The sequence below is a fragment of the Synchiropus splendidus genome, chromosome 13 (genome assembly GCF_027744825.2).
Source record: "Synchiropus splendidus isolate RoL2022-P1 chromosome 13, RoL_Sspl_1.0, whole genome shotgun sequence".
In the NCBI taxonomy this organism is placed as follows: Eukaryota; Metazoa; Chordata; class Actinopteri; order Syngnathiformes; family Callionymidae; genus Synchiropus; species Synchiropus splendidus.
In genome coordinates, this window is record NC_071346.1 from 16,606,207 (window position 1) to 16,750,385 (window position 144,179).

The 144,179-nt window shown below is 40.6% G+C and overlaps 1 protein-coding gene across 2 annotated transcripts; it reads right to left on the minus strand.

Moving 5' to 3' along the window:
- Positions 1–12,866: 12,866 nt before the first annotated feature.
- Positions 12,867–67,638, minus strand: cdh6 (cadherin 6). Of its 2 annotated transcripts, XM_053882848.1 has the most exons (12): positions 67,539–67,638; positions 46,287–46,623; positions 37,637–37,931; positions 37,447–37,566; positions 36,764–36,937; positions 31,807–31,994; positions 30,320–30,570; positions 28,268–28,404; positions 25,214–25,335; positions 17,391–17,508; positions 16,745–16,996; positions 12,867–14,482 (listed from the first exon to the last, which is right to left on the minus strand). In XM_053882848.1, the coding sequence occupies exons 2-12, from the start codon at positions 46,500–46,502 to the stop codon at positions 13,938–13,940; spliced, it is 2,418 nt and encodes an 805-aa protein (XP_053738823.1). In that variant the 5' UTR covers positions 46,503–46,623; positions 67,539–67,638; the 3' UTR covers positions 12,867–13,937. The 2 variants fall into 2 exon arrangements, with proteins under 2 accessions (XP_053738823.1, XP_053738824.1); XM_053882849.1 differs by lacking the exons at positions 30,320–30,570; positions 31,807–31,994; positions 36,764–36,937; ... (2 more) ...; positions 46,287–46,623; positions 67,539–67,638 and adding an exon at positions 28,605–28,754.
- Positions 67,639–144,179: the final 76,541 nt, after the last annotated feature.

The following is a 144,179-nucleotide window of genomic DNA, read 5'->3' on the forward strand; positions in this document are numbered from 1 at the left end:
AAACCAAACATTCAGACTAATGGGAATTCCTCACTGAGCCCACTGCCTAGCTTTTGGTCAAAGGTACCCCAAAACACCCACGCTTGGTTTTCCAGTGGGACCCAAAGAATGAATGCTCCACCAGCATGCAGGGTCTAATCTTATTTAATCTGCTTTTTGTCAGCTGCGATGTTCACATGTGGCACGACGACAACACATGTTAATCCAATTTAGCAGCTGTGTGACACACTGAGTGGTGCTAAATAAAGTATCATATGTTTTCATCTGCTCTCGGGCATAAATAAATCATCTAATCTCCTCCAAACCTTAGATCCAGTTTCAACTGCGTCACAATCAGATTGTGGGTCGATATGCAGCCAACAGCCTCCCTTCTCCAGCAGGTTACGTTGGCTTTGCAGCAGAGTGCCAGTAAAGAGGCAGACAACAGCCCTACTCCATTCCACACTGAATATATTCATGTAGCAAGCGAGAAAAAGGCACATTTCAATCAAAAGAGTCCATTGATCAGCCTCCATTTCCGGGCTCCTTTTAGCCAGGGCAACACTCTGGCTCTTCTTTTAACAGTCACTTATATTCATGGAGCACAAAGCGGTGGTGTGTTTTAATTGTGAGGGTGTGACGAGTGGAGCCATAATAAGACTTAATTACGGTCTTCAGTCTAAATAAATGCAGACTGCTTTTCAGCTCAGCCATCACAGCTAACACATGAATCATTGTTAATTACACTGCTGGACGATTCACTCAGGATGTTCGACAAAAAAGGTCATTAGATTTCATACTGCGTCTGAAAAAATGGGATTCGGAAATGTTAATGTTTGTGTGTGTGTGTGTGTTGTCGACTGTTACCTGCTTGTTGTTCGAAAGAATAAACACAACCACAGCAAACAAAAAAAGACAAGCACTTGTACATTCTCTCCTGAAAGAAAAACATCCAAAGGAATATACCCAACTAACCCACACAAACAGACCAAGCATTTATGGTGTAGAAGAAAATCTGATAGTTATTAATAGACGTGTTTGTGTTTTGTTTGTTGACAAAAGCGTAGAGCATTGTGATCTACATCTATGTGTGACGCCTGCTCCAAGAATAAAGCTGTCAGTTAATCCATATCTCTTTAGGCTTTCAATCAAACATCACAGTCTCTGAGCTGCTGCAAATGTGCTCCTCACAGCCACAGCAGAGCTCAATCACCAGTCAAAGGTTCCGTCGATATTTCATAAATTTGTCTTCGTCATTATGTGCTCGTCCTCATCCAGATTAATGAAATCGATTCATTTGACTGGAGCGGCGCTGGTAGCTGCAGCTCACTTGTTGCTCTGAAAACTGTGAAGTCAAGAGGAACGAGAGGCCAACAGTGTTCAGTGTTGTGATCTTCATGCTTAGCATATCTGAACCATAACACTCAGAGCAAAACTCTGGTTGGACTGGAGTGAAAATCTTGTTCATACTGATGCCTTGGACTTTCTCTTCATTTAACCACACTGTTTCTTTGATAATGACTAGTAAGTATGCAACATTTGTCTATAAATAAGAGGAGGGAAAATGGCAGTTGCATGGTGAAAAAGGAAAGCTGTTTGATGAGCAGCCATAACTTGGTTGTTAATGGAGAAAAAAGTACACAGTTGGACAAAGAACATTTCAAATGGAACCATGGTCCAAACCCAGGTAAAAGGAGATGCATTGAATGGCATAAAGGTCGAGGTGGAGGAAGATGACCTGCTTTGGAAAGCCCTGATGGGAAATGCCAAATGAAGTTTTGTTGATTAAAAAAAAAAAAAAAAAAAAAAAATATATATATATATATATATATATATATATATATATATAGACATTATATTACCAAAATTATTTGCTCACCCATCCAAATGATCAGAATCAGGTGTCCAGAGAACGGAATGGAACAATTCCATGCTCCCAACCTTGTAGGAACAGTTTGGAGTGGATCCCTTCGTCTTCCAACATGGTGAAGCTGTAATAGTTGCTAAAGGTGGACTGACTATATTCCTGACGGCACTTAGGCTGTGTCCCATTTCTCACCCTAAGACTCGTTTTTGACCCGAACACTCGGTTTTGTGCATTCACGTGTAAGTGTAGTGTGTCCTAATACTCCTAAGACCACTTGAAATGATCCCTTCAAACCAAGGGGGCTCTGGAGCTGACTTGAACCGAAGTGGGAATATGAAGTGTGGATAGACGTCAAGGATACCACACTACTTATTTTTACAACTTATATTTAAAACAATGTTGGATAGGACAACAGGGACATTTTAGTAATGAGGACTTTGTTTACTTTCTCTCGTATCACACGTTAAGGACCCAAATGGTCTACTGTGTCTGATAACATGGACAGTACAACATGTATCTACAACAGTATGTTTTTATTTCTTCATAACAAACTACAGTCGGTAAGCATCCAGGCTAACATTGACATCATCATACCTCAAACAGATCTATCACCGCAACATAGTGGCGAAGCCGGCTTCAACTCCCATTTCTTCTCCGTTGGTTCACCAACACAAGTGAGATTATCAGCACTGATGGAAGAGGTGCCAAAAACGTTGGAGCTGGCATTCCCAAAACGTCTCCAACACTCAGTATGCAGGAAACGAAACACAGCATGGCCACCAATGACATGTTGTCTTTACGCGTGACATCATGAACTGTTGTCCCAATTCGTCAATCACTTCACTTCGTCGTCGGAGGGCACTTCGTAGTTGAGGGCACTCAAAACCAAGTGCTCGTGTTAGGGTGAGAAATGGGACACAGCCTTAAGTTCGTACGAGAGTCAAGGCAGGTGAGCAAATACTAATATAGTGTGTATAAGTATCATAATGAAGTTCATGTGTATGTCTAACTCATTCACGGTCATTTATACCTGTCATTCACAGTCAATAGACATCGTGTGTGCCTCGCCAAAATGATAACTGAGCGAGTCTCCAAAGAAGAAAATGAGGTGATCAAAGGGAGGCAATCCAGAGTCCAAAGGAAACACACACAGTTGGCCACAAACATACAGAAATACCCAGCACAAGGGAAAAAAACATGAAAGAGATTCTAATCTGGTGCTCCATCAACCCTTCTGCTACTCTTTTAGAAGGTGGAAGTCCGATCAGATGAACCAGGTGAAGCCAGTGTTGTCAAGTCTTCAGTGAGGAAAGTTGTCGCTTGAAGTTGCTAAATGATCTCAGCGTCTAATTTGCATATCTGAACCATCTACTGCCTGGAGGTGTGACTGGGTGTGTTCTGGAAGACACAGGCGTGTGCAGCACGAGAGCCAGGTGACCACTGTGCAGGGGAGGTGCCAAGATGATGACAAGGTCGGCCAACCCATCCATACGCCCATGGTGAAATATATTGATGGTAGGAAAGGCAGCCCTCCATGTTGCATCTCGATGCACAGCCATTTTAATGGAGTAAATTGGATTACAATGGATGCCAGTTGCTATATATAACCCTCAGGAAGTCAATGTTACTGAAACACATGGCCCTTTGGAGAGGGTTTAAATAGCAATTGACACATTAGAATGAAAGGTGAAACATAGAATGAAAGGAGCACGTTCCCCTGCCTTGCTTAACTCCAACCTCATCTTTCTTTTCGCTTGACATGAGATATGCCATGGAAGGCAGTACACATGCTTCGCTTCATATCTCAGTGGGTCTTAGTGGGCTGAAGGCAGCTGACGTTGAGTCCATATATATTCCAACATGTGAGTGAGGATGTGGTGGGTAGGCTACGTTGGGCAGACACAGTGGAAGATCTTGTGTGTTGCAGCTCAGGCAAGTGTTAAGTTTATAAATGAGTGTCACAAAAAATGACTCATACTGGGTCTTGTGAAAACATGCATCAACTGTGTCTGAACAAGGTTCATGTAGCGGAGAACAAGGTTCATGTAGCAGAGACATGATAATAATTTTTCTGTTATAAATCAAACTCCTTCAACTCCAACTGACAAACATGTTTACAAGGAGCAAGGAGAAGCTAGACAGAGCTGAGAAGAGAAGTCCGTTGAGCACAGTGGCTCAGCAGCAACTGCAGGCACCTGGCTCCCCCCACTTAGCTCTTGGGGCTTTCTTGATGTTTGGATGCAGCTTAGGTTATGATACCCGACCTACCGCAATACGTGATCGGTGCAGATCGGCTCACAGTAGGAGCCACCGTCTGCTGAAGACATTGCAATATTTACCTTTTTTTATGGAAACTGGGACCCAGAAACATCCGAGAATAGAATTGTCAATAGTTGCTTTTCAAAAGTCTCACTGTCAAGTGGACAAAACAAAACACAGGAGCAGGAAGTGTCTGAACAAAGTAAAAGCTTGTTGCACCAATGACAGACCAATTAAGGGATATACATTTTTATGGACAATCTTCTCAATGTAGCATCACAATAATTGAACCTCCTCCCATCTGTTTTATTTATTTATTTTGCTTCAGTGGGTTTCCTCCAGCTAGTGATGGGCTGATGAGGCTTCATGAAACATCATTTTCAGTGCTTAGTAGGTTGGGATTTTGGTTTAAAAACAATTTGAGGGTTCATTGAAGAGCTTCTTAAAATACAAAGCTTATAAGCAGAGAATGCCATCCAGCAAGCTCTAAAAATGATGACACTGCTTCACACAGCCTCATGAGCCCATCACTACTTCTAGGGACTCTAGTTTCCTCCCACATCTTACATACATACTGTAGGTTAGTTGCTTAAGAGTGTATGTCTCTACGTGCAGCAGGGACCTCAACACAGGTTAGGCCAGAAAGACTCCTGTATAATCAAAAAACAAGGTAACTATTTGGGTTATATCTTCAAACATCACTTATAAACCAAAATATACTAAAAGGAATAAGTATATTTTTTTGCACTGGACATTTCTTTGATCAATAGCTTGCTGATTCGGACAAATTTAATCTCACCCTGGAATTTGGGGGTCTGTCTGAGGACATTTCGGTGCTGCTTTGTGTTGCGGGGAAAAGAAGATAAGAGAGCAGTGTCAAAAAGGGAAAAGAGATCATTTTTGCCCTGTCGACATTTCACAAGAAGGACTGAGAGGGCTGTGAACAGAAGGACGAGACATGTGATCTTCTGGAGTTGAAAAAGACCAAGCTGGCTTCTGGTTAAGACGCCAGACTTGAGGGGACACATGGTCGACAGAGTTTATTTTGGTGGAGCGCAGTTCGAACACCATGGCATCTGTCGCTGATAGAAGCCTCCAAACTCTGGATTTTTACCAAAGGGCCTTCCAGGTGCCCGAATGTATAAATCTCAAGACGAAAGCAAAAGTGACAGGCACACAAATGTTCCTTTTAACGCCTGTAAAACCATGTTTATCTTCTTCAATCTGAGAATGTGCGATGTGAGACGATGTGCTTCCATGCCACACGTGTTTGTTTAATTGGCATGATAAAGTCTGAGTTCACAGTTGGCAGCAAAGCAAGCTAATCCGCCACTCGTCCCCGCGGCGTGCAGATAAAAGCTGTGATTCAAGTGTTTACTTCTTGTTGGATGCTGTTTTTAAGGTGTGACTATTATTGGAAGTTATTCATAACAGTGAGAGAGCTGGGGGAGAGGAGCTGTCATGACATGGTCAGAGGAAGCAAACGCTATGGATTATTTATAATAACGCAGTTCCTGAGACAGCTGAATAACTTTGTGGATGAAGACATGTGGGTCAGTGAGAAGGCACAGAGATGCAGAGATTATCAAATATCCAGTGACAAGTTGAAGCAGCCAGTCTAGAGGAGAATAAAGATAAGGCCAAATTTGACTCTGGCCATGCTGACGGTTTTATTTATGAGCAAATAAGAAAGGGCATCACTACATTTGATAACGGGAAGCTTTATTCTTCCATATCTCTCAGTCTTTATCAGAGCTGATCCTGACATTCTCCTCTTCAATGTTCTTTTTTTCAAACCCTAGTTATTCACTCTGTCAGCAGACTCTAAGAAATGTTTATCACTGGAATGTTTTTCCACATACTGAAACCATTTTATTCTCTAGTATGCATTCCTCCATTTTCAGGTCTGCAGGTTTCAGAACACATTTTTTCAACTTCATCTCTAAGCACACAAAAATGCGTTCAAGTATTTTGGCATCCAAGCCAGCATTTCTTCCCTGTTATTAGACCCAAAGATTGTGACATTCCTCCTCATGACTGGTCAACTTGCTGCGCACAGTTTCACATGAAGGCAAATATTATCAAGTAGTGATGGGTAGATGAGGTTTCATAAAACAGTGTCCTGATTTTCAGAGCCACCAGGTGGCACTGTCTGCTGTAAGATTCTTTTTGACACTTTCTTATCTTCTTTTTCCCCCACACAAAGCAGCACCGAAATGTCCTGAGAGAGACCCCCAAACTCCACAGTGAGATTCATTGTCCAGATCAGCAAGCAATTGAGCAAAGTAATGTCCAGTGCAATGAAAGATGCGTATTTCTTTTAGTATATTTTGGCTCACAAGTAATGTTTGAACCCAAATACTTACTTAGCTTTTGATTATACAGGAGTCTCTTGAGCTTAACATGTGTTGACGTCCTGCTACATGGACTAACCTACACTATGTATGTAAGATGTGGGAGGAAACTAGAGTCCCTGGAAGTAGTGACATGCTCATGAGGCTTCGTGATGGTGCGTCGTCATTTTTAGAGCTTGCTGGCTCGCATTCTCTGCTTAAAAGTTTTGTATTTTAACAAGCTCTTCAATGAACCCACAAATTGTTTTAAGCCGAAAGCTCAATCTACTGAGCGCTGGAAATGAGGACACTGTTTCATGAAGCCACATCAGTCCATCACTAGCCGGAGAAATGCACTGAAGCAATATAAACAAATAAAACAGATAGGAGGAGGTGCAAGAGTTGCACGGAGCTCTATATTAATGCTCCTTGCACATAAGGAGAGACAGACTGTGGGGGAAACAGGATTAGAGAATGCAGACCATGCACCTCAGTTGTCATCTTACGTTGTTCCCCTTAGTAACTTGTTCCCCTTCAGACTCAAATTTAAAATGTCTTCCTACCATTCATCCAATCTTATTCTCATCCTCCACACAAGAAGACATTTGGATCCTAAGGAAATGAAGTTCATGACCACTTGTTCTCGCTGAGTGTCATAGGGGACTATGAGTACCCTTGAGCCAGAGCATGTACAGTTTCCCGGGTCAACCATCCGACGAATCCACGACCTGCTGATATTAAAGGTTAAAGTCTCGTTTTTCTCCTCTGAGTCTTTCTGACATTTGCACAGTCAAAGATTCTTCGCACATGCCACAGTACGCTTCTTCTCAGCTCTCCTGGAGCTTCTGCCCCACATGACACCACCACTCAGTATTCATGACCTCCAATGCATTTCCAATGCAAGTCCAATCTGTGAACTAAAACGTAAAAGGTATATACATTTTTTAATTTGTATTGTGTTTTTTTTATGTGTGTATTCCTGCAGAGTTTTGTGTCAATAACAGACGTGCAGGTCTTTCAAACTCGGATCATCACAACTCAGAGTTTTCGGTTTCTGATCGGGTTTAATGCTTAGTTTTATCAACCTGGAGTCAGAGCTCAACAGCATGTGTTGAAACTATATTTCCTGGAAGTTACAGTTACACTTTACATCCAGGTTCTCGCCAGGGAAAGTTATAACATCCAATTGTCTGATGATCAGACAGGGATTTCTATGTTGTAGATGCGTGTCAACCAGGGTAAAGTGTTTTGCTCTGGCAAACTTGCTCGCGAGGTTTGGTTCATGTCGTTGTGGTAACTGTTTTCTGCTCTCTTATGGGAAAATCAACTCAAGTTTTTCTCTTAACCACCTTTCTGGTGAAGGCTTGCTGTTTTGTGAGTTTGGGGAAAGCATTACGGCAGTGAGAAAGACCACAATGTCCCCACAAAGACAGCAATACAAACATGTGTGTGTCTGTGTGTCTGTGTATGAGTATGTGTCAGCCAAGATCTTGTCGCACAGCACTCCATCAATGATTAACAGTTAAATTCGAGGCTCTAAAGGCGGCAGGTGGCAGTGGAGCTGCAGCTGTCATTAATACTTCTTATGGATGACCACACACCATCACTCACACACACACTGGCGGTGCCTTGCACACAAGCACAGGAAAACAGATGGGACAAAACAAGAAAAAGAAGGGTTAATAGCTCCATTAACATTTTAAAAAGTGCTAAAAAGTTCCCATCAACAGCTGAAAACATGTTTTTACTCTCTGATGACTTCAATATTTAGTAAAAAGAAGTGAATCTTTCATAGAATTCTGTTTTATCAAGAGATGTAGGTTATTTATTCAGCTTGTGGTTTCATTTACTCACAGAAACGTGGCCATGTGTGCTCAAATATTCATGTCCATTCAGCTCCGGCCCAATTCTGGAGAATCCCAATGAAGAATATGGGGCTTCGTGTCTCAAATTGGTTCCAGTCCCAGACATTTACTGGATAAAAAGTGTGTCATGGTGATGGTGAAGTCTGAGAAGTTTATTGAATGCTGCACTTGTGATCCAGTTTATTCTGGAAGGAACACAGGGGGGAAGTTTGACCCACGACCTTCTGTCTCGATCTGAGCATGCTGCTTCTTCCACCATCCTCAGACTTCACCAGCAGCTCCAGCAGACTGCGGCCACCTGCTCGCTGAATCCTCTGACTAACAGGAAAGATGCCAGTGCACCTGGACAGAGTGGGTTTTTCCTTAGCTTTCTAGTTTACCTCCGGTCTGTTTGCTTGCAGGTTTGCTCTGTTAAAGTACAGTAACAGTAAACATCAATCACTCCTGAAGTGTGCAGAAATACAAGACACCTGACCGAGACTTGAAGATGGTCCAGTCCATGGAACTGCGTGCAGAACCAATCATGTGTTGCTCACATTGTTGACGGGCCTTCATAGTCTACTCTGAACACCACACTGCAGAAGAAAATTAAAGGGGAAATAAAATAGATTTTTTGTCTCGCTGAACTCGCTTGTTTTCTCTGTCAAGATTTATAGAGAAGGATAACGTAAAAAAGAGGCGAGAGAACTATTTGCATCACTGAGCAACAATGACTAACAATCTCATAATAATACATAATAATTTGATCTAAATGGAGTCCTGTTCACCCAGACTATGTAATGGTCAGTCGAAGATCACTCTAAACAACTCCATAACTGCTGATTATTAACAGTTAATAAGCTGGTATTTAACTTACTAATAGTTAATATGTGTGCCTGCTCAACCTATCCTCATGCCCAAGGTGTGATGTATCGGCATTGGGAAAGTGGACTATTGCGTCCTATGCTGACGCCAAAGGCAGCCTTCAGCGTAGCATGTTGAAACATTAGGCTTTCAGTTGAGGCACATGTTCCACCCTCTGCGGCGTATCCTGACGCGGTGGGCAGCGCGAAAAAGATGGAACTTGGGGATAGGTAAGCCATAGGATGGGGGTCTTGTCAATTGCTATTTAAAGCCCCACGTTGACTTTCTGTCACTAAGTTGGAGATAGCAGCAGACATCCAATTTGATTCAGTGAAGAGGAACCGTTTTTACTCCCTGCCCAAAAAAATGCCTCAGTGTCATCTGACAACCCTGAAGGATGCCTTTGTTGTCAGAATGGGAGGCAAAAGTCCACTTTCTCGGCGTCAACATATCACGGCATGGCAGTGAGGCTGGGTTGGCCTGCTCTGCGAGGCAGCAAGGCTGGTATGACATGCATAGAACCCTTGGCAAAAATGATGGAATCACCAATCCTGGAGGATGTTGATGTCATGGTCATGTCAGGGAGTCTGACCCAAGTGCAGGATCGTTGCCAGTGAACGGAAAACTCGAACGACGAGCGTAAGAGTTGACAATGAATTTAATACAATAAACACAAACTACACACAAACAAGAATGAATAACTGAGGACATCGACACCAGAAGTGGAGCGAGGAGGACAAACACGTAGGGAAGGGGTGAAAACCTGAAAGTCAGTTGAGTAGAGAAAAGCACATCACACACATGTCAAAATGGCAGCTCCCTTGATTTAAGAAATTAATTAAAAAAAAACTTTTTGTCTGGCCTTTATGACGGCTTGCAGACTCACAGGCCTGGAAAGCTCCAACTTCCTCTGTTTGCTGCTGTCAGATCAGCTTTGCAGAGTGGGGGCCTTGTCATGGAGCACTTTCTTCAACTTCCACCACAAACTTGGATTGAGATCTGGACTATTTGCAGGCCGAGACATTGACCTTATACGTCTGTCTTCAAGAAATGTTCAAGAGTCATGATCTTCTTGAAAAATGACTTCCTCAACGCTAAAAATCTTTTCAGTTGATGGGATAAGGAAAAGGTTCAACATTTTTATGTGAACTGATCACTTTATATACCTCATTGGAACAGCACCAGACAAAAGTAAGAGTAGTTCTGTACAGTTAGATGTGGACTGCCATTCGTTCCTCGTAGCTTTTTCTATCAGTAAGTGTGAGTGAAACAACCCTCATGTTGTCCAGATGAAAAAAAAAAACACAACTGACTGTAAACAACCTTTTGCAACACAGAGTGATGAATTACTCTCTTGAAGAAAACTGATAATCCTCTCCTTTCTTTCAACATCTTACATGTTGGAGCCATGATTCATGCCAGTCCACCTGGTGCAACGGCTCTCCAAGGTGTGAAAGACTCCTTTATAGCTGCAGACTGATCGAATCGGGTGGTGATTCCATATTTTTGGAGGGTGATTAAAATAACTGGTGCTGGGCCTCGAACAGTCTTCATCACCTAATTATCCATGTATGTGTTCGAAAGTTGTTTTTCTGAGCTTGAACCACACATTAATCGTATTTTACAGAAACACACAATGACAGATTGCAACGTGCCGACTGGAAACTGTGACAGAATCTCTCACTGACTTTATCTCAAAATCATCTCAATTTGTCTGAATAGCGTTTTGTCCTTGGGCCTTATAGTGGATGATGTCTGACTTGAAAAAGAACTAAAACTCTTCCCGAGCAGTTTTTATTTTCCAAATACAGCTTTTTAGCTGCAGTCAAAAGAGCCCTTTGTAATGAATTTGTGGTTTTATTAGGGGTTGTGTCAAATCATTATGTTTTTAACATGAATTTAACATAACTTTTGCAAATGTTTGTCTGATCCTCTCATATTCCTCATGGCTCAAGCAATGAAGATGATGATGATGATGATGGCTCATTATTCCAAAACACTTACACAATACAGAACAGGTCCAAGCTAAAGTACTTGGCATTATTAAAGCCCTCTTTGTTGTTGTTGTTGCAGTGCTCTGCCACCACTTAAGCACAAAGGGTTGCAAGTGTCTCATCCTGCTTTTTACGCATTTTAGTGACGAAACACATCACCCTATTTTTAATTTGACACCGAAGGGCTAGAACATATATGTCTAGTAGTGTTCAACTAATGCCTGTAATGTTTAAGTGATAAATGGAGTGTATTTAATGTAGAACGTCCAAGATTGTTGCAGGTTCAAATCCATCTTGAGACAAGTGAGGTTTGGCGAAAACTATGATCCTGTCTGTGTTGTGCGTCTGTGTTCTCCTGGCATGGCTTTCTTGGGTGTTTTCCCCTAACCACAGTCTTGCGACATACACAGTGTCTGTGTGTGTGTGTGTGTGTGTGTGTGTGTCAGTGGTTTCTGTCGATAAGTGCTGTGTGACTGACTGGCCACCTGCAGACGGTTAAGCCTCTTGACCTTGCAGATTTTATTATAGCAGACACACAAAGAAAAATATGATATTAATATGCATATTCATTATTTTATTAATTCTTTTGTTTCTAAATTTGAAACCAAAACATGGGCTGCTTGGGAAATTTTGTCAACAACTGGTTTCTAAAAAGGTATCTATGTTGAGTCGTAATTACTTTGCTTTTTAAATTACTATTTATTTGACATTGTAATACAAAGGATATAACTGACATTTTGCCATGTCTTGTCATGTCCCCTACATGCGGCCGGCGTGCTTGCAAACTCAAGGTTAGAAGGGGAAAGCTACTGCCTTACTTGCTTTTGATTGGCTACAACGTCTTTCGTGCCCTAAACTTAACCAATGTCAAATTGAATTATTTTGCTGAGGATATGACTTAAAACATTCGCCTCTGCTCAGCTACTTATCTCAGTTGTTCAACTCCAGGTGAGATGATGGCTCAGCTATTCACCTCAGATGTTTAGCCTGCTCTCAACGTGAGATGACGTTTTTGTGGCCAAGTAAAATGGCCATTCAGAATAGAGCTATTCCAGCCAATTAGAGGGCAAACAACGGCCTACTTTCCCATACGATCCGGGATTTCGCAAATGTGCATGCAATCACGGTGAGGAGAGATAAGGGTGAATCTAGCTGAAACTATAGTCTGCTACAGATGACAGTATTAACCCCACAGTGTCCACAGATGTCCACCAATTGAAGCAGGAAGAAATGGTACTGAATGCTTTTCTGCGTTCTCTCCACTGGAGCAATGTGAAGCTAGTGCAACTTACTTAAATGCAGCTAAATGCAATATTTCCTGCATTTCTATATATAAATCACTTTGTAATACAATGTAATCGTGTCAATGTTTCTGGTAAGAATATTTAGATCCGTAAGTCAAAGCAAAAATACTATCTCTACATACACAAACACCACATAAAAAACAAAATCTCAAAATTGATACTTCATTCAGGTCGGTACTGTCGGCCGCTACTAAATAAAACTTGCAAAGTAACTTGTAATTTAACTTTGAAATTAAAGTAATCAGTAATGTATTATTTATTTAAGCAAAAAAACAATGGAAAAAAGGCAAAACATGTCCTCATCACACACTTTGTCTATTTTTGATGTTGCGAGAAAGAAAAAAAGAAAAAAAAATACAATCTTCTGACTGCAAAACTTTATTTTGACAAAATTAGACAACTCAATAATACATCATCATGTACAGATGTTCAGCTTCACTCCTTCAAAAATGACATTAGGAACAAAGTGAAGCAGCAAAATATTGTCATCACATTATCTTTGAATATTTGGTACAAAGAATCACAGAATCAAATAAAACTGATGGTTCATTACGGAGCCTTTAGAGATCCACAGCCACCAAACAACAAGTCACTGCAGCAGCGGCGAACACAAATTCCACACGTCCGAGCGACGAACCAGGAGCAAGAGTTGGTGGAGTTCAAGTTCTTAACCTGGATATTCATGTTGGTGGTTTAGGGCACTGAGGTGGACTGTTGTGATTGGCTGCAGAACAGTAAACACACTGACATCCAGTTTGTGTTTATTCAAATATGTCGCACACTGAATAAACGTAAGAAATTAGAACACTTGTACAAATATAGCATGGAGGCAACATTCAGGGCAGACTGTCACTATAGCGTAAAGCAAAAATGGAGACGGAGCCAAATATGATCGTGGCGATATTGGTGCGGCAATTTTCAGCAATAATTTAAACACATTTTCTGACACTGAAATGGTGGTCATGAAAGTAATAGCGAACCCTTCGCATATATGACACTGACGCAATGGAAACAGGAGTAAACTTGATGATCAGTGCATGTGACTTGTGCTCTTTTCTCTCTTTATCCAGAAGGTGATGAAGTCAAGTGGTGGTTCCTCAGTTCGGACCCTCTGGAATGGTCACTTTGTACAAGACAGCAAATAAGAATAATAAAAAAAAATTATAAACACACTGTCCCCTCAAATCTCTTGTGTCCACAGTCCAGCTTGAAGGGCAGCTCAAGGGCACTTGGTCAGACAGAGTCGAAGCCCCCGCAGCACTGCAGCAGTGAAATGCTCAATCAAGCAGTGATTCAAGTCTCAGACTGTCTGAGGAGGTTCTGCCAGAGGAACCGCCAAAACTCGTGAACCCACGACAACGAAATTCAAGTTCAAGACTGAAATGCTGGGCTCCTTAAAGAAAAGTTTGGAGTGTCCCCTGCCACGTGTCTTTGTCCATGTGTTCCGTGCTTCGTCAAAGACACGAGGCTGTGTAAAACACAAGCCTGTGTTGTTAGCAGAAGTCACTGTCTTCTGCGCCGTATAGATCCGCCAGTTTCCTGAAGCGAGGTCCCCAGTCGCTCAGGTAGTGGTAGTCCTGCTCTGCCTCCGATGACACAGAACCCAGTGAACTCAGAGACTCTGCCACAGATCCAGAGCCTTCATAGGCATAGGTGGCTAGTGAGTCATAAGGTGGCGCTGTAGGGTTACAGTCATTATCCAAAACCCTCTGGTTGATAAACTCTCGGACGTCTTGGTTGTCCCTGGATGAAACACTGACCGGTGTCATGATGAGGCTGGCGGCGGTCGGGGCCCGGCAGTGAGCAGGGTACAGCAGTGTGTCAGTGGGAATGATGTCACGCCGCTGGTTGGACACCTCCTCCAGGGCAGCAGCAGCGTCCGGGTGACGCAGCGCTCCGATGTCGAAGGCCTGCGTGTCCTCCTCTCCACCACCTTCGTCGTTGTAACTGACGACGTTGTCCCGCACATCCTCCTTGGAGATGATCAGCGGCTCCTGCTTTCTTTGACGCTTCAGCGCAGTGAATAGAACCACGATCACTGTGGGAGACACAACCACATGCCTTAGTAAGAATAACCTTGTTCCAGAAAATCCTTTTCGTCCTTCAATTCTCAGCAAATCTTTAGACCTTCCTCAAACACAAATATCTTAAGATGCATTTCAAGTCTTCTATCCTTTGTCGTTGCATTCTACCAGTAATTTTACAGCAGAAAATTGCACATTTAGGTGCATGAAATGATCCACTTAGGTTCAGCTCTGTCATGGAAAATGTGAGAGAGACATCAACTAAAAAGGTCAGCCAGGACATATTTTCCACACTGAATCTGAAGTGTCATTTTATGATCGTAACATAATAAATAAAACAAAATAAATTAACAATCCCCAGACAAAACCGCTTGGTGTATCATGAAAAGAAAGTGGCAGCCATGCTGTCGTTGTCAAGCTACATGCAATTTAATTGTGCATGTGCTTTAACACTTGAGAGTGAGATAGTAAACACCTTGGCTTATTGTAAAAAGTAAATAGATAAGTAAATAAATCAAAAAAATAAAAACTAGTGGATGATTCTGACCTGCAAAGCACAAAGGTCATCCCTACTTCTTTGCTCTTTAGACCGTAGACCAATGTGGTGCATTAATTTCCAAACCATCAAAACTACCTGGCAGTAGTGATGAAAGTGACTGTGACACACTTTGGTCCATAAATGTGCGCTGTTGAAGACACGGCATGTCATGACTTTTGTCACTTCCTTGTCAGGATCACTCATTGATGTTCCCTTATTTATTCTTCAATTGAGTTCTATTGTTTTTCACGCTGGTTTCTTTGGACTTATTGATCTCCAAACTCAAAGCACTGACCAACTTGTGCTATGGAGTCCAGATTATATGTCTGTGTGCAATAAATATGGTTTTAAAACGTGTATTTGCAATACTGTTTTGTTTCAAAGAAAGCTTTGAGGGTGAACCGCTAACTGTGCAGGAGTGTGAGTAAAGTCACAAAGCAGGACGCCGACTTCCACGATACTTGTATTTCAGAGATGAGGGTTTCTTTGAACGTTATGCTTGATGGCTGCTTGTGTCTCCCCGCACTACATTACTGCACTTCAGTGTGAGCCACGGCACAAGTCTGCTGTTAAACGTGTGTGAGCTTGTGCGTGTGTTCGAAGCATAAATATGTATTCATTTTCCCAGAAGCCCACTGGACTATAACCACTGCATGAATAAGAGGATAAGTGGGGATTGTGGCTGCAGAAGAGATGCATTCATTTCCATATGAGGCTTGATTGGGAAAGAGCAGCAGCAGTCTGCACTTTCTCCACAACATTGTTCTCCATTAATGATGTTGAGGAACCGTGATGGACGCTCTGGCTTTACGACGGCGCGTGTGTTAAAGTGCAGCTGTGACTCCGCTTGCTGGATGTTTTCACGCTCTTGAGGTTTAATGAACAATCTAAATGTAGATCAAAGTGGATGTGTCTCCATCGTTCAATACAAGCTAATGTTTTCAGGTTAGTTAAAGACTAAATAGATGGACTGAAAGAACGTGGCCGTCTGTCTATATTCATTAAGTCCTGGCCAGAGAGGAGCATTTTCCCAATGCCAATCTCTATCAAATCCCACAAATCAAATCCCAGGTGTTCACTCATCCTCAACATACTGAGGATGTGTAAAAATCGGTGGCAGTATGGTCGGCTTTATTCAGTAAATATCCTCCTCCGGTATATGTTTAGGAGGGGCCGTCATTCATCAACAGTAGGTCGACAAAATCTGATCGTAGAGGCAAAACCTTTTCATATGCTTGCACCACATTTTCATGAAAGATGTTTTCACACACAGCAAGTTTTCTTTTTCAATAAGTGAAAATACGTTTTCTCCCCAGACAACAAATGTAAAAGACACACAATAGTGGGTCAAAAGGCTTCCGTTTTTTTGTTTCTGACGTCGGAATACTGTATTATGCTCGTAACACTGCCTGTCTAAAAGCAGTTTTAAGCCATTTCTTATTTACTTCTCATGCATATATTCAGTTAAACAAGACACAGGAAAGCTTGTCCCTAAATAACTAAAGTGAATCAATATCACAAATTTACAACACTTACGACCAGTCAGATGCTGCTCTACCGTTTCTGTTTCAGTCGTGCCTGTCTATTTATTCATGGGAAATTCCTTGATTCAAAATGTTCAGTTGCGTGGGATGGAACATAGTCATGTTGAAATCATATATTTTCCTTGTCATCTCAAGGGACAGTTGAAACGGTAATAACAGTGCTTGGCTCTGCAGGTGAAAGGCTCAGGACTTACTGAGAAGGATGATGGCACACAGCAAGATCGCGATGAGAGCTCCGGTGCTGAGTCCTGGGGAACTGCTGAGTGCTTCTGCACTGCACAGCTCCATGTTGCCCTCACGGTCGCAGGTGCAAACCCGCACAGTCAGAGTCCCGGTGCTGCTCTGCATGGGGTATTCACCATCAGTGATCACGACAGGAACCAGATAGACGCTTTGGTGGAGACGGCTGTAGCTGGCTCGTCGGGTCAGGATCCCAGCCGTGTTATCTGGGAATGAAAAAAGAACAGTTAGAAGAATCCGGAGAGTCTTGTCAGGCTCAGATCTTAAGTGAAAATGTACCAATGTCCTCACCTAAATGTCCCGCTTCATAAGACAAGAATCAATCGAGGCATTAGTTTATTAAAGTACTGCTATTGTAGCGACTATTTAACACCATTTGCCCCCAGGGCCTGTGTTTTAATAGAAGACTGAGGTCCGTAATTAATTTGGAAATGAATAATTCATTTATATTGATTTTCTTTAGCAACTCAGCCCATTTGTATCCTGAACATTGATTTGCATTTGAGAATAAATAATGTGTAAACACTAGTGGGGGGGGAGTTATTGGCCTGAATCACAACAGGGCTGAGGACAGGCTACAGTGAACTGTTTTTTTCCTACCTCCATTGTCGCGCACCGTGAAGTTGCTCTTGTATGTTCCCTCGGGAGCCAGGCTGAAGAAAAACTTGTGTCCCATTGATGGCTCATCTGCATCGACAGCACTCACCGTCTGGATTATCTGTGAAAGTCCAAAGAAATAAATATCACTTCCAATGAATGTAAAGTGAATCAAGAGCAGTCAATACATGGATAAAGGCCGGCGGCCTGCTTCTAGTGCCATTCGGTCGCTGTGGATTATAAACAGCAGATGTGATCTGTTCATCAAAGTGTTCTTTATGAAGCAGCAAAACCACTTGTTTTATATTCACCTCTGTCTACGTGGTGCCCATTAACCAACCGCTCAAGAAGCCCGACACATTTATAGGTCTGGAATCTCTTCATCTGGTCCTCAGTCTGAACTAGACCTACTTCATCAGCTTTGTGGTCGATGACGCCGATGACAAGAAAAGAGGACCTTAAGGGAAGAAGGTCCTGGCCACACATGCCGATATTTTGCTATAGTGATGGGCTGATGAGACTCCATGAAACCATGTCCTCATTTTCAGTGCTCAGTAGATGGCGCTGTTGGTTTTAAATGATGCTGGGTTTCAATGACATGGTTGATAAAATCCCAAACTTTTCAAGCAGTGTGTCATCAAGTGGGCTTTGAAAATGAAGCCTCATAAGCCCATCACTGATATTTATGAAGCCCTTTTAAGTGGAAAATATAGAACTGGTCATCTGACAGACAACTAACTCGGGCTCTTTTGCCAATGCTTTTCAGATTTGATTTGGCATTTTAAAACCATTTATTACTGTTGCAATTCATAATTTAACATGAGTGTAATATGGACTTTACTGGACTTCAGGACACTCACTCCAGTGGTGCTCACTTATAGTTCACATTCATGGCTGCATTCCACTGCTGCTTGTGAAAAGGATTTTTTTGGCTTTTTTTTCTGTGCTTGTGCTCCCTTTCTTCTGCATCCTGGGTCTCACAGCATCATACCGTCACTTTCACTTTATTTCCTGACACGTTTGGTGTCTGCACTTCTCTCTTGGAGCCGTTAACTGAAATGTTAAATTAAATTACGTCTTCAGTCATGTGTTTTTCAACGTCTGAAATATTTTGAATGTTTCCTGTCCCACATAATAAATGAAAACAATTGAATGTTTTTGCTTTGTTTTGTTGTGTCAGTCTTTCCGTTTCTTCAGAGTCACAAAACCAAACATGGTCAGGTTGTGATGTGTCTCTGTGTCTGACAAAATGAAGTTGAGTGAAGAATTCACAAGCATTCTTTGACACAACTGTTCTTAAAATCCTGTTGATGAAACCCGTAAACAGGTTGTAACATTCACAAAGAAACGAAAGCTCAATATCAATCCAGTCCTGCCAAATCACACATCTTTGGCCCTCACCAACTCAACAAAGCGAATGCAGCTGGCTGATAATCTCTGCACCTGAGTAAAAATATTAATTTCAATCCTTTGACATTTTTTCCCCAGCCACAGACTTCAACGCTTATAAATCACACTTTTAAAGGTCCTTCAAGAAACATCTGCAGAGTATCAAACCATCCTAGGCTTTACCGAAAATCTTCACACAGTCAATATTAGGCCCACAAACTGTTAAGGTGTCAAAACAGTGACTGGAATCTTGACAAAAATCTTTTTAACAGTTGATGGAAACAGCTACATTGTAAAGCTACACATACTTCAAAGTAAAACGATCGTCTTCATCCTTTAAATTCACTTCATGAATCAAACAATAAGTGGTAAAGCGGATAATAGCAGCGACTCCAAAAGTTTCAATTTTTGTGGGTTTTTTTTTTTTCCTCACGTGAAATCAATCACCATCTAAGGTGGCAGACAGACTTCCAGCAGAGCACAGCTGCACCTTGCCACACACACACCTAAATTTTAGCGGAATTCAAAGTTTTATTTTCAGCACCACAGGAGGTGGAACATTGGATTTATTGGAGAGGAAAGCATTCGCTACAACAAATCAGATTGTAACCGCACCTAAGGCCAGGGACAGTTTGTGCATTTAATAGCTACAATGGTATTTCATGCTTGATTCAGACCTAAATGTCAGGTAAGATACTAAAGTCTATGGGTATACATTTTTATCGCCTTGTACCTTGACATAAAAGGTATCTCAACCTTTTTGTTCATACCAAATTACACAACAATTCAACTTATAATTCAATCCTGTTCTTGAAAAATAGGGAGACAAAAGTAGTTCGCCTCATTTTTTAGCATCTGACTGGTTTGCTGCTTTGGCGATCTTTGGCATTCTGACTTACACGTCTTTAAGTTTGTTGAGTTCATTTACTGTTAGAAAGTACAGTTTTGGTGCCCTCTTTATTACTGAGCGATACAGTCGGGGCTCGTCCTCTTATTGGACTAATGTTGTAGTCGCGTTGTCAACCATTTACTGCTGCATTTTTTTTGTGCTTCTCTTCTTTGGTTCAATGTTGTTCCACATTCATGGTAAATCAGCATTCAAGAAAGCCTTTTGTCTCTTTAAGGGTTTTGAAACCATGGCACAGCTGGTCACGGCTAAGTTGGACTTCAACAGTGTAACAACAAGCTGATTCATCTGTGATGATAAGTAGCACGTAGAAATTCTCCTCAGGTGCTTCACCATTCACCATTTCATCGTGGTGCGCACACCTGCCGCATATGAAGCACGTGAATGAACCTCCATGAAATCCTCTTCACTGCAATGAGAATGCTCTTTCATTCAATGTGGAAGAGACAGGTGTGATAATATCGATCAATCCTGCCGCACACGGGAGTGAACTTTAAACCAAGCCCCATATGGCGCCACCTGGAGTCCTCTCGCACGTCTGTAATCGCAAAATGTCTCCATGTCTTTTGAACCCATTTGCTAGATGTGATTGAATGAGAGACACTTGCAAAAAGATTAAAGGCTTTTACATGGTCCGCGCCGACAGCGCACGTGCGTCTACACACCAAGAGCCCAACAAATCCTCAGCCTGCGTTGCAGGATATCCAGCGAGCAAATAATGATGATTAACAGTGATGGACAGATGAAAGGGCAGAGGAATTACAGGATGAATAGACGGCAAGACGACGGGGATGTGAACGACCATTGGCATCATGCTTTGCATTGAAGAACGCGGGGATGATGCCTGGTGTGTCAGTGTGCTGCCTCTATTGTGGCGTTATATTTATCCCCGCAAAAAGCAAGCGTGTTGACACACATCACATTATCCCATTAATTGCTGTGCAATTCCGGATGCCTCATGACTGTGTGAGTGTGTTGGAGTGTTAAGCCACATTGGCTGGTGAGAAGCTCCTGCTAGCATCCATGACAGATTAACTGGTTAGCCAGCACAATCGCAGAGAGTCAGCTCACAGCCAATCAGCGGCACAGCAGGAAGAGTGTCTGCATCCACACTGTGTGGTTGCAAGCGAGATCACATTAGAGTTCCATGACTTACATGGTAGAATGGATCAGTACATGTATGTTGTATACAGTACACGCTGAGTGGGAACATTCTCAGATGAGCCCGACCATGATGTATGACAATCATTGACACGTAGGGCTGTCGAAATTGACAGGTTGATGTGTCATCCATCGGCATTCCAGTTAAAGATGTTCACAGCATCAGGACGTTTCACGCAGTCAAGGTTCAACGCTTCTAAAACCCACGCACGACGGCTATTTAATAACCTGCCATCTCCATGCTGCTCACTTGCAGTCCTCCGAACACCCTCACTGGTGCGTTCAGGTTGTTTGGAATTGTTTGTTTGTTTCTTATGAAATTGAGTTTCAAAATTAACATTTGAAAAAGTCTCTTATCAAGTACAGTTTCAAGGTCTCACTGTATTATTAATCGGAATCATATCACGGGTAATATAGAGCAAAAAAAAACAAAAAAAAAACGTGTTTTAGAAGCCTCTTGGTGCACCATTCCAACTGGGCTTGGGATGCTTTGAGTTCTACTGTCTAATTTATTGTGATAATACGACAATAATAATAATAATGATAATAAGCTAAAAACAATCATTCAATCCTACGCAACATCTGTGTTATACAATTAAAAAATAATAATAAATAAATAAAAAAGATAATGCTTATCAGTGTGTTCAGCAGAAAATTGGTTAGTCAAGGTGGTAAAAGGCGGGGTTATTCATGTATTTATGTAAGGAGTGTCATTTACTCTTCATGCACAAAAACAAGGTGCAAATACATCTGTCAGTAAAAAATTGAGCCTCAATGTTTCAATAGTTGAGACTATGTGTCATGTAGTGACATCGACTAAGACGCAACAGAGGAAAACTGAGCTGCATCTGGATTAAAGTAACCAACATCCAACTGATTCCACAGCAATTCAACACCCCAGCACGAGCCTTACCACACGTTCCAGACTCTACAACCTCAAAGGAGCGATACGAGTAACGGTTAGCAGATTGCTATTAGAGCGTTGCCACAAGACACGTGAATTCAGCAAAGAGTCCTCAATTGTTTTTTTATTCTGGTGGGGAAACAATTGTCTGCCTCTGTTTTGGAAGTTTTTGGCTGCTCTATAGTACATGTTTCTAAACATATGATACCTTCATGAGGTGGACTTGGACTCGGCAGGTCACGGTGTCTCCATGCACCATCTACTTAGGATGGTAAAAAGATGCGCTAATGATGATGTTTTATTAATATTTAATTATGATAAATAAAAATTAATTCACCAAAAGTGTTTGACATGATTAAACATGCATTTTGACAGCAGAGTTAAAAATGCCAGAAAGTAGAGGAAGCGAACCAGCTGGGTGAGGAATGCTCTGAGTGGAAATACCTGGCAAAAGTAGAGGTTGACAACCCATGAGGCGTATGGATGGGATATGGCTCAATAGAGGTGAAGGAAGAAGAGGAGGATTGTCTCCCCACTTTATATAAGATATTTCTTGGAAATAGATTTTCTTTTCCTTTTGTGGTTACATCCATACCAACATCTCTTTTCTGCTACAAGCTAATTTTTTTATGCGAAACAAACATTACCATGGTACACTGACATAATTCCTGCTGCTATGAATAAATCACCGCGGAGCTGGACGAGGGAACTAAAGTGTGAACAGCTATTGCTATTAAGTATTATCGCAGCTGGAGACCACACTTGAGCTTCTTTCTAATCTGCAGTGGGTGCCTGCTTTGAAGGGAACATACTTTAATAATGAATGCACTAAATAAATATTGTATGCTAGAAAATGTTAATATTTTAGCTCGTGTGGAAAAAAAGAGTAACATTTGGAGATAATTACGTATCATTTAGAAAGAAGTGCAGTGGCACGACTGTGAATCCTGCTATAAATCCCAACCCCAAATCTCAATTGCAGCTGCTTGCAAATTATAATTAACCCGCTTTTATGTTCAACTGAACCAAAGTCAATGATTTGGGACGGAATAAATGAGTGGGTTTTGTGGAGTGCAGCAGCGGTTGCAGTAAAGTTGCTGACACGCTGGAAGCTGCTGAACTGAAAAAGTGCTTTCTTTTTTAAAGCAAAATGTTTCCTCAAATCTCTCCTCATTCCGCCCTCACATTGACACCTTGTTTCAAACGTGTAAAGGGTTGTCAATCTTTTCTTTTTTTTTTTTTTTTTTTTTGGGCTTTGATTACCAAGTTGCCGGTGCAGAGCAGGAAGTACTTTGTGTTTAGCCGAGTGGGAACAAGATGGTGAAGCTCTGTTTGTTTGACACAACTGCTTCTGCTTCAAACCCCAGAGAGCCTTTCAGAGCTGCGAATATCACACAATCAAAACCGCTGACTGCTCCACTGTTATACATGCAGTCACTTTTCTTTACATCTGAAGAATGGATTTTTGAAGTGTTTTTTTTTTTAGATAAGATGATGGCCAAGATTACTTAAGAACCCATGAGCAAACTGACCAATTGTCAACAATCGTGAAAATGATACCAACTAACTATGATCACATTTCATTGTTTTACTTCCAGGAATCAACTGGATCAGGAATCTGTCAAACAAATGACCCACAGTCCACTTCTCGAGCACAATCAGCTACTTAACCTTTTTGCTACTACAATTATATCCAGGTACTGTTAGCATAAGTGAGTGCTTTTTCCAAGGCATATTCTGAACATGTTTTACTCAACAGGAAATAGAACGAAAAAGGGAATGAAAAATGGCAATGGGAATTTGCCATTTAATGGGCAGACACAGTAGCAACTGCCTCTGCTTTACATTGCAGAAGGGAAGATTTGATATCATGTTTGTGATGTTAATACCGTGAATGTTTCTAATTTTTCATCTTGCAATATAGATATGAAAACAATGTAGACTTAAGCCCTTTAGAAATTTTTACTTTGGGAGGGGTGGATGGCTGTCAGAGCGTGTTATACATCTTTTTCCATGGTCCTCCTTAAATGGCAGATTCCTGCTTGGCAGATGGTTAGAGAGTGTTTCTAAGTTTAACACCCTCCAACTTGCGCTCCTGCGCCTCTCTCCTTATCGGCCTCGCTCCGTATACAGCATCAATGGAAACCCCTTATTGTCTTCTTTCAGAAACCATCAGTTTATTTTTATATGTTTATCAGAACAAAGGTGCAGAAGTTATTGTCCAGAGAAGGCGACGTAACGCTCTTCGCACTTGCACGCTGAATCCACTGCCACTGCATGAGTGCTGGGGGCTATGGTAATGGCACTTATATGAGTCTCTGCTTTCAGATGGAGTTTGAATTTACTCGACAGGGTAAGCCTTTGAGGTGCGACGGTAATTTGAAATGTCAATTCCTGAAATCGTCAATAAAGGGTTGCGCTTGTAGCTGTCGAGTGGAAGTAAATTTTGGCTCTTAGTGCCGCTCCGCTAAAATCAGATGCAGGTATTTTTTCCACAGCAGATGTGTCACCCTGATGAAGGACAAGTCAAGTGTATAATGTAAAGAACACGAAGTGGATTCAACATCTGATAAATTTCAGAAGATTTTCCTGCAAAAAGGGCGGTGATGAACACAGCTATCAACTGAGCATTAAGACTTGTGAAACCTATAGATGAAAAAAAACAAAAAAAAATAAACGATCTAGATTCTTAAAAGCTGCAGCATTACCTCAAGCAGACGCACAAACCCAGACCCTCGATCTGTTTGCAAGAATTTTCACTGGCAAGCATCAATTTAAGATCCAACACTTAAGAGGTTCAACATGTTGATTTATAGTTCAGTTTTTCCTGTAATTCTCCAGAGAACTAATTAGCAGAGGAGTCAACATTAACACTTTGTTGTTACACTCTGGCAACAAACACACTAACACTTTTCTCACTGTCAGCGTGACAGAATTATTTTCTCGAGTCTCGAGGAAAAGCCTTAATATGCGTCTGTCCTTTGCCACAATGTCTAAATGCTCATTTACTCCCAGTCTAGACGCTATCCTCTGTTTGTTCCCTTGTTCACAGGCATCATTTGACATGGGCTGATATTATAAAGGAGAGAGGCGACAGTAAAATAATGAGATTTTGATTGTGTCATTTTCAATGGAAATAATATGTATGAAAACTGGCAAGTCATTTGAGCACAATGGGAAATGTCAGCGCCAAGGTGCAGCGAAGAGAAATGTACATTAATGTGTTGCTGCCTTGTTGGCACACAGGCTACAAGACAACCTGGTAAGAGCACAGAAGTCTAGCATTAAAACTAGGGTTTATCCAGGAGAATTGTTATTGCGTTGTTTAGAATGTTTATCAAACATAACAGGCCTTTTGTCTCACTCCATCCCCCTCCCCTTTTTGACCTGGCTGCTATTGAATCGGAGGATTACATAGACTTCACTGGGTGATGGAGTGAGCGGACATTAGCGCTGAACACGTACCTGGCCAGTCTTGGTTCTCTCGCAGACAAACGTTTCATATGTTGTTGCAAAGGTGGGCGCGTTGTCGTTAATATCCAGCACTCGGATGTGGACCGGAACATGGCTGCTCTGACGTGGGTTATCTACAGGGAGAAAACAGAGACAGCTTGAGATCAATCATCATTACTCCCTCCACAAATACTCTCTTACTCACACTAGCCAGGTTAATGGCAGGTGACTTCACGACCCACTCATTCAGGTCCTAGTTTTTGAAACCAAAACACCCCTTGCTCAATAAAGTGAGACTATGTTCACCACAGACGTTCGAAAAAGGTCGAGACAGATGAGGAAACATGTAGGAGTAATTGCACTAGAGGTTACTGAAGTTTATATTTCAATCGACTCCTGTAAATACTCTCAATTGACTTACACATGAGTAAGAGCAGTTTAGGTGAAACCAAGATTTGTCAGGGTGGTGGCAGAGAGATCATTATAATTTCATTTTCAACTCCTACACGTTTTATGAAATGAAAATGAAAATGGTGTGAAATGGCTGTAGCCTTAGAATAACCTGCCAACTCCCCAGTGAAATTCTTCCCGTACATTTTAATGGGGTTGCATCAGAGCTCGTGGATGAAACAAGCAGCGACCGTTTCTACTCAACGTCAGTGTTTGAGTTCATGAGTGAGCCATTTTAAAACATCCTTCAAACGTAATTAATCCTCACTATTTATATTTCAATCCGGGCTGGAGCGGAGCACCTATGCTTAAATGAATCAAATACACAGACCACTCGGTTCAGTGCAGTCACCCTTTAAAGCTTTACTCCACTGTAAAATCACACCCAAACATTTTGTCCAAAGCCTCAAAGGAAGATGGGTCTCCTACTCCTCTCTGCACCGCAGCCTCGAAACGCTGTCCGAAAATGAACAAAATTACATCACTCTTGCAGCGGATGTCCCGTTCTTCTGCATACACACCCGCAATGTGGATTTATCTGCTGATGAAATTCAGTTCTAGTACAATATCCTACTGTTTAAGACAGATTTGCTAAAATTAAACGGCAGAAAATTATAACTTTGGACTCCTCTGTGTCTACTAATGCCAGCCTCGTGAATATTCATGTGTCCTGGATAAAAAATAAATTAATTAAAAAGACGTCTCAAAATAACTGTTGGAATGCTCAATAACATGATCGAATAATAAACCCACTGTGGCTAAACATAAGGACCAGCTTTTTAAAACACATACAATCGAAGCACTGGAATGAATCAGTGTACAGGTCAAAATGCATTCTCTATTCAACTCTTTTAACTCTCTTGAAGACATAATTGACGGCAGAGTGTAGTGGGCTTCAGCAAAGAAGAAAAAAAGAGCTGGTGCTTGAGCATCATAAGAGGGTCTATCTGTGCACATGCCGGGTGTGGACAATACGGTGAGTGAGGGAATAAACTGTCTTCTTTTTCAGACTCGAATGACCTCAATGAATGAGCCACAATGAGCAGCAGCATTGATCCAGATCATCAATAGGTGTTAGCAGATACATCTGTGTGGGCGTACAGACAACTACATGCAATTTAACAGAAACTTTTATCCACAGCAAGATGCACAAAAGCGTATCGAACCATGACAAAGGTTCAAGTCTAAAATCAAAGTTCTTCATCTCGCGTAAGCCGAACAACAGCGCTTAATGAATACACCCTTCCTTTCAAACTTCACATTTTCAGGAGTGAAGTCTGCTGTCCTTTTTGTGCACTCAACTGATCACTATCTTAAAGGGTGTGAATTGTACCCTATGGTTTAAGTGTTCTCGACAGCGTTAGCGAGATAAAACTTCACCTTAACCAATGGTGTATAGAGATATACCTATACAAAACGTTGATGGAAGGAATCATGGGATTGATGGAGAGCAGCTCGCTGTACAGACAAACAGAACTATTTACAGACTTCTTGGAGGAGATTTTTAACCGCTGCAAAATATTGTCTTGAAAGGTGAAGCAGTTTTATTTGCATGAAGGAGGAACGTGTATTTGCCGTTGCTAAACGCTGCGGCTCTCTGGGTGATGAAGTCGGCGTGACGGCTGAATTTAGCCTTTTGCAGGAAACACACTCACAGAGGAGCGTTTGACAGCCATGCGCAGCTGCATTTACAGGTGACATCGCAAACCGCTCACGCACAACCAAGGAGTGTTTCCAAAGACCCTAGATCTGAACGTTGATGTCAGAAGCTCAGGATCTCAACTGGGAATGCCGTTGCCAGGTACTAAAACACCAATAAACTCAGCTTGGATGAATAAAACGGAATGCTTTGGTGCGACTAGAATGTATATAGTATGAAATGAGTGAGAGAGTGCGACTCCACTTATAAACAGGTGCATGTGTGAAATTACTAACATTTAACTTTTGATTTTCATGCAAAGCTACTTGGTTAGATTGTGAGATTTGATTACTAAAAAGAAAAAAAAAACACCTGAGATCTTGTCTACATCACTCGCTGCAGAAATCTCTGTCTCCTTAACCCATCACACGTTTACAAATGTATTTTTGGGCAACAGCCGCCATATATCTGTGACATTTTAACTGTAAATCTGAATCAGTTAGCAGTACCATTTAGAAAAGCACTCATGGTTGCACTCATGATCCTCAGGGTTCGGACGCAACACTGAAGAAGGGGATATTAGATTCACTTGAACTTAAAAAATATCAGAGCTGATATCCCAGAGGCAAAACTGTTAAAAAAACCCCACATAGATTGTTACGTATTTGAGTGTGTTATGTGGATCATTGGAGTTCCGCAACAGATGCGTTTGCAGTACTGTAGAAAATGATGAGCTGAATTGTGACAGGTCCTGTCTGATGCACTAGTTCCACAGTATTGGTGGTGCAGCTCTGGCAAAGTCCAGTTTGCATGGAAATAAGGTTGAGCAGTATCAATGTCCTTTAGTGGTTAAGTAATAACTGTCAGCTGTTGAAATTGCTGGGCAGGAAAGCTAATACAATCGGAGGAATCCGTCTGGTTTCAACATTTCATATCATATGTGATATCTGAGAGACCAAAGAGCATGCACAACTCACTGAACTCGGTGGCAATGATTGAAATGTTATGCCAGGCTGTGTCTTCTCTGTCCAGGCTTCTGAGTAGGAAGACGGATCCATTGCCCGGGTGGACATTGAACAGGCGGTCCATGTCAGTGCGCCGATCGATCGAGTATCTGCCACAAAACAGACAGAAGAATTAGATAGCTTCATGTGCGTATATGGCGGCACAGAGGACATGAGTGCACAGAACACGTGCTTGACATTTGTTTAATGAAGGGAAATGTCACAAACGAAAATGAAACATGTTGCTGCAAATGGAATTAGGAAATCGTTTGACCTAACACTACCGCTTCTTCGCTCCATCCCCGCTCACCTTCTATTCTTTATTTCGCTCTTGTTAAATGCCGCTATCGAGGCTTCAAGACAGAGTAAATAATAGAACCGTGCAGAATCTTTTTTTCTTGCTTCCTTTTAGTAGAAAATAAACTGCTTTCGGTTGCAAACTCTGAGCTGAGACTACAAGCCCAACTTCCTCCTGTCAACTGTCACTTTCGCGTCAAACCGAAGAGTACAAACAAAGAAATACATAAATATACTTTATTCCATTAAGCCTTTGTTATGACTAGAAAGCGTGCAGCAGTAAAATTATACTTTGGTGACACGTTGTGAATGGCTCATACAGAACAACAAAGAAATGATTTCAATTGTCTCTGAGAGTGTGTGGGTGTGTCTGTGTTTGTGCATACAAGCTAGAGAGCGAGAACTCCCTCGTGACATGACAGTTTAAAAGCCCTCCAATACGCGCTCAAATTGGAGTGGACTAGAGCGTTTCTGTTTGAATAAGAGGGGGCAGTGTGCAAACACAGTAAAACTAATTCTTAAATTCATAAAAAAAGATCATCTAATTCACTGGATGATGAATAGAATGGGTTCCCATCACAGGTTTTATGCTTACGTTTTATGCTTTATTTTCAGAAACCCAGTGACAATTATTTTAGGAGAGAAAATCTGACCTCTAACAGTGTAATTTGATTGAAATCTATAGTTTTTTGAGATGGAGCCTGCTGAATAAAACCACTCAAATGGGATTGAAACAACAGTGTATGACACCAAGACCCATAGAATGGTTGGCAAAATGATATAAACGTTGTGAAAAAAAGAAATCAGGGCTATCTAAAAAGGTGATTTAGGAAATAAATAAACCTGTGGTGTAGAGCTGGGCGATTTACCGATAATACACGGAGACATTTACAGCTTTAAACTGCCGTAAAACTGCCATGTCGGGTATGTCATTTTCCCCTTTCTTGTAAGTCTGTCTCTACCAGGGCTTCCAGCAGCCAATATTTGAACGTTTATTTTTAAAACCCGAATCAAGGTCTTGTTACTGGATGCACCTAGCTGATGCTAGTTTCAGTGAGACGGTTTTTGCTAAATAAAATGGAGCATCTCAGAGCCAGTCCTCTGAGGTTGCAGTCACATGATTAACACCATCAGTGTGATCGAGGGTCCTGGGGTGTAGAACTGCGGTGATATTAGTTGGATGTTGGTTGTTTAATCCAGCTGCAGCACCGTTGCTGCATTAGGGTTGTTGAATTACAATGGCAGACCTTGTTATTTCACATTAACAGCCTTCTGGATTTATAAAGAGTAAAAGAAAAACACTTTAACACTACAAATATTAATGATATGATAATGATACATTAACCAAAATAATTTTTTAGTCAATTGATTTCTATTTTTGCCATAATCACTCAGTCCTGCTGCGGTGGATGACAAGAGAAAAAAAAGATTTCAGGGTGGTGATTCATCTTTATAAAGCATCATTTTTAGACTGAGATCAGCACTCACTAACCCCATCATTTGCACGTACACGTCAGTGGTGGTTGGAATTTAAATGTCAAGTACAGTCCTAAAACCTAGAGGCAAAAGCGACATTTAGCCTTCTAACTAAAGTGAACTAAAATGAATATTAGATGGGATATGTTGATTGAAAAGTCAGCAGTCTCTTTGGTAATCTACTGATGTTGGCAACACAATTATTTTATTCCTCCTGTTTCTCGACATTTGTGATAGTATTTCCATTCTTACTTCACTGGGCTCCGCGCTCTATCGGGGTCGATGGCGCTGACAGATCCCAAGGCCACGCCCACTGCAGCATCTTCTTTCACCTCCATCACGTAATGTCCCTTGTTAAAAAGCGGGGGCTCGTCCACATCCTCCACGCTGATTCGAACTGTGGCCATGTCTTTAGAACCCAACGGCATAAACCGAGGGTCTAACTGCGTGTTCTGGACCTGGATCTCCAACGTGTACGACTGCTTCCTCTCATAATCCAAGGGCTGCAGAGACAACAGGAAATGGGATGTGACACTAATAAAATCTCAGTAGATGAAGCTATAGCATAAATATGCACTTATTTGGCAGCATTGCAAGTACGTATAATGTCATTACAATTGTACAGACATTTAAGAGGATGAGCTGTGACACACTCACTCCACTGGATAGTCCCTTTTAAACAACCTTGATGGTCTAAAGAAAACACTGCTTTATTTTTGCAGTTAAAGCGGTTAAGTGGACGAAATAAAAGCTTGTGGTTAAGACCCTTAAATTCCCTCCACCAATAAGTGGATAGACGTGAGGTGAGGCAGACCAAAGCCACTGCTCCCCCAGTGAACTCACAATCACATAGTTAAGTTCCTTCAAAAATAAAAGAAACCTTCGATAGTTGCACTTTTTCATTTGTTATTTATTTGACTTCATTTCCTATACTGAGCCAAAGATGCTGACTTTCAAAGGAAGAAATAAAACCTGGTGACAGGTTAGTAACACGTTCACTGAATGTGAGATGAAATAAAATCACTTGAAAATGATAAAAGCTTCTCCAGGTTGTTTAAAAACTGATGATCATATCTCATTCTTGACATCGGCGGTGGAGCTGTTGTTACGTTTGCAACAAAGAACAAAGTCTTAGATGTATCTGAGGGCCTTTTTTTTCATGAGCTCCTTGAAGTTCCTTTAAGGAATTGTGGATATTGTCCTCATCTAGTTTCCTGCTGACACCATAATCATTTCATTCTTTGTGTCTTAGATAATGTCAGCAAGAGGAACAAAAGAACATGTGGAATTTGATTGTCTTCCAGTATAGACACTGTAACGCAGCGAATCATTTCTTTACACCCCACGGCATGAAAGGCTTGGTTCCTGTGTATTTGCTGCTGCAGGAGCTTGGACGGGGGGTTGTGAAGGTGAAGATGAATACGTTTAATTTGGCTTCTTTCATCTGTCAAGCGTGCCGTGGCTTTGCATATTTCAAACTATGTTGGAAAAGGACTTACGTGGGCAGTATCCTTATGAGTAGATAGAGGTGGATCTGCTGATTCATTGTGACAGAGATGGTTTAGGAGACAAATATTATGAAAGGCTATCACTGAATTACGGCTGAGGAATAGAAAAATAACATGATATGTGCTACTTTCCACTCAATCGTCGGTCTATTTGTAGGGCAAGCAGCTTCCTGACCGGATGATTGAAAGCAGCCTCTGAGCCACGCTTCCATCTCTCCTGTGTCTTCTCACCTTGCTGACAACAATGACTCCCTCCTGTGTGTCTTTGTCCGCAGAGATGTTGAACATGTCCATGCCGTCTCCACCGATGATAGAGTAATGCATTTCTGCATTCTTCCCGATGTCTCGGTCAGTGGCTTTAACTCTGCCGACAGGGGTCCCAGGCTTATATGATTCCGGGGCACTGAACGGGTAAATACCTGAAACAAACAAAGTGACAATTGTTTCAGACATTTTTTTTTATTTCCAAGTAGAAGCACCACAAAATTACAGTAAAAAAAACCCCATAGAATTCCTGTCTTCCTGTTACTGTAAGATGTGTGGATTAATGATGTGTAAATGAGGTTTCATGAAACAGCATAGATGGGTTGATGAGGTTTCATGAAACAGTGTCCTGTTTTTCTGAGAAAATGTTTGGACTTGAACAACAAATTCAACGAAACCCATGGGTGCGTGTATGTTGCTCTGCCTCCCATCCACTGGTTCCTGAATGAACAAAATCAGCAGCCTGTTTAGGGCCATGAACACATTATTTTATAACATAATTTAAGACACTCAAGTCTCGTCCCACTCATTCTGCAACGCTGCCAATTCTACTTTCACTTTAGTACAGTGGTTTTATACAGTGGGGTAAAAAGAAAGGCAACAATTTAATAATCTTGAAAATATTATCCATTTCACAGTGAAAAGACATTTGCAACCTAATATTTGAAATACCAGTATTTGAAAAAGGTTGTGTGCAATACTGACAAAGACACTGTTCCGATTTTACTGAAAAAAATAGCTCGGTCAGTTTTAGACATCACTAAATCTAAATCTGAGCCATGAAAGCCAGTTCCCAAAATATCACTCACATTGCCCAGTGATGAAGAATAGTTAGAATAGAAACTCCAGCTTCGGAAGCCTGTTGTTACAACACTTGAGGGTTAACTCCAATCTCCATGCAACGGCCGTTACCAAGGTGATATCCTCCTTGATGCAACATAACCAATAACAACTTGTTTTCTGCTGATAGGAGTCACACAAACGTGTCTACATTAATGCAAATGAGACGTCACTCTGCAACGTACCCCATGGGTACTTTCACATCAGAATACCTGCATTAGTATGTGTGTGAGCATCGCACAGGGGACCACATGTAGTGTCTAAACCACTTGAGTGAGTAATTATATGCTGCTGGGACACAGCAGGCATCAGCCGTTCTGGCAGCTCGACAGCCCTCAACCTGCTTCTGTTTTGGTGTCTTCATGTCAGTTGTTTATGCGTGTTAACACGGGATGTCTTCCTGTGTATTCAGTCCACTTGTTAATGAATAATTTCCCATGCTCAAGATAGACAGGCTTGGTGTGTGTTTAAACTCCAGTGAAAACAGCTTTGTTCAGCCTGTAGTTTCTGTTCAAAAGAAGGGTCTGCACTTCTAGGGGTGTTTCACCAATATATGCTTGGTATCTTCTCAATTCACATGAAGCCACAACCCTCATCTCAGAGGGTCTTATAACCATTGTTTCCATCGAGGGAGGGACAAACCCACGTGGTTTGATCCCACAAGTGTTCCGTCTTCTTTCACTCACTGCAAGCCAGTGAACGATACTTATCAAGGGACGGTCCATATTTTTCAGAAGCCGTCTGATTGCAACACTGTCAAAAGGATTATTATTCAGATGCAAGACTTTTCTTTTTCTGCCTTTGCAAGGAAACATCCTCCACCTTAGTCTATCTTGCACACCCTCCCAAGTGACATGATAGCTATCTTCTTCATGTCTTTCTCCTCTCTGAACATCCCTGAACTCCCTGTCCAGACCATCTGGCCTCCCTAACTTATCTCCAAACATTTCTACAGGATCTGTCTCTCTGATACCCTGGTTTGTAATCTCCTTCCCAATGAAAGCCAGAGCATCCTGCATTCTGACACGTCTGACACTGCTTACTGTCTTTATGTCAGAGCTACTGTCTCGGAACCAGGCTTCATAGCGGGCCTCAAAATTGTACGATAACGCTCCTCTTACACTCAGGCTGCCACTTTTCTGTCACAAATGTCAGTTGTCTCTGCTGGTTCCAACCTGTCTGCACTCTCCTCTTCACGTCCCTTGAACTCTTCCCTATGTCTATTACTCTGCACGACTGATTCCAAATACATGGAACTGTTTTCGCTACTTCACTCTTAATCCTGCCTGCATTCTGTTTGGCTTCCACTTGATTCCCCGTCTCACCAGATCACACATTCATCTCTCCAGTTTCTTCTCCAACTCTTCTTCACTCCAAATCACCATATCAGAAACATCAGAAACCACAGTTTCTAAATATCCCCCACTGTTCATGGCTGCAGTGGGGGTTTAAATCAAACACAGAAAACTGTGCTTGCAAACACGACAAATCAAAAGTTAAAATATTCACACAAACATAGTCACTCAGTGGAGACCACTGTTAGCCAGACATTTGACTAGGGCAGGCGCTGTGGCAAATCATAACTGTAACAATTCTGCTTCACAGAGATCGCTCTGTAGCTTTGGCGTGTTTCAAGCAAGACTCAAGCTTTTCCAAGAGCAATTCCAGGAGAGTAAAAAGTAAAAACTCACTTTAATGAGGAGGTTAGTGGTGTCCTTTGTTATCTGGAAAATTTTCACAATAACAGTTTTGTATTATGTGTTTTGTCGATAGAATCCTCCAGGGGATGATAAACTATATATTGTGGTCTTGCTCTAAATATGATCATACGTGGAAACCCATTCCTCATATACAACATTGCCCTGGCTTATGATTCGCAATAAAGTTAAGAGAGAAAATAAGAGAAATAGCCATGTTATCTGGTGCATAACAAACTCAAGCTCCATTCTGATTCAATTTGATATATGAACTTGTGTGTATAGAGCATACAATTATTTCACCTGAAGCAACAGAACACCAGTCAGCACTTCAACAACAGACGAAGGCGGTTCTGTGCCCACATCTAGGAAATCATGACTGCAATATTGCCAAAACTGCAGACACACTGATAAAAAAAAAACCTGTAACAACAAATTTCCCTGATGTTATATGCTGCTTCGCGGGTCAACTAGTTCACCCTCACCACTATTTCAGGCTTCGTTTGATGCATTCCGCGGTCTGTTTGGTCCCCTTCTCCGAGCCAGGCACTTAAACAAACAAGTGGGAGTCTGGTGCAGCCCAGAGGAGGACAGAGGTGACACAGATTTCATCTCTACTTCTTTCTGGCTGGATAGAGATTGTGTTGCCTTCTGGCACTGACAACGACAGCACTGATTGGAGTCCTGGAGTGAAGTGAAAATGAATTGACACACTGGACCAAGGTGCGCAGGGTGTTTGTTCTGCTGGGATTCTGAGGCGCTTATACCAAGAGCCACGGAAGCACTCCCAAGAGTACGTTGAAAATCTGATGTCGGAGGCAAAATGAGGAGATGAGGACAACCACCATAAAACATCATGTTATCAGTCAGTCTTCAGTACAGAAGACCAACTAAAGCCCTTTGGTGTTAACTACATGCGATTGAAAGACTGAAATAATCTTCTCTCTTTAAGCATTTTACGGAAATTAAAAAGCAACAACAACACTGCCAATACATCACAAGCAGCTTATCCATTCAATGATGTCAGTTAGCGTTGTCATGGAATTGCTATGACCAACCTCAATTTGGACACTGCTCCTTTACATAAATAGAATTATTTGTTCATTGTAGTTGACCCTTGCTGTAAGAACGACTTTTTACTGCCTTACTGTTAAGGAGGCCTTTGAGCGTCGTCTCTCAAGCAGCCTTTGAAACCCAAACAAACTAAAATTAACAGTGAAATAAAATTCTGAATTTGAACAGCACAGTAATGTTGTCGATCAATTCTTGTTTGAAGGGTAGAGACAGTGCTCCATTTCAAGGACTGCTGCTAAAGCTTTCCACTTGATCCACAAACATCAATAGTGAGCTGGGAGTCTTCACTAATAGTGGTGGCCATTACCGATTTAGTCAATACCATCGGCTGCATCTATTCAGCCTTTAATTCACGATTAATCTCCATTCATCCTTCTGTGCATTACGGGCTCGCAATCGCTCTTCAGTGACTTGCTTTGTCCGGACCACACCCACACACCAACCAACACGGAGGGAGCTGATCTAGAGGGACAAACAGTCTAACAAAGTTTAATATGACTTAAGTGGCTCTGGAGACAAATTGAGTTCTGGTATTAATCCGGACCCGTTAAGCCTGATCTGTTCTTTACCCTACATTGTTGCAAAACTCAGTTAACATGGAGACAAATTGTCAAAACATGTTGAGACTCCATGTGCGAACAGTCATGTCACGCCCCACCATTTGAGGGTAGAACGTGCCACATAAAGCATTAGCCGCCCACTGCTTTCCTCTGAACGTCAGAGAAAAACACAGCGCTAATCTCTAACTATAAATATATGGAGCAGCAAAATTGATAATTCATTGATAACTCTTTCATGTAATATCTTTATTCATGGATTAACACAGTGGCATCATTCCTTTCTCAGAGATTAGCGGGCCCATGTGAGCCCACATGTTTACAGTGTATGTGCTTGTATTATGAGGCTTTAATTAATTGTGCAGGATTTTGGGGTGATTAAACACAACTTAGCCTAATTCCAGTTGCATACGCAGCTGCTGTATACTGCTTTTTTATCGTGTTTTTTTATGGTGCCTCAGCAGCAAGGGCTTCACGGGCAATGGAAAGTGATGTACAGGTCGCCTTAAACAGCCAACACAGCTGTTTATTGACCTCACGAAAAATACTTTAGACTGAAGGCCTTGTTAAGGCTGACACTCATTCTTTCCCGTTACCATGGAAACATTAAATGTACCTGCCGTCAAAGTGACTTTCAAGACAATTAGTGAGAAAGTCAGCTGAACTGTGAAGACAATGTGTGACTGGTTTAATTTGAAATGTACCAGCAGCTTTTGTCTGCATATTAAGGTCGCAGGAGAGGGATTTCAGTCTTACTGTGAGTGAAGCGGGGCGGGTTGTCGTTGACATCAGTGAGGCTAATGTTAACCATGGTGGTCCCGGTGAGTCCTCCTCTCTGGCCAGCCATGTCTTTAGCCTCGATCACAACCAGGTAGTGTTCCCTCTGCTCTCGATCCATATCACCGGGACCCAGGGCCGTCCGGATTACACCTGGATAAACATAAAAAACTTGCTTTGAAGTGATGGAGAGGATTTCTCATAGAGATGTAAAAAAAGGCTACACATTTGAAAGAATGCTCACTTCTCAGTGTGAGTCTTTGATAAAAGAGATTGGTTTATCTCTGAACATTGTTTAATAAAAAAGATCGTTGGTTGTACTGCACTCTCTACGCCAGTGGGCACTTGAGGTTTCATGATACAGTGTCCTGATTTTCAGAGGCCACTAGATGGCACTGTGTGCTGTAAAATGTTTGGACTTGAACAACTAATTCAATGAAACCTCACATCATGTCCAAACCACGAGCGCCATCTATTGGCCTTGGAAAATTAAGACACTATTTTGTCAACACTGTTTTGCAATACTGTTTCATGATACCTCATCTTCTCATGACTACTCTTTGCTATCATTTGTCTTGAATGATATTAATGTTCAAAGTGACTACTCTCAGGTGAAAAGAGGCAGCTCTAGCTGGTGATCGCTGTATCCAAAATAAGCGTACCGGTATTTGGGTCCACGGAGAAGTATGGATGTCCTTGGCTGATGCTGTAGACCAGTTTAGCACTGCTGCCATACATGCTGTCATCAGCGTCTGTTGCTGTCACCTGGATGACTGAAGTGCCTGCAGACACATGAAGATTCAGTGAACATCAAAGAACGAACGTTTCTGACGGAAGAGGAACACTCCTTACCAATGTCGGACCTCTCTGGCACACTGCCGATGTAAACCTCCTTGCTGAACGTTGGCTCGTTGTCGTTGATGTCATGCAATTTCACAGTGAACTCAGTTTCGGGCTCCAGTTTTTGGCCAGTCCGTTTATTGACGACTGTGGCTTTCAGGATGTAAAACGCCTTCTCCTCTCGGTCCAGTCGCCGAGTAGCATGCAGGTCCCCATTGTTCTCATCGATGACGAAGATCGTGCCAGCCCCTTCGCCAGAGAGAACATACTTCACCACGCCGTTCCCGTGGTCCTGGTCTGACTGGAGCTGCAGAGAGACAGACACATATTACTCTCCCAAGACACTGCTGACAGTGCTTTTCATTCCTCTACCTCCTCTGGCACTGTTTCTCAACCACCAAATGTATGTATTTTATATTTTATTCAGTATGATATTAAACATTTGTTTTTGTTCACTTAGTGTTTTCACTGACTGCCACCTCGACAGGGCACAAGAACCACACAGTCAGCTGCTATTTTAGTTCCACCAGGCTTTAGATCACCCCAGTGGCACAGCCAACACAGCCAGTATTCGCAATTAGTAATTCAGTCCATATCCTGTGATTTTATGATGAAACACTTTGGTTTGGGATTTGATTTTACATGAAAATGCAGGATACAGCAAGCTATCATGTAATAAAATGAGTTGTAATGTTCCAAAATTGATCCTGAAGGATGACAATGGAGGACACTTCCTGAGCAGCCAATCCTTTTTGATAACTTATTTTGTGAATTATTATTATTTGTTACTCATATTGTACAACATTTTATTGATTCAATGAATGTTGTTTTTCCACAAGATCACTCCTCAAACATGTTTTCACAGAGTAGATCAGGTGTTTGATCATCATTGCTTTACATCCTGTTCCACCTCTGATCAGCCTCATCTGTCGCTGTGTGGATATTTGATTTCCTTTCTGTTGCGTATAGATAGAATGCCTTCATGTTACACAGCTTAAGATGTGGACGGATCTGCAAGAGGAAAGTGCGGACTGCTTTATATAGAACCAGAGTGAGGAAGACCAAAGAGACAATAAAAGTGTAGTCAGATAAAAAACAGTCTTCTGAAGCCATGAAAGTGAAGCTGAACATGAAGAAAGTACAGCAGAAAGCCTGAGTTGGTGTTGGTGCCCGGAGGAGTAAACATCTATCGGATGTGCTGAGATACCTGCAGCTCTAACCTGCCTGGTTCCCTCTCGCCCTGTCTTTGTCTGTACTTTCTGACCTGAAGGTTCCAACTGTTCACCTTTCATCCCTTCATACCAGCTTCACTCCTTCAGGCCAGGTGATAAGGTGAATGCTTTGATTATTTCAGTGTGCGTGTGAGATTGTGAAAGACAGATGGAAACATAACTTGTCTTTTTCTCTGACACCTGTATCTGTCAGAAATATTAAATCAATTTCTAGAAAAAGTCTTTAATTCATATAATTCAAAGGTGCATTAATGTTTCGGAACAGTCCCCATCTTGTCAATCACTTGTCAAATATTAGCAGTTCTCAATTTTAACGCAAATGTAGCCGGTGCTCTCTGGGAGCCAATCAAAGATAAATAAATAAATGAATAAAAATGTTGAATAGAAAACAAAACAGAAAAATGTTATTACAGTATAAATATAAGCAGTCGTCCCATCCACTACACAAACGCCAACATTTGAGACACTGTCCAAGCTGTCACACCTTTAACAAGTAAATACAAGTGGAAATAAACGTCACTTGGGGTCCAAAGTGAAAATAAAGCATCCCTTGGTTATCATTTTTAAATGATCATTTTCATTATCATTTTAATACAGTGCATGTGAAGTGCAGGCAAACAGTTGAGGTGGAAATTAATGACACTGGGTTACATGTAAATGATGGCAGCGCACCACCACGGCGTAAATACAAACTATCAGGCCATCAGAAAAACCATCTCTTTTTAAAGATGAAATCTCACGCAATGTAACATATTAAAACAAAGTGGAAACACAAAACCAATGGATAACCATCTTGCAGGTGGACATGATCATGGTTTTTTTTGTGTGTTTTTCACAGAAGAATCCCAAAAGAAATATCACAATGACAAGTGCTCTGCTCGCAGAACTCAAGTCGTGCATTCCAACCGAACACACAAAAAGACGAATCACGTGAGGATGGCTGCAGAAAAGAGAGAGATTTACTTCTCAAGATTCACAGTGTCATTATTGCCACCAATTCAATAAAAATAGTGAATAACTGAATACATGGACATGAGTAGTTATTCATAATAAAGGAATAATGAATATGATGACACATAATCATATATCAACTAATAAGTCAAAAATAATCTGTTAACTTTTTTTGTAAATAAACGCAGCTTTAAAATATAATAAAAAAATAAAATATAAAGACCGCAGCACCATGCAGTTCTGAAAATCTCATTGCAGCACTGTGAGCTGGTGTGTGGCCTCTTAAACCAGTCTGCAGACTGGCCAGTGCAAGGCTTTCGCTTTCAACAAAATGGCTTTGTACCTACTGAGTTTTCTGCCTCTGTAAAGTCAAAGGAGCGAAGCAAATCTCTGTCAGGTTTGGGTGATACTGCACCAAAGAACATGTAATGTAATTAACCCAGGAAGATATTCTTGTAACACTTATGTTCTTAACTGATAATGTGACGCAGGGACGGCTGACATTTTCAAAATTTATTACAAGACAAGGGACTCCGATGAGCCCAACCGTCCAGTTACTATTTGCAGAAAATAAAGGATTTATCTTGTATTTTCACACAAATTCAATATCATTTTGGGAAAAAAAATGGTTATTAACTGTTTTCCATTGAATCTTACTGCAGTAGGGCTCAAATTAAATTGCATACAGACCGGCACCTTATTATCAGAATCTTGATGAAAAATAAAAATGCAAGTACGCTCTTTGCCTTCTGCACATTTCATGCATCTTGAGTAGAATTTTAAGGTGCCCATAATGTTAGTGACAACAAGAACAGGCAGTGGAGGCCAGTTCTGTCAAATAAATTCACGATTCATGAGACATTCTTAATCTCATCATCATCAGGAAGGAGCAGCAGAGAATGTTCTTCTTGAGGCAGCTACGGAAACTAGGACTGCTGACGAAGTTGCTGGTGGAGTTCTACACAGACATCATCCAGTCCATCCTCACCTCCTCTATCACCGTCTGATACAACAGCGCCACCTCCAGGGACAAGAGCAGAGTGCAGCGCATCGTATGTTCTGCTGAGAAGGTGATCGGTTGCAGCCTGCCACCTCTTCATGACCTGTATGTCACCAGGACCCAGAGACGTGCAGGTCAGCTCAGAGCTGACCCTTCTCATCCTGGACATGGACTGTTTGTTGCTCTTCCCTCTGGCAGGAGGCTACAGTCGATCCAGACCAGAACCTCGCATCACAGGAACAGCTTCTTTCCCTCGGCCGTCAGACTGTTGAATTTGTGATCAGCCTTTGTTGTTTATTTTATTTTATTTTATTTTATTTTATTTTATCTGTCAGCACTTTATTCCAAAGCAATAAATAAAATTCTGATTCTGAAAAACAGGACATTGCATTGCGGGTCGCGCAACAGCGCAACGGGTCGCTTGCACAGCAATTACCTTCAAAAACAGCTAATTGAGAAAACAGTTCTACAGAGCAATTGCTTTTTTGGAATGAAAATTGATCCAGAAGCATGAATTGGCGTATTCATGGGAAGTTTTGAAATTCCTCAAGTGGCAAAGACATGGAGACAACCACGTGAAGACAACTTAAAGAAAGAGACTCCAGCTAGATGAATCCAATTAGAGAGTGGAATTATCAGTGAATTTTGGAAACAAACATTGATCCTCTGGAATGCACTGATTCCCCAGCTGTAAATAGGGACTTTACTAAAAAATCTCTAATGATAGTCAATTCTTGGAGACCTCCCTAAACAAAAACGTACTCATCTCTGATGAGTCTTGGGGGTAATTAGACTCAGCCACAATTTTCAAAGACTGAAGAAAATGCTTTTTCCTTCCCTTCCCTCGGGCTTTTTCTGGCACACTGCTGATAACCCACCCTGCACACACACCAGGCGCCTCTGCAGAGCAGCCGTGTGTGCAGGGATGCTGGGTCACACCTCATCAGCCTGCTGGTGGTATAAGACTAGAATATGAACTGGATGCAAAGCCGACACCAGCACAAGCTATATCTCTTGAGATTAAGGTTCTTTTTTTTTCCTCTTCTTTTTTTTTTAACTCCACACGGATCGGGAATTCAGTTTTGTTGGGAGGACGCAAGTTTTGTCTTTAAATTCCCCATTTTAATTACTCCATGGTAACTGTAGCTTCTCAACCGTGTTTTCCTCATGTTATTCTTGAATATTAAAAAAATACATGCAAAAAAAGAGAAAAAAGGTTTAGCTAACCAGGCAGGCTTTGGCAACTGTTCATTCGTAGTAACTGAACTGTCAGGTTCTGTTGAGTTCTACCTGATGTAGAGGTCCTCTCCTATTAAGTTGAATTTCCATTCTATTGAGATGGCTCTAGAGAAGAGGACATTTCTACAGGCGGGCTCTACACTGGAGATGGGGAACAGGTGTCTGGTGAAGACAAGAAATTGGGACATTTTCAGAAGCAAAAATGTCCTCCACGTATAGAATTAACCATCAAAACAAGTCTCCCAGCAGAGAACATTTTGTAGTCACCAAAGTGCAAAGGAAAGTACACCTTAATGGATCAGATCAGAAGTGAAAACACTGTTGTGTTGGAATTCAGGAGGCACCTGTCTACATTTGTTTGACCAGATCTGATGAGATCGCAATACCTATATTTGGTTTGTTTCATTACTGTCATCATTTTTGCTGATTTTGCCCCACAAAAGGGTAGCAAAAATAGCAAAAGAAAAAGATGAAATCTAGTCGCTGGGTGGCTTTCTGATCTGTCAGAAACATTGGTATCAGAACCTGATATTGATACTAGATAAGATCGACCCCAAGATGAAAATATTATGAATCACTGTTTTGATGGTGTTGAGAGCGATAGAGCTCAGTGAAGTTCTGAGCCATCAAACTAGAGTGGGTAGGTTTGGGATAATAGCCTTGTGTGAAATATAGAACATTTGCTTTCTTCTGTACATCACTTTATCAAACAAAGCTTCCAACAGTGGTCACCTGTGGTCAAATATCAACGTGAAAGCCAAGTTCCATTCATCATACATAGCATGTTAAGTATTACCATCTCAGCACATCTGGTCAAGGATTTCAGAGTTGTTCACTGACATATATGTTCTGATGAATTGAGGTAGAAACTTCTTAGTTTATTAGCCACTTGTGCTGATGATAACTTGTTCGGTATTCAAGCCACAGAACCTGCCTGATAACAAAAGCTTTTCAGTTCGGCATTACCATTACTGATATTAGTACGATCTTTAAAAACTAACAGCAAGCAAGGATTTAGTGAACTATAATAATGTGCGTGTGTGGTGTACGTTCACCAGATTACTCTCTCTCTCTTTGCAATGTTTTTTTCTCATTCAAAGTTCATAATGCGTTTGTTCGAAGGTCTGCTAATCTAATTCTTCTCTACACCTTCACTCTTTTGTATCTTGTCTTTCATCCTTGTTCGACATAGTCCTCATCCCATCCTCACCCACCCTCTCCATCGCCTCAATTTCTCTTACATTCTCTCCTTTTGATCCGTCCTACCTTCTCTCTCCTGTGGTGTTCAGTCTGATTTGATCTGTCAGTCTTGTGAGGCAGCAACACCCCTGTTCTTTCACCTAACACGAGTTGAAGAAGCCTGCAGACATTTCACCACAGCACATTTCCAGAGCAGAGTGCTGTTTCTGGAATCATTATATGTCCCGGATCTCTGTCTCCACAAAGCCCCCGGCAGTTAAACTATCACTTCATGCTGACAATGATTTTCTATGACTTTCACCAGAGCGATACGGAAGCTTGTGATGAGCCCAATAACAAATCTACTATCAACTTAAATTCATTACTTTTTAAAAACCAATCTGACACGGTCACTGCTTGTAACATTTACCAAAACATTGTTTTATTCGTATTGATATGCGTGGCAAGTGATACAATGTGCCAGCTTGTAAGCTTAAAGGGGCTTATATCAGATTACACAGCAGCAGAGAAAGAGAACTGCCTGAGTCAATCCTGCTGCTGGCTACTGCATCCTCTTCATCATTTGAAAATTAAAACACTTTTGAGCCTCTCATCAGGCCCTCGAGGAGAAAGGGAAATTGTTTTGTTGTGAGCAAACAAGACCACAATTTTCAAAGCACATATCCTATCAATTAAACAATCAGAAAGAAGGGACGCGTTGGCGAATTATGTTTATCTTTTATGGGTTTTAGATGCAGAGTGTCAAGGCGCGTGTATTCAATAGGCTGTCTTGCATTCTATCTTGCACTTGCTCTTGTCATGTTTTGCATTAGGCCTGACAATGCCACTTAAAGGCAGTGCTCACAGCTTGCACAGAATTATTATGACTATTTTTTTTTTCAAGGTCCTGTTGGGGGAGCTCACACTTTTGTTAATAATGAAATGGGTGCGGATTAAAAAGTAATGACTGAACGCCACTTTTCGGGGCCCTCTTAGTAATGACCCACAGAGAGGAGGTGGGACATTTTTATCAATTCACTTGTTAGTAGATAGTTAATGCTTCTGAGGCACAAGAATAAAACAGTTGTCACAACTGTTTGCAGCACTATATGAGATTAAAACAAAGAGTCTTCATATTATTGAAAACTGAATTATTTTAATGTAACAGCTCAATTTTCTGTTCAACAGTAGCTGTCTATTGGATTCATGCATCACACAAAGTCATATCAATGACTCCAATAAGTCAAATGCAACTGCTTTTGAAGCTAAATCATTGCTGACAGCGAGGCCTTGACTTGTTGTAAGGGCGTGCAATGCAAGTCTTTTCTACTTCTTACAGCTCGTTCTTCACCTAGACAGACACAACTGTTCATTAAAAAAACATTTCTTAAAAAAAAACAAAACGCCCCCAACTGGTTTCGGAAGTTCATTTCCCTCCCTTTTAATTGTGCAAAACCATTTTAAAAACATATTACAACGTGGCATTGCATCGACCAGAAAGGGCAGAGAAAGTCTGCTGACACCGTCTTTCTTCTACGTTTCCCTCAATCACAGCAAACTTGTTTGTTTCAAAGCCGACTTTGTTGTTCTGCCGTCAGACGGCAAGCCTCATACAGAGCAGCACAATACCTCCCGGCATCTGGCTGCTGATCAAACAAGCACAGCTACAGCTATCAACATTCTGCACTATGTGCTAACTTCGCTAATTGCCTGAATGTGACGATCCACTAAACACAGAGGATGCAGAAATACATTTTTCGTTGCCTTTATTATTATTTTTATTATTATTATTCCCTTTATTGCTTTAAAAATGTATCAGTTTGGGATGCCAATGAAGAGCAGTGCAATGTTCTGTCTATCTATCTATCTAACTGTCTATCTCAGAAGGTGGCCTACTGTAAAATAGAAAAATCTTCAGTGTGACCCAAAGGTTGGGACGGTGCATTTCCTAATTTTAGCAGATAACATTGAGCTCAGACAGAGTCGTGGATTGGAAATCTTCACTGGTTGGATTTCTGATCCATCAGAAACGTTGGCATCCGAGCCTGACACTGGATTGGATTGATCCCAAGATAAAAATAACTCGGCCATGTACGAAGCACCAGTACATGGACTCGGCTCCTGCGAAGGGTCACGCTCTTTTTCTCTCTACGATCAGAGTGAATATTCCTCTTCACGCTCTGTGTCAGTCAAATTCGCTCACCAGGTGTCTGTTTTGTTCCTACTGTGAAACTACAAACTCCTCGACCGTGGTTGTTTTTAATCTCCATTTCCTGTAAAACCGTAAAATGTAGCTCAGACTGACGTTCCAGGCATAAAGTAGGAACTACATCAGGTGTAAATTTGCCTAGAGGGTCAATAGAATATAACTTAAACCAGCCATCGACATCATAAGCAATGCACCACGCAACAAACTGTCTTCTCAGTGAATTCCTGACAATAATAGAAGCGCCATCGCTTGACCAACCCAAAATCTACTGATACTTAGCATAGAATATCGCAGAGCTAATGTGACTGTTTTTGTGTGTTTAGTAACAGAAGCTCTTGGCATCTTAACTAACTTGGTTGTTGTTAATGTTCTATATGATACAGTATTGAGGAAAATATCTGTTGTTTATATTCTCGAATCAATAAATTATATTCAATAAGATTAAACTTTAGTAGTTCATAAGTGCTAAAAGTTATGAAAAGAGAATCCCTTCTAATCAAAATGGAAAACAACTGAATTCCAAATATAAAATGTAAAAAAAAAATTGGGAAAAATAATAAAGCAGATTTCATAACGCACTATAATAGGAACATGCTGCAAAAGTATGAGACCTGGAAAATCAGCAGGAAAGCACACATCTCTGCCAAGCAGCTCAGACTTTGTATAAAAATCCAAAATGCAAAATAAGAATGCTAATTCGCCAAATATTAACAAGAATTTCAATTCTGCAGTTAGCATATTTTATTCAACACTATCCCTTTGCTCTCAACCAAGATGTAGTGATCAGCAACTTGACTCATTCGAGGAGTCTCATGCGACAGAATTTTGGCAACAGCAAGGAACAGAGCTTACCTTGCCAATGTACTGGTAGTCACTCCCGGTGTATTCCTCTTGCAGGAAAAACTGATTCCACATCCAACCCCGCCTCACTCTCTTGAGCCGTGGTCCCCTGTTCTCTGCAGCAGTTCCTTTTGCACTTCTGGGTTCTGCTTGTTGACCGATCAAAGCTAAAGCATCCAGGTAAAGAGCCAGGCATAGCACGAGAACCCCCAGAAAAATAGTCCTCATGTTTGTGAAGATGTGACTGTGCTGAGGTTTCTGTTCTTCTATCTTGCCCCCAGGGTTCCAGTGAATTCTGAGCTGGGTATATCAGTCATAGTCCTTCCAGTTGAGATGCTCGGAGCAGATGCTGTGAAAGAAAAACAAGAGGAGAGGTCAGGAAGTGTACAATGAATTAAAAAGTTCTGCTTATTAATTATGCGTTATTATTTTTTTATATATTTCACTTAGTGTCCCTTTACTCCAGAGGCACCAAAGATTCCGAGAGTAAAGCTTTTTATCAAGACAGCTCACAATGGTATGCTTCTTTCCACGGAGTATGTTAGTTCTTGTGCTCCAATGAAGGCAGTTTGTTTACACTCAAAAGCATGGCAGTGCAGAACAGTCCGTCTCTGCTTCGCCTTATCTCCCCATGCATGTGTCAGTGCTTACGATTGTGCTCAAGTGGCAAATGTCAAAGTGAGGATGGGTAATTGGCTGACGTCCAGAGTGAGGCAAAACACTGAAGTAAAATCACACCAGGGAGCTTGGTGCTTCCTGCTAGTGTAACGTCACAATGGGTCTTAATAGAGAACAACACTTGGATGCAGAAAAAATAGTTACCTGAATGTATCAGTACTATGAACATGTGCCAAGTCCTGTTAACAGGCTTCACTTTGGAGAGGGAACACTGAGTGAAAGCCCACATTCACTGCCATAAAGGCATCAGTATAATAGGTATAATAACAATGCAACTGGCATCATAGTTTATTTCCTGTGTTTTGGTTTTCTGCCTTTATTTTCTTTTTTTCAGTCCTACTTTAAAGTCTATCATTTCCATGACTAAATCGCCGTTAAATAACAATTTCAGCGAAGACCTTGCTCCAATGTTGAGGCATATGGTTGCTCCAACTTGCCCAGCTGCAAACCAGGAAACACGGCAACATATATTTAAACTGGTGTGTCAGCACTATTTTAAAATGTAACATATTTTAGCAAATCCCATGCAATGTGCTGTTCCACCAGCCACACATATTGTATGTGCTATTTTAGTACACACAAACAGTAATCTCAGTTGTTGCCATCATTGCTTGACAACATCTTAACTGAGTTATTTCCATTTTCTTTTCAATTATTTTAAATATATGCAAACAATATTTTAAGAGAAAAAAACATATTTGCTGCTGTAAGTTGGCTATATTCATTTCCCCAAAACAATGGTACAGTAATTTTGTCATTGTAGCACTCTATATTAAAATTGAATTTGGGTCCACACAGTTATGTAGATTATCCAGAGTATATTATAAAACTTCTATATATATGGACCAAGGAGCAGAAGCAGCTTTTTTCTCTGTTAAAGGGAGGTGGATCAATAAATCCATTTATGTTGAAAGATCAGGAAGGACGGCTTACACAGCAATTAGGACCCTGAAAGGAAGTGCGCTTTTATCTTCCCACACAGAGCTTGACGTGTCTGGCTGCAACCTGAAAAAATAATGTGCTTTTTTAGCTACTTTCCATTCAAATAGAAGCCATTTGATTCTCTACAATGGCAACACACTGTTCAGGCTGGATCAATGTCAGGTGTTGTTTTTCAGGATTTAGTGGGAGCTGTATGGGATTTGGGGGGGCTTAGGGACAATGGAGTTCCGAAATAACGGCATCATATCAGAATTTCGCTCATCCTCCCAGAACAATCGTAAGTAATCACATCATGATCGTGATCTGAAAATGTCAAAATCCACATCTCATGAAACATTTAAAGGGAAACAGCCATTCTGCTGCACAAGGCTTTTTAACTTCGACATTCATCGCTGTATTCACTTGTGAATTCTGTGGTCCTTGAATGCATGGAGAAGCTTCAGTCACTTCAACTCACTTGTATTCTACATTCTATGATCTGATACTTTTCACTTCCTCCATATACCCACTTTTACAGCAGAAACATAATGTTGTTGTGCAGTGCTACTCAGCAGGAAACCCAATTTCCAGTGAACAATGAGCTTGTACTGAACTACCCGGCGCTTCAAAATGTGATTTAAGAATCCACTGCATCCTAAATAAATGTATTTTTTAAAAGGTTTCTACATTTTTGGCTTAGACTCAACAGCATGAAGTCTTCACAGACACTTGTTCTTTTAGGAACAGCAAAGCATCACATGAAAATAAGAGCACAACAGTTATATAACAGGGATCTGCCACAACCAAATGATGATTAAATGACAAAAAAAGCTAAGCGAAACCCAACACTAGTGTATGCATTGCTCATGGGCAGTCACCTCTGCCAATTTAGATGAGCCTCACAACAATTTAAAGAGGCTATACTTTGAAATGTGGTCATTTGATTTGAACTGTTAAGACGAGGAGTTAAGGTTGAGGAAGGACCGCTGCAGAGAAGTTTCCAAAAACAGCAGAAAGGTCTCCATCGTGTGCGCTCATGTAGAAGTACGATTTGTGAATGGGGATGTCAGTGGGCTGTTGTGCCCTGTGAAAACAATACTTCCTGACTTAACATTTGAAGCATTTTCAAATGATTTTCAGGAGATTATCATCACGAGAATAAGTCATTTCAGGATATTGTATCCACTTCCTTCCTGAGCTGCATGGTCTCTGCAGTGTTGAACACCAAGAAATCCTATGGTGCTTGTTTTATACACCATAAGAGCTTTAACTGTTGTCATACACATCTAACAAGCAAATATCACACTATGACTTCTGACCCAGAACACTGCATGAAGATCTGCTCGTATGAACTTGCATCGAGGGAATCAATTCCCAAATAATAAAACATAACATTTGTTTGGTGGGTTTATTTTAAATCCTCTTAATGTGGCGCTCTTTAAGCACAAGCATTTTGAAAACAATCATCAAAATTAAAAATGAGGGTTTCCGCCAGGATTTTTTCAAACAGTGGCGGAATGTGATACAAGGAGTATTAACGTTCATTGAATTGGTGAAAACAATAATGCTACTTTTTAATCATGAGAAGTGAATCTCAATCCATTTCATAGCCGTCTTCATCTCTTCATATGTCCAGCCAGAGCTCTGGGATCCTCGGACACGTTCCTGCCAGCTGCTTTTTCTATTAAAAACCGCTATGGTCATGTCCACTTCAATGATGTGTTATATGTTTTCCACGTTTCCACTTTGATTCAAGGCGTTTGATCACCAGATATTGAATATTGGCACAGCGTCACTTGTTCAAGCCGTGGCAGCTTACCACGAACCCTGAATCGAGATTGAACAATACAATATTGTGTTAGCATCACCCAGTCCTGCATCACAGCATAGTTTTGTGTATGATAGTGTCGGACTAGTGTAACTTTTCTCACCTCAACGCCGGCCTTCTTTAAGTAGAGCACAGCATCTAATTATATCCCATATCCTCCAACACCACACACTGCAGGCTATTTGTCATCCATATCTCCGTGACCATCAGAACAGAACCTTTCTCAAATCCTCTACACAGAGGAGCTTGACAACACTATTAAAGATTGTTGTTGGTTTAATGAGCGAGGAGCTCTTAATAGTAGCTCAAACTAATCAGTGGTAGACGCTAAGCGCCATCTGTTTATACCAGGCTTAACCTTCTATTGCAGTAATTGAATGTAAACAGCGCAGAGTGACAGTGGAGTGATCAGTAACTGGAAGATCACTTGTATAAAAGGCTGGGAAGATGTGAGACAGCCACCCTTCACTCGTGTGCTGACAGTAGAAATCGCGGAAATGAATATGAAGCCAAATATATTCCATGATAATCGCAGAATGTTACGGCTTAATAACATCTTTATATTAAAGTACTCTCCTTTCAATTACGCTCATGAGAAAGTCACCACCAAGACAGTCAAATATAAACCAAATAGTGTTGTGTTTAAAAAATAGATTTTCTGATTCTGAATCGATTCGTACATTAATTCCATAAAATCGATTCTTAGGTCCAAAGATCGGATTAATTTACGTTTTAACACATATTCTCCGGGTGAAGTCCAACCCCTTTGACGCAGGTGGGCAGACATGACACCAAAGTCAAAACAACATGCCTCCTCACAGTGGCAACACTAAAAACGTGCCGAGTTTGAAAACAGCTGAAACGCTCAACGCAACGGTCTGGCACCATTTTAGGTTCGGACGCGACCAAACCAAAAATACGACAAAAGCAAAGCAATTAGCATGTTATGCCAAATGGAGGTACTGGAAGTGTTGCAGTATTGCGGAAATACAAACTACCTCACGAACCACATGACGCGACATCACCCAGAGCTCCTGTCCAAACGTCTGTTATCCCAAACATGCACCAGTCAGTAAAAGAAAACGTGAAAAGTAAGCTTCAGTCAGCAGTCAGGGTGGGCATTACAAGTGATACGTGGACATCTCTGGCTTCGCAATCTTACGCGAGTCTGACAACTCACTATATTGATGAGGAGTGGAACCTCATCTCGTACGTACGACAGACCACAGAGGTTGAAACTGTTTACATAGTGCACAATGACCGTCAGGTTGCTGTGAAGCCAGTAACCAGCACTCTGTTTACATTTTCAGTGGCTGAGAATATCTTTCTTTCAGTTTGTTAATAAAATAAAAATGCATTAGTATTAAACAGCAGCATCTTTTGGGTGAATTTTTAATGTCATATTTCGAATAATGCACCAGTCCCATGAGCAGTCACATCTGGCGTTCTGTGTCTGGATCTTTATTATCATTTACTATCAATCTTTCATTAATTTCCTGTTCAATGTCAATATGATACTAGTATTAATATGTTGCGTAACTTGTCATGTGATTATGGCAACAGCTCAGAAAGTGGTTTAAATACTAACCTGAATCGAGATTGGATGAGATCGAATTGAATTGAATTGTGATAATCAATTCTAAGTCATGAGAATCGGAATGGAATCGATTCTTGAAATTAGAATCGATACCCAGACCTAAAACCAAATGTATCAAGAGCAGTCAAACCAAATCTGAAGCAGCATTTCAGACAACGACACTCCCCCTCCATGCTTTCACCTTTATCTTCCCAAACACTGATAAATGTGTGTGACCTTCAGGTGACGATCACGACACCTCCTGAACACCGGTCCCCCGTTCTACCGTCTCACCTGCTTGTGTTGTTACCCGTGTGTGTGAGTTGCCACCGTGCAGGCAACACTGAGAGCTTTGACAACTCCCCAAGGACCAATTAGAGGTGAAAAAAGTAGAATGTCAGCCACGGAGAAGGAGCGTGCGTGCAGTTGTGCACGTGTATGCTCATGTCTGCTTATGAGTCTGCATCTGAAGAGGGTATGTCCGGTCTTCACCCTCAGACACGAGCACACCTGAACCACTGGACAGTCCAGTGACATGTGAATAAATGAGGCAATTGGAAAAAAATAAAAACTAAAATAAAAATAAAACTTTTAGGTGGTGACATTGCCTTGGGTTGTTCAGAGCTCAAGCAACGTCAGCAGGACCTTCAGCTATAGGGAAAAAATAAGCAACCTGTAGCTGGTGGTTGAAAAACACTGCATATTGCAGTGTATGGTTTTAAAACCATAGACTGTTAAAACCAACCATGTTAGCCAAGAGGCGTCACAGCAAAGAAGTGCTCCGAGAAGAAAGGACTCAGAGCAGGTCAGTGGTCTCGTTTGCTTGGAACAGCAAAGTCAACCGGTGACATTTATCCTTGCTTGTGAACATATGACCTCTAATATGGATGCCAAAGGGCACAAAACATCACATTAACGTCCCATCAAATAAACCTAAATGCTAAAGCAAAAAGGAGACGCCAAAAGCTGTTTAGATGCATTCCATCCAAAGGTCAGGATTTCTAAGGATAATATGACAGATACTAAAGTGATGTGGGTGAGCTCATTTCTCATTCTCTTTCATTTCATTTGTATTGTTCTTCTTTTGCACAAAGGAGGTGTATTGCTGGGCTAGTGGCACCAGGAGCAATTAGCGCGGCTCAAGAATTGTGTCCCCATCATGTGACTTTCTTATGTGGCTGGATTTGCTTTCTGACCACTTCAAAAGTGCTTTTGTTGCCTGACGCTCAGAAAAAGCTGAACTTTTTGATTTGTTCCAACAACAATAACCTCGACCGCGGTTGTGAGCTTGCAGTACTTTGTACTACAAAGGGAAACAACTGTCATGTAGACATTCTGTTTGCTCTTGACACTAGTGAAAACACAGTTTGATCTCATGATGAAAACAACTTTGAAGGAAAAAAATACTCTGGCGGACTTTTTTTATATTGTGTGACAGTGGAAGATATTTCTTTTTATAGTCACTTTTCCACGAGACTAGTATAAAGCCTTGATGTAATTACGATTATGCTAGTGCAATACATATTACACTTGTCATCGGAAGTCCATATTGAGGCCGACTGCAGCCATATAGGCACCACGGCAGCATTGATCTCTTACCTTGCATCACTTTCAATGCATATGTTATTTCCATGCTATAGCTCCAATCTGATGATGCCATGAGCTTCAGAATGACTTCACTCCAGCAGCTTTGCTCTAAGAGACACTTTCTTTAGTCATAGATATTTTGCTGATTCCCTTCCTCCCAGTTCCGGAGCAACATGTAAACAGCCTCCAAAAGACCGCTTAAAAATCCATTCATTTATTAACTGTGCCCCTATGTTAGCTTGGCTGATACCAAGGATTACGGCCATCCTCGCCTGAAGAGGAGTTCAGAGCGCGAAGAGAATAGTTATCTTCCAATATACCCTAATGAGAGAAATCCACCTAATCTTGCACAAAGGGGGTTAATCCTTTGTTGTGTGATCCCCCAGGTTTTGCCCATCCTGGTTGCACTGACTCAAGCAGCAGACGGATGAACTTACCATACTGCAATGATTTAGGTTTCAAGCAACCAGGCCACTGAAATAGCATCATGATCAGACCTACACTTCAATTTTAAATCATATTAAACTACTTAATAAAGCTGAATATTCAATTCCAATATTCAGTGGGAGATGAATTACAAAACCCCCAGGTAAAAAAAATAAAAGTTTACGTAAGTAACATAAATTGTGGACTATAGAACACGTGGGAATATTACCTGCAACCACTAAACTTCTAAAAGAAAATAGATCTTGTTCATACATAAGCCGCACCACTCTATATGCCACGGCTGCAGTGGTGCTCTCTGCGCCATAGAAAGGTCAGTCGTGCATCCTGCTCAAAAATGCATGAGGATCACTTCTAAACTAGTTTTGAAGACTGCATCCTGACTCATGAAACAAACTGACTGACCAGAGTGACTCATGAAACAAATTTGCAATGTTCTGAACATGAATCATCAACACTTGACATCTTTTATTTATATTATTAGTCCTCAAAATGCGCTGTTTTCGCCCGCATGTCCAAAGTTCAGAGACCACAGCCGGTCTCAGCTGCTGCTTCCCGTTTATGGTCATATTGAGCACTTTAAGATAAATAAAACGCCTGTGATTTCATCAGTCTGATGTGATGAAGCTCAATATCTTGGCAGCAGGAAGCTCTTTAGCCTGTAAAAATCTATATATTACTGACGTTGCTGTATAAGCCTGATTTCAAATTACAAAATAACAACAATGCATAATTTTATTCAATTCTTTGCTTCCCATTGGTTCCGGTGTTGATGAAGAAAACAGAATTTAGCTTTAACCTGGGACTGAAATAGAGGAAAATAACTCATAATAACTGGTGTTGTATGGATTGGTGAGTCAATTCGTAGTTGCTTCAAAATGTGATGTTCGCCTACACAACTCACTGATCTACATGCCAATATATACATGGTCAAACAATCCGAGGCAATAACAGGCAATCTCAGTATGGCGCGTAGTGTGGCCAGCATGAGTTCTGCGAGTGGAGTTCATCCCAACATCCCTGCCGTGATCAAGGGCCTTATCATCCTCACTCAGCTCCATGATGCATCGAGCCACAGCAACAAACACCAGGCACACAAAGCTCCTCTATCACATTTAGAAGAAATGATGCAGAGTGGATCTGTCCTCTCGATTCTCTAATGTTTTCGGCGCCAACAAGTCCAAGTGCAGTGTTAGATGGAAATCTATTTACCAGTTGCTGTTTACAACAAGTATAAAATATGATGAAGAAAATGAAATGAGTGCTTACAAAATGACGGTGTTGGAACATTGAGGTATACTGCGTGGGACACCGTGTGAAGTTCTGCACCTCGCAAATATCTCGCCTTTCACTTATGGCCGGGTGATCAATTGCTTACAATATATTGAGAAAAAATACTGCTTGATTCATTCATTGGTGTTTTCACTGACCATGGGAGCAGACTGCATGTTGTTTATGTCCCAATATGGATGTAATGTGAGTAAATGGCACATCCACTGGTGCATTTCTGAGCTCTATGACAGTAAGTTGAGTTGTCACTTGAAGACATTGACAGGCTGTGAGACTGAGAAATGTCATGTGACCCCGCCTCCTTGTGATGAAGAGCATACAAACATGTCAAGAAACTGCCATTCAAAAGCTGTGTCAATGAGCCTTGATCATGGCTGCTGTGATGGCCAGTAAATTTGCAAGCATACATGTGGCAAATAACATGCACCACCAGTAGTACAGGTGGGTCCAGTCACTTCATTAGGCATGATTTATATTTATTTTCTCCCAATAACCAACACTCATTCAGTACGTTTACAGCCTCAATTCCTCATCTTGACCGGGTGGTGTCACAGTTCAAGGACTGACTTGTCTTCAGGACCACATTGCAGGCATCACTGTTTCAATATGAATTCTGCAAACTGTTTGGGCGAATTAAGTCTATAGAAGTCACCATTAACCCCATCTCAGATGTCTACGGAGGACATATTATTTTATCATATATGTACTTAACATCCTATCTATCATCCTGTCCTACAGCACGTGCTCATGCTCATGTGAAACAAACAAAGCAAAACTAAAACATGTCCAAGCCTCCATGACTTTGAAGACCGGCAGAGGAAAAGGAGGAGATTTTCTTGTGCAAAGCAAGCAAATGGAAGATAAAGAAAAACTTCCTCTAATCTCCTGATATATTCTAATCTCACTAAAGAGTAAAAAGGAAAGTTTAAGATGGCACAATTGGTTTTCACATCATATCCACATTGACTCAAGTTGCACAGTAACTCCGCCATCTTCTTGCTCCTCTTGTGTCTCCTCAGTCATTCTGCCTTAGGTCAGGCTCATTCCTGTGTGATGTTATTTGTGTCTCCCAGAAAATAAAGTGCAAGCAATTCCGCCACATGCATGGCCAACATCTACTTCATGTTTTTGAATAGAATACATATTTGACAAATTCATTAAAGTGAAGGAAAGTCTAACCTTATTGCCATAAAAGTAATATGCATGCACAATCATCCGGTGTGTGCCCATGCGGTGCTATTGTTTTAACAAAAACAAGTAAATTTATAGTACATTTATTATTATATATATTATATAGTATTTAAAGCACCAGTTGTTCAGTGTTTGCAGTTAAGTGACAATACTGTCCTTTGGATTGATATGTGATTGTTGAGGGGGGAGGGTTACATATGCAAATGCTTTTAACTGACCACACATTGACCTAAATTCATTGTATAAAGTCAAGTTGTAATCACTATCAGAGCAAATGCATATTATCTTTAGTGCCTGTAAACAGCATATCCTCGTGCTAAGTTGTATGGCACAGAGACATAGGAGCTAAAGCTCTCTGTATTATACCGAGATCATTTACAAGCAGGCTTTTAGTGGTGTTTCCAGTCACACAAAGCACACAACAAGACATGTACATGGTGGGCTGTGTAATCCCTGCCCCCTCGGATTGACCCCAACACACCCATCCACGCACCATGCCACCAAGCGACCCATTCCCAACAATTAACAAAGTCCCCAGCCAGTAATCCTGCTGCAAACCTGAGCTGCTTTAATCTTAACAAAAGGAAGATCATATTGGTTCCAATGTGTGCGTGTGTGAATGTGTGTTTTTGCCAGTTCTACTCAGTTAGACTGCTTGGGTTGGAGACTCACACCAAATTTTCTTCAGGTGAGCATGTAGTGGACCTCGAGTCGGAGCTTTGTTACATGCATTGAGAACAATTAGTGATGGGTCGTGCTGCCGGGAGCAGATGGCACGTCAGGATTTAGAATGTTATGTAACTTGGGGGAGGTTTCCCCGGAGGTGGAGGCAAAAAGTGGAAGAAAGGGGGGAAAAACGTCTTCCAATGAAGTGGTTAGACAGGATTCAAGACTTAGGAATACTTTTGATGATTGCACATTTGCCAAAATACGATAAACATTTTAATGGTGCTCAGAAGAATGCTCAATTGGCAGGAAAAAATATAGGGCTTTCTCAGTCAATCGGCAAATAGCAACATGAAAAAAAATAATAATCAAAAAATGCTCAGAATATTAAAAGAGGGAGTCCTAGCTTAAGAACCAGAAAGACATTAGGGAATTATTAAGTTATTAATATATCTCCGAGAAAACATGCACTAAGATTTGGGTGGAATGGAGGATTGTTAGTATTGTCATGTAGAATTCTCTGTAATTTATATAGTTGCAAAGGTTGACATCTCAAACTCCCTAACTCCTTGACAGTTTATTATATTAAGATAATTCAAACACCGCTTGAAAACAGAGAACCAGGGATTCACGCTCGTGAAACAACAACTATGGTATTCAGCTCAAACAGTTTCTGAGAGCACAAAATGATCTTGTGTTGCAAGCCCATGTATGTTGATGGCAAAATTGTCGGCATGCACACTGCTATAGCAATGTGTTGACTGAGTGGTACTTATGCACTACGCATTCTGTCTCAGGATAAGGTCCATAGGCCGAAAAAAGATGTGAAGATGAGAATGCCAATGAATTGGACTTGGACCCAGCAGGGGGTGTTGTTTCACTTTCTAAACATGAGTCACAAGATTGAGATGGCGGTCTCATCTGGTTCAGTCCTCCATCACACCAAAAATGTGTTGCAGTCATTTCCAGAAGCTCACATAGTCAAAAGTGGTCACGGCTTGCAGCACCACGCGGTGCCACACCACAAGCCGTGACTCACACTAGAAGGGGTTTGCACAAGTCAGAACACTAGATTTGCAATGCAGCGATATTGATGAGGCATTTAAAGAGAACAAAACAAGCAATACAGAGAATATAGAGTGCTTTTGTGCTAATACTTGTTAAATAAAAGCAAAGACCAGGCTAAGTCAGTGGATTCATGACTACGATCATTCGTTCTGATTTACCACAGACACACAATATATTTATTTTGAATCCAGTCATCGACAGTGGACTTGCTAATATCTGACAGAGTGTCTGCAGCAGTCTGTGACTAGAGGGTCTCATGTTGACTCTATGCTCCACTGAATTAAACAGCCTTCACAGGGATCAACGATGAATGCTACAGGAAATAGTGGGTTTCAAAAATTCCTGGCGGAATCCCTGTACACAGGTTTAGTTTGGGTCATGACAATGTGAAACACAAAACTAACTTTAGATAGTATGGGTGATGGTGATCGAGGTCTGTGAGGATGGCGACTCTGATCAACATTGAATTTATTCAACACCACTCTTTGCAGGGCGATTCAAAGTTTTCGAACAGTGCTTTATATTGAAATTTCGCCAGAGGTGCATTTCCTTTTTTGACTGGTTTCCTGCATGAATGATCATCTGAACTTTGACTTGGCCATAACCTCAGCAGTGCACCTTGATAAATAGTGCTCAAACACTGCCACCAAAAGCCACAGCTCAAAACATTTTTGCTGTAAGTCTGCTGTTAATATCAGTGCATTGTATGGCAAAACCATTCAGAGAAACCAGTCTAAAACTTTCCTTTTTTTTAAGGTTTTTTTTTTTAATTGTGTGCTAATAAAATTCTAAATGGATAAAGAATCTCCAATCTGTTGCTAGTCCATACATCAACTTCACTTTCATTAGCGTTGCATCATTTAAATCAAGACTGAAGGGTTTAAATCCACTCCCATTGATTCATGTGTGTCACAAAGTCTAAGTTGCCTAAATGACTGAAGCGGTGGCAACAAAACATTCACGTCTATCCTCCCCTCAAAGCCAGTCACACCTCAAGACTCGCTGTTTATATGCAGTGGAATAAGACAGAGCTTTAAAATGAACCACTTAACATGTTGGTTGAGCATGCCACAGGTGTAACACCACAGTCATACAACAGCAGCATCTGTGCCCTTGGTTTGACTTCAAAAATCAATTAATGAAATGACTGTGAGTCCCTTGCACAAACATTAAATGGTGCCTCTTCGACTCTATGCTGTAGAAGAATGGATTTGATAACTACAATAAGGGAAACCGTTGGACTCTATTCTCACAGTCTCAACTTTCAATAAAGGCTGTTTTTCTAAGATGTTCAAGCGAGAGAAAACATGAACTAGTTAAACCAAGTGAGCGCTGTAAAAACAGTCCCAGTGTGAAGCTTACCATAGAGAGCTGTGTGTTCTTTCTTGTGTGGGACTGTGTTTACGAGACTCTCCACTGATCCTCTGTTTGCACTTCTTTCATTCACGAGGACATTTTATCATGAGAGCTCCTGCTTTATGGCTGACAGAGAACCCACAAACAGCAGGGGCACAAACACAAACAGACACAGTCCTTTTGTCACTTGTCTCTAGAATTTAGCGTGCCATTACAATGCAAATGAGCTAACATCTCTCCTTGTAAACAACTGGTGTTGGAAATGGGGGTAGAGAGGGGTGACATATGGGTGTATATTTGAGGCAGCCCATGCTCAAATTAAGTTTCATTTGTCACTTGTTGTTATGTTAGTAGGACATGGAGATCTATTTCACACTTAAGGACTGGTTCTTATTTTTGTTGACTGGAGATGGCGCCAAGTGAGAACTACTTCCAGAAAGCATCAATTTTTAATACCAGGCAGCTCCATCTTACATACCCTGTCTATATTTGTCACTCTAGCACTGGCAAGCCACCTTTACCAGCCCCACGCTCGACGACTGACACAAATATTAACAACACAATCTTAGGAGTCAAAACAAAACAAAACAAAACAAAACATGAATTCAGATTTTAGAAAAGCTTTGTCTTCGGCTCCATCCACATGGGAGCAAACATTCTCTATCTGATCATTTACTATGCTTTTGAATTTGTAGGAATATAGACACACATGAGTATGTAAAGAACATATCAGACTACAGTCAAATCAAATTAATTCAAGGGTAAAATACAGCAGAAATGAAGACTTTATTAGACATCCAAGTTTCACCTCAGAAAACCAATTAATGCAGGCGGAGAGAAACAATCCACAAAAGAAGTAACGGCACATTTCCAGCTAGAAAGATGCCAATAATTCAAGCTAGGCATATTGAAGCGCGGCGTGATATATTTTCCATGTTTCACACTCTACAATTTACAGAGTTCACAAAAAGCAATTACACTCTATCCAACCCACAACCCCACCAATGTCAGAATATGACGGTTTGATCTGTTTGATCCACTGAGAAGTGTGTTGCGCTCACTAAACTTGTTGGATATCCACGCATCTTTATGTATATCAATACTGATATCAGAGCAAATTCAATGATCAGCGAGAGTTTTGCTTTTTCAGTGGGAATCATGAAATGAAAAAAACACATTTCCTGCTCCCCTTAACTTGGAGCTCATATGCAATAGCGATAGAGAATGGTTGAAGAGAGTGAGTAGTTCGCTGCCCTCAAAGTAGGTGGTGGATAAAAAGAGTACAGTCAGAGAGCGAGATACTCTGCACAGGTGGAAAGCTACTCATGTGCTCAAGCGGTCGCTGGTGTGGTATGTCGATATCGTAACATGGAACAACAATCGTTACATAACTTTGTGTTTGAAATAGAACAGCCAAGTGTTTTTTTGCACTCAAACTTTGTGAATCACTCAATTAAAAAACTGTAATTACATTGTAGGTAAACAATGGGATGCTTTTTTTGCTCCCATCTAATGACTTCCCTGAGAAAAAAACAAGTAAATAGAGCATTATATTCACATATCGAGGCGCTTAATTATGAGAGACTTGTCCATACAGAAACATGGTGTGTCTGAATAGACAATGTTCTGGGAGGACAGAATGCAAATCAGCTCATTTACCTTGCTCAACTTTACTCACCAAACCAAGTCCAAGGCTGCGCATTCGGTTTAGTGCACGCAAGCGGGGACCTTGGTCTCTGGCTGTGTATAAGTAGAACAGCAGGTTCTCAACCACTTTTTAAGCAAACGCATGACAAATCCAAAACCTCTTGGTTGAAAAAAAAGACACCACCTATACTTACTGAACCCATACTGAAAAGTAAATAACTATGTTTTCACTATCTATAATCTTTAAACTCCCTATTTTGAGAGCATCTTAAGAGTAGATTAGATTAGACTATTCTGCTATTGGGAGACTCAGATTTCCTTCAAGAAAATGATAAATTTCAATGTTCATTTTGTCTGTGTGAAGTGGTTTATGAAATAATATCTAAAATACAGTATTGGTTTTATTTTGCTTTAAGTTGTATGTGTAGTTTCAACAATATTGGACAAAGTTTTGATGATTGATTTCCCCAGACATGATTCAGTTTTATTCTTTAGGACATTGAATGCAAAATTGTACGACAAAAGTCATATGAAATAAAAGCTCATTCATGTCTGTATTTTTTTTTTTTTAAATCTGGTCCACACCAATTAGATTTGAGAAATATGACAGAGCAATTGAACATGGAACAAGAAAGAACCATTCTGTCTCCTTGTGCTTTTATGTCAAAGTTTCGAGGAAATGCTATTATCAGCAGCAGCTGAGGGACTGTATGAACAATTCTGCATTAATCTACTTTCCCCTAACATAATATACTCTGACTCGCTCGCCTCTCTTCTACTTTCACCTCTAATTAAAGCAGACAAAGCTCAAGATGAGGACCACTTCACACTCAGCAACATCTCTTTGTGACTGTTTGCCTTGTGCTTTTTACTGCCAGCCAAACACGCTGGGAGAAAAATAAGAAGGTCAATTCTTGTTCGTTTTCTCATCAAGACTTTTCTCAAATTTGGCGGATGTGAAGCTTTGAATAAACCTCAAAACTGTTCACTGATCAAACATGTGATCTCAGCATAACACACGCTTCTCTGCCAACTACCCACTAAATTACAAGAACAAAGTCATATTGACAAGAACAAAGGAGAAATTTGTTCATTTTTAAAAAATCTTATCCCTCGCCTTTCACCCTAACTAGCCAGGTCAGGTTACAGGCAAGCTGCTCTCCATCAATCACTCCAGCAGGTGACACACTGGAAAGCGAATACTCACTTAAGAAGGGCTTAAGGCAGTCCTGGAAAGATACTGACTCTCTTACATGACTAGTCTCATGTAAGTTTCATGCTGCTGCCGCATGTTTTTTATTCTCTCTGACCTGACTTTGATGAACAGCATCCTACTGTATTAGCAAGGAGTGTGCAGCAGACCTACATGGCTGTAATTGGAGGAGCTGTCAGGCCACGAAGATAGGGAGGCTGAACGTTGTCTTCAAACAACGATTTGCCGGCACTCTTCCAGACAGATGCGGCTGAACACCTGTCAGAGGGAAAGTGTGAAGCAATGTCAGCACAAGCGGCTGCTGTTCACATGCATGCCAATTTGGTGTCTGCTGTTGCTTGGACTCGTGGATGCAGGGAGGGCTGCATCCACATTACCCCATTAACAACTGGATTGAGTCGAAAAATGATAGCTCAGAGACTGATTTCTGACAAAGGGAGCACCATGTGAAAAATAAAGTGACAGTCAACAGTTGGCCAGTTACCTCTTTAGATTTAATCCTGTGAACTGGATTGACTTAAAAGCATCAGTCTCCTCAAAATGACATCAAAAATAGCATGAAATACAGCTCAGCTCATTTGGTTTTACAGCCTCAATTGGAAGTTCAATTTCATAATGATGAAGGAAAGAAAATCTGATGTGCTCTGGTCTGACTGGGCTGCACTCCTGCCCTCCGTATCTCCAGTTCTCTGCCGATGAACATGACAGCATCAATGAACCATGACCTACAGCAAAGTTTGGGCTTGTCATTTTCAGCTTGTGCAGGTTAGCACCAAAGAACTATCTGCATTTGCTGACACCCCTCCACACTGTGATGGACACGTGGTCCTCATCTATGTGGTGGGAAAGTAATGGTTTCTCTGCATGTTCAAAAGTATTAGCATGGTGAAAGACTGCAGAGGAGCTGTCCAACAAGAGTTTGGGGCTGTGTATTGTGTGACTTAACTGTCAAGTTTATATTTTTGTTGTACTGCAAGCATCCTAACACTATAAACATCAAGAACAAAGTGCTTTTAATTCACAACACAAAAATTAGTCGGTTGCATTTCACTTCCAACTCAGCCAAACTATGAATTTTCATTTTAAAACAGGAAGAAAAAAATATATAACACAATGGAAATATTGTCGTATTTCACACCTCTATAAAATACACATTTTATTTTTAGGCCAAGTCGCCTATCCCTCCTATATTCTCTTCCGTGTCTTGTCATGCTGGGACGTGCACCTGTGTAAGTCTGCGTTCTGATAAAATTGACAAGGCAATTGATAATATAATATATGTAATGTAATTTTCGCTGATAAAATAATGTGAAAATGTTTGACTAGTTACCTGACTCATGTTTCAGCTCTTTCTGATTCATACATCATGAGTGTTCGGACGTGTTGTTCATTTATTCTAAAGTTTTATTTCAACAGAATTTCCAATACTCTGTAATGGCAGCACATTAGATTTCTTAACTGAGTGGCATCTATTTGGATCTGAGAACAAAGAAAATGGTTCCAAAATGGCTGTCACTACTTACTTTGTCCTCTATTTCAAAAAGCCTACATCATTTTTGGATGCATTACAATGAGTGAAGTCATTTCCAAAAAATGTAAACTTGTGGCTTGAGACAAGAGATGTGTCTTATGCTGTGTTCTGCAAGATTCCAAATAAGCCACACATGTGATCCATGTATCCATCATTTTTATCAATCCACATCTCTTCACTTAAATGCATTCTCTTGCTCCTAATAACATCTCAAATGTGTTGTTTATTCCATGTCGGAAATAAAGGTGTTTTTGTTTTGTGTATTGGCAGTTGAACCTGCAGGAAACGTATCCCCCAATGGACATTGAGGATCAAAAGCATTCGATCACACTTCTACTTTTCAGCTCTAATCTGCCTAAAGTACCTGACGCTGCACCTGGATACACACACAAACACACACAGGGAAGCCATTGTCGGGGCAGTTATCACATGTCAAGCAGCATTAGCACACAGAGAGGGTTTCAGGGCTTCATTAGCATTCAAAGCTCTGACAGTGAACCCAGACATTAGATCACATCATCTACTGTGTGTCTTAGAGAATTGAAATCTGATTACAGCATTCACTCCACCAGAGTTCCATCTCCAAAAGACCTCTGCTAAGCTACCACCTTCAGGGTTGAAAATGAGACACAGTTCTGAAGTGTGTCTTCAATTTTATGGCGATAGTAACTGCTTGCCACATTCAACTTTCATTTCTCCAAGTCATTTTGTTCTCCCGTTGTCCTTCTGATAATGATGGCTGTTTCCAATTGATACTTCCACTTCTTCTCATCAACATTATTTGTCGTGGCCCACTGTTAGAATCGATACATATACCTTCCTTTAATTACAAAACAACAATGCTGTTGTGAAATACAGTGCAGTGCTGCGAAAAGCAACTATATTCAACACTTTTCCCATTTGAGATTCACTTTTTCTTTCTTTTTCCCTTCCAAGATCTCATTTCTTTTCGAATCTCTGCTTCCATTTTGCTCGTGTGGAATTCTCTGCTCTCTGCAGATGATGAAGGCACTGTTACCCTCCATTGTGCCTGGACCTCCAACCGTCTCAGGAATGGTTTCCGGCTGAGTTAGAAGGAGCTAGGATGAGAATCAGTTCACATTAGACAGGGACTATTGAGCCCAGTCTGCAAAGGGTGGGATCTCCTGTCTAGGTTGAAAATGAGAATGCTCCCTAAGGTGGAGGAGTTTGAATATGTCAGGGTCTCATTCGCACATGGCGTAATGGTGGAACAGGAGATCAACACAGAGATCAGAGTGGTTTTAACATGAAGGAGGACAACCCATTGGCCTGGCTGGAGGAACACTCACAAGTCAATCTGTGGCCCTCTTTACTCAGTAAAGCTATGTATCTTTTTTCTTGAAACATACATTTATATGTCTAAATATCAAAAGGGTCTAGAATGGGAACTGTTGGTACCCGCACCAGAACCCTAGTAAATCTTCATCTTCCCATTACAGGAAGATTGTGTTTTGTTTTGTTTATCAAATCATTGTGAAAGGATTTCGTCAGGACAACTACAGTCCAATGAAATTCGAACTCTCTTTATTTCACCTACAGGAAGCCTGGGGCGATTGGCAGCTGTCAGAATCAACTGCAACAGATGGATGTTTAACATTTTATTTTCATTAAAGGAGTTTCGGTCAAAGGTCACATGAAGCTGCAATCCAGCCGCAGAGAAAACGAAAGGATCCATGAGGGTTGATTATATTCACAAACAACGTAGTCTGGTACTCACAGGCACTGTTCTGAATAATTCCCCTTCGCTGCCAGGGTCAGAGTTCAGGAAAACTGTTCGGACGTGAATCAATATTTCCTAATCATATTTCTGCCTTTTTTTGTTGCTTGGTTTCAGTTCTTCTGGAGCAGATACAATTTAGAACGTCCTTCTTTCTTGTGCCAGCTAATAGCAGAGGTTCAACGTAAATAAAATCTTTATTAGCAGCAAACCATCTTCTCAATAAGGAATGCTGCTCTTCAAAAAGTCAGACAGGCATTGGGATATATCAAAGTGTGACGCTGAAGTCAATAACAAAGCCTCGTATTTGCTACTAGTTTCTGGGGCAAATTAATAATAATAATTATTCTAAATTTTGGCATGAACTCCTGCAACTCCTCCTCATCCACATTGAACAATCTGGATCATCCTCCACACTCACACCTGTCCTCCACATGTTCTTATTAAGAATGGAGCTCACTGGCTGTTTACTTCTCCTCCAACATTCTTGGTCCAACATATTCCCTGTCTCTTCTCTCCACATGACCATGCCACCTGAGTCTGGCTTCCATAACTTTGTCTCTAAACCCGTCTACATGAGCGGTCCCTCTCCTATCCAATCTGGCCCTTCCTGGTCACTCCCAAAGCAGCATTTTCATCTTCTAACTTGGCTTCTTGTCCTTGTGTAACTGCTATTGTCTCAAAAACAAAATGTCTGATAAAACTTCCAGGGCACCCTTGACAGTCTTCGCCCGTTCCAGTCTGCCTGCACCCTTCCTCTTCACCGCCCTTGATCTCTGTCCGTCACATTTAATGTAATATGTTGTATTTGAAAAATACCACAGCAGCTTGTTTTTTTTTTAATTAAATTAAAAAATAAATAAACAAATAAATCAAACAAACATATTGTGAGAAAATGTGTGTCTCTGTTTTCTTGCACTGATTGCATTACCTGCCAATTGTTCTCACTAGTTAGTTGGTTAGCTAAATAGCCAAGAGCAACACTATCATTAATCACTCACCTCTCACAAGGTCTACAAAATTTGAATAATCCACTTAAGCAGTCAAATGGCACAGATGCATCTGATTGTCCTTTGGTCTGTTAGATGACACAGCGCTTCCTACTAAACTCAGTCAATGTTTGTAGAAATCAAAGATGATGAGTGCAACACCAATAAACAAATACTGTTGGGTCAACAAGTAACACAACATTGTTTTCAAAACTATGTGACCACTGATATTTTTCACCTGATAAGTTGGCGGAATGTAATTGTGTAATTGCTCAGTAGGGCAGGGAAAGAGAGACTGCATACTCTTACTCAATAAGTGTACAGGTGACGTCACACCTGAAGATTTTATCAGACATATTGAATCCCAAATGAGCAAAAACAATTGAAAGTAGAAAGTAATAGAGAACCTGCACAGTAAACGCTTCAGCAGCTTTTAAAAACATGGGATAATGGCCTTCTTTAAAGTGATAAGTTCAGCAGAATAAAACCATTTATTTGTTTTGAAATACTGACAAAGGATTATAGGTGTGGCAAAAAAATAGAACTAGTGACCAGCTATTGAAAACTAGTTAAAACTCAATAAAATTTGCAGGTGGTTTGTGTCATCAAACACAAACTAGCTTCAGTTTGCATGAAATACATTCATTGGCGTGTGGCGAATGAAGCACACAAAGCCAGTACATTAGCAAAATGCGCCTGATTTTTTTTATTTTTTTTATCCAGAGATTAAAACATTTAAATAAACACTGCAGCTTACAGATTTGGCAACTCCCTTTCCAAACCCAACATTAAACATTGACTGCCATCAAGCTGTCCAGACAGATTACAGAGAGAAATTTTAAATCCCCACAATCTGACGGTGGCTGGAGTGCTCCTTTTTTAGATCCCCCAAAACAGCAGACGAGGATGAATCATAGAGAAAACAGGGAAGGGCTGATGGCACATGATGGCAAGCGCACGGGCAAAGAGGGGAACTATAATTTAACGAGTATGTCGGAATTAAAATTTTGGATTTTAAATATCTATATCTGTATAGACCAAATATTTCAAGAAAAGGAAACATGGAAACTTCATAGTGTGAAACGTCTAATTATAAATCTACAATTGAATATATATGAATCTATAATATTCACAAGAGTCCCCGACGACGAAGTACAACAACACAGATTGGAAAATTAAAAGAAAAAAACATTCAATTAAAAGTTGGATCCGAGACGACAAGGTGCTGCAACTCCGCATCAGTAGCGGCAGACGCTTCATACAACTCGAATAATCTTCAGTTTTACAATGATCGCACTGTTTCCGGAGAGAACAACAACGAACTACACCAGTCGTTTTTCAAATCTCCTGTCTTTTAAACGATGACTTATTTAGTTTGTCTTCAATAAACCACTTTTATGCTCAAGTTCCAGGTGGCGCGCAAACCACACCAGCCAAATGTAACTTAAAAGTGACCAAATATACGAGGTGAAAACGGCGAACTCCAAATTCATGAAACAGCCAAGCAGTTCAGGAAAAAAGAAGCTGCGGGGAAGACTCACCGCTGAGCGCCGAGGATGGAGCTTGAACCGGAGCGACCGCGCCACTGAATCCGACGGAGACGGAGTGAAGAGTGCAGAGTCCGCCGCTCCTTCTCTCTCTCCCCCCCGCCTCGCTCTCTCTCTCTCTGCCTCCCTCTCTCGCACCCCTCCACACCCCGCCCCTCCCTGAAATACGTTTCTCATTAATCATTCCTTGTCCGCTCACGCCTCGCTAAAATATGGTCGCCATCCGATGACAACAACTTTGAATGTCGATTGGTTTTTAAATGCATTTTATTCTCCTCAACCTCTGCCTTCCTTTCACACCAGCTGAACACCGCTCTCCCAACTGCTTCACTAGAGGGCATGTGATAAAATACACCACTTCATTGAAACTCTGAATCTTCTGATCTGAATTGGCACAATTAATAGAGTGTTAAAAGACACCTGAACAAACATGAGCTTCAAATAGGTGGATTACTGGCAACAGAAGACTGGACGCCTCATGCCAGAGCAACGTCATCGCCTCAGAGATGCAGTCCACACTCTTCTTTAGGAAGTGGAGGTCAGCAGATGTTCAGTCATTCTTCAGTCGCCAGCACACTCCTTGTCAGAGAGGCTTGCAGAGGGCGCGGTGATGGAGAGGAGGACCAGGGGCAACACTGAGAGCACATTGTCTAACTCCTCACCCTCTAGAGGGAGAGCACCTTCAATCATCACCCGAGGACCACCACTTCTAAAGCCGCTTTTTGACTCTATTTAGTGTGTAACCTTGAGCGTTTACGGTTGCAACACACCATTTCTGTCATGAACAGTCTTGTTGCAGACATCTAAACCTAGGAAAACATGCAGTAGTGCTCTGCTTATTTTTATGTTGGCCCCTGGTGTCAAGGTGAAACTCGAGAACCTCTCATGAAAAAGTAATTTTGACACCTTCAAGTTCAAATAGTTAGATGTTATACCTCCATAAGGAACTATCCAGCCATTTTTTTCAGTCATCCAAGAGTCATATCGACGGCAAAATGTGTGGCTTTGTCAGGAATTGACTCCTCACTCATAATTTCCAAGATATTGTAGTTGTCCCAAAAATATCCCACACAAAATGTTTTTAAAAAAACATGAGAGGTTAACCAGTATTTCAGTAGCTTATAGCGCCTCCATATTTTAGCTACAGAGTAGTAACACACACAGATACACACATAGCATTCACACCTGCGATTTCTTCAGAAATTGCTTTCCCTGGCTATTTTTATTATTAGGATTTAACTTCAAAATTTCTTTGCAATGCAACTTCATTTTTAATCGAGAACTCCTCTTTTCTTTCTCTTTCTTGAACATTTTGTGCATATTGTGCCATTGCACATGGCTTTCAGCATTTCTGTTTGACATTCACAAAAAATGTGTATTGTGTATTTAAAATAAATTGGGGAAAATAAACAATAAACAACTGTCAACTTCGTTTATTTTCAGCATGGTTTCAATGTAATTCTATAAAAGGATGCAAATAGAATACAAAAATACAATACAAAAATTATGCAAAATAATTCTGAAAATGTTTTCTATCAATTCATTACATTGCACTGACTTTTCTCAACCGCTCTTGTAGAGGTCCTCTATCAAAAACACTCTCCTCTGCCACTGCCACAATGTAGTATTGTATTTAAAAACAACAGAAACAAGAGCCTCTTTTCACGTTTTGCCCAGAACATTAATTATATAAAGTAAATCTGACACAAAGTCCTGCTCCATCTGCTCACTCTGGGGCATCAACAACAGCTCCTTTTGTTACAAACCATGTCAGGATTACCTGCCGTTGTTGATCCGCTCCATTCAAAAACAAAGTCACAAACAGTGACTTTGTTTTCCCAACGAAAGCAAGTCATAACCACTGGAGAATATTGTAATGCTACGGGAAGCATACGGGAAACATCAGCTTTAATATGAATATCCTTTCTGGTGTGAAAAGACACCCACTGACTTCTGTTATCAATCGGGGCTTTATTAGAGCGACTGACTTGGCATTTAAACAGCTTGTTTGTCTCAAACTTGCACACAACTTTCCTCCCCCGTTTTCTTTGCATCCATCTTTTGTAGGCGGTCTAATCCCTGTACATCCGATGTTGGGTTAGTGTTTGGAATCTTGGTAGTGAATTGGACTTGCTCACTCTGTTTACTCGCTGTCTAGATGTTATTTATTATCATTATTATTTAATTTGTTTGTTTGTTTGTTTTGTTCCCTCTTTTTTTCTTCCACGCAGGAAGCAACATTAATTCTTTGAGGTTGGGGTCACCACAAATCATTTATTCAGAGCAAGACTCGAGACACATGTCACTTGTGTTTCCACAAGTCTGCGTCTGAAAGAGCAATCAGTCAGCAGCTTGAATGTCTTTTTCGTTTGGAAAACACTCACAAGGAAAATAGGATTTGAACCCTGACATGCCTGGGGTTGTCTGAGGAGTTTGTACTTGACATCCATTCAGCCATCATCTACTTCACATCCCGTCTAGCAAGGGCAGAGGATGCTGCTCTGACATGTCAGAGTCGGTTATCAGTCCACAGCAGCAAACACACAGACAAACAATCAATCACATTCACACCTCCAGAGAATCTTGAGTCAAAATATGTGTACTGTGGGAGTACAGCAATAAGCCTGGAGGAAACACAAGCAAACTCTTGACAGCAATGACTTTGTGTAGCCAGCAGATAATTTCCTGTTATATGGACTTAGCTGACCTCAGAGGAACCAGGTTAATAAATTTGAGTCTAAAGAAAAGTCAGGTTTCTTTTATGCTTTATAGAAATTCATATTTTGGCTGTAGAAGTTTTTCAAAACAAAACTAAACCTTTCAGCAGTGTGGTGATTTTTTTCCCCACTGACCCTTAAAATTTGCCAGTATTTAATGAAATATATCATGAAAATTGTGGAAAAATATTTTGATTTTTTGTGTTTCATAGAAGCATCATAAGACACAGATGAATACTAGTTTTTTTGTTTATTTGTTATTCACAAGAAAAAAAAAGTGTTTTAATGTTTAGTCTGAATTTAGTCTTAGTCTTATGCCAAAGTTGATTCTTAGTCCCATTCACATATCATTTTATAAGTCATGATTTAGTCGACTAAAAGTCACAACAATGAAGTCAAGTTTTAGTCAAAACATTTTCAGACTCAGAATCAACTTTATTGCCATGGTCAGTGGGGATCCGACCCACTAGAAAAGTGCTTCGGAATAAATTGCTGTAAATAAAATAAAATAAAATAACCCACAATTCACAAAAAAGGTCATTCTATTCCAAAAATACTTGCCTTTTCTCGTTGACGTATTGTTCCACAGCTAAAATATTGACTGAAAATCTGGAATAATAAGCATCTTGAATAAACGGAATGAATGAACCCTCAATGCAACTTTACTGTTAGTGTTTCGATTGTTGACTCAATATGCATTTACAAATGATACACTTCATACACCCTTCATATAAATGGTGATAAATTATATAAACTTTGCAGCGATAACATCAACAGGTTAAAAGAAAAAAAAAACTTAAAATGCAGGTTTCCACAAGGATTTTTTGAACCGCCCCCAAATAAATCATTAAAACTGAAGTGGAAAGCAGCAAAGTTTTGACAATTTAGATTTTAATTAATGAGAAATCTGCAGCTGTCCTCACCAGATGCATTAAGCGTTTTTCGCTTGTTTCGATGTTTCCACTTTGTTTTAATATGTTTCCTCACAAGAGAGTTCATCTTTAATAAAGGGATCATTATTTTGAAGGCATGGTGGCTCTCATTTAAACCATGGCATGGCATTGTTTCCATGTCGCGGAAACCCTAACATAGCAGATCTGCTGCAGCCCTAAATGCTCCAGCATTCGCGGGAATCCTCCTGCATGCAGTTCCATTCGAAGTAACAGGGGTGCAGCAAGAGGATACCTGGTGGATACTTCTGCTGGCATGAACGTGTTGTTTTGTTCTTGTTTTTATTCATCGACTATTCGTCGTCACTCAGTTTTAGTCAGTGTTATTATAGCATTGGTGTCATCTTGTCATCGTCTTTGTCATGGGAAAACGGGGCATTGACAAACATATTTTGTTTTGTTTCGTCAAATGAAATAAACGGTATTACGTGGTAGAATCCATGGGGTGTCCAAAAACTTTTCCCTCACTGTGCAGTTGTTCTAAATATACATGTCATTTGAAAAGTGGCATATTTCTTTGGGAATGTGAGGAAATGGGTTTGCCATCAGAAGACACTGCACATAGTAAATTCACTTTACCGCACGTGCCTTCGCCTTAAATCAAACCCTTTGGCACTATGAGCATTTGCTCTTATCTTCAAACCTCACAATCAAAAATACATGCTCTGAATTTCACTTTCTGAGGTCTAACAAGATGAAGCGAATAAATCTTTATTTTAATACAGTCAATGAACAAATGTAGAATTTCAGTGTTATCGGCACTGCAGCTTCACCCTAAGTGTGTTATCTTCAAGCTCCATTCAGCCTGTTTAGATTGTAGCACCTCATTTTGGTTCGGTCAAACGGCTGAGTTTGTTTATTTGGATTTTATTGATTATTTTTTTTAACATCGCTTTCACTCTTTCATCCCCTTCACAGCTGAAAGTTTCTCACACTGGTAACAAATGATATTTTGAGGTCATTTACCTGCATCATAAAGCAGATTGTTGTTTCGAAAAAGGAATTAAATCCCCTGATAAATTAAAAGGTGAATGAAAATCAGTTCATTTCACGAAAGCAAACTCATACTATCACCGCACATAAAGGGAGAATAAGAGTGTCATTGTTTTTTATTCCTCAAAGTCACCGCGGAATAGAGCTTTTGACAGCCTCTCAAGTCTGACATAAAACGCTAATGGTGTCTTCAGGCTTATCTCAGCTTTGCCATCCTGACGTTTTCTTGTTTCAAGGCGTGGAAATGTTCAAAACAGGGCCCGAGTGTTTTTCGTGAAAAGCCATTAAGTTGTATTAGAGGCAGTGTGGTATCCGTGGAGGTTGACCTACATATTGTTTGCTTAACACTGGCTAATGGCTGTGATTATATCTGAATCCCTGATCATTATGAATTTGACCCACTCAGACGTTATGGAGTGATTGAATCAGCCCTTGGTTTGTCAGTGTCAGCGTGTTTGATTGATGGAGGTATAACTGCATTTCCTCCCTATGTCTCTTTTTAATTTTGTGCAAACTGTTCCCTTGAAGTTACAAACACTGGGACAACTAATCCTTGCTACATGATTCGGCTGGCGGGGGACAAGCCAGGGTTGTCTCGATTATTTGGAGAACATCCATGTTCACTGGAATCTGCTATGAACCAGGCCAGTTTCAGTAGTGGAAATGGAAACATAAGCCCTCTTCACCCTTCCTTTGTCTTGGTGCGAATTAGACAACTAGAGACCACCAGTCAGAGTGTCTGGAACATGGTGTTAAGTAAAATAGACCAGAGGGAGGTTTCACACTATAGACTCTGCCCAGAGTCAAAATCCGTTTTGCACAAAAATCTGAAATGGGAACGCAAGCAAACCAGGCTTTGCCCCCAGACACGGGTCCATCTTGTGTCTTCTCCCTTAGGCACTCAGTGGGTGGTGTGAAATGTGCCCAAGGCAGCTCAGATCAAGACGCAGGAAATGACGTGGCCGCGGGAAACAATCTGCGGCAAGTGATTGAGCATCATTCAGCATTACACATTTTCCTGTCCTACAATTTTCCTGCCTGGTTGCAAGGAAAAAATATTATTAGCGCCATTGTATTTATGACTGCGTTCTTAACTTGCAAAAAACATAAAGTAGTTGTCACACTTCAAATAATAAATCAATTACAAAATTATGAATGACACTTCAACAGTGTGCATGATAAAATTGAATGTAATTCAAAACAGAATATCAAACTTAACTCACTCGTGAATGACGTCCAGGCTTCTGACTGGCCAGTGACCGTGCTCCTCCCTCTCATGGCATCACACGCGGCATCAATGTGCACAGCTCTAGTTCTACATCTAAATATGATCTTTAAAACTAAGATCAAGTACAGTCGTGATGCAGAGGTTATGAGTCGATCTCAGTGAAACAAGTGTTGACAGACTCTGTGAGAGTGTACTTGTCACTGTGGTCTAATTAAAAACCTCTGTTGTGGCGTGACTGACGTAGGGAGCTTGTATCACCACTCTATCTGGCCAAAGCCTGCCTTGTCAGCATGTAGTAAGTGCAACATAGAGAAACGCTTTGCAGATGCACTTGTAAATTCAGCGTCTTACATGCTTATATCCATCTGTATTTCTCAGAGATGCCTCCATGCCAGAGACCTGTTGGTCATATCCAGGAGACCGTGCACTGGTCATGGTTTTGCTAGCACCAGAGACTACTGGCTAGTTTGATTGTGGTTTCAGTGTTGGCTTGAAATACTGCACTTGTGTTTTCGACTGGTTTCTCTGTAGACAAAATGGTGTCACAGTAATGTCTGCCACGCACATGTGTTCACAACAATCTTCTGCTGCTCATTTTAGAAACAGTAGCAGGAGATTTTGTATTAGTGTTAACAATAGGCTGATTTAACTTGTCGATTTAAAACTACTCTGTTTTCACATTTACTTTGTAACTGAAATCTCTGGATCTGTTTGGAAGAAAGGCTGATCCAAAACAGAACTTGAACAGAACTGTGGATATGACTGACTTACTGTGTGGACCTGGTCCCAGTCAGCTCCGCAACTGGGAAAAAAAGGGCACTAAATCCCTGTCAAATGCACTATAGCAATAATCTATAGCACAATATTTGTGGTACCTGCCTTCATGAAAGGAATCCGGTGTCATTTCTGCAATGTCAGTGCATGTAGATGAGCAGTAAATGGATTTTCATTGCACATACAATATGTCGTAATAACTTTTGTGGTTGATAAATAAAGGTCTTGACATGTATTTGAAACATGTGTTCCCTCTAAACCGAAAGAAATAAGGTTTCCTCCCTGTTCCTCCCTCATATTTTGCTGCACCTATTGTACCACTTGGCAATGTCCGTTTGGCAGCGGTACCAGGAGGTAGCAAGGCGTGCACATGAAGCTGCATCATACACGCATGTTTGTAGGACAAGAGTGAGTAGTTTGACCCCTCCACTTGGTATCTGGTGTATTCAGTACCGTTGCCATTGTAACAGAATACTACTCCTTGTCCCAAGATAAAATTTGGAACCGTCTTCAAAGACAATCAGCTCAGTTTCATGATGGCTGGATTTTTGCCCTAGTGCCTTTTGCCTAAGATCAGACTTCTAAAAAGCATATGAGAGAGAAATTCACATTTCTGTGGTGGCTGTGCAAGCTAGTGTTGCACTACATCAGTAAACATTGAAATGTCTTTTTCTCAGGGGAAAGCAAAACAGCCTAATAACGGTGGGGCTCACACGCAGACTGATCTACGGCCGGACTCTAGAAATGTGGAGTTTGGTTCAAATTCAAATTTGATCAGAACCCTTGTTTGACAGTTTCGGTCGCTCTGAGCGTCAAGCATTGTTCAAGCTGACGTCGACCACTTCAGCTCATTATCTCCGTGGTGTGATAACTACATTAACATACATTTGGTCACTCTTGCAAAACAAAGACAAGAGCTCCTCCTCCCCGTGACGATGACGGCTCCAGGGTGGTGCTCTCACTGTGGACCTCTGTAGTCAAACTAGTTCATCATCCAGTCAGATTGCTGTGTATGCAGTCCAACTTAATGGTCTGAAAACAAGTCTTGCTGCAACTTGCTGGTGTAAGTATATTATTTCCTCACAAGACGATGCACCTGGGCATTTCCTCCGTCCACCGATGACGTGTGACACATTTATTTTTTTCATTACTGTCAAAAAATGGCAGAACCCGTTTGTTGCAGCTCAACTTTGATGTCTGGAGTATAGTACATACCCAAAAAATCTCAAAGAAAAAGAAATGTGCTCACGGCATGTTGCTGGTCTAGTGACATCACAATACAGAGGCGAAGTCATTTTATTATTTACGACAAGATTAATATTGAACACTGCAAACGAACATCAAAGCTTGTTCACAGTAAAGTGCATGTGAACATGCTTTTATTATTAGAGCATGTGAAGCACTGAAATGTGTTGAAAATGTTTAACTTAGAGGAAAAATAGTGGTAGCGTAGCATAAGAACAATACAGGGTGTACAACATTCAAGCATATAATATATAGTAGTAACATCCGACTTACGACCTGCTCGACTTACGTCCACCCGCACATACGACCACGGCCAGCAGATTCTTATTTTTATTTATTTATTTTTATTCACTGTCTGGAAGCGCGGCACGTAGCAGCCAGGCAACACTTAGAACAATTATGGCAGCCAGCCGGCGTCGCATACGACAGTTATGGCTGTAAACAGCTTGTTATATAATAGTATTCAAAAGAAAAAGTTGCTTAAAAACGCAACACATTGACATTGTGTATCCTATACAGTAGTACCTGTAATCCTTGCGTCGGGCATTTTAAACATGGCATTCGACTTATGACCGGTTGGTCGGAACCGATCCCCGTCGTAAGTGGGATCACAAACAACATTAACTGTATTTTATAGTGAGTTACTTCATCTCTCAATAGCGACGTCATGTTTTATTCATTTTTTTTCTGTGTAGATATTACATCCCAAATACTAACAATAAGTGGGCAACAGCATTGAATTGCAACAGGTGGGTTCTGCCATTTTTTTGACAGTAAATGGAAGAAATAAACGCATCAGCACTGGTCTGACATTGAGAAAATTTTGCTGAGAAAATAATAATAATCAATCAATTCAGGCTCCATTTTCTTGCGTTATTGACAAGCGCTCACAGTGCCACCCGTTGTCATGGAGGTTCTTTCTCTGCTGTTTGTAAACTGGGACAACCCACTGCAATTGGACCTGGAAGCTTCATGAAGCTATTGCCTACTTTATGCATGTAACTGTGATCAATGTCCAAAAAGGATGTTGCACTTTGTATATGTGCAGGTTAATATATGAAATAAGTGAAGCTGCTCCATATAGATGCTTCAGTCGGGGGTACATCCTTCAACAATTATATATTTGGCCATCTGTTGTTTAGGAGAAGAGGGGTATCTAACTTGGGAGTTCATATTTCTGTTCTTCTTGATAAATGACTGATACACACTTGTCCTCCTCCTTAGTCGGCTACAACCGCCTCTTCAATGGCTGTGTTTTGCTGTGCCGGAAACAACTTGGCTGCCCATCAAGTTTGATGGAAGGAAGGTTGGGATGAGGAAGATTTGGAATCGACTAGGGATTTGAATCTTGTACAACAACATCCATGACATCTGCAGACATGAATGAGGGGAAGTTCACCTCGTGACATTCAGATTTATTAATTTCGTCAATTATTTTCCTCTTTCTGTGAACTGAAGATGGGCAATTAGAAATGTAGCAAGAATATTTAATCTGTTGCAAACATGGTGGTTTTAAAACACTATGGTTTATTTAATATGCAACCATGTAAACTGTGGTTGTTAAAGCCATGCATTATCGAACCAAATATTGAAGTAGAAGCATATATATATATATATATATATATATATATATATATATATATATATATATATATATATATATATATATATATATATATATATATATATATATATATAAAACAGACTTCTTGTTCATTTCCTGGGAAATAACACTTCATATTATATTAGAGTTTATGATAAAAACAACTCTACAGATTGGAAACATCATCCATCAGGTGCAAATTCCCGATGACATGTGAGCTATCCACATCGCTGGAATGTGGCGTCCTTATATTTCTGACAAATATAATCTTTTTGCCATGATTTTTTTGTTTGTTTGTGTTGTCTGGTGGTTTGTTCAGCTCCCATGCAATTCTCTCTTCTTCTCATCGACTGACACAAAGACATGTTTGCTTTTTATATAAAGAAGTGCAGATAATGAATCAGAACATCCACATGTTAAATAATGAAGGAAGCATTTGCCTGGGGCTCCTACAACTAAGCTTAATACACGGAGATGACAGGTGATAATTGGACATTTCGTTGCTCCTAGGAAATCAGAATTTCAAGTGGTTTTACCTCTGATATGAATAGTAAGTGTTTTTGCTGCTATGTGCAGTTGAACATAAAGTTAAAATTGTCATTGCCGTTTGGTTGAATTCTTCTTCTTCTTCTTCTTCTTCTTCTTCTTCTTCTTCTTATTGTTATTACTATTATTATTATTAATAATAATAATAATAATGATAATAATAATAATAATAATGCAAAACATGCTTAGATCATATGAGGACTGATAATTATATTGGATTCTGGCTGATCTATTAAACACACGTGAAAAGAACTGACCTGAACTAATCACAAAGATTCTCTTCTTATTTCAAAAGAGGTATATCCGGCTTCACTAAAATAATTGGAGTAATTTGTGCCTTGTCTAGAGTCAGAGGCAGGTTGTGCGACTCACAGCTGAGAGCTGCTTCAGCCTGCACAGGTAAAAAGGACAATCTCTTCTGTTAGGGATCCACTCTTCACCTTCATTGCAATTCCCAGACGACAAACCTCAAAAAGAAGATCTCCTGTTGTCTTGAACCTTTTTTCAGGACACATGCCACATTGATATATTTATTTTTAGTTTAGTAAGTATTGTGACACAAGAAAAAAACAAGGAGGCTGAGCTTGCTGATGGTGAACTCTTAACACTTGGTGGAGTCTGTGTAAGGTGGCGTAATGTTTTATGCAAACAAGAGATGATAATTTCAATCGAAATTATGGTTAATCGCCTTTATAAACATGAAAAAAAAAATGGTGTTAAAACAGCAATGCATAGTTTGGTTTGTTTGGTGGCATCACTGGGATACAGTGTTATTGCAAACTGTCATAAAGATGGTTCTTAGGCCCCCCAAGTTTGTTTGTTGATGTGGAAGGAAAGTGAAACAGCAAAAAATGTAAGCAATATACAAAACACAGTGAAGCATATACTTCAAAACGGAACGGTATCATTCAACATCAGGATTTGAATTTTTGTCATCCAGGCAGAGAGGAGAGACAGGATCAAGCGGGAGGCGAAAGCAGCTGCAAGACTGACTGACCCAGATAATGAAACCTGATTCCTGCTGCACTTTTCCGAATTCTGTTAAGAAATTGCTTCGTTGACAAAAGAAAGTGAACGTAGAATAATAATAATAAAGACGAAGGTGCACTTTTTTTCCTGTCTAACTGTAGTGCATCATTGCCAGGGATGTTGGAATGGTGACGCTGGTTGCCTTTCTCAGCACTCAGCTCTATGGAGGTCTATAGGACACAGTCAGTGGCAGCTGCAGGGACACAGTTGTGATAGAACGTGTTTCACTTGTTCTTAGCACACAGTCCATCAACACAGATAATGACACTGAATCGGTGAAACTCTCTGTTCTGTCTGACAAATGCTAGCGGATGTTATCCATTGGCTTCTAATGTCGGAGCTAGCCTGTTTGGTTGGCTCTATCTACTCTATATTTGAACCAACTAATAAACAACAGCAAATAACAAATACAATGATGAGTGGACACTGACACGTGTTGGTGTCCGCTGGTCATTTTAATCGTTTTAGACCGTCTGTAAACATAAAGAATGACTTCCTGAGCCCATCTACTCAGTAATCCTCCATTCTTGCCAGAGTGTGAATGTAACTCATATGACTCATAGGACTGTTGGTTTGTCAGGTTCCTGCTTTCTCTGCCTCGACACTCCAATGAATGCCACTGAGTTCGCTTTGCTGCCATAAACTAGTCTGGTGGTCACATGGGTCACGCCCATTGTCACATCGCCCAGAGAAAGTTTTGTTGTCTGGGGTTTTATTCTACTGATCGCAATAGAACCAGACTGTGATTTATGACTGTTCATTATGAACCATAACAGAGATTATGAAAATATTTATGTCAAAACCTTTACTTATTTCTGCTTTAAAATCTACATATCCATTTAAATGTACTTGATATGGTTTGTTTTCCTAAATGCAGTGCACTATTGTCCTTCTTAGCCTACTTGAAAGTTCAGCCAGTGATCATATCTGACAACACAAAACACAAATACCGCAGTTTCTAGACAGCATAATTAAAATCTTCCAAACCGCAGAGGTGAAAATACAGCTATTAACACAAACTTGGAACATAATATCAATCGCACTGACCATCTCAGCCACTAATCTTCGTGAGCACTACAACACTGAGATTTAAAAATGTTTTCAGTCTGATTGTTTTCAGTTTCTCTTTGACTTAAACGTGCATATGGTATGAGTAATTTCAATTGAAAGTTGGGTCAACGCACAAGATAAGATGAAATGAACTAAAATAAAAGACAGCATTATAATAAAACCGGAATGTAAGCCATTCTGTGGCTCAGAAGTTGGAAACACCTGGTACAGAACAGCAGACCTTGAGCTTCAGGTGACAAAAAAAAAGAATAATTCATGGTCACGGTTTCAGAAATCTGTGCGCGTGTGAATCTGATCAAATGTTTGCTTTGCGAATCAGATATTTCTGTGTCCTTCTGTTGCAGCGTCCACAGCGCTTTCAGCAAATCCTCTCAGCTGTCACCAAGGTTTAATAGAGGAATCATCAAAATACCCATTTTCATGGTGGGTAAGCATGAACCATGAAACACCACATTATAGATAAAGTGTGTATTCTGCCACAGCTAGCAGCCCTAAAACCACAGACTTAATGGAAAGACGAAGACAATGCATCCTCTAAACGCACCTACATTTGAGCAAGCTTTTCTTTTTGTTGCAGAATGCTGACGGTAACCAGTGTTACTGGGGGAAAAGAAATGCAATTGTTCAACAGACAAATTTAGGCGGATATAACAAATAAAAAAAGATAATCTCCTCAAGTTACCAGTTTCAAACACAACACAAACCTGAGAGATAACAGCACACCGAAAAGACAAACTATGATGGTTCATTTCCTGTATATGCCATTGCTCTTCAAGCCATGTTTTATCAATATATATATGTCTGACAATCTATTACACACATTTAACAGTTTTTATCAAGTTATAAGCACATTACAACACCCAGCTGAGAATATAGCCTTGATAAGTATCTATTTCTTGAAGTGGATTTCCCCATGGAGCTGCTGCATAACTCCATCTGTGTTGCGATCTGCATTGACAATGTGAGTGTTTTTTGGTTAGACAGAGGATATCTTCTCTTTTGATTTAAAAATTACACGATGAAAATCAATTACACTAAATTGAAGTAAGCCTCCCTGCTTACAAACACTAAAATGTGCACTGTATATATGTTATGAAGGAGACGCCTACCAGTCTACTTCCATCATCATGAGCTTCAACTTTAACGGATCAATTTCATTTTTACCGGTTTCTAAGCGTGTTTTGTTACCATGTTATTACACTTACCTGTATATAGTCGGGGTATGCTTTTTTTAGGGCCGATTCCAATGTCGATATTGGGTGGTTTAAGAAAGGCGATTACCGATATTAGGCCGAGATCCTGGGCCGATATTTATTCGGATTTGGCTTTTGTATTGAGTTTTTTTGTTTGCAAACTTAAGTTAGGCAGTATACATTCTCATACAGAATGTTTTTTTTGCTTAAGGTGAACTGAAAAATGTTGACTAACTTGCAAGAACTTCACGAACAAAACACATTGGGATTAAATGTAACGAACTTGTACAGTGGTGCATTCATCACAAACAACAAGTCCCTTAGCAGTGCATTATGTTGAAGTCCTCATGTCAATAAAGTTGTGTGAATGTATATGGTTTTTCAAAAGTTTTTATGAAATCATAACATACTGCAAGCAAATCAACAGGGGATGAGTGTTATGTCTCATGCTGATGTTTTTCACTGAGATGTTTGCTAGGATGTCAAGCCAGCCTGCACCCCAAATTTTAGCCCTCATAGACGAAACCCAGTGAGTTGTGATACTCCTTTGTCAAGGTACCACTGCACATATCCTCACCTTGGATTTGGTCTCCACGGCTGCTGTCTTCTGTGAAGGACATGCAGCGCAGTTATCGAGTGGCTCTCAACTTAAACACGTCACATGTTCGTTTAACTTAAATCCCGCAATCTGAAATGGCTGAACGTATCACAGGACACAACGTTTTACATAAGACGCATAGAAAATGGCTTTTGTTTCTTTCACTAATTCTGTCCGTCTGCGAATATTTGAGAGGATTCTCTCAGGCTTAGCACAGGAATCTCTAATCCGCCTTAAATCAGTTACACCATATTGGCTGGGTGGCTCTGGCACTGCTGTTGACTGCGACTTGCCAAGACTGAGTGAAAAACTGGATCTCTGCGGCTCAATAAGAATCCTCGGATTGAAGCAGGAAATTTCGCTTTCATTTGGTTGCTTTATCTAGACGTGTAAACGTGGGGGCGGGTATTACCGTGACATGTCGCTTCAAATTCCGCTGCCGTTCTTTACAAAACTAAGTTGTGAATTGACAGTGTTATTAAGCATCTGCATCCAGACGTTCTTTTCTTTGCTTTTTAATCTGGATCAGACTTAAACGCTTGTCATGGAGCAACAACAACAAGCAAATGTGGGCAAATACAGTCACATATTTTAACTGGGTTGGACGATCCTGAGACCAAAGCTAGCAACTGAAATACACTTAAATACAATTTTTAAGCCCACATGTGCAGAGTCTCCTTGCTTACAAAGTTATGTATCATCTACTGCTGGTCAGTTTTTATTAGAATGATATGATTCATTGGTTGAATCTATTCTACCGGTACAATTATGATGAATATTTATTATTATTAATATTTTAAAAAATATATTGCTTTCCAATCTTCTATTCAAAGTCAGAAGTGCATTAACAAGTTGCTTCTTGAAAATATCTGAGCTGCAAAAGTATGTATATAAAGTTTATTAAAAATGCAACAACCTAACGGACTAACACAAAGAACATATTCACGTGTGTTTCATGTAATGTTTAATTTCCAGATACATCAATATATATATATATATATATATATATATATATATATATATATATATATTTTTTTTTTTTTTTTTTGAATAAAGTACAGTGACAGAACATTTAATAATTCGTTTTAAAAAATACACAAGGAGAGTGACAAATACAAATCAGAAAAACGCTGGGAATGTGAACTTTTGTGTACTGTACGATGAAGGCGAATAAGGCGGCCTTCAGCGTAGAAGGTTACACATGTGGTGCGTCAATGGTCTGAAATAACGCTTTCCTTCCGTGGCGTTCCAGGCGTGGCGGCATTGCGCAGGACCACATGGAGAATCGTAAGCGGGCGAATCATGCGAAGCGGAGCGCCACACAGGTCTGTGGGAATGCGCGAGACAAGCAGAACACACAGATATGTCGGAATGCGTAAGGATCATTGTGGGAAGACGCGCTGAAGTGCTCTTCACTGCATTACAACAGCACTGGGGCAAACCTGCAGCCAAGACGATCAGTCGTTGATGTGTGTGCTGATACCAAATAAGTGCCAAATAGTTTTCTGACAATATGACTTTCAGATTTATCTGTCATTCCGCAGGTGAAACCAAGAAGAGGTTTTCACATACTTCAAATCAATTGACCTCATGCAATCTTTCAGAGGGGTAAATAGTGTGAAGATCTAAATTCCTAAATTTACCACATGCTCTTACAGTCATTTAGCATTTCACAAAATGGCTCTTATATTTATCATAGCATTTTTAAGTCTTATATGATAGTAAAAAAATGCTTTTGTACGTGCATCATACTCACTTTTTCTTCCATCTAAAACTGATTCAGTACTACTTTCAGTTTCAAGGTCTCTGTTTTGATTTTCAGTTTATAATGGACTCCTTTATAATGGAGTCCAAGATTGTCGCCTTCAATCTGCTCCTGATGTGTCAGTTTGTAAGTTATACTCACACAATGATGAATATTGTAACAATATTATCACGTATTTGTATTATGATGTCTGTGTAATTAACTATGAATACCACAGATGCCATCATTATGGGTCACTGTAAATTGTTTTCTTGAAGTAGGCTGACAAAAATATAAAAAAACCCTTTTGTTGTTAACAACTCACTGGCTCTTTCAGGCATGTGACAGACATCAGGTCCACACAGTCTGGGTCAACCCAGCAAGGATGCAAAGATCCAAGTAAACAAACAGGTACTGTGAACACAGGATACTTGTCAGAAGTATTTCCAACTGCAGTCATTTGCTGAAAGGAATTAGATTTGTAAACAAAATGTACAATGGAGTTAATGATGTCTGATACTCTCAACTGTCTTTAGTTTCATCATTCAAGAAAAAAAAAGTGATCTGGCTCAGACAGTGTTTTTCCCAAACAAACCTTTCAATCCCTGGTATGTAGGAGGTTTGTGGAAATAAACAGCAGTGGAGATTGTTATTTTGATATCTCACTGCTTTTTGTTTTAAATTTGTACTCAGGCAAGTTTATGTTCTTCATCGGTTCAGTCTGTAAAGCACTTGGTGAAGTTTGTGAACAGTGTTCTGAACAGTGCTATATTTCCTCCACAGGAGATATTGTTCCTGTGTGTCAGTGATTTCTGAGTTTGATGTAAGACAATTGGCAACCACATTATCCTCCGTGCCATTCTGCTGTCGCTAGCCAATCACTGAGTCCCTGAAAAGCAATGAGAACTGTTATTTCCATGTGTGTGTTGTCAGGTAATGAAAACACTTCCTTTGCTCAAGTCTTAATAAAGGAATAAGCCATGGCGACCATGTCTCCTTACCACATGGAAACAATAGAAATCATGTACTTATAAATAGATTTGGCGCATGATCAGAAATGTCATCACAAGATAAAATGAATAAACACAATAGAAAGAGTATTTGGAAAATGAAAATGTTCTAAAGGCCTTGCACAGTAGACAAACATCCATCCAGGTTCACGATAAATTTGAATATTAATGTGTGAGCTGCCACACGCTAAACCAGTCATCTGCCCATTATCAGCGAGAATTGACAGGAGTGCAGGAAGGTCCTGTCCTGGTCAGGAAGAAGTCCACCAAAAAGTGCAGTCCGCTCTCTTACAAGAAAATCTCTTATACAAAAAAAACCCCCCTCAGTCTTTTTAAAAATGAAATTTGACACAGATGTGTTTCATAGTTGCCTAACCACAGATGACCTCACGGGTCCAGCTGACCGCTGTGCCAAGAGAAGAGATTAGAGAAGAGCAGATGCAATAATCTTTGAGGTAGTGTGTTACTCTCAGGACTTAACAGCTAAATGAACGCTTATGTGTCTTTTTTTTTTTTTTTATGAAATTACTTTAAAGGGAGAGCATTTTCAATCCGACAATTGGACAAAATAGTTTTTGTAGATTTGTCCAAATTGCGTAATGACTTTCCCCCAGTGGGCTGGACCTATCGCTGGAAATGTTTTTTGACCTGAAAACATAACCCTCATCCCGCAGCCACCAGACCAGGACCACCTGCGGACCTCAATTTATCAGGGAATAAAAACCGACTTTCACTGTGGACTGAGTGAAAGTCCTACTGTCTATGCAACTACGCAACACCGGTAAAAAAAAAAAAAAAAAGATCCTTTAAATCGTGTGTGAGGGGTCGATGTATTTTATAGCACCAGTGGAAGTTAGGTGCGAAACACGAAAGGGTGGAGGATTATTGAGTCCTATTATCCATCCACTCCTCGGATTCATTTTGGCATTTTGACTTGATCTAATGTGGTTTACGCTACACTAGATTAACCAACTGTCAATTAACACTGTTGCAGCCGAGTCCAGATTGCTGGTCAATTGGAACCAATACTTGCTGAAATGAATCAACCCAGATCCCCACAGCAGTGGAAAATAGTTTGAGCAAATAGCAGTGTTTGGAGCAGATACAGCTTAGTAACATCAAGTGGTTCGAAGAACTATTGTGAATGACACAGCTTTAAATTGTCTGAATTATTGCTGGCTAACATCTGTTTTTTTTCAGTTTGCTGCCAGCTGTAATGTGGTTGGTCACCGAATCTGTGCTTGACATTCATGGGGTGTGATCACTGCAAAAACCGAGTCGCTTTTTGTGTAGGATTGCAATGATCTGCGAGGATTCAATATGAAAAAAATAAAAATACTACGACATATCACTCCTACCAAGCTACACATGCAGAAAAAAACCCTTAATACAGTAATCATGCCAAAACTATTTTTATGATTCAATGCAGTTCCTGGGCAGAACATTTTTTCTGTTGCTTTTATATTTATATAGCCGATTTTCTTTGACAATTTATATACTGTATCTATCTTCAGCACTTAAGTTATGACACTCACGATCGCAGGAGACCTGAGCCAATCTCAGCTGCCTGAGGTGAGAGCAGTGACCAGTTAATCTCAGGCCACACACACTTTCACAAGGCTTTTTATTTTATTTTGTCTTGCTGTGACAACATTCTCCCTCCTGCAAATACAGAGTATAAGATAGAGTATAAGATAGAGTAGAAATATATAGAGTAGAATTGCAATCATAATGCATGCAGGTACAAGGACGTGACTATTATGAGAATCAAATGCTAGTTATGCTTTCATAGGCATCCTGCGACACCCGTACAGCTTATTTTCATATTTCTCTGTGCAATGTTGTGCATGCATGCAGCTCTAGAAGACATATTTACGAAATCTAAATGTTGAGACCCTTCTTTAATTTGAATGAATCACATTCATTTGTCGATTTATATCCATTCATTTCATCCTGCAAAATTATTTCTTTTATCCAGGGACCGATTAAAACCTATCTGAGTGACTCAAACTGAACCGGTTAAAAACCCTGGGTGTGAAGGTATATTTGAAATTATATATTTCAGCCTGCAGATTCGCCAGTGTCTGTCAGAAAGGTGAGCACTGCCGGTGAAATACTGTGAAAATGAGTTTTATATCTAAGCAAGAGACTTCTGATACCTTTTTCAGTGTTGACAACACAAAAAAGAGATTTTTCCTTTTAAAGACTGGCAGTTAGGATTTCTTTGATGTAACCCGTCTTTTTAAATAGAGCAGGGAAATACAGCTGCAATGTTTTTAATGACGCCTGCAAGCCAGGAAGGATTTATCACAGTCTGGAAGCGCGGTGCTGATAAGTGAGGATGATGCTGAGGGTAAAGGATGCTGCACAAATCCTGCTTAGGTCCCCCAAAGGCCTCTGAGTGCCACCTGTCAGGATATTTATGTTGAAGATGTTCAGTGACGCTCACCTGGTGTCAGCACCAAGATATTCAGCAGGCGAGGATGCATCCGTAGCAGCACTGCATTTCATGTATCCAAGTGCTATGACTGATAAAGAAATCCGCATCCAAAGAAAACACTGGTCTCATGATCATGCTTGTAACACCCGAGAGAACAGATCTCCAGTTCTGCATTAATGAGGACAAGCTGCGAGAGGCGCAGTAAAATACACTGACTTTCTAAGTTGAAGCAACTGATTTTAAAATAAATGTGCAGAGAAAATGTCTGGTTAGCTCAGACAGGAACTCTGACAACGCAGATGTTGACAGTTTACAGCTGAATATATATATATATGTATCTGCTCCTAACACTGCTATTTGCTCAAACTATTTTCCACTGCTGTGGGGATCTGGGTGGATTTATTTCAGCAAGTATTGGTTCCAATTGACCAGCAATCTGGACTCAGCTGCAACAGTGGTGAAGTTGTCAATGTTAATTGACAGTTACTTAATCTAGTGTAGCGTAAACCACATTAGATCAAGTCAAAATGCCAAAAAAATAAATAAATAAAATAAAATACTCCAAGGTTTCCACTACACGTAAACGATCGTGGTGTACAGTCATGACAGCAATGAGAGCTGCCATGCATTCAGCATTATGATCTCTTTTCAAAAGAAATTTCTTCTCTCTGTTGAGTCAGTTGAGGTGATTCAGGCTGAGGATGTCCAAAACCACCTGAGGCACAGTCAGCTGGGAGGAGACTGAGGGATCAACCCAGGACATCCTCACTGGCCTGGAAGCGTCCTTGTAACCCCCAGTCAGAGCTCGTGGATGTTGCCCTCGAGAAAGGTGTTTGCCGCAACCTTTTGAAGCAGCTGCCCCGCGATGTTGAGGATACATGGATGGGAATTTCACGCGATCATATGCGATAAAATGAAGTAGAAACATCGAAACAAGAGACAAACACAACAAGCATCACGGAGGTGGATATGATCATGGTGGTCTTTGTTGTGTTTGTGGCGGAATAATTCTGAAAGAAACATTAAAAGAATGTCTTCACATTCACATTCTTCGATGGCTTCTCGACTGGCTTCTTGGTCCTTCTGAAGTCCACTTCTTCTATGTTGTATTTCCGGATACCAGAGTCCGACGTGTTGTCTGTGGATGAACATTGTACAGGTCGCATGCGAGCATTGTGTGAAAACGGGGAATGGTGAGCTGTGAACTGTTGATTCACTTGTACAGTTGGAGCAGCAGCTGAATAGTAAAAAGAAATTTGCACAGTGTCTGATTTGCTTTAATGAAATCACTCAAAAGTGGTTAACAGATAATAACATTTTGGGGAGCACCCATTTTCTCCATTTGGCAGCCAAAACGTGCTACAATTTTATAATGGAGCCAGTGACTGAGCTTCTTTTGTAGACTGAATTTCACATACTCTTAGCTGCACAGTTCCGTTCTGTCTTAAGGCTACTGTCATTTGAGAGCTTCGATAATGTGCTTGTGTTTGGGTCCGGCAAATGTGACGTGCAAACCTTGTCATTGGCCCAAAGAACTGTCTCTTAACTTACGATTTACTATTTAAGTAGCATCAGTAAAACAGAATACATTGGCCTGACCAAGAGAACATTTATGTTTCCCAACAATGTAAAATCAAATCTGCTTGTTGTTGATTCGGAACAGGAGAATCGTGGAAATACTACGGAAAAAAACAATATTTCAGCCGTTGCATTATCGCGTTTATTATCGCTGCACTCGTAACAATAGTCTTTGCTGAAATGGGTTGTCGACAGCACGTCAAACATGAATCTGCATCATGCTCTTGACTGTGGAACATTCCCGTTATCACTATTGACTCGATAGCGTATGTCGACATTGTAAAGAAAAAGAAAACTACCAGCGCTTCTCCCCCTTGCAAAGCACTTGTCATAGCATCAAGTGTGCCCGTCTCTGTCAGTGTGTGTCTGAACCACTCTCAGAGGAGTTTTGCTGAGCACAGATAATTACTTATTGCTGCGTCTTGGAGCACTCTGATGTCCTGTGAGATTCTTAGCACGCACACACACAGTCCATGGTTTCAGAGGACGCCATGTTGGCTTTCATTCATTTGCTGGAGACAGACAAGAGGGACTTGAAGCACAAATGGATCTTAAAACAAGCAGCCTGTCATCGTCCTTATCATCATTGACATCATGGAGTGTTGATGTGCGCGCTTAAAATGAGGCAGCGCCCCCACTTCGTGTCACACAGGAGAGAGAGAAAGACTTATATGGAATCTATACACTAACACCCGCAGACTCTCACACACAACTGCAGACAGTCTCTGGGGACTGTTTTTCTAAATGTGCTTCAAGCTCTTGTCTCCATGTCTCGTCTTTGATACGGTTGTATTTAAAGGTAATTGAGGAGGGGGATAAAGGGATGGAGTCAAACTAGCGCCTTCAGTTACTGTTGCCATAGAAAATGGCACTGTGATGAATCAATGGTGTTGTGTAGTACAGCAAATGCTTTTCCTGCTAGTCAGACGTTGATGCATAGAGTCCCTCCCCTCCCTCCTCCCACAGAGCTGTGACCCCAGAGTAATCCCCAGATGAGCTGAATGACTCAACAGGACCTGACTTCATGACCCAACACCCCTTTAACCCTCTCCATCACAACTGACGGACTTTAATAATGCTCTTGTAGTCTCAGAAAGATCAACTCTAATAACTCAGTTCATCAAAAGGTTAATGGAGGTTTGTTTTGAAAGATAATAGCAGTCAATAAATATGACATATTTTTTTGTTTTCCAAAACAACATGTGAAGACAAGACAAATCTGTTTTGATGCTGATCTCAACTGGATTTTATGTCTTTAGCCAGTGCTCATATTGTCTGTCCACATCATATCTCAGTGCACTTTGTTGTAAATGGTATGGTGCATATTAATAATTTGTTGTGTTCTCTATATAGTCAGTGAGCGGTGGACGAGTCAGGGAACATAAGAACACTGCACATACTGTAACATACCTTCATGAAATGAATCGCCCTTTATAATGAATAAGCATAGAGTCCTGACTTCTCGCTTTTTAATTGATGTTTTTTAGGAGGTTGATTTTGTAATTTTCATGACTCATGACCCTATCAGCTGTTCAGAGCGTTCCATTAGATCACACACTCCGTGGTGGTTAATAACATTTTAGACTTGTACTGCTGTCCTTTGCGGAAACTTCAAAACAGTGCCGCTTAATACGAGCAAACAGGTATGACAAATATGTGGAATTTATTCTGATGTGGAGTTCTGTTTGTATTAAATATTATTATTTATTATTATTATTATTAACGTGTATATGTTTGTTGTGCAGGAATGTGATGACATCACCAGCTCCATCCACCCGTCCTTGGCCAGCGCTGGTTCTTGGCTCACACAAGCCACCAGGTATGTTATTTTATTTTATTTTCCAAAGCAAGCATTCCAAACTTCTTTTCATATCTCTCATAAGTGAACTCAGTTTGGAGCATCCTCTGATATCCCTGGTCGTCCGATTCTGTCTCTAAACACAGATCAACTCTGATAGCTAGTGACCGGCAGAATAAATGGTGGTTACTCACGTAACCCAGGTTCTATGAATATGTGCGTAGCCCTCTAACGGCCTTCGCAATTGGCTGGGGACCCCTTCCGCCGCCGCGAGGGTCCCCAGCCAATTGCGAAGGCCGTTAGAGGGCTACGCACATACGAAATAGAACATTTCCAGGTAGTGGGTGGTGTATATGCTGGCTAACACTCCCACACCATAACACAATCACATGATCTTTGGTAATTTTGTCTAACATCTTTATTGAAGTGGTTCAACAGACTCCAATAAATGGCAGACTGGAAGCAACATTAAAGTTTTATGCCCTTAATATTGTGAATCTTTTTGTGTTTGCCATTTCTTTGATGGCATTCCCTCATCTGCAGTCACAGCGACCCTACTTTGCACATTCACATCTCCATCTCTTTTGTTTTTCCCCGTTTGAAATATTAGCTCAATCTAGGTTTCAAACTTTCCTTCCTCACAAGTATATCTGACTTCAAGTATAGTGGACTTCAAAGTAAGTTGACTTTTGAACAGATCTAACTTTGAATATTTATTTATTTTTTCTTCATTTGAAGGTTTCAGTGAACGTATGAGAACTGTATAGTTTAACATTAAATGTGTGGTGTTTAATTTTTGCATGAAGTTTATTATTATGATTATTATTATTGCTTCTTCCACATTTAAGTGATTCCAGGTTATTGATACTGTTTTAATCTAGTCTGCAGACAACATTTATGACTTTTGTGTGTGAGAACAAGTTACTTTGTTTGTTTACCCACAAGCTCCGCGGTGTTGTTTTCATTGTGCTCATGTAAAACCAACAGCACATCAGCACTCCATTTAAGGGATTTCAGGCTCGTCCAGCTGTGGAACCTGAAAGCTTGCTGTGTTTATGAACCAAAAGGAGCCAATTTTTCGTCACAAGTTTTCTGCATTGTTTGATCTAAATTGCAGAGAGTGATGCGTGATTTATCAAGGTTCACATCTGAAATCATTATGTATCACAACAGTCATTTTGCCTCCTCTTTTATCTGAAAAGTTTCAAGGATTAAGTCATCTTCTTTCATCACTCTGGGTGATCATATCTTGATATCTTCATTCACCACAGCCACAAGTCTCATGCTCTCATTTATATATATATATATATATATATAGTCATTGCAAATGAAAACCTGAGCATCTTCAACACACCAGACACAACCCTGTCTCATCTCCGTTCAAAAACAAATATGTAAAATGAACACATCATAAAGGGTCAGTTCCTTATGTTGCCAACACTCCGTGGTCTAATAAGGTGGCCGTTGTTTCCTGTACTTTGGCATTGCAGCATTTATTACCAAACCAAAATACAGACACTGACAATATGCAGCAGTTATTTTTTTCACCTTTAATAAGAGGGCAGGGACTGTGCTCCTGGCACGATGGGACACACACGCAGACATGTAGGAATAGTAGTGCTTGAAAAAAAGGAACTCATCAGCTTGATCCAGCGAATTACGAGTCATGCTGGAGCAGGGAAACGTGTTTATGCCAAGCATTATGTCTGGACTGTGAACTAGGCATTTGCTTCCGGCAATATCATTAATAGAAGAGTTTGGATGCTTTAATCCTTATAGATCGATGGTTAATCGCATGCCCTGGTTGATCTTTGCCTCCAGGAAATGTGTCTCTATTTAAATATTGTTTATTTATTTATTGTTTCAAGCAATACATGGAAAAAAACCTCGGAAAAGCCGTGGACAACCATCTCTGAACAGACACGACTGAAACAAAATGATCAGTCTGAACACAGGAATGAGACTAAATTGCAGATTGTTATTGTGATGAAAAACAAACCAATAAAACCTTTCATACTTGGCAGATGGCTTCTATTCTTCTTTGGAGGCCTTTCTGTAAGTCTCAGCTCTATCTGCAGCTTTAAAGCAGTCTAAGTAAACATCAAACAAGGCGACATTAGTGCCCTTATCTGAGCTGTGGTCAGGCATCCGGATAGACACCCAGCCTGATCCTTAAACCCTCATAAAAACTAGGAGCCATCAGAACAGGCTCTCCCCTGAACTATAATAGGCCCCTTTCTCTTCACGTTTTACAGTATTTCCTCTGTCTGTCAGTGCCGTGGTGTGGGGGCGGGGGTGCTTATAGACGGAGATTAGAGACCCCCCTCTGACACCACAGATGGACGCTGCCATCCCCCTGCCATTAAACCTCTCTCGGATCACACACTACTTTTTTGTTCATAAAATGGAGCTGAAAAGCTCTCAGAGGTGATGAGCAGTTCTGAAATGCTAAAACTGTTCTTTCTCTGGCCGGGAAAACTTGACAAGGACAGTTTGGTTCCACCCGTCTTAAACTATCAGCAGAGAAATCAGCAGAAAAATCCTCTTCTTTGCGTGATGTAAATTGACAGATTTATCAGAGTAGCTGAATATACAGTATTTATATTTATACTTTAATACGACAAACACATTTGATTCTATAGTCTTCACTAAGCAATTTCATCTCCCTTGCTTCTTTTTCATCATTTTTCAAGGTAATGCTGGGAGAAATTCCTCCCTTGCTGTCTGTGCAAAAATACATTTCCTCGTGTCATCAACCAAAACATGGATTGAAAAAGCAGCTTTGTTGTTAAAATTACACGCACAATTTCAGGCCAAACTATCCAGAAACATGAGATCCAAGCTGATTTTTTTCCATCTCTTCCATACTGACATGCAACCAGTGTCAACATTTGGCTCAATATAACATTTGCAGCCAAAGTCCCTTTAATGTTGAAAAGGTATTATGTTATCTGTGTCATATTTGGATAGGACGCCAATCAAAGAAAACATCAGGGGGCGATCTTTCTGTTCACAGGATCGTAGTGATGTCAGCATTGACAACTAGTAATAATGACTGAAGATTTGTTTGAACTAACTGACACCCTGACAGACATGCAACCATTGACATATAGAGCTGTAGACAGTGGTGACATTTAACATTGGGCACGTATAGCGGTCTGTCCGGCAATATGAGATGGTTACCTACAAGAAAAAAAAAAGACGGATGAAAAAAGAATCTCAGAACCGTGCTGTTTGAGTGGACGAAGGATTTGTGCAGACACTACCAGACGTACTTAACTGAGAATGTCATCTCAGACATACATTTCTATCATATAGGTGTTGTGAGATTTGCCTTATGTTCTCTGAAGGACACCTTAGTTTGAACTGCGAACGGAGGAATACTGAGGAACACAGGAATAGGTTGTTTCCTTCTACGCCTATTAAGTGAAGCAAGACAGTAATTGTGTGAAGTTAATGTTAACATTGAATATATTGATGATAATGTTCATACTTCAAAACACACCGTTGATGTAAGCGTAAGTCGATGTACTCGAGATGAGAAAAAAGCTAAAGTCAAGCAAAACGTCAAAAGAAAGATCCATTTCTTTGGCCCAAAAATAAATATTAATGGAATAATGTAATAAAAGACAAAGCAGTACTTCTCCACTGGGTTCTGACATCAAATCCAAAGCACCTGAAAATACAATAAGCGCAGTGAGCAACTTTTTTTTTAACAATGCAGTCAATAAAGTGTCAAAAATTCACTGCATGAGGAGACTCAATCTTTTTTTTCTTCGAAGAAGAAGAAAGATGGGGGGAATCATCTTCAGAGTGTGTTGTGTTCAGTAGAGACATCACTTTCCCAATAGCCAAAATATTTTAGCAAAATCTAAGAACAAAACAAAAAATTAAGTTTATTTAGTCTCACTAATTGGCTCCAAAGCCAACCTTTTTTCTGCTGCTGTTGGAACACAACAGAGCCAAAGGAGTTTCACACTTCTCCAAATAAATATAAAACAGCGCTGCATTTGCAGTCTGTGGAAATATAACATGGACTGGCAAGATGAAGCTCTGTCCTCTGTCAGCAAATATAACCATTCACAATTCATCCTTGAATAGAAGTATTTTCAATCAAACTAAATTAGCCTTTTAATAATGATAATAATTATTTCTGTGATGATTCTCTGAATTTTACTTTTTGTATCAGTTCCTCTCTCAGCCAAGGACAAAGCGGTGGAATACTCTGCAGGTTTCTTTTTCTCCTGGACACCACAGGGACATTTGTTAGACAAAAACAGGAAGAACAGAACAGACAGAAAATCCAGTCATGCGTGTCATTAAGCACAAGGTTGCCTGTCATCATTTCCATGAGTGCCAACGCGTTTCCCTCCCCAGCTGATGAGAAATGTTGACAGTAGGGAGAATTCTTCTACGATCATGACTGAAACTTGTGGAGTTGACAAGCGTGACGCGTCGTAAATCTGACTACAGGAGGTGGAACCAAAAAGATCCTTGAAATTCCTGAGGAGTATTGGAATCATGGGGGTTCAACTGTGGTACAAAAAAAAAAGTCCAGTGGGCGCATTGAGTGTGTGTGATGGTTAATCCCAATCTTCCGACTCTGCCATTAACCCCCTGCCTTCCTTTCCTTTTTCTCCTGCCTACTGCTGAGTGAAGCCCCCGAGACGTCCTGCCACCACAGTCACCTTCCCTCCCACTGACTTGTCCCTTGACTCTGGAACACAGAGCGTTCCATTCTCTCGTCACTGTTGGCCCAGACTAGACGACAATAGACCCATGAATGCTTCCTGTCAGTGTTTTACCACAAACCCCAGAATGGCTGCCAGAACTGTAAACAGACTAATGAACATTCCTCAACCAACAAAAGAAAGTTCCAATAAAATTTAATGAATGGAAGCTGTCAGGTTTCACAGAAAGGTGTGGAACGTGACGTACAAATGTGCTAGACAACAATGCAACTAGATTTCAATGAAGAATTCCAGAGAATAGGACTAAAATCTAAATCCCCAAACCTGTTTCACGATTCTTCACTCTGCTGAAGCACTTTCCATGTCACTCCAGTCCTCGAAGATAATATAAATGCTCAACAAGGTATCGAATGAGGGACTTCATGTGACCCCATGCATGAAGGACACTTACGTTTTTGCTCCGCTTTTGGCGTGTGACTCGTGAATGACTTCACCTTTCACATAACAGTAAAACAAAGAGTTGTGAAAGCTCAAGTTTGATTTCCTTTTACTGATCTCTGCAGTCCAAATATCAACTCCATCAGCTGGTAAAGGTCATGTAAACAAAGACATTTACCCACAAACTCACTTTCAATCGAAATAAAGTGCAACAGGAAAGTCTGTGTTTTATGGGTGACCACTGTGACTCTCGTAAACATGGATTCTCTTGACAAACTGCACTAAATCCTCTTCTTGGGAGGCCTCAACACCTCTGGACTGCGGCAAACACTGCATTCTTTTTTTAGCTTTCCGATGTGGAAAAAACAGAGAATGAGAATTAGATCAAATAAATTTGCTTTGTTGTTTGACTTTTTTTTTGGTCAGAGCGAGAAAATGCCAGTGCAGTCTCTCAGTAGAGACCTTGCAAGTCACGGAGGTGCAGAAGCGGAGTATCAGAATTCTCTTGCTGACTTCGTAGCCAGTGTCCCATTATTATTGATGGACTTCATTGAGACCTGAAATATTAACCTCTAAAACTTCTGACATCTTTTCGCCTAGGGAAGTGTGGCCCTTGAGAGGCATCCTTCATGATGCCTGATTTAATATCAATGAAGAGGCTGTTGCTGCTCTGTTCTCTTGACTGGTGTCTAACTTACACAGCACCAGTCCTAGTCTCTTCTGTGGTGCCCCTCCTCCACTGCTTCCTCTCACTACTGATTGTCAGGCTGCATGATTCCTGCAGAGACAAGGTGAGGGCCCTTGGCATTTCACAGGGGGCCCCGCATGAGGAAGAAGGGATACACACCTTCCTGGCCTGAGGGGCAATGCGGACTAACAGCAGGAGATCTTTTCTGAAGCAACTTATACTGAATAATAGTCAACTTATTTTAACTCGGGTATTTGAACCCAACATCTCTCGAATGCAAATACTCATTGATTTCTGCATTTGACAAACCTTTTGCTACTACATTTCATCGTGTGTTGTTAATTTGTGTTCTGCAGTTTAGAATGAATTGGATTAAATTTTTAAATTATATGCCAAAAAATGAAGGAATATTAGCAGACCACAACTGTTGGACAACAGACCTCCTGCTGGAGTTGAATCACTTTCACCATCTGTTTGGTTGAGATCTGAAATTGTTAAATGGTGTTGGATTAATTATTATTGTGGGTGGAAGAAGCTAATCCCCACACCCTGTTCACAATTCAGCATATATAGATATGCACACATACAGGCAGCTATAACACACTAGTACTAATGGAGAATTTAAAGTCACCTATTTGTGACTTTAGGGACCGTGGGAGGAAACCGGAGAGCCTGTGGGAGTGTACTTGAAATGGATCTGATCCAAACTTGATCGACACACCAACCTTGACTTTTGTGGCCCTGTTAGTGTGAGGCTACAACACTAACCACAGTTGAGATTCTACCATGTTACATTAATATATACTGCACCACATTTCTATTGAGCTGAGTATTAGACATTCATGAGAATTTGTTTTCTGTTCTTGTAATTTGAATTAGGCACAGTCCCACTTCTCCCCCTTAATTCTTCCACTTGGTATTTTGGTTGTAAGTGACCCGAACAGTCAACATGCTCACACGCATCTCACGCTAAATGCATATCTTTGGCACTGGTTGTTTACCTTCCACACAGAAATGAGCAGAGAAGAAATCCTATGAACAAAAAACGCATGTCATAAAAAACAGTTTCGTTTTAAAAGTCGACATCCAACTTCACTACATTTGGAGGGTTGATTTTAAAGGAATTCACACCACCTTGCACCCTGCAATAGTGAAACGTACGTCCCTTAAATGTAAATGTGCACCTCAGAGAGGCAATGGGATGCAGCATTAAAAGTCAAGATACATTGAAATTATATAAATGTACATTGTTATGATGGGGATGAGGATCAGCACCTCCGAGTCTGAGGCCATGGTTCTCGACCGGAACAAGGTGGTTTGCTCTCTCCGGGTCGGTGGAGAGTTCTTGCCCCAAGTGGTGGAGTTTAAGTATCTCGGGGTCTTGTTCTCGAGTGAGGGAAAAGGGGAGCGTGAGATTGATAGACGGGTCGGTGCAGCGGCAGCAGTGATGCGGTCGCTGTATCGGACCGTCGTGGTGAAGAGGGAGCTGAGTCACAAGACGAAGCTCTCGATTTACCGATTGATCTACGTTCCCACCCTCAACTATGGTCACGAGCTTTGGGTAATGACTGAAAGCTCCTCCACATCGAGAGGAACCAGCTGAGGTGGCTCGGGCAACTGATCCGGACGCCCCTGGACGCCTCCCTGGGGAGGTGTTCCGGGCATGTCCTACCAGGAGGAGAGCCCGGGGAAGACCCAGGACTCGCTGGAGAGATTATGTCTCTGGTCTGGCCTGGGAACCCCTCGGGATCCCCCGGGAGGAGCTGGAGGAGGTTTGTGCGGACCGGGAAGTTTGGGCTTCCTTGCTCCGAATGCTGCTTCCGCAACCCGACCCCAGATAAGCGGCAGAAGAAGGTGAAGGTGAAGGTACATTGTTATATTGTCCACTTAAACATGTCAGCCTTGTCTTGAAGTTTCAGGTATACACTCCCCCTGTGAGCCCTGTGGTTGACGCAGGTTCAGTAAAGACTTTGACTGAATGTTGAGGTCAGCCGATCCGGCAGTGTGAGAATCTGTGCTTTCCTCATTTCTTAAAGAATGACCAAATTCATGATCCACATTGAATGGCTCTACATGTCAGTACCCAACTGCGTGAGGTTAAACTGCGGAAATGAATGCCAGGATTTAATAAAAGCCTTTAAATGAATCTCCACCATCCTTTAATTGCTTGATGACTCGCTCAGATGATCAGTTATGAAGAGTTCTACTGCAGTCATCACCTCCCAACATCAATTTCAACTTTTAATTGAACACATTTTGAAGGCGAGACAACTTTAAAAATGCACAGAACGGACATTTCCTCAGTGCAAACATGGAACTGAATTTTGTTGTCAATGAAAGACGCTGGATAATCTACATCTATGTGATGAAAAAGATATGTATATTTCAAATCAAGGGAATATTTCTTTAGTTCCCAGCAAGAAAGTGCAACATCTCTCGAAACAAAATAAAAGCTACTTGAAATAGCTACCCCATTAATTCAACTTTTTTTCTCTCTTATTTAAAGTTTAATCTCAAAAGTGTTTTTAATAGTGTTGAACACTACAAAAAAAAATGTTATGGAACCATCTGTGCTTTTTAAATATGCCGATTTATCAGTTTAGCAAATGAATGTTTAGTCATGTCCATGTTTGACCCGTGAACTTCCAAAGTGTGTTGGGTGTTAGAAGCGGCTTGTATAACCTTCTAATTGAGACCAAAAAGTTCTTCAATAGAGAAAATAATTTTAGATTTTGCGACAATATTAGTTTTTCACTATAGGCGCCTGTACTCTGCGCATTTGGAGGATTTCTTGTAACTTAAATGTATTATATTATATTATATCAAAGTGAGGATGTTGTGGCCACAAACTCAGCTCAATCCTGGGGATGATGTTTCATATGTGAAAAGCGATGATTCCTCTTGGCTAATTGCATATTTTAAGGTTCACAGGTCACAGTGAGTCAGTAACATCACAACTCCTTGAAATTCCATAATGAGGTGGAATCACACCAAAACCTTAGATGCTGAGCTCCCACTCATCCGGAGCGCTGGGACTCCACTGATTCACCCGCATGATGATTCAGTTCTGTCACATGTTCAGTGGTCCAATGGAGATGTTGGCTGTAATATTTTACAGTCCACATAAAGTAGACTGGCCCTTTATGAAGTCTGTGTTCGTGGGACTTGTATCTGGGATTCTCAGGGGACGTTGCATTCATAATTCTTTGTCCTCTCATCTGTGACACCTGAGTCTACCAGGAGCACTTAGTTTCCCGAAACAAAACTCACTGAGCAACATGAAAAGCTCCAGCCCACAATTATAATGAGGCTCCCAGGAAGAATCCACCTTCCTCCCTACATCACCAGTCATTTTCAGTTCTTTACTAACTCTCTTTTTCAGTCAGGAATAGATGCAGGAGAGAGTTCAGTGGTCAGGGGGCACCTCTTTACACAAACAAAAGCAGGATCATACATTTAAATGATTCATCACTGGTGCACACCCAAACATGCTGAGTCACATCTATATATTCCAACCAGTCCTTATTTATTGTTCTAAAGTCTCGCCTTGAATCAACACTTTTTTAATCGGGGTTCCTGGAACACTCTGCCCAAAGAGATGGGAGTGTCTCCCTGTGCCTTCTTTGAATACCTTTTAAGGACGTTTTATGAGCTGTTTTTGCTTGAAGTCGATCAGGGATTTTGTTGGTTTATTTGTTTGTTATTGGTTTAATTGTGTTGACACACAATTATCTGTTAAATGGAATTTTTGTAACGCACTGGCTCTCAAGGCTCTATATAAATTAACTAATAGTATGGCCTTGTTATGTTCCTAAAACCAACGGAGTCTACAGAAAGAGATGAGATGTGATGTGATTTTGAAGCAGCGATATTCTTTGATTGACAGGAAGTGGATCAGACTTTATTCAGAGTTTATTTGTCCCAGTCAACCTTTATTTATAGAGCACACACATTATGGAGTATATAAAGGGGTGTAGGGGTAATTGCAAAAACTGATTTAAAGACCAGACTCCAGATAAAAAAAAAATAAATCCAGTTTAAATAATTCCAATAAGTACACACAAAACTGTGGTTCAGGTAAAGCAAGATTTATAAGAAGATTGTGATGTTTCAACTGTGCTTTTGAACTAGGTTATATTTACACTGAAACTGATTTTGCAAGTAACTATATCATTCTGTCGCACAGTAATTCTGGGATATTCACAAAAGAAACCGGAATTTGTGAATAGTAAATTGCGCTTGATGCAAATAGATGTGAAGGTTGGCGACTCAATAAACACAGAAGCAGTCGCAATAACAAATCAAACAACAATAAATCATCAACATCAACAATAAATCAATGATCATTTTAAGAGACAGAACCTGAATTTGTACAATGTTTGTGAGTAGTTTGCAAGTTGTTGCATGCTGGATCTCAGTAGACTGGACCAATAGCAAGTCAGTGCTCTATAGTTGCAGTTTAATGCGACTTCACTGCTGTAGCTAGTCACTTTCTCACATAAGATCAATGTTCAAAAATCTGCCCTCCTTCTTATACAGAGATCTTTAGCACTGTAGAATAAAGAGCACATGAGAATTGCTACTGTTTTCATCAGCTCTATTATAAGTATAAGTTTAATATAACTGTAAAAAATTGTGCAAACAGCAGCTGCATCAGCGCAATAAAACAGCGTGTCACTGATGCTTTTGCCTCCAGACAGACAACAAATCGAAGATATTCCAGTGACAAACAATTTATATATTTTCTATTTGTCCATCTCATAACACTGACCTGCACCAGGTTTATGTTGCAACATACGTTGAACTTATCTTCCAATTCATTCATATATAACTATATTTTCTCAGTCTGAGTGCTTCAACAGACTGAAACCTTAGATGTCTATCATTTAGGTTATTTAAATCTTCGTCTTGAAACTTGAACAGGAATTTGAGATGAGAACAAAAAAAAGCTGCTGGCAGGTGAGGAGTGACTTGTCAGGATGTGTGAGTGTGTCGTGTCACGTTACATGTGTTTTAAACTATGAACAATCTTGCGCACCATCTGTCCTATCAGTCCATCCCACCTGGACATTGCTCTCTGCTCGAGAAATCACCTAGAGATGTAACCGTTTCCCATTTCCTGTCCCCAGCATCCTGTCTGTTTCATCCTTCCTGAAGACTCGCACACACACACACACACAGAAACACACACTCAGTTGAACATGCTGGACATTGGAAAAGGAAACTAAGAGTAAGAAACATCTCCAAAAGGTAAATTAAACCACCTAAATATATATGGATTTCAGTAATATCAATGACACAAAAGTTGAATTTTAAGTAAAATTTGATTCCCAACATGCGCTACAGACATAGATGCTACATAATCTCTGTCACGGCCGTCTACATTAAGAACAGGAAGAAGGTCAGTGGTTCAAATCCAGCTTGTAGCAAACCTGGGTTTGGAGGAAAAGCTATGCTGGTGTATTCTCTATGTCCATGCTCTGGTTTCCTCTGAACCGGTGTCCTGTCACCATCCAAAACATGCGAAGGTTAATTGGTGAGTGCCATTGGTGCCCTGCAATGAACTTGTGATCAGTTTCCTAGCTTCGCACCCAAGTAGCTGGGACATGGTTGCACTCCATTTTAATGGGTTTAGTGGGGGTGTACGGATGACTTTAATTTTAGCATATTCTTAATGTGTATTTCTAATATCTTTTTTTCTTCCTCTGAGGAAGTGGACTAATGTGGCATGCTACATTAACTCGGGTCTCGCAACCCACTTGTCTTGGCAACAGTGCTACAAACTTAATCATGTTTTTTATGTGCTGCTGAAGAGGTTGGCTCAAGTAGTGCTCCTGCATTATAATATAAAATCTCCCTTGGTTAGGACAAGTGCCCTGTTATGGCCAAACTGAACATGACATATATAGTATTGGGAGGGTGTCAAACGTAGTCACACTAGGGCACTAAAAATGTAGATGTATAGAAGAGTCGACAACAGGAAAAATAAACTCTAAACAGAAGCATACAGCAGTCTATGTTTTCATTTTTGAAAGATCATGATATCACAGCCGAGGTTCTCCACAGTCTCAAACTCGTAACATACGAGAGGAGGCAATTGAGATAGCCTGTCGAACTACAAAGCTTGAAACCCAGTGGTCTTGAAGGGCCACGATATGGACCTTCATTGCCGTTGGGCCATTTTTTTTTGGCCACTTGACCCTTTAAAAGTTTTTTTTCTAATCAAATATTCAACCTTGATGTCTCATTTCAAAAGGATGTTGCTTGAAAATTGTATGACATAATATTGTACAGTGAGGCCCAAACTTTGGGATGGAAGTTATTTCACTCATGTGATTTGTATATTGTGACCTCATAGTGAATTACACAATTTACAGAAGATTATCTGGTCCACTGGTGACAGTCTCATCTCTCAAGCAACAATTGTGATGGCTTGACATCATCACTTTTGTTTACAGTGGTGTGTCTGCCTCTATTTGCACATTTTTAAAACTCCATTCACAAACTTTGGCGAGAAAAATGTTCATGAATGTTGTACTGATATTGAGGTTACAGGTGTGCGCTATTTGGTTGTGTAAAGTAGGAACTACATCAGGCTTTTGCGGCATGGCTTATTTAAATGCAGTATTGTTACGTGTATCTGTTGTGCTCAAAGACTTAATATTGCCATGCAATTCTATTTTAAAACAAGTTGGCTGGTCGTATTTGGTGCCCAGGCCTTCAGTTTGACACATGAACTAATATTTCTTTATTCAATCTGCATTGTTTTATCATAAACAAAACAAACCAGGGTGCAACACTCAATTCACTTCTTCAGTAGAGGAGTGATTGGACATTTTTTTAGTATAGTATTTTAGACAATCCATAAAATGCAAGTAAAGCAATTTCGTTACCTTTACTTTTATTTATTCATTTTTTTCTTCCTGTTGCAGTGCGTAAGGCAGCCAGCTAAAAACCCACCATACCTCTGCATGTCAAACCTCTGAAAACCCACACTGGATCAGTATCTCACCCAAGTTATCAATGCATTCCTTTAGTGTTGACAGGAGACCAACAGGAACTGTACCTCTGTTGGATGAAGAGAAGGGCACCAAAGAGAACCAAGGGTTAGGAAGACAATAACTGATGATGAGAAGAAGAGTAGACATATTTTGTGTGCAGGAAACCCAGGGGAATGGATGTGAGGATAGAAACACTGGAGATGGATTCAATATCGGGGTGTAGACAGGAAGAGAAATGGTCCGGACATTAGTTCAAAGGAGCAGTACGTCAACACTATTGTGCAAGTGAAGAAAGAGTCAGTCAGACAGGACCATGAGTTTGAAGGACTAGTAGAGCAGAGGTGGGCAATTCAATTTCCGAAGGGGCCTGGTTATATATTGTGACCGATGAGAGGGGCCGTCATAAACATCATGAGTCATGTGTGATTATGAAATTACACTTTAAAATGCAGAGAAAATGTTGGTTTGTTGTGTTTTATTTAATTCAAACCACATTCTATTTAAAGAGTCTTGATGTGTTTCATACATTTCAAAACCTACTTTCAATTCCGATGTATTTTAAAGAAGAAGAAATACTCGGAAAAGACGAACAATTCAGAAAAATAATCAAACAAGAAAGTTATGTTTCAGTTGCATTATAATGAACAAAAAACAATGCACAAGACACAAATGTCAGAGACAACAACAATGTCAGTTTTATAGTTTTACTCTAGGGGGGCCACATAAATACAGTCAAAAGGGCCGCACTTTGTCCTGGTCTGTAGAAGAGTAGAGATCTGCTGCAAAGCAGAACTTCAGAGAAGGTCCGAGGACGTCTATATGGATCTTAAGTCAAAGTGGTCCAAGAGAGGAAGTGAGGTAATATATGAGGGTGTCAAGAGAAGCACATCTAGGTCTAGGTAAAAAAGAGCGCTGGTCCGCATCAGTGATCAATTGTTACTGACGTCGGTTTAATTCCTGCATTGTGAATCTACTGCTCTACCTTTTTTGCTGGATGTTATTGTCTTCTCCACCCGCAGATTCTTTAAATATGAATCATAATCCCTCACAACATCAGCCGTCCTCTGGGGGCAGCAGTCTCCTCCATTTTTAAGAGCATTAAATGCAATTACAAACCATCTTCCCATAGGTTTGATTTGTAACCTGTTGAATTCACCGGTCGTTTTTACCACAGAGCCTTGAAAAACACTCCTGACATCATCGCAGTTTGCGTAGTATAGTGTCAGTGAGGTGAGGATCAGGTAGGCTTCAGGAAATGAGTGGAAGTTAAGGCAATTTCCTTTTAATTGATGAAAGTGCAGGTCCAACTGAATCTCATTAAACCCAACAGTGTCTGCAACAGTGTGTTATAAAACAGAGTGGGAACTGACAAGATAAATTGACATTATGTATGCGAAAGATGGAAATTCAGTTCATCAAATAAATCTAATCACAGCAAAAGTCTCCTTAATCCATTTTATTTTTTTTATTTATTTACTGCAGACAGGTTGTTCATACCAATTTCCTCTTCGGAATGTCTCGTGTATTTCCACCCAGTATCAGTGGATGTCTGCTCTGGCAGCAATGACACCCATAATGGTTGCTGCTTCCGGTGGTGGTGTGGTCACAGAAGGTCCTCAGTGGACCCTGGCTTTAAATGTCAGATATTATTGTGTTAGTCCCTTTTGAGCAAAGCCTTTTTGACACAGGGAATGACTCCTCATTGGATTAAATAGCCATGGACCATTGTAAGAAGAATCTGTATGATGATGCTTCTTTACATGGACCACATTTATAGTCCAAAAATGGTGCTTCAGTGTTCTGTTAAGCTCCAAGGTAATGGTGGCGTGACCTGCCCAGGCTTTCCCCTACTTCCAGACCATAATAGGCCTGTGATGGAAAAAAGTGAATCCATATATCTGTGCATTCAAATGGTGTTTAAAGCATCAACCTTTCAGTGGCGTACACAAGCAAACAAATTCAGGTGGATTTAGTTTTATTATTTGCGTTCAGCTTTTTCAGTCTTCATCACTTCTCTTTGATGAAAATGTTATTGCTTGGAAGGGAAGGCTTTTTATAAGAGGCAATCTAAGCGTTTCAGTGTATATGAGAAAAACGAAAGGGGTAAAGAGACATCCTTGACTTCACCACTGATTTGTGTGCAGAATAACATGGATCTGTGTTAGAAAACAGCAAACTGCAGCCCCAGATGTCTTCAGCAATCCTCCGAATATTGGATCTAAATCTTTCCACAACCAAAAATGGAAGTTTTCTGTTAAAAAAAAATCAAGCTAGCTTAATGATGCATATGATGCTTATAAGGAGAGCTCATGTTGATACGCCACATATTGCGAATGGGGCAGTCATGACAGTCAAATGCTGGATGTGCTGCATGGCTGTTTAACTGGAGAGGATGTCTGGAGGATCTTCTTTACACCTTTGAAATGATGAAGCCTTGAGAAGGAAAGCTTTGAGAAGCACATCCATTACATTGTCAAAGTGAATTCAATGAACAGCCATTTTATTAACATGGCAGAGGCGAACATTTGGTTCCACTGATCCGTCTACTGTGCAGTCTTGCACATTTTTTTTGCAGCTCGTAATTTAACTTTTTTTTTTTTTTCCTTACATACATCCATTGAGGAACAGAAGTGAGGCACAAACATCAGCTCTTCTCTGAATAATAAATGGACAGACATTAAACTGACTTAAACAAGTAATTTTGTTTTAAATGTTATTGTTTGGTAGCTATGAACATTTGAAGAAATATAAACTTAGTAAACTCTGATGTTTGCAGGCTCAAAAATTGAATCACCATTTTTAGTTTTAAGTCATAGAGGCCAATGTTAAAACTTATCACTGTTCCATTCTCTCTTCTCTCTCTTCTCTTTGGAGCCCAATGGATAGCTGTGCTTCATTGTTGCTGTGTTCAAGTTAGTCTCTCCAAGAAGGAATGTTAGTGGGGGTTTGATGACAGCGAACAGGCATTGCAGTGCAATGACGCAAAACAAATATAAAATTCAACAATAAAAATCGTACATTTTCAGAAAAAAAAGCCTCACGAATCAGTAGATATGTACGTTGGATCTTAAGTTAATTCACAAAGTGAATGCTATGTCCAGTTCCAAAATAACATGGCAAAGCCATTGACACTAAAACTTATACCAGAAAACCCCTCATCCATGTGTAACTTGTGTTTTTGTCATTGAAGGCACAGAACTGTTGGACCTGCAGAAAATAAGCAGTGAGTCGTTGAAAAGAATGTGTGTGTTTGTGTGTGTGTTGCATCAGTGAAGTGTATCGGCGCACAATAGAGGCATGAGGCTCCCTGATAAGGAAAGAAGCGATGGGTTTAATCTGTAGGTCCAGTGGAGCCGTGTGAGCAGCAGCAGCGTCAGCTCCACGCAGAGTGGGTCTACGATAAACTCTCGGACTCGCCGCCCCACTCTATGTCAGCGTGTTTCTGATGCCCGTTCATTCCGTTTTCTGACAGGAGAAAGGAGCAGATATTCAGTTTCATGCATGCATTTGCACAAATTGCAAAAATAAAAATAAAATTTGTTGTAATGAGACGTTGAAATTCAGCAGAACGTTCTATTCTTTTGCAGTCTGGAAACACTTTTACAAAATATGTGTTGATTTGAATCATATTACTACCGTAGAATTCATGTTTCACTAAGTTTGGTGTTGAAACACTTAACCAAAGTGATTGAATTTCAGATACTCCACGAACATGCCTCTTCGAATCGCAAACACTGAATGATTAAAGACATGAAAATGAAAGACGACAACTTTCTTACAAAGTGAAATCATTTTTTAGCCGACTCTCAGAAAACTGTGATTTCTCATTTGCATTCACAAAAGTGTCAGTTGGAATCTTGCAGAGGGACTGAACCATGCAATTTCTCATTCATGTATTATTTTTATTTTTTCAATGGTACACACAATCTTAGTGAATCACATGCATTCTGTGCTCCAGACCTCTGGAAATAAAGTACAGTAAACTTGGGACATGCAAATTGATCCCTTATATGATCATGGGTTTGACACGAAATATGTCCCATCTTCAGTCTTGTTCTGGACTTTGCTGCTGATCTCCACGCACACCAAGGTTCCTTCTGCCTCGGACCCTGGCACTGTTTACTTTTCACCCATTGTTGCAGCTGACTAGAGAATTCAAACATTTCATTGAAATAAATGTCTCGGCTATATTAGAAGTGAGCTATTTTAATAAGGTAGTTTGTTCAGTATGGTAAATGAATATTTGCTAAATGCCTCACGTCTGAGAATAATAAAAGGTGCCCTTATCTCCTTCTTATCTCTGTTCATTTGCATGATTGGAACATTGCCGTCATGTTGCGGCAAGCGTAATTAGGCATGTATTGTTCGGAAGGATGTGGTCACCAAGGCTTTTCCCTCATCCCTCCCTTGTTTTCCTTTTCACAGCTGTGACATTTTCAGTGAACGCTAAGCTGTCAAGTCTTGGACGTCACAGCGGGTGGTGCCACTTCGTCTCCTTGTCGCTGATCAAAACATTAACCAGTCACTTGATGGCGGCTCAACGTGTTGCTAATGAAGCAAAGACTGAAGTTACAAATGCTGAGGTTTATCAATTACGTGTTTTTCTTTATTTTTTCTTTTAACTTGTTCTGCAGTGGTGAGAGGCGAAACCTGATCTCGTGGCAACGGAGCGCTTCGCTGATCACCTCAGGCGAAAACGTCTCAATACGTAACACCAGTCTTGAGCACAGTCTATAACAATGCATCCTCAATCTCATGGCATCATATATAGTTGAGAAAGTTAGCTTTTGCATCCGGCTTTTTTGCTTTATAAATTCCATCAAGAGGCTGTGCATTTCAGTCACAGTGACTTTCGGTACCGTTCCTCAGTCACATATCCGGTTATGGTTTGCAACTGACATCCAATATGATTCAGTTCCGCGTCACTGTGCATGCTGCTCCTTGCGCTCAGCGATGTGCGATCCATACCTGGAAGTTTTTTTCGGCGTGACACACAAACCCCTACACGCTATATGGCAAGGAAAACATTATTTTAGCCCATTGCAACACCAATTTATGTGTGTCAACATGCAATGAGGCAGGCTGCCTCTGTCGTCAGTACAGTCCACTTTTCCAACGCCAATATATAATGCCATAGGAGTGACAATAGCTTGACCTTAGCAATGTTGAGAATGTGACTTTATGTGTTTTTAGGACAACTACTTTCAATTATTTTAATGAATCAATTTGCATTCCATTAAATTCTTTTTGACTATTTGGAATTTCTGATCCTTAAGGGAGTAGACTCTGTTGTGCAACTATTTAATTGAGTTTCTTTTATCCGGACATTTGTGCACTGTTTTGTGGATTTGTGTCTGCGCCATGAAATCTACAGACGTATTTATGCATCAGGCCCCAGGATGTTGTGCTCAGATGAGAAATAAATAAAGTAAGACACATACTGCTTCAGGAAAAAGTCAGAGGAATCTCTGTTTCATCGAGAGACGGTATCTGCCATTTGCTCGGGTACACTAGTAACTACATCAGGCTTCATATTTGCCGATGGGCTTGTTTAAATGTAGCATTGCTGCTTTTCAACAATGGGGCCTCAAGGGTTAAATTAAGCACTGAAATGTACGGTAAAAAAGGAATGAAAAATGACACATCAAAGGTGAAGTGTTATAGAAACTTTTATTGTTCTAATCGCTTTTTCCTTATTTATGAATGGCATGGACTGCTAAACCACACGCTTGGTTATCAAATATATATATATATATATATATATATATATATATATATATATATATATATATATATATATATATATATATATATATATATATAACTCTGCATCCCACCTTATGAATAGACTCTCGATATATTTTGCATCGCAGAAGAAGAAAGCCGTGAGTTACATGATGCGACGTAGCTTCACTGACCAGTTAGCATTAGTGGGTTATCTACTGACATACTGTACATTTGTCAGCTATAATGGTAGAAGGCTATCTACCATTTAGCTATCTAGAAATTACAACTGCAGCACTAGTTTCCAACACATATGTTTATACAGTAACATGAACATATATTTAACACATACAAGTGAAACCAGTCATTTTAATGATCTATTATGGTTGGATACATGACAGAAAAGTCCAAGCCAAAATGTAAGCAACAATGACGGGAACATCTCCAATGTTCTGCCATATTTCTATATCTCACATTGAAAGCGAACATTCTCTGGAATGAGGTTAGATTAGTGTTGCTCCGGTGATGTCCACACATGTTCTTTTATACCAGTCTGCTAACACCATTCGGTGATCACAAATGAGTGTATTTCATCAGTGCCTGGACCGCTCCCTTTATTTGACCAGTGAATCCCCACAGATTCATTAGTGACTCTTCCCTCCTGACTCTTAAATGTCACACTGTGAATAGACAGACAGCACTGTTGAAATGAGAGCATAAGAAAAGAAAAGGTGGAACAGAATACTGAAGAGTCGGAATGTCAATATTTCTCTCCGAAATAATGACTAAAACACTTGATCAAACATGATGCCATCATGTACAGACAGAAATCGCAGAGGTAAAGAGGCAGTTGTTGTTTAAATTGAATTACATTTTCATTGTTTGACTCTTGATTTAAAATGCTGCCTCTTGTTTTACTGAAAAAATCATGCCTGTCCAACTGGGAGGAGCCTGTTTAGGGACTATTTATTTACCCTGTTGTGGGATTCATCATTGCTTGCCCGTTGAAGAATCTCGTGAAAGGGAAGTGAGGAATTCCCAGAGGTTGCAATAAGCAGCTTAAGATCGTAGAACATTTTAATCACATCCATAATATATGCCACTGGTGACATCAAGTTTAAAAGAATGTGTACTGATGATGAATGAGCAACTTAAATGTACCGCTGTGTAACTTACAGCGGCTTCAATTGTCCCGTCTGGATTCCATTGAGGAATTCTGCCATTAAATATCAATTTTATTCCATGATCTGTGGGACTTGTGACATACCACTGAAGCATGAGTCAGGGACAACTGCTCTACGTACGATTGAGTTATCAGCCAAAGCACCACATTATCGCTCCCAAGGTGTCAAATAGCCACTATTTTCAAGTCGACTTTTGTGACGGAAAAGTCACACATTTAGACGCATTATGCTTTCAATTGAACCTCAACGAGGTTCTGCATTCTCCCTGTGTTATGTCACATGCTAAAAATCGCGCATGAAATGATCATGCACTTTTGAGACACCGTCAGTGGCCATTTTTCCATGCCCCTTTCAGAATGTCACGTGAGATCAGAAACATTTGAATCCGATTAAACACGTATGATTATACATGCAATGTCAAAAGGGTGACTCTCTGTATTTTCTGTATTGACATTGAACATTTGCACTTGCAAATAGTCACTATTTGACGCATTGTGAGAGAGAATGGTCATGAGCACCGCGATCGGTGTCCTATGTACTTTGGGAAGTGAGGCTGTTCAGGGTCGCACAGTTCGGCTCTGACGTCATCACCGGTGCTGCCATCTAAATCTCGCGGGAGCCAGATGTGTCACTGTCCAATCATCCACCCTCTCCTTGGGTCGCGTAATTTCTGATGTCACCGTATTTACTCTGTTGACTCACCAAGAGTTTGTTTTCCACTTCGATACCCAAGGATGACGAGTTCCGCCCACCACTAGGACTTTGGAGGCTTTTACGGGCAAATTTGATTCAAGCCTATCAAGGGAATTTGGGTGTCCAGAATGTCTCTGACGTCATCCCCACCAAATCTTGAGTGAGCCCCAAGAGCTGTGGGTGGAAGGCAGGCGCCCTGCAGTTGCTTCTGAACCACTGCACCAGCCTAACTTCCGCCTGGCTCCCAGGGCATGCTGGGATGGAGTGGATTGCCACCCGATTGGCTGTAGAATTCAACAACAATCAGATGTTTTACGTTCTTCAGCCACAAAAAAGAAATATAGCATTTAACTCTAGTTAAACAAAAATAATAATAACAATAATAATTTGCTCACTACTTTTCATATCATATAAACCTATGCTATCACACAATATTCAAAGACATCTCTTTGTAAGCTCGCAAACTGAACGACAGGTCACCATTTAGGTAAAGTACCTTCATTGTGAACAATATCAGTGTAGAGTGTGCTTTGGATGACAAAAATCACATTTTCCATTGTGCCTCTCCCAGGTCTCAGTGGCATGGAGCTGACTCCTCAGTCACCAGAAGAGACAGCTCATGAAGGTCCTCTTGACCTCACTCAGGTCGCCTCCACTTCCACCTCATCAAAGCTGAAAGGTAGAGTTACTGTTTTAATAAGAGTTTTAGGGGATGACATGCTGTAATTCTGAACAATATTAATGTTACACCTGAAGCCACCCTTCTGCTGCTGGACTTCAAACGTCGCCACCTTGGTCTCTACCACAAAAAGGAGAGGGAAGAATCTTGTGGGAGTACTATCCACGTCGGACATTTAACAGGGTTTTGGTTAATGTCTGTTTCTCACAGTTATGTGTAGTGGTGGGTTTGTAGGGTTCATGATAAAAGAGTGCTGTGTAGTATTTACTTTTTTTCTCACACTGTGGCTATAACATGGGTATGTGACACCCATTCACTGCACACACATGTTGGCAAATCCTGCCTTCGCAAAGCCTTCCACTGATGCACGCAGGGCATCCCCTCTATGCCATGTAATTACCCCCTTCATATGTGAGGTGACCAGGGTACAGAAGAGGTGAAGATGGCCACAAAGGATTGATTTGGACATGTCAAACCGATGTGCCACACCTCTGTAGGACTCCTGGTTGGCGAGGGTCCACAAGAAAGCCAACAGACTGGCTGACCTAGTGGCCAACCGTTTCTCAGGGGCCCCTTGTTCCAACAGGTTCTAAGATGCGAAAGAAAGGAAATGACAGGCACTAAAGTAATAGAGAAGAAATTCTGTCAGCAACCTCCACTTGCCGTCTTGTGAGTCCCTTGAAGTCTGACGGACTGTATCAGGAGACTGCATCCACCACACAAGAAATTATCTTTGCAACTGACCTGGGGAAATTACAGAGAGTCAACCTACGGATTGTTTCACGTTGTGTGTAACCTGTGTTATCTTTAGAGTGAAAGACATTAATATGAAGAAATATCTAGGACACTCGTATATTTACTGTGCATTTCAAAATGTTCGGGTAATTGACTTGTTGCTGGCTATTTTAGGTACCTGAAATGTTTCGCGTCTTGCGATTTGACAAAACTACTTACCTTCTCCACGAGCGCACTCTGATAAAGAAGAGTTCCTCCACTTTCAGTTCCTCAGCCAATAAGTCGGCACAAGTGACCTCCTCCATCGTTTTCCTAGTACAAACTAAATTTGTAAATTTCCAGTAGTATCCGCCCACTTCGTCATAATCTCAGGACCACCCCACGCAGCCGCCGCCCGGTCTCGCAAGCTCTCGCGGATCGGTGCTGAGTCCGCCTGGCTGTGCCCGAACGCACCCAATGACTTTGCTAAAGAGTCTGTTGCTGAAGAACGATCGTGCAATCGTCCTGTCCAAATGAAAGAGAGCTCCTCATTGATCTCAATACGCTACATGTTGAATACCTCAGACATATTTCAAACAGTGGCGGCTGGTCAGTCAAGGTCTTTGGATGCTGCTCCTCTGCTTGCCAAAGTATGTTGAAGGCTACAGAAGATGAATGAAAAAAATATATTTAAAGCTGCAAAACACAATATTAATAAATAAATATATGATTTTCACATTTTCTGTGATGACAAGTTTCATATTGGAGAGACAGATGTCACCTTATCAGTGTCTCTAGTCAAGGTAAAAACCTGACACAAAGGAGTGTCCTGAGAGTGAGGTAGCCACAGTCCACCCACTTGGCTACTGAATCATTTTACGGCACCACTGCTAAGCTAACTCAGCTAGCTCAGTGAAGGGTCTAAGGAGAGAATGCATGAATCTGTTCAATGAGCAAGACAACGTGGGACACAAGGTCAGATGCTGAAATGACAGTGTTTGTACTGGACTTGAAAGTCATTCTTTGTGTTTATCGCAGGTCTTCTTCTGCCACAGCTGAGTCCTCTGCTCTACCCACCTGCTCAGAGCTGCTGAGAGACGCGACCAGCTTCAACATTTCAACATTCCGAGCAATCGTTTTAAAATTTATTGAAGAAAACTAGTCTCTTGCTCTGATGTCTATCTCCCCCGTCAACTCGATATGAAAGTTAAACAGATGTTTTGGAGCTCACGCTTTGATCACTGTCTGTATGCTCCTATTGAAACATGCAAAGTCACAATAAAGTTAGACAGGAAAAGCTCCACCTTCGTCTTTATTATACTACAGCATTGCAAATGATGGCGGCACAATGCGACGGCTTAAATGCGAGCCACCACGCCAGCAGAAAAACAATCTCTTTATAGAGAAATCTCATGTGATCAAATGTATTTACACAAAGTAGAAACATCCAATTAAACGGTTTGTACATAACGCAGCATGGTGGTTTTTCACAGAAGAATCTCGAAAGGAACATCACAATGACTGAAGTCAGTTGCTCACATAACTCAAGTTGCACATTGTGGCAGAACATATGAAGAGATGGCCTCTGTGAGGAGGGCTGTGATTTACTTCTACTTCTATACTGCTATTATCTGGTCAAGTGTTCTTGCTGGTGCTTCAGCCTCTCGCTGGATCCTGGCTCTTCTCACCGGCTAAATGACTGAGTCTCATTCCTGATGGTGAATGATGTTGCTAGAGTTCCCTTTGCAAGTATAAGTTTGACAGTGTTGTATATATCGCCATCTGTGATTACATTTTTTGCTGTTTCGCCAGTGTCCTTCCTCATAAACGACTAAATGATGGAATGGTGGCGGGGACGGGGAACACATTTTACAACTGTTTGCAATTACAACAAATATTCTTGAACTACCTATTGCCATTTTCACAATGAAAATAATGTGTTTGTACTTAAATGTTAGGTGGCATATTCATCTGTGTGCAGGAATCTTCTTCTTTTGATTTAGAGCAGGAGATGTCACAGTTCCATTCATTGTAACATAAACCCAGCATGAGATGAAACTGCGAGAATGAATAAGTACTTTTCAGCTGTCGTTTGTATTAATTATGAACCCCTATTTTTTTTTTTTTCACCAGCCACCACTGTTATAGAACTACTATGAGTGTCATATTTGGATATTGTTTGGTTTCACTGCTAATGGTGCTGGGAAAACCAATGTGTTGGGAGATGCTGTTGAAGGTCCACCTTCTCATTGAGATCTGTGCTGAGGCTGGTAATGATGTGATCCAGTGTGACTGTGTCGGACAGAAGAACTGGTGCAGTGTATCCTGGCTGCTGACAGTTGCAGTCTTGTGACACGACGGACAACCCCAGATATGACAACAGCAAATGATGCTCCACCCAGACGCCGAGGATGAGTCTCTGTGATCGACTTTTTCCTCTGCCTGTCGCTCCTCATCCTTCCCTCTCCTCTTAATCTAGGTCACTTTTTCAGAGGTCAGACTTTACAGACGGTCCATCCATCCTGCATAGAAATACTTCGCCACCGCACCTGTCAGTTGTTTTCTAATTTGTTTCACACATCCTGGCACTTATCAATCAAACCTCAAACATCTTACCAGTCCTCGTGTCAATCAATCATTACAAGCATGTTCTCAATCCAACAGCGAGGCTTCGCCAGACAGACACTCTTCCCAGCTGCAGGCAGCAGTCTGTCGATTCTAAAAGCAGGAACATCAGATCAGCTGAGGTATGTGACTGATCTAATTAGTTTCCGCAGACAGCCGGAGATCCAGCTGCATGCGGTGTGATGTGTACCGTGCAGCAAACTGTCGAACCATTTGACATACAACAGTTTGCATGAAAGCACTTTAACTTCCTGCCCATTGTGCTTTTGGCTCATGAATCTCAGATCTCACTGTCAGCCAAGCTTCTGCCATTGAACTCCCTATTTTTGACGCCTTCTGTGTTGCATCAGTGGATTAACGCGCCAATGTTATGCAAGTGTTCCAGGTGGAGGTGTGAATGACCAAAGCGAAGCAAATTGGTTAGCCTGTTTTTTAGTTTGTTATGTGGTTGCAGCGTTGAAGGCATCCATGAGAATAGGGGGTTGGCTTCTACATGGAACATAAACCAGATTCTACAGTACATGAAGAACTAGGGAAAGGCGATGTATTATTGTGATGTCACTCCTGTTTCCGCCCACTCGTCGAGTCCTTGGCAGCATTGTTCTGCACTATATATCTGGCGGTCTAAACAGGTCAAGAAGGAGCCCTATGAGAATTGTGTTTCCAACACATTCAAAAAGAATGGTTGCGATAAGGGTTAAGACATATATGGTATCTATAGTACCTCATGTGTCCAAGGGCTTGACTGACACATTTTCCGCAGCCTGAGTCGAGAGTGAGAGTGTTGACTAGAAACACAATGTGCCAAAAGATTGAGGTCAACTGAGTAAATGAATGCACTGAATGACAAGGCTGTTCTGGCAATGATTTTATTTTCTTCCTTGATGGCTTGGGCGTATTGTAGAATGACAGGATTCTACCGGGTCCACTTGTGACAGAACACAGCGTGAGGCACCATTTTCACACATGGGTGGCCACCACAGCGTCGAGACCTTAACCTCATGGAAAACCTTTGGGGAGTGATGCGAAAGGCTTTGAACTGCGAGTGGACTCACCCATCATCAGTACAAAATCTTAACGCAACACCAAAAATAAATTGTGATGTGTGGCTGAGCTGTGCAGAGCAGAACAGTCTGTATCAAAGTTCACAACTTTTATTCAATGGGAAAATAATCCAAGATCCATGAGAAATAGAATTATCCTGACCAAGCGTAAATGGAAAGAATGGAAAGAATCACAAACTGAGCAGAGGAACAGAGTTGCTGGTACCCAGTTGAAAAGACATAAACTTATGGCAATGCTTTCAGGGACGCCCTGTTCATTTGGGCTTCGGTGCTTGACTGTGGGATCACCACAAGTGAGTCTCTGAAACCAGAGAAACATAGAGGAAGAGGAATTACGAGAGAAAAAAAAGTACGGACAGAACTATGACACATGTGACACTGCCACAGTCAAAGTAGTAGCCGTCAGTCAAACATTGGGTTATGACCCTACTTTGTATGGCATCAGATTCATTTCAAAGTTGCAACCTTATTCCCACAAGGACTGCGAGAGCAGTTTCAGTTTCAGTTCACTCAATGAACCTTTGACAAATTTCTAGTCAGACCTCTTGAAGTATGAGTTTGAGACTTTTCTGCATTCCAGGGTCAATGTTGACTTTCAACTTGCTCTCCAATGACATTGATTAGAAGAATCTTCTATTCTCCCATAGCAGAATGAAAATACACTTTTCCTTTTCGATTTCGACGAGAGGAAAAAAATACATACTTGCTTTAAGCACTCCATTATTCGGCTCACTGGAGGTTACAAGCTTTGTTTTGTTCTTGTTGTTCCTGGTTTGAACTGACATGATGGTTTAATGCACTATTGTCATTTTGAATAAAGCGTCTGCTGAAATGAGATATGATGTAATCTGCGACATGGAAAATTAAGCAGTTTCAAACCAGGATAAGTCCAGCTCTGCAGGCATTCTGAATAAAAAAGCCTGTGTGTTAGCAAGGTGTAGCAGAGTGAAACAGCAGCATTTGTCTTCTCATCTACATATACACAACAGCCATTAGGCCTATCAGGAGTATAATAATGTTCCACATCATTGTCTCTCAAGGTCATCTGGAATAGATATTTGACATTGATGTCTGTCTGTAGCTCCGGTTCAGTGCCTGCAGTGAGCAGGATCACCAAGGACAGTGGAAAAGTCTGCCTGTGTCGTGATTATATCCAGTAGGCAAATTTACTGCTAATAATTTCTCAACTCCCATAATGTAGAAATGACATTTCGCTCCAGTCATTAACTGCCATGTGTCAGAACACTGTTTTGCTTCTGTACAATGCTGTTTTGTCATCATTGAAGTCATCATTGAACCTGAACTACATGCGAGGATGTTCTTTTAGTCGGTTGGATTCCACCTACAGCCTTAACAGTGACTTTAGACTGAGGAATCAAATCTCTGAACTGCACCCTGAGATCAGATCATTAAAAAAGAAAACAGGAAAAAATAAATTACTAGTTCTGGGAGGAAATAAATATTGTTTTATTCCAGTTGGTACATTTCATATGAGAACATTGGCCACGTTCAATTACTTGAATTTCCGCTGGGCTATGAGAGGAGTGTGCATTTGCTCACATGGCAGCAAAGGAAAATATGACTTCTACTGGTCATCAGGAAACATCTGTGGTGATAACAGATTCATACTTCACAAAAAAAAATAAAAAAAACAACAACCACAAAAATCCCTCGCAACAGGACAGATGATGGTGATATTGCTGCCTTTTCGACTAAACAAATAAAGTCCAGAAAAACACCCCCATCCGCCCAATATGAACCACCCACAGTCACTGCAAGCCGTGACTAAGGAAGTAGAAATTGAGGAGAAAAAGTGATTAAAATTCACAAAGAAACAACAAAAAATATATCTATAAGAGTAAGAACATTTTTCTACATCCTCTGTTCATAAACTATATAGCTGAGTGTATACAGTAAATATACTTGAGTGCATCCATATCTACAATATATAAATTTCACCAAAGGCCCAAATTTTATGACTGTTTTTTAGAGTACAAAGATATTTCCAACAGCACTGTCTTTATGTCCTGAATATCTGCATTCTTTACATAGTACTGCGCTATTTCTAAAGCAATGCTGCCATTGGTTTTTCAGCACAGTTTTCATTGTGGCATGCCCTCCATCAACATGCCACAGTTTTAGTTCATAGGGTCTTGGTCATGTCCTGCTGTTTGGGTGACATGGCATCAAGCTGGTTAAACGTCTACCTTATTTTGTCGAGCCAGTATTGAGGGACCTGGATGTTTATTGTCCTCACAGCACCAAACATATGCATTATGCATGTTTCAGTCCATTCATATTTTCCAACTCCCAACTTCCAACTCTCATCCAAACATGCGGCTCCTGTTTATTGCAGACTCAGCAGAAGCTTGGAATACAAATAGGCTGCTGGAGCTGTGAAGGGCATACACCTGGGACCCACGTATTCCCATTTGAAAGCAAGTTGTGAAAATATCGGAAAACGCAGCTGCCTTGTGTGAGGAGACGAAAAGACTTGCGTCAATAGTTCAGCAGTGGCCTTAATTTATTTTCCATGTGTTACACCATATGTCAAACATGTCACACAGTTTTTACAGAAGAAAAAATAAATAAATAAAATTACAATTTGTTATAAGTACTCAATGATAGGGTGAAGTTTTCAAGGGTGGTTTAATTAGATGACCAGCACTTACTTACAGTTTTGTTGAGATTTCAGGTTTTCAGAATTACTGACTCTCACAAGCAAAGAAACACTGAACAAGGTTCGCCCAGAGCTAAAAACTATTTACTGTGAGGCTCATACATAGAGGTGGAACCAAAGACAGGAAAGACGAGAGCTCAATGTATTGAAGGGTTTTAATCCAAAAACAGTTGAACAAAAAAAGTACAGAAGAAGACGGTGATACAAAACATACAATTCAAGTGAAACGCCTCTTAACTGCAACAAAACGCGCTTCTCAAGGAAGAGACAAGAAAAGAGACAGTGTCCTTGTTGTACAATTGCTATTTTAACCCTGTCAAACGGCATGACACCGTGACTTCCTCAAAAGAGCATAAGATCATAAAGACAGCCACTCAAGGGATCATAAATACAGTATGTAGCAACTGACATTCGATGTCGTCCAGTGGAGAGATGTCTCCCGACGTCTCGTGCTTCCCCCTTGTGTCACGCTCCCACCAATGTTGTTTTGCGTTCTATACTGACGCCAAAGGCCACTTGTTCTACAACATACTGTATTACGCTTTGGGAGTGCGGATGGAAATCTGTCAACTATCTCCTTCAGATTCACCCATCTGCACTGAACTCCTGTGTCCCTCTCTCTTCTGGTACTACGTGTTCACCACTGTCCTCTTCATCCTATGAGCAAAATCTCCCACCATCTGTCCCACACTGTTTCTGTCCTTGACTTCTTATCTGCCAACACTTTCTCCTTCCTCCCTCTGTTCCCTTTACCTGCATGGCCATTGAAGTCCACTCCAAACACCATTCTCCACTCTGGGAAATGTGTTTAATCACCTTATATAGTTTGTTCCAGAACACCTCTTTCTACTCTTGCTGACATCTTACCTGTCATGCTGACAAAGATCACCATGACCCTTCATCATCTATCCTCAAGCTCATGATCCTGTCTCATTCCCTCTTGCCTTCCACATGATTTTTGACATGCTACTCCTTCCAAGTTACAGGGAGACTATTTCCCGACCTGTCTACACCATGGGAAAAAATCTTGAATGCACTGTCAGTTACCTCACATGCTTCCCACTTGGTTGCACTCTCAGTAAACAGCACTGTATTTACTCGGTGAAGGTGATAAAGAACAGGACATTGTGACTCACATGTTTATTGTTTGCCAAAAGTACGATTGATTTTGAGGTTTTGGATCAGAAATTAAAACAGAAAAAAAAACTGTCTTTCAACTCATCCAGCTTTACTCAACTGTCATCAGAATTTTTGGTTGAAATGCCCTTTGGGTTCTCGTGTCTTCACAGAGAGCATTGACAGGCAGACCATAAGTCACCCCAGATAAGTTTAGAGCAACTGCAGGAGCTGATGTGTCGTGAAAGTCAGAAAATAAGTGCTTTAAAAGAAAAAACACTCAAACCAAAATCACACTTTCCTGATCCCAACCGCACAGAAATATTGTAACACATCAGCTTCCAGTTCCATGCAGCTACTCCAGCTCACACTGAATTTATGCAGTCATTTCAAAATTACTCCGTTCACCTTTTGTGCCACCACCCCCTCCGCAGACCTGCTCCTTCCATTCATGTCATTTCTCTGGTCTTCAAGCATTGGCTCTGAATCCGACAGCATTTCAACTCTCCCCTGTAGACTTTTCCATACTGCCATCCCTGGAGTTTGAAAGTTTGAAAGCCTCGGTATGCACCATCTGTTCATCAGAGCCTTTAACCTGCCATTAGTCTCCCTTTAGAAGTTTTTAGTTTGTTGTCGATAGTTCACCATTAAAGGTAAACTTTTAATAGTGCTTTGAAAATGCATTGCATTATAAAGATTTTGGACTGATGTTACAGTAAAACCGCTATGTTAATAATTATTTAATATTTGGATAGTTTATGTATGGCTAGTTTTATTTGACTAAATCTATTCCATCTTCTGTCTCCATTCTGCGCAACACTGATACTGCAACCACTATCAGCCAAAATGCTCATAAAAGTGCTGCAGTGCCATCAAACACCAGAAAAAAAAGAAAGAAAAACAAAAAAGATGAAATTAAAATGCAATTTTAACTCAAGTCATCTCTGTTTATAGATAAAAAAATTTGACAATTTATTACTTGCCAGAAACACTGGATAAAACTGCATGATAGTTTGAGAACTGCGTTAAGGAAAATTGACCCCAGGTATATAAGTCATGTCAAGAGGTTTGCAGACCAAGTTAGCAAGGCCAGACGGTACATCTGTTTATCCATCAGAGTGTTGCTATGGCTGTGGGTAGCATATGGAGTGTGTGGACACAGCTCTCTGTCCAGTTTAGCCGTACTTATACCCGAGGAAAGGAAGTCATGGGGTCACTGAAGAAAAGAGAGAAAAAAAACAACATGCCACAGTGAGTCATTACAGCATCTCTCACAACATTGACAGCTGCAGCTTCATTTGGCCTTCAGCCACCACATAGCCCTTGTTAGTGATTCTTGAGGACAGTCAGCCAAGTCCACCCTTAATAGTAGTGATGGCATGATGAGGTGCTTCATGAAACAGTTAATCATTTTTAGTGCTCAGTAGATTGAAAAATTATGTGAGGTTCCACTGAAGTGGTTGTTGAAACCCAAAGATTTTAGAGCAGAGATTGGGCTCTGAAAGCGTGGACACTGTTTCATGAAGCTTCAAATGCCCATCACTACTTCATGGCAATGCAGCTGAACAGCCACCAGCACTGTCATCTTTCTCAGATTTCTTGTCAGATTTTTCCAGTGGCATGCTGACGTTCAGAACATGTCCCAAATACTTTTACTTGTCAGTTTCTTTTTTTAACGCAATACATTCTTACTCCTAACAAGAGGCACAATTTTCATATATATATATATATATATATATATATATATATATATATATATATATATATATATAGTTTTGATAAATGCTGATGACTGTGACCCCTACTTTTGTAACGTCACCTGGGGGTGATGCTTTTGATCCCGTTGAAACATATGCATCAACATGAAAACACAAATATTGAGGCTGAATAAACATAAATGACACCAACATGTGTTTCATGTCCTTAAGCAACATGAGAATAAAGTGATGACTACAAAAAACCCCACACTGAGCGGTTGTTATCTGCTGTTATCACTTTGGTTCACTGTCAATTTTGCACTCGTGCCATGGACTGGAAAAGGCAGATTTGTACATCTTCAATGAAAATGTTTTCTAGGCATAGATGAGCAACAAAAACTGTATGAATATGATCTCGGAAGGCAGTGTAATTTGTGCAATGGGAATATTAATAATAGGCCTGAACACAAGGACTTCAAAACATGGACAATGAATTATTGAACCACGGGTTGCTCGTGTTCCAGTCCGCATTTGCATAAACACTTTTCATGTAGACCGAATATGAAAGTGTAATTGCAGCTCACCGCTGTACAACAGACGTAAACAGAAACACGAACTAATATTTTCACAAATAAAGTGAGACGCAGCGTCATTAATCAACAGAAAAGGCATAAAAGAGCCTCACGTCTAAGCAGGTCTGATGCATTGAGAAGGAGACAACTATACCGACATGGCGTACATGGTGTAGACATGGCTGTGATGAGGTGGGGCTGGTGTAATGACTGAAGGTTATCGGGCCAGACAGCTGCAGAGAGCCCCGCTGCAATTACTAAGTCCCTTCACCCCAGCATATCTGCTCTCATTAAACACACCACGAGATACGTCGTGTCCTCCAGTTACTCTGGATGTTGTCTCTGTCTCAGATTTCCTTTATTCTTCTTTCATCCCAGACTTTTCCAGCTAACCAGTGGGGGTCAAATCTTCATGAGTTAAACTGGCACTTGCACAGAATCAGGCTCATTAGGAGCCTTCGAGCAGCCAGTGTTTGTCTGCAACAAGGGACGCTCGGTCGGAACTCGCCCAGTATGTGGGCAGCATCAAGGTTATAGTCCAGGAGTTCAAAGTCCTCGAAGCAACGGCCATTCAATGTTTTGTCTTCAAGTGATTCAGTCCCGCCATATAGTCTGGTCACTTTATCCTCATTAAACATCTTAGTCAGAAGTATATTTCGCAGTCAGGTACGCAGAAAATCCTTGTTCATAAATTTCTGTACTGACCGAAGATAACTTGTATACAGTTAGCACAAGAACAAAGAAAAAATTTTTGACTTACAAGTTGAGTAGGAAGACCTGCATTTCATCATCGAAGCCATTCAGTAGTCCACAGTTCTATCCAGGGTCTGGGTGGATCTCCTATGTTAACTCTGTCCAGAGTCTTGGTCGGTTCGATTTCCTGTTGTCTCTACTGGCTTAAAGAATGAGACTGCATCTCCATCCTCAGAGAGGACTTCATACTGCCAAGGTCGGAAAGTTGATAGGAGAAGTGACATAGTCTTGAGCTAGAAATCTGTACTGTGCAATATATGACTGTTCAATATGGGAAAAAATGGTCACAGAAAATATGAAAGAATAAAAACTCTTATGTTGTTCTGCTTTAAGACTAATAATGTTAAATTATTTAAAGAAGGCCATGACAAAAAGGCAATTTTTTAAGATACGCTCACACCAAATGAAACTTGTTGACACCAGTAGTGCTAGTCAAGCAGTCACTGGTATCTGGCCACCAAAGCAACTCTTCCACCAGAGTTTTTCACGTCTAAAAATTATGGATGCACACAAAAAGAAAAAGAAGAGGTGGATTGGTGAATCATAAATTCCAGCTATCATCTATTCTTCCATTTCACATTTCGTCTTGTTGCATATGTCACTGTAAAGTCTGAGGGCTGCAGATTGTATATTTTATATAGATATTAAAGTTCAGGCTATTCAAATGAGTTTTATTTTTTATTTATTCATTTTTGTTCGCACATTGACCACCTGCCCTCGACTTCGACCACAACCAACAGTTACAGTCTTCACAGTAAAATCACTCTCATTCTAAGTTAGAAAGTCTCCATGAAGGGTGACTCTGGATCGATCGGTAAATCGAGAGCTTCGTCTTGTGACTCAGCTCCCTCTTCACCACGACGGTCTGATGCAGCGACCGCATCACTGCTGCCGCTGCACCAACCCGTCTGTCAATCTCACGCTCCCCTTTTCCCTCACTCGAGAACAAGACCCCGAGATACTTAAACTCCACCACTTGGGGCAAGAACTCTCCACCGACCTGGAGAGAGCAAACCACCTTGTTTCGGTTGAGAACCATGGCCTCAGACTTGGAGGTGCTGATCCTCATCCCGGCCGCTTCACACTCGGCTGCAAACCACCCCAGCGCATGCTGAAGGTCCCAGTCCGATAAGGCCAGCAGAACAACATCGTCCGCAAATAGCAGAGATGATATTCTGTGGTTCCCCTCCGACCCCTGGCTGCGCCTAGAAATTCTGTCCATAAAAGTGATGAACAGAACCGGTGACAAAGGGCAGCCCTGGCGGAGACCAACATGCACCGGGAAAAGGTCTGATTTACTGCCGGCGATGTGAACCATGCTCCTGCTCCGGTCATACAGGGATCGGACTGGACTCAGTGGTGGATATTAAAATCAAGTGAAAGACTGATCTGCTGTCTATGTGATGTCTCAGCTGGACTGCGAGTATTGGATTAACAGTAACTTTAATAGCCCGATTAAAGCGGTTTAATCATTGGACTGAAACTAGATAGTGATGATTTACAAACAGCGATTTGCATTTCTGCATTATATCAGTTTGAGGTCATTGCATGTGTGATGAATATGATTTGTATGCTGCTTAATTACTGCAGGCTTAAATATCTGGCCACACCATGCCTCTATTTACCCACTCTGTGAAATCCAGTAAACACTGATACTGTCTTATCGAGCAGTTTCCATCTCTGCCTCATTTGCCTCTCTGCCTCAGCCTTCATCCGCCCACTCAATGGTTTAAGCCCTCCTCTTCCCCCAATTCCCACTGCTCAATCAACTCCATGTTATTCTGTCGGGCTGAGAAAATGATGTGAATGTGACAAGTTTGGAGGTAAGTATGGAGATGGGTGTGCTGCTGAGGAGAATCCGAGGCTCCCACTGCTTCCGTCTATTCTGCTAACAGCCAGAGAGCGACGGGAACAGGCTGACTGGCTGTGTCAGGTCTCTCTAGTTTCTGGAACGACACGCCACTCTTGTTGAAAGGAGCTAAGCTTGGGAGGGAGACAAAAATGTGTGATCTCGTGCTTCTTTTGAGAGCCGGTTTTAGCTTTAGACCCTCAGCGTGGAAACGCAGTTGGTCCTCACTTTGATGGAGAAAACACTTTGGCATTAATACCCAGAGAGCGTCAAAATGTTTCCAGCTGAATTTGTGTTTGACCGATATGCATTTAAGGCACAAAGACGCTCGTGCCCATGATGCTTGTTTGATTTACATAAAATGGCCAAATCTGCGGACCGTACACCAGAAGTGATTTCACAGCGGCAGACAAATTGCAAGGTTGGAATTGCAAGCTCTTGAGATTGTGACGGTTTGCAGTTAAGTGGCAATCAGGGCTGAGAACTTTTCCTATTTTAAGTCACAAACCCGTGGTTTTGTATTTGGATATGTATTCTGACTTTAGTTTGTTTGTAGCACTGATGCCACCGAGAAATACATTTGTAAACACTAACATTCTTCAGTTTGCCTTCCTTTTGTTTATTCTGTTCAAGATTGTAAACAAATAACTCGCAGCTGAATAAAAGGAGTCAAAGGTAACAGCAAAAGAAGAGACAATAGTCCAGATTTAAACACAAGATTCAGGTTGCACAAACCTGGTGAGAAAACTGGACATGTAGGTTGTCCAAACCTGGTAAAGTCACATTTCCTTTTCAGAACAGGATTAAGGCTTTATAAAGCAGAAGTTACTGTGCGTGGACCTCACTCATGAGGATATAAAAAGCTCTCATCAGCAGAACACAGATAATACCAGTCACCATGGCAACATGTGAAACAAAGCGTCCCTCCTCCACCTTTCCAACGTGGAGATGGAAACATCATTGACTCCAAAGACCTGTGTGGAGTTTGTAAGGAGTAAACAGTGATACCCTATGAGTGACTCATTTTTGCAATGGAAGTATGGCATAGTAAAGCTGTTTGTTGAGCTCTGTTTTACAGACAAAAACTTGGCAAAGACACAAACCAATGAAAACAAAAAAATCCCAGACTGGTACGGCATCAGGGAGTGCTTTACTCTTAACTGGAGAGTGGGTGATGAACACATTGCACACCGTTGTGTATGATCGGCCCATGCTCTGCAGCCTAAATAACATTGCATCATCAAAGGGAAATGTTGCAGAATGTGACAGCGGTCAAAAATGTGAAATGATGGAGATATAACTAAATTACAGTTCATTCAGAGTGGTGCTGAGACGGTGGATGACAACTAAGATGCTTCTGCGGTGTGCTGCGGGTATTTCAGGGTGTACGTTCAGTCTGAAGTTTTCTAAGGATACTGACTGAATGACAAGTTGTTTGCCCTCATGGACAATAAATATGCAAATTGCAACACACTAGTACCTGTAACAGGCAAACAAACAGAGTCTTGCTTTGACACAAAGTGGGTGTGAGTTGCTCTGGCCTGTTGACCAAGTTCTATGGTCTCAATTGTGGGTTAGAGAGCTGCCTTCACACTCTTGAAACATCCAAATTAGATTAAGGAAAACGTCTCAATTATATTGGACCCATCCTTAAAAACTCAACGGACATTTTCTAAAGAGTTTTATCCGTCACTTATAAGTCTGTGGCATGAAGATTTATGATTATTTATGAAGAGTTTTTGGCGATGGCTGAGACACCATTGCTCTAAAGCAAACTCACTACACTTTCTTTGTTCTGTAAATATAAATCTTTGAATCTATGATGTTCTGGTAAGAAACCCCAGCTCCAAATATAAACTTTCAATCATTCTCACAAAAATGTGAAACATGTCTGAGTCATCCCTGAGCGCTGGTAGATCTTTCGACAGGGTCTATTGACGCCGACAAGCCTATGCAGCTTGACAATTGCCGTGACACAAAGGTAATCCTAAAGACACACACAAGTGGATTACAAGTTAATGAACAGATTTGGTGTGAATACACACGTGCACGCCCATGTGCACGCTGACTGAAAGAGTGCCGAAGTGACCCATCTTTCAATCACTTTCACCTGGAGACCAGTGGGACTCCAGCAGCCTCGGCCCTCATTCATACCACGTCTTCTGTTGGGGGTGTTAATGAAGTCTGAGCTGTCTGGCAACAGTGAAACACAACAAATTGTTGTTCCTGTGCTACAAACAAAGTCCGGTGCCAAATCCTCTGCTAGGCTGCAGGCCATGTTCCATTGTGCTATTAAGCCAGCCATCAATCAATACCATTACCCTGCCTGTGTTTATTAGCTGATATAAATCCATACTCATTTCTCTGCGCGGCAGCAGGATCATCCTTATTCAGACGGTGACACCGCAAGTCGTGACTCCATTTTCACACATCTCTAATATTGTTGAGTTAGTGGCCTTTTCCCACCTACAAATTATGACATTATTGGATTATTGGAGCGCTTTATAAATATTTAAGAAACCGAACAGAAGAGCACATGCGCAAAGTCGCCAGCCATCTATGAGGCACAAGGACACAGTGATAAACAGCATCCTTATAGAATATGTGGCACCCTTTTCTCCAGCCACGCAGGCCAGCTCTGACTGCAGGGTTTCAACCTGTCATGTTCCTATCAAGATTCCCAACCCCTGAAGTGCCCTTGCCTGCGTGTGACGCTAGGAAAGTGAGCAGAGCAGGTAAAAAGTGGGGAAAGTAAAAGTTAAGAGCCACGCTTTTGTCTGGGAGGTACTTCGTGCTGGGCATATGAGGCTTCATGGAACATGTGTCTTCATTTTCAGATCCCACTACATGGCACTATCTGCGCAAAAAACTTTTGATTTGAAAAACCACTTCATTGAAACTTCACACCTTTTAAACCAACAGCACTATCTACTGAACACTGAAAATGAGGACACTGTTTCATGAAGCCCCATCAACCCACCACTAGTTTCTGTCACTAGTGATGTCATCATTCAGAGTTTCATGTATTAAAAAATATGTTTAAACCGTGATCAGGAATGAAAGCCCTCCAGGATCCTTCTGTGCTGCCTTAGAGTCTGTTTCTCGGCTTTCACGCATCACAGAGGTGGGAGGGTGGTTCTATAGGAACTAACACAAAGTCCTGTTTCTGGAAGTGGGAGCAAATAGGTTGCTAGGATCATTGGATTTGGTCATGCTATGGTAGCCCGCACTGGAGCCATTTAATCTTTAAAACGTTTCCTTGAACTCCAAAAGTTTGTACTGTGTGAAAGCCTCAGCACCAGCTAATTGTGACCCCTGTAAAAGAAACTTTTTTATGAAATCAATCTGTGTTATTTGGACCAATTTATTGTTCATAATCTGTAATGTAGTCTGTAACCAAGAAGAAAATGTTTGTTAAGAAATCTAAACTACCATATGGTATCGAATTCAACTATTGTTAATTATATTTAGGAGGTGAAAAATAGCTTGGTGTAAGGTCGGGTGGTGAACGTTTGAATCTATCACCAGCATGCCATCTGCCACGTTGCTTTATTTCCTCAATAAACCTTTTTTATGTGCCTCAATTTCAATGGCTTTGTGCTAAAATAGAACTACACTTCCTGAGTGGGGTGATATATTTGGACTGATGACACCAGTCGCCCAAAGATGACAAGGTTGTTTGGAAGTTTTATTCTTCAGGTGAAAACAATCGTGGCAAAGGTGTTTTGGTAATTATAATTGGGCGGCTTGTTTGTAAGTCACTGTCATTTAATGAGTTGATCTGTGTGATCTATCCGTGGAGCTATATTTACCCTTTTCAGATCTTTATTCTTTATTCTCTATTCAAGATTGTGTTTTCAGGTTTATCTAACAGACTCTGCAACTCCTGCTCTTGTTTTAAAGAATATTAATGATGTGGCAATGTCTCTTGTATTTTTAGGGCTCCATACATCTCATACTATTTTTCTATTTTTATTTTGTAAAATTCAGTAAAGTCGGGAAAAACCATGAACTTGTAATCTGGGGAGCAGCTTGACCTTGGGGACAAATAAATTGCTGATGCCAGAAGAAGCATCCATCTGCCTTTTTGCCGAAATTTAGATTGTTATTTTTATTGAAGAGCTTATTCCGCATTCTCTCTTCATTGGAGGTTGTTTCATCTTTTGAAACAGAATTGAAGATGTGAAATCTTTTTCATGGATTCAAGTCCTTCCAAGTAAATAAGGATTCACAAGTCAAAACCATTCTCATCGAAATCACTGTCTCTGTCTTGAATTATCTATCCATCCAGATATCACCTTTGAAAACAGCTTTTAATTCTGAGATCTGCACCAGGAAAACAGTAAAAAGTGACACAGAAAGGACAAACATGCACAGTAGGTTGATTGAAACATTGAAGAAAGAAAGAAAATTCACATTTAACTGAAGGATAGGCTCAATGAAAAGTTTCCTATCTCCAAGACGATTGCTCCTGCTTTCATAATGCCTCACATGAAACTGGAAACCAAGCTCACTCAGTTGCTGGGTTTCCTAGTTGGTAGATTCACTTCTGCTCTGATGTTTTGTTTATGATGTCTATTTATTTTTTGGCCAAGAATATCTAATATTAATATCTGGTTTTGAAGTTCATTGAAGAGTCTTTTTTGACCATTCTTTTGATTCTGATATTTTTTGTCTAATTTTGACACGTTTATGGGATGAAAAAGTGTTTTTTTAAGGTACTGTAAGGCGCTCTTGTCTAATGAAAATATTGTTTTGTAATCATTAGGCTGTGGACACATTTGTCCTTTATAAACATGGTGTGAATAAAAACATGGCTCTCTGTTCGTTCAAATTTTAGAATATTAGCAGCAGCTACAGTTAATAGTTTAGATGAAAAAACATCCTCGAAGGTGGTTAATTTCTTTCACCATTAAAACAAAAAAATGTAATCTTAAATTCTTGACAAAAAAAAAAGAGAAAAAGCTACTCTCACCACTTCCACTCTATTGTACTTCGAGATCTGATGGGGCCTTTATAAGAGTTTGTGTGAGAATCATTTGCTTTCAGCAGGGTGTGTGTGTGCTTGTACTTCTATCTTTGTGCGGACCTGTTTGAGTGAAACAACAGAGTGAGGACATTTTTGTAAAGTGAGGACATTTGCCCGGTCCTCACTTTGTCAAGCCTCAGCTTGAGGGTTAAAACTACAAAATAGCTAGGTTATTATAATTGGGTTTTAGTTTGGTTAAGAGTAAAGGTCAAGTTTAGCCATTTGTTTTAGATAGTTAGGTTTAGGGTGAGAGGCTGGGGAAAGGGTTATGTCAATGTATGTCAATGAAGGTATTCACTAAGACAGGAGGACAAACGTGTGCGAGTGTGCAGCACAACCTGTGTGTTGCCAAGTTAAGCTGACTGAATGTTAATAATAAATAGAACTCAGGCAGTACTCTTCTATGGTACTGCATGTGGTACTCGAACTAGTACTTTCCTCTGTGACCCACTGCTCATTGTTATGTGCAAAAAGGAATTTCCTATCAGGGGTTTCCACAGCAAGTCTACCATCCTTCGTCATGTCCTCCTTTGTCAGACCATTGAACATCAGTGGTTGTGTTTTCCTCATACCTGGTACTAACATTCTTGGTCCATCATGTTCCATGTCTCACCTCACTTCTCTGTGAGCTGTCCTTCTGAAGCACTGGTTTCTAATCCTATCCTTCCCACCACCCACAACTCTGACTCTTTTAACTCAGCTTCTTGCCTGTGTGTGATGCTGAGTCAGCAAAACACCATGCCATTCTACAGTCGATGAGTCCATCCCGGTCAAAAAAGGTGACATTTTTTGGCCTGTAAATATCCTCTATTTTGTAACCTATCGATCAAACCGTAACAAAAGCATATGGCAGACTATCACAAGCAGTGGCAGACTGAATAGGATCATCCTCAAAGTGGTTGGCATTTTCATCTCACACGTTTTCCTCAGGTTGATTAATTTATGAACCTATTCTAGAATGAAAAAAAAAAACCCATTATATCAGACGAGGTGTCTCCTAACAGGATTTATCAGATAGCTTCATTCATATGGAAATGTCTTCAATGTTCTGATTGCAGCTCTGCATATTGCTCCCTTATTTAATCACATAATTAAATTTGCCTCATTTGGACGTATTAATTCAATCAACACTTCCATTTTCATGACTGTTTTATCCCGTTCAGGGTCCCTGGGGTCTGGAGCGCGTCCCAGCATTCGGCGGGCAAACTCCAGTTCATTTCATCAGCGTTGTCTAATTATTCAGTGTGGCTGATGATGCCGAACATCTCTCCTTGGCCTCTGGCCCAGGCGCAGCACCAGAACCCGGAAAGCTCTGCAGACTTTCTTTCCAAGTCAATGCTTACATGCCATGACGAATAATTATCATAAATAAAATTGCGACTGGCAGTATGCGTTAGATCAAACATTCATTTGTTGAACTATACCAGTCGTGTTTGACCTGAGAATCCACTCGGTTTTGTTGACTTATTTATCTATTGCAGGACAGCAAACACGCTCTTTTGATACTCATAGCAGACTTTTATTTTCAAAACACCAACTATTGTAAAATAAATACATACCAAGAACACACTGCTGGATTCACACAGTCAATGCTTACAACCAACTGTCACTCCACAGTGCCATTTTATGAGCACAATAGGGACTGCATTCAACCTTCAACATCTCTATAGACAGTATCTACTGTCCTCCAGAGCTATATATATATATATATATATATATATATATATATATATATATATATATATATATATATATATATAGTTTGATTGTGCTCTCTTAAGTTAACACAAAAATGTGAGCAAGATTATTACAGCATGTTGTTTGTCAAGACCCCGCCATGACAAACCAATTATATATACGACTCTGTGGTCGTCCTGGTGTCTAAAACTGCAGGGAAAGTAGTTTGGTATGGGTTATTTAGTCATTGTTTGGTTGTGGGAGGAAAACAGAGAACCCAGAGAAAACCCATGCAGGCACAGGGACTACATGCAAACATCAGCCAGACAGGTCCAAACCAACACTTTCACCAAATGTCTGTGGGAAACTGTGATGTGCATTTGTTTTATTATGTATTTTTCAAGTGTCTGGAAAATATTGAATTGGACAAAATGTACATTGTTCCAGTCCTTGTGTCTACATGGATGGCTGACTTCAGTGTCGCTCTGGGACACAACTGTCAACTTGAAAAAACTCAATTGGAGTGAGAATATGCTCATTCTGACATTAAAGACACTAAAAAATAATCACCAACAAATGATAATCGTGTCAATTTCCATCCATGAATAAGCAAGCCTATATTTGATCCCTATGACAAAAGTGCAGTTCACAGGTTTTATTCATCCTCTCACACTTTCATTGGCACAGCACCTTCACTGCACCATGAGTTTTGTGTCACTATTCAACAGCGCCCATCTCTGGTTTGTATTATAAATCATCATCGCTGAACATTCGACCAAATTCAGTGGCCTGTTGTGTGTGTTTGTAAATAAGAGCTGGACACAGAGAGAGCAGGGTTGGATGTGAATCTTGTTTCACTTCCCCTACTGATTGGATGCAGATGGCAGAACCCCTCGAGCAAAACATCCTGATCCTACTCGTGTGTGAATGCACACCATTGAAGTGACACTTCAGACTATGAAAGCAACTCGAGTGCTGACCAGTGAGCTCAGAACCTTTGACCCTGCGGGCTTCAAATCTCTGCAATCACACATCTGTGACACACAGAAGGTGGCCTCTCTGTCGCAGATATTTCAAGGATATGATTTGTTTTGAAGTTACTGTCAAACACATCAGGTTCCAAGGGTTCAGTAGACAAGGGCATCGATAGAGATGTTAGGTTAGTTGATTCGTCATGGCGGGGTCTGGACAAACAACGTGCTGTAATAATCTTGCTCACATTTTTGTGTGAACTTTAGAGAGCACACTCGAGAGCCAGACAACCGGCTTCATGGGAAGGAGAAGTGGTCCTCCTCAACGTCTCACCTGTAAATCTCAGTACAGGGGACAGAGATTATGAAAGACCTGTGGCATTGTTTATTAAAGCAAGGCGTGTTCAAGTCGAGTTTTGGTCCATTGCAAGTTCACTATTCTCCTTGACAGGTCTAGCGGGCATAACTGATGGTCACAAAACATGTATGATGCCGGCTCCAGTGACTCTTGTGTCCCTCATTGCTTCAGCCGCTGGTGTGTGGGACTATGAATGGGAGATATACTGGAAAGCAAAATATCAATTTAGAGAGAAATCCAAATGGTATTTTCGAAACATTGGAGCAATCTTGCTATGAGATGAACCAAATGCTGTTCAGTGAGCTCTTTTAACCCGAACAAGAGCAACTTTGACGCAGCCAAGCAGTGACAGACTGACATTCTCTGCTCCTTGCTCAAAGAGCTGCTTGACATTTGTTTTCCCTTGACGCAAGGTTACAGCTAAATAGTTTATAGCTCGACTTAATCTGGACCTATCAAAGAATCAGCGTCGTTGCTCCTGCATGAGATGAATACGACTAAAATAGCAGAAACAATAAGTGCATACAGGAAATGAATAAGTTAAACAAATCTTGACACACTGATCTTGAGTTAGCGGTCTGCAAGCCTCCCAACTGAAAGATCTTACCCTGTGTCTTTGGTTTCCCCATGCTGTCAGTGCCCTGAGCATCAATACCGTTGGGTCGGTTTATTGTAGTAAATAAGATATTTATTTTCCATCGTCGGTTCATAATGGGTGAAGCTACAAATACACAACACCTTCAACCAAGCCAACTTCTTATGCAAGGTTTTCTTTTTGGTTTTCAAGCAAGTCGAAATGCACTAGCAGCGTGTTCTTGACTCGGGCCATCTGTCTCGCCCTCTCTGGTTTCATGTTCACTATTGAACATTCCGCCATCTCGTGCTGGAGCCATATGCCTGTTATTGATTGCCTCACTTATAGGCAATCCGCCTGGGCGCTCTCAGTAACCCAGACCCAGGTTCCAGTGTCTGCTGCGAATCACTCCAACTCATAGCTAAAGTGGTATCAATTACCAGCAGTCACCCAACATCTACCAGTGAAACTCGCATGCATAATGAAAGAGGATTAAATAGCTACAGCCAAAGGAGTGGTTTCAAAATAATGAATGTAACAATTTACTTACTCCTACTTATAGCACAGTGCAGGTCTGACAGAGAAACACTTTGATTCTGCTCCCATCTGCATCAGAGTACCTAATTAAAATGGGAAGAAAGGAGGAGTTTGTTGTTGCATCCTTTGTGTCATAGCGTTGTGAATATTTTGTTTCAGGTCATGGGACAATTCACCTAAAAATGTCTTCTAGCAGTACCATTTAATAAAGTTTTTCAACCCACTTTTGCTTCTGTTATTCCATATCGGCTCATGGTCAACAAAAACAGACTACAGTCTGTATAAATCAAGTGGAGTCCAGCTGCTCGCCTTCAGTACCAGGCACATGTCTTTACCCCCTCAGGAGCCACATCTTGTCGCTGCTCAGAATTCGATCTGTTGCCCTCCAGGTCTAAAATACATTGTTAAAACGCGGAGGCCATCAGGTCTCTTTGGTACCTGCTGCTAATCAATAACCCACTCCTGCACTTTCTTATGGAGCTGGATCATCTTTGAATATCTATATATTTACAGACAAAGTTTCCCAGGTTAGATTAAAATCATTTGTAATAATTCTCTCATCGAGCTTATGTCAGTTATCTATATAGTCAGTTGTTAAATTTCCTCAAAGTGTGTGTGATTTCATGGCAATGAAATAAAGTGACTGGCACCATCTTATCGATAAGACTTGCTAGCCACTCTCTCTTTGTCCATGTGACCACAAAAGGTTTTAACTGACTTTACTTGAAATTTTCAGGAGACGTTAATGGTGGGACGAAGAGCAAATGATTCGATTTGGTGGCGTTCTGGATTAAAGCAACTTTGATGTTGTTGCTAAGAGAAATTTAACAGTGTTTATTCAATGTTGTTTTTGATTGCTTCCAGAAGTGCTCCCGACCCATTGCTGCTAACTGTGGGGATCATTTTATACACTTTGCATTTATGACAAATTTACTTCAATATTCATCAATCAATATTCTCAAGTAGCTTGAAGTTATTAGTTTGCATCGCAACTTTCTGTCCTTTTCACTTCATATCATTTTATTTGTTGTGATGAAAAAGACTGGTCGTAGAAATGCCTGCTCTAATCCACGGACAAAATATTTGCATAATAATCTAATATCCGTGTGTTAAACAAAACAAACCAAAACAAAAAAACTGGTGGGTTTCCAAACATTTCCCCCTCAGATAGATGACCTCATCAAACCGCGACGAAAAGCACAACAGCAACAACCATTTGCTAGCGTAAGGCTACCAAGCTTAATCTCTCAGTACAACACAAAACATTTTGTAATGATGTTAATGATGTTTGCAAGGCAATGAACAGCTGCTCTGCACTGCTTCACGATGACAAGAGGACGATCATGCTGTCATGCTTATTTCTATTCAAAAACATCTGCCTCTCATATATATAATAATAAATAATAATTATATAAATTCAATAATTTGAATTTGAGTCATATATATATATATATATATATATATATATCTATATATATATATATATATATATATATATATATATATATATATATATATATAATTGTGTGACAATGTGTTCATTACACAGAAGGAGATTTTCGGAGGAGAACTCCAAGTATAGTTGATGTTGATGTCCGAATCATAAATAAACTGTTGTGCAAAATGTCAATATTGCACAACAGTAATATAATAACAATGACACTTGTTTCCGATATATTTTTAGTCTCGACTTTAGGGCAACCTGCAAGGACTTACCTGAGGATCTGAGGTTCTGGGTAGACTTGTTCAGTGGGAAGCATTTCATGTAGTCAGGGGCAGCCGTGGTCAAGCGTTCAGTGTTATCAATAAGCCAATTCTAAAGTAGACAAGCATCCAGTGTGGTGATGCTCAAATTGGGGTGATGTCCAGAACCTGTTTGATGTCTTGTTGTTCAGTTCTTGGACCATATGGAGGTGAGTAATAATGATAATCCGGTTGAGTAATAATTTTAAATGAAGCACCAATGTCGATGTCAGCGAAGCTAGATACGTTCTCGGAAGGACACTTCAGTTTTCGACTGGTTCTACTGTGAACTCCTCAAGACAGACTACACCAGTGGCCACACTTGCATCCCTCTCCCTAAAGTCGTAGGGAAATCTTCATGTTGTAGCAGTAGACACAGGATGATGAGTCTAAGAGGGAGCATGTGGATGGGAAATAAAATGGGGTCTAAAGTAGAACCTTATGAAATGCCACCTGTAAATATAGCATTGTTATAGAAGTCATTAAATACATTTTCTGCAGGTTTAAATCTTGGCCCCTTGTGTGGTTGAGTTTGATGCTGCTGCTTTTCCCTTTAACTGACCTCAACTTGTCGTGTCTAACTGGCCCTCTTGTCATCCATGGCTGCTCAAAGTCGTTCAAATTAAGAATAAAAAAAATCGGGCCTCAAGACGTCTCATAAATAAGGCAGCTCATTATCAAGTGGATATCCATTTGTTACTGTTCTCTTGCATAAATATTGCTCATTGCTCTTTTTCGATTGACTTGTTGTCATCAATTTGCACATTCACTGAAACACTGCAAAGACACAAGCATCCAATTAAAGAATTAGGACAGACACATAGCTTCAAAAGGTCAAGGCCACCCAGTGAGCACACTTTCTCTGGGTCTGGCTGAGTAGAATGTCAAACTTCCACCATGATATTGCCGCCGGATCGCAGGTCATAGTTACTTATCTCTCAGTGGCAGTCGATCCCAGATGATGGTGACCATTCATGCGGTTCACCAACCACAGGTATGAGATTGTGGGAGAGCAAAACAAAACCGAATTTTGGACCCACAGTGAGTTCCGATAAAAGCCGTCCCTTGGCCTAGAAGTAACTGGTTCAGTTTGCTTTTTGACCAGACAAGTTAGGAGCGATAACAATGTGCGACCTGATGCAACACTGACTCAACACTGTCGAGCTTGTTATGTGGTGATATACAAGCTTTTGAATGTGTGAGTCTATGTCTTGGGTGGCTTCCAGTTATATTGTGCAAATTACACTGACTTCATGATAAGAGCCAAACGCTGTGCCTCTGTCTTAATACAGCTTGAAGCGCTTCGTCGTTCACAAATAAATCTGTGGGCTGTTCTCAAAGAGCTGTGGAAACGTGATGTGAATGGGCAGCACAGTAAGTGTGTGCCTCAATTATCAGCTAAATATCCATAAAATTGAAGGAAGGGATATATGTACATACAGTGCATTGGTTGGTTTATTTATTTTATCAATCTGTGCTGCACACCACATGATGGTCTGAATCAGAATCCAGAATTTCAGACTATAAACATAGTTTTGTATGAGTTTGTATGAGGTGCTGAAGTGGAGTATTTTGAGTGCAAGAGAGGTGAAATATATTCATGCTTGTTGTGCTGGTATTGTGACCTTGTTTCCTGAAGACCTGGATGAAACGTTTTCAGAAACCATTTTTAGTTAGCACCATGTGACCTCAGTTTTTTTTTTTTTTGTTTGCTTTTTTTAGATGAAAAATATATGCCTCGTCACACAACGCACTCACACCCTCGCACACTTGTACTACTATCTTTGTTGGAACATTTGATTGACTTTCATGGTACGCCAGCCTCTCACCCCAAACCTAACAGTCCAAAACAAATGGTTAATCTTAACCAGGACTCCGAGCCAAACTCAGACTGTGAAGAGGTCTTACTTAGATATAAAAACTGTCCTCAAAGTGTTTCCAAGAAATTGTCCTCACAAGTATAGTTCAATACAGACACATGGAGACACATCCGGTCACACACGCCCACACACACATCATACATACATACATACATACGTCTTCAAGTAACCAGACCTAGGCCTATTGAGGGCAGCAGGGAGTAAAATAAATAGTGGGAAAAATATAAAACAGTTGTTAGCAGACCATTTTCTATGTCTTGTTTACAAACATATTTGTGGTTGGATTTCACCATTCCGTTGTATTTTTTTGGACTGTAGAATTTGTAAGGGTGAGAGAGACTTAACATTGCATCGTAGCCACATCATGACAGAAAGAATTTCCTAAAGTGTCATGAAATGTACGTGGGAAAGTCTACTTTTCTTGCGCTCCTCCCTGGGGCCTTGACGTCACATAAGTAGTGCTGGGCGGATGAGGCATCAACTATTGAAACTATTCATTTGATCGTTCTTTCATTTTATAACCAAGAGCGGCACCTGCTGAGTTCAGAAGATGAGGTGTTGCGTCACCATTTGGAAATAATCAATAACAATAATAATAAAGAAATAAAAAAAGTTCTCTGACATGACGTTGCTAAAAGAGCAAACTGTCTTTTTGTGCTGTTAATGGAATGGATCTTTAAGATTGCATTTTTGGATCGTTATGTGCGCAGTAGATGAATATAATCTGTATTTTTGTATGTAAACTAAAATAATTTGTTGATGTGTTGTGTTTAGGGGTGGGATTTAAAAAAATCTAATTTTTTTTAATATTATTTTTTTTTTAATTTTGAATGTATTATTTTTTAATTAATTATTTTTAATTTGTGATTAATTAATCTCAATTGATCACAGTTTAATAGTATAAGAATATTTGCCACAAGAAGCCACATTTTTCAATTTGAATGAATTTGGTATATTACTGAATCAAATGATGATACACACATTTAAACAACAAAATACTATTTATTTTGCATTAGTTTGACAATAGCACAAGAAATCACGATGGTGACTATATTCAAGTTTTTATATCACCTTATTTAAACTAAAGCTCTTTTAATGTTTGGAAAATACTTGTGTAAGAATTTCAATTTTATAACAATTTCAACTACATTCAGAGTAGTGGAAACCCTGGCCAATGTGTAGCGAAAAAAAATCCCTGAACAAAAGCAAACAGATGCTTTTGTTCAGGGATTCCTCCATGTTTGTTGTTGTTGTTATCATCCTAGCTGCCACGTGTCTTGTGCATCAGTGTGATCAGTGGACCAGGAACTCCTGCACTTACAAAGGTTCCCTGTTGTCTGGAGAGCAAACTGTTAAATTAAATTAAATTAAATTAAATTAAATTAAAATATTTTAATGCATTTTTCGTTGTAATTAATTAATCGTAACTAACTTGTTAAAGTCCCACCACTAGTTGTGTCATCTATTGAAACATCTAGAAATCTATTAAATCTATTAACTTCCCAAATGAGTGGAATCACTATTCACAAGAAGCAGATGAAGAAAAAAAGGCAGCCTCAATCATCACCCCTGTCGCTGCAGTTACTTTGTGAAAGTTGAAGAACAAAGTGCGACTTTCAAATTCACCCACAGAGAAGACAAATTGGAAATCTTAATCGCCATTCCACTTTGCACTCACTATGTCCAGCACACAGCGCCATCCAACCGTGTCATTCCAGGACCCACACAAAGACACACCAACACACACACACACTCAGTCCGCACTCCACTGCTCCTGGCTGTCAGTCAAAAGGCCACTGAGCATGCTCCATCGCTGTTATTGTCCGCGCTTTGACACCCGCAGGAGAAAAGCTTCATTGCCAACGCGCCTAAGACCGGTGACCTGAGACCGAGTGTACACACACACACACACACACGCACACACACCCACGTTGAGTGTGACACAATGAGAGGGAAATTGAATCATTCAGCAGAATGTGAAGATTCAAGGATTAAGTGGGGATTTCTTTTCACTCTTTTTGGAGCGTTGCCTCTGAAGTTCAAACAATGTTCAGGACCAAATAAGCCTGCCAATTGCTCAGAGGACCCCTGCGTTGGTGGGAACTGCCCAGCCCACCACAGAGCCGTAATTGTAGAACGGCTGTGTGCGCAAGAGTGAGTGATTGTGATATTAACTGACATTGTGCTGCATGTTGTCATTATGAAACTCCGCTGTGACCTTAATCCAATGCAGCTAAAGGCACTTTGAGGCTTTCAGACACACATCAGACTGTCCTCAAGTTGCTCTCTCTCTCTCCCTCACTCACTGTCCATCTGTTGCCACTTCCAGCAGGCAGTTTGCAGGCCCGCTCAGCATTTTAGCGGCTTTAAAACAGCTCTATTGTAACTTAGAAAGCTGGATTTGGACACCGCATATGAAAGAAACAGAACCATAAGAAGAGAGATAGAGAGAGAGAGAGATTAAAAATGTGTGTGTGCCGAGGAAACGATCCACATAATGCCTGAATGCAGTTATGACCAATGAAATAAGGAGACTACGGCTCCCCTTGGGTATTAAAATGACACAAAAAGATCAAAACGTGAAACAAGTGGATAAACAGATTAAGAGGAAGGGAAAAAAAATAGCTTTGAATGCTTAAACGATGTACGGGAGCAGAGGAAACAAGTGGAGCAGCAGGGAGATCAGCCATCCCAGAGATTAAAGTCTCTCCAGGTGGGATTACGTTTTTGAAGCGCCTTGTTCTCTGAAAGAGTTCTTGCTTGGGGTGGAGGACTTTATTTGTTCTGCTTTTTTTTTCCTCCTTCTCATTATATTTTGCAGATTAACATTAATCCTGTGATTTCATTTGTTGTTCTGAAGTAGAAGTGGGTGGAACAACTGCGGCCATCAAAGGTTAATATGTCTCCTCCAATGAATATAATAGACACAACCAAATGATTTAGACTTAGCTGCTTGTGGAATCCTTCTGTCCCTGGTGAGACTGGGGAGCAGAGGGGAAGATTAAATTAAGACAGAGATAGTTACGTTGCGCAAGATCGGAAGATCACCTCTAAAGGGAAAAGCAAAGAGCAGAGATATGCAAGTAAGCACGTGGCTATAAATGTTAATAACATGTTTGTTTTTCCTTTATTCATGAATCAGTAGTGTATCACTGCTACCCAGCTGTGAAGGAAGCCGACAAATGAGCTGGTCCCTTTTATCCCTGGAGACCCAAGTCATTTTTTACCTCCAAAGTTTGTAGCACTTCAACATTTGAAGTACAGTAGGTTACAATTATTCAAGCATTCAAGCATGAATGGAAAAACACTTCATTGGACAGCTGCTATTTTGAAACTTTATCCACACTAACTTATAACTAATATAAGCATCATTAAGTTGCTTTTCATGTGAACACACTGTTAAAGTTGTTGTGTTTTCCACTACTTTTCTTGGTGCTGATGTCAATATCAGCTGAACTGCAAGCAGAAACATCACTGTGATACAAATAACTTTTGTTCTCTGGTTGGTTTAGTGCTGATTTTGCCAACTATACTCTGAACTCCTACTAGCTAAAACTATTCTACTTTTGTTGTTTTGTTTTTCCCCCAAGAATTCTGTGTGAAGGATTCAGTTTTGGGTTGTTGGAAATACACCTCCCGAGTACCTCTGTTGACTCGTGAGAATGACTACCACGAAACCAACAAGTTATATCCAAGAAATGTTTTCCCTGACGGAGGAGTCTAATACATAAGCAGAATTCTGGGTCAGCAACTACGCCTGACTTAGCCTTAGCAGAAGTCCGGTAGAGTAACCATGGCAACGATCGCAATGCACACTCCACTCCTCCGGACCCAGGTGGTTCTTATCGGGACCAGCTGCATCCAGCCCTGGAGAAGATGGTATTTTCCAACCACCTCCGTCTGACCTAGGACCCTCTGCGTTACAACGTCTGCTCAGGCCTCCAGTGTGCTTCACTCCCACCATTGTACTCCACCTGTAACTTCAATTTCTCATGCACACTCAGCCACACTCCCTCATTCAGCATTCCTCTGTCTGTGAATAAGTTCTTCATTACTACCACAAACAATTCCAACAATATTAATATTGTATAGTAAATGCACAGTTCCCATTAGGGTGAATGAGTTCTGTTGTTCTGGCTTGAAGCAGTCTCTTTAGAAACACTCCATTACAGAACTGCTCTGTCACATTTCAGGAAATACGTCCGAAATGGCTAAGTATACTGTGCTCTCCAAAGATCTTTGGTTGCTTAGCGTCTGACTGAGCAGGTCACATGGTTTGTAGACACTATGTAGAGCAATGTTTAGCTTTTGGTGAGTCTGTTTTACATTTCCATTTCATGTCTTATGGTGATCCAACCTGTGATGTGGCTAAGAACGAAAATAAAAGAGGGTCAGCGTTGGAGAGATGGCTCAATAACACGGGTGGTGACACTATATTCTGCTTTATCAAAGTAAAAATTTAAAATTAAAAAGAAATCTGGGGTTGTTTCATCTAATCGAAGCAACTTTGCCCAGATGGAGCTTAAATGTCCTACAAACTACAAACATTCAAAAGAGGACCATAACAAAGTGAGGGAACCTGCTGGGGGTGGAAAGTTAAAATGGTGGATTGGAGAGGCAGAATTGGTCTCTGTAATCTACTGTGGAAAAATATTAAAAACAAGCAAAAAACAAACAAATAAACGAAATATTTTGGGTTTTTTGGGTGCTTCAGATTAAGTTTTTGGTGACTCGTGAATTACAGGAAATAGTGCAAAACCGTATCTCTCCCTTTTCAGTTCTTGAGCACGCAATCGCACACAATTGTCATTACTTTGCAGCCCATCTTTGGGGCACTAGGGATCATTTCAGCATGATTATGACGTCTGTGAAGGCGACTCATGAATTCAGGGAGAAGTGGATGAAAATGTATCAGTGGATAGAATGATCCAAACTAGAACTAAATTGTTTGTCTTATTTGTATGGACGTCTCATGTTATTTGCTATTTGCAAAAATTGAACAGCGACACTCGGAGCAGAATCTATTATTGAAGCACTGATGAAATTGAAAAGAGTAATGTGTTTTAAAAGTTCCTGAGAGAAGCCAAATGGTTGTTGAGATTCACAGCTTTGAGCTTTTGGCTACCATGTTCTGTAACCACGGCAACTTGCAGCTTCTGACTCAAATGGTATGGTGATAAGTACAGTGAAAAATGACTGTTTGTCCCGTGTGAATGCTTTGCATTAAACACAACGTAAGGGTGTCATTTTGAAATTAGCCGCGTCCCCTTGGTGAAACCAGTCCCTGAATTATGTGAGCAGAATATGGAGCCATAAACCAGGCTGCTCATGCTTTATTGTAAGTCGCTTTGCAACACTGGAAATCTGCGGTTAACATTTTGTCAGAAGCCAAATTTGGAGGCCTTGTGAGGAATTTTAATAACAAAAACAGGCCCCAGACTTCCAGAGGAATCACAGTTTGAACGATTCACGGGAAATGAGCAGTCGATTTGCATCACTGTTGAGCAGCAGTCATGTCATTTCTAAACCTCAGCTTCAATCATTGTCGACTCCAGAGAGATTTTTTTATGCAAATAAATCAGGTTCCACACGGCTCCCACTCAAGTCATCAAAGAAGTTGGAGAAGGCTCTTCACATATTCAGGCGTGAGTTTATGCGACATGACAAGGAACATCAGAACGGATTAAAGGGCGGCATCGCGCCTCTCATTGTCTATTTATTTGTTTCAACATCTCATCAAATAAGTCAGAGACAAACCACATCCACTTTTCAAATGATGCAAAGGAAATTCATCTTCATTTCTTTGTCATTTTAATCAGCAAAATGTGGTGTTATTGTTTGATTCGACTGGAATCAGCTGTGCCATGTTCTGATTGCTCCGAGGCTGATTGCAGCCACTCCAGACAATTATTGTGATTGCAGTCGGCGCTTGGAAACACTTTAACATGGATCTCAGCAGAGAAAGGATTTGGTGTGGATGTTTGAATGTTTGAATATGACTAGGATTGAATGTGTTGTCTTGGGAAAGCAAGACATTTAATGGAAAAGATGACCTTTGCAGTAAGTATTCACATAGGAATAATTCGTCATTGTTGTTAAACCTAAGCCTTTATGCAGACTGGCCACTTGACGGAGGCGCAGTCTCAAGGATGCAATGCATGGGACATGTCCGTATGGTGTTAGGCCTGGTGTCAGTCTCTGTTCAATTTGATTTGTGTGCCTCCTGAGGAGGTCAGTGTGGCATTTTTAAGAGATTCATGGACTGCCACAACTGACTTAATTCTATTAGGTTTGCAGTGACTGTGTTGCTTTGACATTAGTGATGGGCTGAAGCTTCATGAAACATTGTCCTGATTTTCATGGCACTGTCTGCTCTAAAATGTTTGAACTAGAACAACTCATTCAATGAAAGCATCTTGCAACCTCTGACAATTCTGACATTATTTCATCAAACCTGCAATACTGTTTCATGAAACCTCATTGACCTGTCATTACTTGACATGTTAACGTCATTTTAAACTTTTTGTATCTAGCCAAAAATAAAATCAGAATAGGTTTAGAACAGGTTAAAAATCTTGGTCTGAAGTCATAAAGACATCTGACTAGTTGATAGAAAACAAACAAGGCCATTTAAAAAATGTAGCAGGAGAGAAATAACGGCTGAATTTGTAAGTTATGCTAAAGAGGCTCAAAAAGCATCGGCTTCCCCACTGGACTTGGATAAAAAAGAAAATTTACAGAAACTAATTCGGTCCCAAATGAGCAGATTAAATCAGAAAATAAAGTGATGAACTCAGTGATGATGGATGTGACTGAAGAAATTTGAAAGGAGATAAAAGGGTGAGAATAGTTATCAAAAGGACAATGTGAGAAAACTCCCAAAATAAAGAAAGAAAACCATGAAATGCAGAACATCATCTCACTGGTGATCTGACCTCTGAAAGAAGCACCAGAACAAGAGAGCGACAGTGAAGTGAAGAGGGACATTAATGCCATGATAGGCCCGAACAACTCTGTGGCCACAGCTGAAAATGTGAAGCAAACATGCACACTTAAAAGCCAGGGCAAGAGAGAAGAACAAGAGGATATATTCTGTCAGAAGACATGCAATCTGTTAGTCTCAGGGTCTTGACAGGGGGATACAAAGAGGAATTTGTTATCAACTCTGTGGAGCCACCAGA

Bases quoted from the DNA above. Each gene is read 5' to 3' on its own strand.
- cdh6 (XM_053882848.1), bottom strand. From the start codon at position 46,502: ATGAGGACTATTTTTCTGGGGGTTCTCGTGCTATGCCTGGCTCTTTAC. The intron at 37,932-46,286 runs GTAAGCTCTGTT...GTCTCTCTGCAG, and splicing joins ACTACCAGTACATTGGCAAG to CTCCAGTCAGACCAGGACCA. The intron at 37,567-37,636 runs GTAAGGAGTGTT...ATGTGTCTGCAG, and splicing joins GCCAGAGAGGTCCGACATTG to GCACTTCAGTCATCCAGGTG.